General features: G+C 42.3%; 1 protein-coding gene and 3 long non-coding RNA genes across 8 annotated transcripts; 3 read left to right on the top strand and 1 right to left on the bottom strand.

Moving 5' to 3' along the window:
• The first annotated feature begins 16,601 nt into the window (after positions 1-16,601).
• On the top strand, positions 16,602-18,354 carry LOC110503075 (uncharacterized). Its single transcript, XR_016490890.1, has 2 exons — positions 16,602-16,700; positions 17,059-18,354. It is a non-coding gene; the product is annotated as an uncharacterized LOC110503075 (long non-coding RNA).
• A 15,193-nt stretch (positions 18,355-33,547) lies between these two features.
• Positions 33,548-56,065, top strand: LOC110502229 (uncharacterized). Of its 2 annotated transcripts, XR_002470304.3 has the most exons (3): positions 33,550-33,655; positions 38,223-38,453; positions 54,126-56,065. It is a non-coding gene; the product is annotated as an uncharacterized LOC110502229 (long non-coding RNA). The 2 variants fall into 2 exon arrangements; XR_016490889.1 differs by lacking the exons at positions 38,223-38,453; positions 54,126-56,065 and adding an exon at positions 34,066-34,110 and having other exon boundaries at positions 33,548-33,655.
• A 5,531-nt stretch (positions 56,066-61,596) lies between these two features.
• LOC110502230 (serum response factor) lies at positions 61,597-122,897 on the top strand. 4 transcript variants are annotated; one of them, XM_021580102.3, is made up of 8 exons: positions 61,597-62,774; positions 92,800-93,066; positions 116,505-116,748; positions 119,739-119,891; positions 120,525-120,626; positions 120,880-121,059; positions 121,502-121,578; positions 122,499-122,897. In XM_021580102.3, the coding sequence occupies exons 1-8, from the start codon at positions 62,142-62,144 to the stop codon at positions 122,592-122,594; spliced, it is 1,752 nt and encodes a 583-aa protein (XP_021435777.1). In that variant the 5' UTR covers positions 61,597-62,141; the 3' UTR covers positions 122,595-122,897. The 4 variants fall into 4 exon arrangements, with proteins under 4 accessions (XP_021435777.1, XP_021435779.1, XP_090072713.1 ...); XM_021580104.3 differs by having other exon boundaries at positions 121,502-121,603; XM_090216587.1 differs by having other exon boundaries at positions 61,714-62,774; positions 92,800-93,033.
• On the bottom strand, positions 66,029-67,749 carry LOC149972467 (uncharacterized). Its single transcript, XR_016490888.1, has 3 exons — positions 67,611-67,749; positions 67,194-67,255; positions 66,029-66,160 (listed from the first exon to the last, which is right to left on the bottom strand). It is a non-coding gene; the product is annotated as an uncharacterized LOC149972467 (long non-coding RNA).
• Positions 122,898-127,034: the final 4,137 nt, after the last annotated feature.

Raw genomic sequence — 127,034 nt, 5'->3', positions numbered from 1 at the left:
ACCTTATTCGATAGTACAGAACGTATCAAAATAGGACATTTTTGCTTGCAGATTCAGTTCATCTATCATTCAACTATAACCACACCTCCACAAGACCTTATTCGATAGTACAGAACGTATCAAAATAGGACATTTTTGCTTGCAGATTTAGTTCATCTATCATTCAACTATAACCACACCTCCACAAGACCTTATTCGATAGTACAGAACGTATCAAAATAGGACATTTTTGCTTGCAGATTCAGTTCATCTATCATTCAACTATAACCACACCTCCACAAGACCTTATTCGATAGTACAGAACGTATCAAAATAGGACATTTTTGCTTGCAGATTCGGTTCATCTATCATTCAACTATAACCACACCTCCACAAGACCTTATTCAATAGTACAGAACGTATCAAAATAGGACATTTTTACTTGCAGATTCAGTTCATCTATCATTCATTCATTCGTATGAAATTCTCATTGAATTTCCAACATCCATAATTGTGTCCTTTACGTGTTAAAACACAGCCACTATTTAACGTCACCTCTATACACAACCCAATATATATATATAATTAGGACAGTTTTCTATGCAAATTTCAGAACAAATAGGGTCCCTGGAGGAATTTAACACATTGGTCAATCACAATTCACACATTCCTATTAAAATAACTGAGTATAGGCCAATTAATAAAATATATATATATATATATATATATATTTTTTTTTAATACAAAACAAGATATCTTTAATCAATGCCTTAGGTTCTTATGTAAAAAAAAAATTTGGCAACGATTCATACTCACGCCCAGTACTTTCTGATCAAAATTTGGTTTAGGCTATAATACAATATGCAGATTTCGATTTAACAGGCTCTGCTCACCTTATTTAGAGCGCTCCGATCAGATTTCCTGAGGCAAGATGAATGGCTCACTCTTCCGTCTGATTTTTTGAGCCGTGATCAGTCTCGTCCTCTCACACTAACTTATCATAGATCGAATTCAAGAATAACCATCCTCACGCTACCAAGTTCTGTTAGTGTTTAAATACTGGAGAGTTGAGACCAAATCACGGACGCTGGACAGAGTGGATTTCAGTTGTAACAAAAGACAGTTTTAATGAGTCAAAGATATCTTGTCCCGCAGTTTTACGTGCACGGATCTAGTTCATATAACTCGGCAAAGAGTCAGGTGAAAAAGAGACCTTATACAAAGGTTACATTCATTTTTATACATAGAATAAAGTAGGTGGAGTCTTGTCGTTTCGGTCTTCTGACTGGTCGGAGGGTTGGAGGCGGGCCTTGCTCTAGCCAGAGCGGGCCCCATTGGTGCACAGCAAAAGTCCTTTGCTCTTGGGACCGGCCAGTAGAGGGGGATGAGATGTGTGTTTATACAAGGAGATATTTGTGTGTCTGGAAATCTGATACCGGAGAGCAGAGGGGGTCGTGAAAGAAGAGGACAGAGGGGTCAGTCTTATGGCTGGGTGTATGTGTTCTTGCGATGGAATGTCTTTGTTTATATGAGCTATGTGTATGAAAATTTATATAACAGGTAGAGGTAGGAGAGAGAGAGGTAGAGGTAGGAGAGAGAGAGGTAGAGGTAGGAGAGAGAGAGGTAGAGGTAGGAGAGAGAGAGGGAGAGGTAGGAGGGAGGTAGGAGAGGGGTAGGAGAGAGGTAGGAGAGAGAGAGAGAGAGAGGTAGGAGGGAGGTAGGAGAGAGAGAGAGAGGGAGGGAGGTAGGAGAGAGAGCGAGAGAGGTAGGGGAGAGAGCGAGAGAGAGGTAGGAGAGAGAGCGAGAGAGAGGTATGAACTTGGGTACAATTATGTACCTATAACTAAAAGTACAAAGGAGGACCTTGCAGGGTACCACCCCAGTGACGAGTGGTTGTTCCCCTTTAGGAGCAAATCTAAACCATTATTTCTGAGAGTGCAAGTGTGACAGTGTTTCCATTCGCAGGTAGTAGCTGGCTTTTGGCCTATAGAAAATGTGAAAAGCCGATAAATAAAATTAGCACCTGTCAATTGTCTTGGAAGAAGAAAAAATAACATTAAAATAATGCTTTTTAGCCTATTCATTGATGGAAATATCAGTCGATGGATATATATTTGACTGGTCATGTTTATCAGTCTATTGGTAAATTTGCATAATTTAGTGGAATTAAATTGATGCGTGTGTAGGCTATAGTATATTCCTATGTATCTTATTTATCACATGCATACAGCATACAGATACAGAGCCTTTGAGTGGAAAAGCTGTCTGACAGCACTAGAGCTGCTGCTGCAGCATCTCAAATGGCAATGGAAGGCAGGCTTCATCAGCGCGTCACACATCACTTTGCAATGTGCTGGAGGCAGTAGGCTATGCATGAAAAAATATACTTAATTGTTTGAAACCTGAATGTTTTATTGCATATTACGAGGCATGTCTTACCTTGATTCAAAGTAGCCTATTAGATCTCCTCACTTTCTCCATCTCTAACGGATATTTTCATCTCTGTCACATGAAACCACTCCATGTGCTGTGCCCTTTTGACAACAATGCTTTCTGCTAATTGTATTATGGAACGAACATTCAGGCGTAGCCTACTCTCTTGTGGCCTTGGGTGTAATAATAGTCGTAATAGTTTATCATTATTTTAAGCTAAAACTTCTGATCAGTTGCATCAGCCTCATAGCTTTTAAAGTTTTAGATTTTTATGTAGCCTAGGCCTACTGGTTGTATGAATTTGGGTTCTATCTACCCACAACTGTCAGAGTCTGTTTGGAATAGGCTATTTCTTTCTAAACAATCTGACCAATAGAATCGGTCAACTTTTCTACAATGGAGGATAGTAGATTGAAATAGGCTGGTGATTTTTCAGTTTGTTACTCTTCTTGTTGGCTGAGAAAGTAAATGTGAGAATTCGATAAGAAGGACCACACTTAGTTGCATCCTCGACTTGTATGTTCTGTTAACCTTTTCACACATACCAACAAACGGGTGTGATATTTCTACAATGGTCCCTGCAGCTTATGCTCAAACCAGTGTGATTAGAAAGATTATTTAGAATGTCCAGTTGCAATTGACGCAACAGTCAGTATTTGAGCTAGCCACAGTTTTTTTCCACAGAAACATTTTGAATAAACACAGTCCTTATAAATGTATGTCCTGAATGTGACCGGTTTATTTTTGGATGCAATGTTCAAACATTCACAGAAATAGAGACAGCATACAAATCATGCAAACTGGAAAATGTAGGCTACACTAGTCCTAGCGCTAACTGAGGAAAGATTGACCTAACACAAGCGGTCATATTTAGAGAACACTCAGCTGATAGAAACCACAATATAAATGAGCTAATAGCAATTATTACTTATAATTCATCACATCACGGTTGAGCTCAACATTGATCTAAATAATTGAGTAAAACACTTTCTAAGAAATCAAAAGTCATCTGACGATGGGTAGTTTGTGCGCATCGCCATGTTTGTTTTTTGTATTGAGATTTGAGATTATTCCAAGTAGCCACCCTTTGCCTTGATGACAGCATTGCACAGCTTCAACTGGAATGCTTTTCCAACAGTCTTGGAGTTCCCACATATCCTGAGCACTTGTTGGCTTCTTTTCCTTCACTCTGCGGTCCAACTCATCCCAAACCATCTTAATTGGGTTGAGGTCAGGGGATTGTGGTTGCCAGGTCATCTGATGCAGCACTCTCCTTCTTCGTCAAATAGCCCTTACACAGCCTGGAGGCTGGTTACTTGGTTACTACATGATTCCATATGTGTTATTTCATAGTTTTGATGTCTTCACTATTTTTCTACAATGTAAAAAATAGTAAGAATAAAGAAAAACCCTTGAATGAGACAGTGTGTCCAAACATTTGACTGATAATCTACGTACATACATACATACTGTATGCTACAGTAGAAAAGACAACACGACATACAGAAAATAGGGCACTTACTTAGGAACTCACACATGTCCCAAGTTATTAAGTTAAGTTTATTTGTCACGTGCGCCGAATATAACAGGTGTAGACCTTAGAGTGAAATGCTTACTTACAGGCTCTAAGCAATAGTGCAAAAAAAGGTGTTAGGTGAACAATAGGTAAGTAAAGAAATAAAACTGTGAAAAGACAAGCTATATACAGTAGCGAGGCTACATACACCTGTTAGTCAGGCTGATTGAGGTAGTATGTACACGTAGATATGCTTAAAGTGACTATGCATATATGATGAACAGACAGTAGCGGGAGCGTAAAAGAGGGGTTGGCGGGTGGTGGGACACAATGCAGATAGCCCGGTTAGCCAATGTGCGGGAGCACTGGTTGGTCGGCCCAATTGAGGTAGTATGTACATGAATGTATAGTTAAAGTCACAATGCATATACAGTATTTGATACAAGTATTTGATACACTGCTGATTCTGCAGGTTTTCCTACTTACAAAGCATGGAGAGGTCTGTAATTTTTATCATAGGGACACTTCAACTGTGAGAGACGGAATCTAAAACAAAAATCCAGAAAATCACATTGTATGATTTTTAAGTAATTAATTTGCATTTTATTGCATGACATAAGTATTTGATACATCAGAGAAGCAGAACTTAATATTTGGTACAGAAACCTTTGTTTGCAATTAAAGAGATCATAAGTTTCCTGTAGTTCTTGACCAGGTTTGCACACACTGCAGCAGGGATTTTTGGCCCACTCCTCCATACAAACCTTCTCCAGATCCTTCAGGTTTTGGATCTGTCGCTGCGCAATACGGACTTTCAGCTCTCTCCAAAGATTTTCAATTTGGTTCAGGTCTGGAGACTGGCTAGGCCATTCCAGGATGTTGAGATGCTTCTTACGGAGCCACTCCTTAATTGCCCTGGCTGTGTGTTTCAAGTCGTTGTCATGCTGGAAGGGCCAGCCACGACCCATCTTCAATGCTCTTACTGAGGGAAGGAGGTTGTTGGCCAAGATCTCGCGATACATGGCCCCATCCATCCTCCCCTCAATACGGTGCAGTCGTCCTGTCCCCTTTGCAGAAAAGCATCCCCAAAGAATGATGTTTCCACCTCCATGCTTCACGGTTGGGACGGTGTTCTTGGGGTTGTACTCATCCTTCTTCTTCCTCCAAACATGGCGAGTGGAGTTTAGACCAAAAAGCTCTATTTTTGTCTCATCAGACCACATGACCTTCTCCCATTCCTCCTCTGAATCATCCAGATGGTCATTGGCAAACTTCATACGGTCCTGGACATGCGCTGGCTTGAGCAGGGGGACTTTGCGTACGCTGCAGGATTTTAATCCATGACGGCGTAGTGTGTTACTAATGTTTTTATTTATTTATTTATTTATAACCTTTATTTAACTAGGCAGGTCAGTTAAGAACAAATTCTTATTTTAAATGACGGCTAGGAACTGTGGGTTAACTGCCTTGTTCAGGGGCAGAACGACAGATTTTTACCTTGCCAGCTCGGAGATTCGATCTTGCAACCTTTCGGTTACTAGTCCAATGCTCTAACCACACTAGGCTACCTGCCACCCAATGCAGAGAGAAAGAACATAAAGAAATAATAGAAAGTAAAACACGTAATAATAAATACACAATGAGTAGGGCTGTTGTGGTGACCATATTACCGCCACACTGGCAGTCATGAGTCATGACCACAGTAAAATTTCACATGACCGTTGAATCATGGTAATCTCCTCTTATGCACTCTGGACATACCCAACTCTCTAACAACCATCAGGTCGCTAATGGTCTGGTACTCGGGGCACTATTGTCCCTCTGACCACTGACATCAATGCAGATTAATGGAAAATCACATCAAACATATCATCAGAACAGTATCTTGCTTTTTAAAACTTTAAACATTTGAAGAAAGAAGATCATTAACAGGTTGAAACTGAGTGGAAAACATGGTCGTTGTAGATGTTGTTTCAAAGCCTAACACAACGAAATGGACAGCACTTTCTAAGGTAATTATTAATTAATATATCCATATGCATATTAGAGCTTAATATGAGCCTGAAAAAACCCTGAATAAAATGTATGATTGTGCAGTTGATACAATACATATCCTACTGCATGGCAGAATTATATATATTTTTTTTTACTGATTTGGTGCATAATTGATCTAGCCTATACTCCAAAATTACTTTGAGTATGGACTGTATTATTATGCATTATGGATGGACTGGTTACCTTATGCTACACTCTAAACTTTATATCCATGAGTCTGGGACACAACATATAGGTCTAGGCTATGGTGTTGGTTCATTGATTGTGCAGGGTTGTTTACAGATTAAAGTGAATTTGTATTTGATTTTGAACAGCCTAGTAATAGGGCATGTTTTATATTTTCATAATTAATAGGCTAACACATTTACCTTTAGCTACAGAATATCTTTTACCATGCGTTTCCAGCTCCTTCTCTCTCTCCTTCATTCCTTTCTCAAGCAAGCAGAGAGAGGGACTGTCAACAGTTTAATTAAATATGTTTAGTTGTGAAAACATGTTGCTATCGATGTTCCCAAAGAAATGTCACTTGGTTTCACAAATTAAGCACTGGGTAGCTGCAGGAACAGGGTTGGAGAGCCCATAGCATACAACGTTTAGGCGGAATATCACCTGCTGCGATGGGAGAGGCTGCATGCTCCCGAAACAGTGGTTGATGCATGGAGTGTAATAACCAGAGTAGCCGCCTACACTCTCAGAAAAAAAGGGTTCTTTGTCTGTCCCAATAGGAGAACCTCTGTGAAAAGGGTTCTACATGGAACCCAAAAGGGTTCTACTTGAAGCCAAAAATGGTTCTTCAAAGGGTTATCCTATTTCACCTCATGAAACATGGGATCAACACTTTTGTTGCATTTCTATTTGTGTTCAGTATAGATTTTTTGCTTCACTTCAAATGTTAGCAAATGTTCTCTCCATTGACCTCTTTGACCCCAGCTTTGTCCGTCTTTAACTTTTAGCTTTCTCTATTCATCTATTCCTCCAACCTTCTGGTATATTCCCATTCCTACCTTTGTCTACTGTATGTCTCTTTCACTCTCTCTCTTCCCAACTCTAGTCATCCACCCCCACATCTCTGCCCCTATTTCACCCTCTCTCAATCTCTCACCATTTCTTTCCTCACCATCTGTAGCAGTGATGTCAGTTCTCATTCTCTTCATTTCTCCCTGCCAGATGGAGCCAGGGCTGTTGTATGGAGCTCCAGTAGTTTGTAGTGGAGTAATGAGTGCTCTGGCCTCTGAGTTTATCTTCATTAGCTCTATTTTATAGCCTGATGAGCAGCCTCTTCATCTCTAGATGGCATTACATCCCCATCACCCCTATAGAAACCAACCAGCCAGCCCCCCTAGCAGCCAACATGCCCCCTACACAACATTCTGGTGTACTTTAAATTTAGCCAACTCGTGACAGGGGAATGTGGACCTCACGATGCAGCTCGCTCACATGGAGCTTAATGTGGTCCTCATGGCGCAGCTCATTCATATAGACTCTATGTAAACTGGAAACTATATATCAAGAGGCTGCATTTATTGTAGCTGGGGATTTTAACAAAGCAAATTTGAGAACAATGCTACCTAAATTGTATCAGCATGTTCATTGCACGACACGTAGGGCTAATACTCTCGACCACTGCTACTCTAACTTCCACGATGCATACAAAGCCCTCCCCCGCCCTCCCTCTGGCAAATCCGACCACGACGACATCTTGCTCTTCCCGGCTTATAGGCAGAAACTCAAACAGGATGTACCAGTGACGAGAACCATTCAACGCTGGTCTGACCAATCAAAAGCCATGCTTGTTTTGATTGTTTTGATCACGCTGACTGGAATATGTTCCTATCAGCCTCAGAGTTCAATATTGTCCTATACGCTGACTCAGTGAGTGAGTTTATAAATAAGTGCATTGGAGACGTCGTACCCACTGTGACCATTAAAACCTACCCTAACCAGAAACTGTGGATGATGTCGGCATTTGCGCAAAGCGTGATCCACCACATTTAACTTTGTAGGGATAGGGGGCAGTATTCGGAAGTTTGGATGACTGAGGTGCCCAAAGTAAACTGCCTGTTACTCAGGCCCAGAAGCTAGGATATGCATAGACATGGTATTATTGGATAGAAAACCCTCTAAAGTTTCCAAAACTGTTAAAATAATGTCTGTGAGTATAACAGAACTGATTTGGCAGGTGAAACCAATCGCTTCCAGGAATATATATTTTTTTTTTAGGTCATTCGACTTTACAATGCTTTTCTATGGGACAGCCTCATTATTAGGACCCAGATTGCAGGTCCTATAGTTTCTATTTGATGTCAAAAGTCTTTCGAAATTGTTAAATGTTTTTTTTTTCTAATGAAGTATTCGTATTCTTTCTAAGTGTCACTCAGAAGGACACTTTTGGTGCGCGTGAATGACTGCGCGCTCCGTTGTTTTTCTCCGGTATTGGAAAATCGAGAATTTTATCGATTATTATTATTTTATCGATTATTTACATATTAGGGTACCTGAGGTTGGATTAGAAATGTTGTTTGGGCCTCCCGGGTGGCGCAGTGGTGAAGGGCGCTGTACTGCAGCGCCAGCTGTGCCATCAGAGTCCCTGGGTTCGCGACCGGGAGGTCCGTGGGGCGACGCACAATTGGCCTAGCGTCGTCCGGGTTAGGGAGGGCTTAGTTGGTAGGGATGTCCTTGTCTCATCGCGCACCAGTGACTCCTGTGGCGGGCCGGGCGCAGTGCGCGCTAACCAAGGTTGCCAGGTGCACGGTGTTTCCTCCGACACATTGGTGCGGCTGGCTTCCGGGTTGGATGCGCGCTGTGTTAAGAAGCAGTGCGGCTTGGTTGGGTTGTGTATCGGAGGACGCATGACTTTCAACCTTCGTCTCTCCCGAGCCCGTACGGGAGTTGTAGCGATGAGACAAGATAGTAGCTACTACAATAATTGGATACCATGAAATTGGGGAGAAAAATGGGTCAAATAAAAATAAAAAATAAATGTTGTTTGAAATGTATGGACCAAGTTTACAGGTTACTTTTTACATTCCTTTATAGGGCGAGTTGGAACAGATTTATTTCTGAATCAAACTCACCAAATAAACTGACATTTTTTGGGGATATAAAGAAGGACTTTATCGAACAAAACGACCATTCATTGTGTCTTCAAAGGTAAGCAATTTATTTTATCGCTATTTCTGACTTTCGTGATACATCTGCTTGGTTGGAACTTGGTTATTTACCTCCGGTATTGAATATACTATTTTCCGTATTAAGTTATATAATTTATTAACATATTAGGGTACCTGAGGTTTGATTAGGAACGGTGTTTGACATGTTTATTGGTAACGTTTGGGATACATTTTGTATGCATTTTGAACGAGGGGAAACTGGTGGATTATTGAATGAAGCGCGCCAAATATAGTTACTTTTTTGGGATATAAAGAAGGACTTTATCGAACAATAGGACCATTTGTTATGTAACAGAGACCCTTGTGATTGCAACCAGATGAAGATCTTCAAAGGTAAGGGATATTATCGCTATTTCTGACTTTCGCGAACGTTCTGCTTGGTTGGAAAATGTTATAATGCTTTTATATGCGGGGTGCTGTCCTCAGATAATTGCATAGTGTGCTTTTCTTTTTGCTTTTTTTCCTGCCAACGCCGCAGGATTAACAAGAAGTTTATCTTTTAACTTCTTGTAACTAGGGGGCAGTATTTTCATTTTTGGAAAAATAACATTCCCAAATGTAAACGGGCTATTTCGTCAGGACAAGATGCTAGAATATGCATATAATTGACAGCTTAGGATAGACAAAACTGTAAAAATATTGTCTGTGAGTATAACAGAACTGATATTGCAGGCGAAAGCCTGAGAAAAATCCAATCTGGAAGTGACTCATGTTTTGAAAGCTCTGCGTTCCGATGCATCCCTATTGAGCAGTGAATGGGCTATCAACCAGATTCTTTTTTCTATGTATTCCCCAAGGTGTCTACAGCAATTTGACGTAGTTTTACGCGTTTATGTTGAAGAATGAACGTAAGCGACTATATTGCGTAAGTGGTCACCTGATGGCTCTCAGAGTGATTCTTACGTAAAATACAGAGATAGCCATTTCTCCTCTCGGTCCTACTGAAAAGCCAATTGTCCCGGTGGATATATTATCGAATAGATATTTGAAAAACATTGATTATAAACAATGGATATATATGGATATATATAAACAGTGGATATATTATCGAATAGATATTTGAAAAACATTGATTATAAACAACGTTTGCCATGTTTCTGTCGATATTATGGAGCTCATTTGGAATATTTTTCGGCGTTTTCGTGACCGCAATTTCCGGTCGATTTCTCAGCCAAACGTGAAGAACAAACGGAGCTATTTCGCCTACAAAAATAATATTTTTGGAAAAAAGGAACATTTGCTATCTAACTGGGAGTCTCGTGAGTGAAAACATCCAAAGCTCATCAAAGGTAAACAATTTAATTTGATTGCTTTTCGTGACCAGGTTGCCTGCTGCTAGCTAGGCAAAATGCTATGCTAGGCTATCGATAAACTTACACAAACACTTGTCTTGCTTTGTCTGGAAAACATATTTTCAAAATCTGAGATGACAGGGTGATTAACAAAAGGCTAAGCTGTGTTTCAATATATTTCACTTGTGATTTCATGAATATAAATATTTTCTAGTAATATTTATGTCCGTTGCGTTATGCTAATTAGTGTCAGATGATGATTATGGGTAGTATCAAGAGGTTAACCTCTTACGTCGACCCGACACGCAAGCGTCCCATCTAGACACCTGGAAATGCAAATACGCTACGCTAAATGCTAAATGTACTCGTTAAAACTCAAACGTTCATTAAAACACACATGCAGGGTATTGAATTAAAGCTACACTCGTTGTGAATCTAGCCAACAAGTCAGATTTTTTAAATGCTTTTCGGCGAAAGCATGAGAAGCTATTATCTGATAGCATGCAACACCCCGAAATACCTGAAGGCGACGTAAACAAAATAATTAGCGTAGCCGGCGCTACACAAATAGCAGAAATAAAATATAAAACATTCATTACCTTTGACGAGCTTCTTTGTTGGCACTCCTATATGCCCCATAAACATCACTATTGGGTCTTTTTTTCGATTAAATCGGTCCATATATACCCAAAATATCCATCTATGGAAACTGTGTGATTCAGAAAAAAACACTGTTTCAAAACGCAGCGTCATTTTTTAAAAATAAAAAAGTTGACGATAAACTTTCACAAAACACTTCGAAATACTTTTGTAATCCAACTTTAGGTATTAGTAAACGTTAATAATCTATCAAATTGATCACGGGGCGATGTGTATTCAATAGCTCCACGTCTTCAAATCATGTTCGAAAATCTCTCTTCCAAAACTTCCTGTCGGAGACCGGATGGAATGGGGTCTCTCCTTTGTTTGACCAAGAAATAACTCCCAGGACTCGCCAAGACTGGCGACATCATGTGGAAGCTGTAGGAATTGCAATCTCAGCACCATTTAATTTAAACAATACATGCAAGTGGCGCATGGATATTTTTTCCAGTTTTCAGTGACCAGTTTTTCTTGCGCTTTTCGATGAAACACACGCTCTGTTATAGTCACAGCCGTGATTTAACCAGTTTTAGAAACGTGAGAGTGTTTTCTATCCACACATACTAATCATATGCATATACTATATTCCTGGCATGAGTAGCAGGATGCTGAAATGTTGCGCGATTTTTAACAGAATGTTCGAAAAGGTAGGGGGTCGACTTCATTAAAAGTATTTGGAACTCTACGTACTCTACGTGCGCCTTGGTCCGACCATCATTTTTACGAACAACGTGACAGCTACCAAATACTAATTGAGTGTATGTAAACTTCTGACCAACTGGGAATATGATGAAAGAAATAGAATCTGAAATAAATCATTCTCTCTACTATTTTTCTGACATTTCACATTCTTAAAATAAAGTGGTGATCCTAACTGACCTAAGACAGGGAATTTTTACTAGGATTACATGTCAGGAATTGTGAAAACTGAGTTTAAATGTAGTTGACTAAGGTGTATGTAAACTTCTGACTTCAACTGAATGTGGCAGGGTCTACAGTAAATCACGTACTACAATAACAAAAACAGCCACATCACAGATACCGACGTCACGCTTCCAGACGAACCAAACACCTTCTTTGCCCGCTTTGACGTAAATAAAACATTAAAACTTGCTAACCCTCGCAAGGCTGCTGGCACAGACGGCATCCCTAGCCACATCCTCAGAGCATGCACAGACCAGCTGGCTGGTGCATTTAACCTTTCTGGTGCTTGCGTTCCGCTAGCGACCCACATCGACAACATCTGGTGAAATTGCAGAGTGCCAAATTCAAAATACAGAAATAGTCATAAATAACATTTATAAAAATACAAGTGTTAAACATCGGCTTAAAGATGAACTTCTTGTTAATCCAGTCGCTTTTTCAGATTTCAAAAATTCTTTACGGCGAAAGCATACCATGCTGAGTACAGCGCCCCGCTTACAAAAGCATACAAACATTTTCCAACCAAGTAGAGGAGTCATGAAAGTCAGAAATAGTGATAAAATGAATCACTTATCTTTGAAGATCTTCATCTGGTTGCAGTCACAAGAGTCCCAGCTACACAATACATTTTTGTTTTGTTCGATAAAGTCCCTCTTTTATATCCCAAAAACTCAGTTTTGTTGGCGCATTTTGTTGAGTAATCCACTGGCTTCTATAGACAGGAGTGTGCTTTTCCAAATGATGTTCAATCAATTGAATTTACCACAGGTGGACTCTATCAAGTTGTAGAAACATCTCAAGGATGATAAATGGAAACAGGATGAACCTGAGCTAAATTTCAAGTGTAAATAAGGTCTTTCTGTTTTAAATTTTTAATACATTTACAAACATTTCTAAAAAGCTGTTTTCCCTTTGTCTTTATCGGGTATTGTGTGTAGATTGCTTCGAAATTATTACTTTACAAATCTAGTAAATCCCAGGCATTTCACACAAATAAAATGTTCTTGCCAGTCGAGTGTCTCTCTGGCTATACTATTTTATTCTCCTGTGCATGTCTTCCTTGTTTGGGTGTGTCGTCACTTGGCTGTACATGGCTATTACCAACTTATCACCCTCTACTGTCCCAGTGTAATATTTCTGCTTTACCCTTTTTTTCAAGCAAACGTATTTTTAGGGAGCATGCAAACACACTCATTCGGTTCACAGCCGAACTGAATTATGCTGAGGCCTTTACTCTGCTTATCTGAATTGACGAAATGTCAAAATCAAAGTAAGCATATGACGATTAAACCACCTGGTTTTCTGAACAATCTTTCAAATTACTATACACAGTAATCATATTATAGTGTGCATGTAACCGTACTCAGTCAGTCAGTCTCCCTCATGCTCTCTGCTTGATACCATGCCTTACTTACCTATTATTGCTCTGTAAAAAGACACTATTAAAGCCTGCTGGAGTCAGGCCTACAAGTCCTTGGTAAGAAACACCAGACCAGGTCCTCAATCTCTTTGCTCCATCTCTCAGGATTATCGAAATCCACTAAATTGGTAAATGGGGGGAGAAGTTTTCCTGGCTACTTTGGGTAGAACCAGCTTGGGGGAGCTGTGGAGTGTCAGGAGCTGTGGGGTGCCAGAAGCTCTGAGTTGGCAGGGGTACGGGTAACGTTAGAGGGTGTTGGAAGAGATGGAACTCCAGCCTGTGAAGTTCTGCAATGGACCATGTGTGGGAGCCCACTACTCTGCATGTCTGGCTGCTAGTGAAGTGGAAAGGGGCCAGGCTGGGCTGGGCCAGGGTTGTGGTGAGGTGAGCAGTCGGTTGGAAATGAGGGGTAGTATGGGGATGTGGAGGGGTTAGTGACCCCCAACCAGCACAATGTGAAAGAGGAATTGATGCAGACACAAATTACTTTAGCATGTGAATGAACCATCACTTCATTTGGCACTAATCCCTGGACCCTTCCCTCCCTCTAGCCCAACTCTGTGTCTGTCCATTCCAACACTTTATCTCCACTTTGGAAAGAGAGCAGTTCACCGAATAAGCAGTCACTGAGTTTTACATTTTAATGTGGAAATGTTGGGTCTTATTACTGGAATTTGAGTTGGCAAAAAATAAGCCTACTGTATACCGAAATTAGGAATTGTTGTAATGTAATGCTTTGTGTTGCACTTTAATTTTAACAGGCAATTTAACAGACATTTCAGACAATGTGCAATAAATCACCAGCCCGCTGTCTTTGCACAGCTGTCAAGCATTATTCCCATTCACACACAGTAAACACACTTGACTGCATCTTGCATCCCTTCCGTGCTGGGGAAAAAGGGGGGAAAGCATGCAATTTTTCCTGAGAGAATGACCATGGTGTCTGTTGGGCTTTCCTTTAGTGAAATGCCAGTTTTGTAATTTATGAAGAGGAAGCATGTTAGCCCTGCATAATGTTATCTCTGGTTCATCCACCCCCCCTGAAGGCAGTTCACGACCTCCATGGTTGAGATATAGCCCACAAGGGTGTTCTGTATGTGTTTGTGTCTGACACTGCTCCTTCTATAGCAGTGGCTGGTTGGCAGTTGGTGGTGGTTGTTGATAGTGATGGGATTGTGGCTAGTCTACTCTACTCAAACCCAGCCTCCCTCCCCTCTTTACCCTCCTAACCCGTTGGAGTAGGGTAGATGGTTCAGTAGTTCTCGCTGTGAATGTCTCCTTTTGTCCCTCTATCTGTCTGTCAGAACGCTAGCTAGCGTTGCACGCAATGCACTGTGCGAAGATAAATATTTAGGGTTGTTTTTCCCCTCATTATGCTTGTTGGGCATTGTGTTGAATAACGCGTGATTAGAGGGGTCACCCACAGAGCGGTTCTAGTATCAGGGAGAGGGATTCACTGAATTGCCTGGAGTTGTAGGTTTCGTGGCTTTTTCAAACATAAGATTAATCTGACATCTTAACCTCACTGTTGACCCCTCACTGACTCCATAGCCTCTTAACCCCATATTGCTTTTAATTTCCCTTAAGTTAAAATACCCTCCAGTCAAAAAGACAGTTTGCATCCCAAATAGCACCAAATCACATGCTGTCACGCCCTGGCCATAGAGAGTATTTTATTATCTATTTTGGTTGGGCCAGGGTGTGACTAGGGTGGGCATTCTAGTTGCTTTATTTCTATGTTTTCTGTTTCTATGTTTGGCCGGGTATGGTTCTCAATCAGGGACAGCTGTCTATCTTTGTCTCTGATTGGAAATCATACTTAGGCAGCCTGTTTTTCAACCTTAGTTGTGGGTAGTTGTCTTTGTTAGTGGCCTGTAATTGTTGGCGACATTTTAAGTAAAGAGAAAATGTACGCTCACCATGCTGCACCTTGGTCCAGTCATGTCCCTGATGACTTTCGTGACAGAACTACCCACCACAAACGGACCAAGTGCCGTGGCCGGGAGGAGCAGCGTTTTCTGGAGAAATGGACATGGGAGGAGGTCTTGGAAGGCAAGGGACCCTGGGCAAAAGCTGGAGAGTATCGGCGTCCAAGGGAGGAGATAGAGCGGCGCAGGCACGAGAGGCAGCCCAAAAACATTTTTGGGGGGAGGCACGGGGAGATTGGCTGAGTCAGGTTGGATTCCTGAGCCAACTCCTGGTGCTAACCGTAGGGAGCGTGGTATTGGTCAGGCACTGTGTTATGCGGTGGAGCGTTCGCACTGCATTCCAGCTCCCCGCATTCCAGCTCCCCGCATTTGCCCGGGCTAGAGTGGGCATCCAGCCAGGACGGATGGTGCCGGCTCAGCGTGCCTGGCCTCCAGTGCAGTGCGTCTCTTTGGCCCAGGATATCCTGCGCCGGCTCTGCGTTCTGTGCACCCTATTCCCTATATAGTGCACTACTTTTGTCCAGACCAGACCTTGTCCAAAGTAGTCCACTAAAAAGGGATTAGGGTGCCAGTTGCGAAGCAGTTCTGTCACACAACACAGCAGGGGAGAATCAAAGACTAATATGCTTTATCATTGGCTACACTTCAGTGGGAATGGATCCGTGAGGGAGATTCTCACTGCTTCATGTTGTCAATCTGATATTTGTGTGGGGAAATACGAATGTGTTCTTTACTGACTCACATGGTTAAATGAAGGTTAAATAAAAAAAGTGCTGCAAGGGAAGTTTAGCCATGCTTCCATAGAATCTGCCGGTCTCATTTCATTACGTCATCAATACATGCCAGTATGGCAGATTTAATCTGATATAACGACAATTATGTGCTATTTTTGTCAAATCTTCCAACTAGATAATCGTTGGGTCAAAACTGCATAGGAATTTTGCTCGGTGTTGCTACCATTGCAACTCTTTTCAGGGCAGTTTCTATTCTGGATATTAGAATTCCCCTGACACACAGAGCAACTAATGGAGAGTCCAGATAGCCCTTGAATTCCTCTTTATGCGCTCCTCTGACAGCCTGAGTGGTCCTTTAACTGGGAAAGTCAATATAGTCTCCCTGGCTTTGTCTGATGCTTGCTAGATCCATTAACATCACAGTTGGATACTGTGATTGTGTGTTCCGTTAGAAAAGTCACACAGGAATACCACTTAACTTAATTTTTATTTCTCTCTCTCTCCTAACAGGACTGGAAAGTGGGGGTGTGACCCTGAAGGAGCCAACCACGGAGATCGAGAGCTCTGCACCAGTGATGTTGCGGTGCCACATTGACGGACACCCGCGGTGAGCCCCACCTCTTCCTTCACCTTGAGTTCAGAGTTCAAAAGGGTGCCTGTGTCTCATGTACATACAACAACCGTACTGAAAAACTGCTCTGGCCCCCATACTGAAAAGACAAAAGGTCTCCCTCCTGACCTTTCTCATGGACTCCTCACCCCTCTTTCATGTTAAGTAAAGGGTTAACACACACATTACCTTGCGTTTCTCGCTTTTGATGCATAGAATTACAGCCACAAAACTGACATTCTATTAAACAAATAGCTTGTGCACACACTATTTTACCTCTGTACTTTTACTGTCAACATTTCAGTCAGAGACCTTTCTCATGCCCTCCTCACTCTCTCTCTCCCCTTCCCTTCAGTCCCACTTGCCACCAGTGGTTCCGAGATAGACTGACAGAAAAAACCCATCAGATCAACAACAAGGAGCACACCGTCATCTTCAAGAGCGCCAGCCACAACGACAATGGCCTGTACTACTGCTGTGCCAAGAATGCAGCCGGCCATGTGTGCAGTAACGCCAACTTCACCCTCAACATTATAGGTGGTTTTGTCCGTTCACATTTATCATGGATGTGTGTGTGTTTGTTGTCTGTGCGCACTTGTCCTGTGTGTGTGTTTAGTCTATGTGTGTGGGCTCCGCTTCTTTGTAAATGCTGCCTCATAATCCTGTTATCTTTGATGACATCTCACACACTGTGGGCCCCCTGGCAATTTTGCCACATTACTACCAAGTTGTCTTTTCTCATTCCTTCCTTTCCATCATGGTCTTCAAAAGAATCACAGTCAATGTGATTACACACACACACACTTCTGAGCCAGGCTGCTCTGTTGAGCCAGGCAACAGTGTGACATTAATAAATCACAAAAGAAAGGTTATGGCGTGTTAGCAGGAGAGCTTTTCATAAATATTTCCACACCTGCCATGGTGTGTTTAGTTACCTGATTGATCTGTTAGAGGCTAGGCCAGGCGGCACTATGAGATTTGTTCTGCAGTGAGTGTGTAGCTGTAGACCATTCGTGTGGAGAGCGAGAAAGGGTTGTTCGGGCTGTCCGCATAGGAGAACTCTTGCAAGAACCAGTTTTGGTTCCAGGTAGAACCCTCTAGGTAGAACTCTTCCATGTAGGACCCTTTCCACAGAGAGTTCTACATGGAACACAAAAGGGTTCTCCTATGGAGACAGCCAAAGAACCCTTTTGGAACCCTTTTTTTTCCTAAGCGTGTATAATGTGATTACCACAGGCCTTACCGGTGTGTAAGTATCCACCTCCACAGCCAACCACTCACACACACACTCTAAATCACACCAATCCACTTATTGTACAGGTACTGTAAATATAAACATTAGCCCCCTCAGTTCATTCCCCCAAATTCTGTTGAACTGTATCAGTCCATGTATTTATGTCCTGGTTTCTGTATACATTTTAGCTCATTATATAGAATATGCATCTCATGTATGTGTGTGTGGAAATGTGCCCCTGAGCACACTACCACACAGAACAGAGTACCCAGTCAGTAGCACATCTGTGGGAGAAACCTGATCTCCACTCTAATTAGTCACCTGCGCTGCTTACACACGCCCGCCCGCATGCACGCACCACACCCCACACACACATTCCCACAGGATTAGTACCTGGATGGAATGAAAAGAAAGAAAGAAGGGGGGAAAAAAAGGATAACTGTTGAGTTTCCACCCACTGCAATGTAAAATCAAATCAAATCAAATGTATTTATATAGCCCTTCGTACATCAGCTGATATCTCAAAGTGCTGTACAGAAACCCAGCCTAAAACCCCAAACAGCAAACAATGCAGGTGTAGAAGCACGGTGGCTCGGAAAAACTCCCTAGAAAGGCCAAAACCTAGGAAGAAACCTAGAGAGGAACCAGGCTAAGTGGGGTGGCCAGTCCTCTTCTGGCTCTGCCGGTTGGAGATTATAACAGAACATGGCCAAGATGTTCAAATGTTCATAAATTACCAGCATGGTCAAATAATAATAATCACAGGCAGAACAGTTGAAACTGGAGCAGCAGCACGGCTAGGTGGACTGGGGACAGCAAGGAGTCATCATGTCAGGTAGTCCTGAGGCATGGTCCTAGGGCTCAGGTCCTCCGAGAGAGAAAGAAAGAGAGAAAGAGAGAGAGCATACTTAAATTCACACAGGACACCGGATAGGACAGGAGAAGTACTCCAGATAACAAACTGACCCTAGCCCCCTGACACAAACTACTGCAGCATAAATACTGGAGGCTGAGACAGGAGGGGTCAGGAGACACTGTGGCCGCATGCGATGACACCCCCGGACAGGGCCAAACAGGAAGGATATAACCCCAACCACTTTGCCAAAGCACAGCCCCCACACCGCTAGAGGGATATCTTCAACCACCAACTTACCATCCTGAGACAAGGCCGAGTATAGCCCACAAGATCTCCGCCACGGCACAACCCAAGGGGGGGCGCCAACCCAGACAGGAAGATCACATCAGTGACTCAACCCACTCAAGTGACGCACCCCTCCTAGGGACAGTATGAAAGAGCTCTAGTAAGCCAGTGACTCAGCCCCAGTGTAGGGAGGCTAGCACTGGAGTAATATGATCAATTTTCTTGGTTCTAGTCAGGATTCTAAGCAGCCGTATTTAGCACTAACTGAAGTTTATGTAACACATTGAAAAGTCCCAAAAGTGCAAACCAAACCTGATACAAATATGACCAGATTGGGATCCTGGAGTGGGAATTCTGCGAGGGGTTAGGATGTTATCTTCATGATCTGGTAACTCTTCCTAGAGGTTGACAGTAGAATAAGAGAGTATGGACTAATTTAGGAAATGGTTTTAGCAGTAACAGTATGTTATGCTTTTTGACATTTAACTTAGAGATGTTATTAAGAAAAGGTTAATGTCATAATTTGTCATATAGTCAATGTTTGTCTAGTTTCCTTTGCGACGAGCAATCCCGGATCCGGGAGCGTAATCATAGCCTCAAACGCATAACGCAGCGGACATAAATACCCCTAGAAACTTTTCCTATTCATGAAAATCGCAAATGAAATGAAATAAATATATTCAAACAAAGTTTAGCCTTTTGTTAACAACACTGTCATCTCAGATTTTCAAAATATGCTTTACAGCCAACGCTAGACAAGCATTTGTGTAAGTTTATCATGGCATAATGCTATGCTAGGCTCTGCTGGCAGCAGGCAACATTTTCACGAAAATAAGAAAAGCAACCAAATTAAATAATTTACTTTTGAAGAACTTCAGATGCTTTCACTCAGGAGACTCCCAGTTAGATAGAAAATGTTCCTTTTTTCCAAAAATATTGTTTTTGTAGGCGAAATAGCTCCCGTTTCTTCATCATGCTTGACTGAGAAATCGACCGGAAAATGCTACAACTATAACGCCAAACTTTTTTCAAAGTTTGCTCCATAATATCGACAGAAACACGGCAAACGTTGTTTAGGATCCATCCTCAAGGTGTTTTTAACATACAGTGCCTTGCGAAAGTATTCGGCCCCCTTGAACTTTGCGACCTTTTGCCACATTTCAGGCTTCAAACATAAAGATATAAAACTGTATTTTTTTGTGAAGAATCAACAACAAGTGGGACACAATCATGAAGTGGAACAACATTTATTGGATATTTCAAACTTTTTTAACAAATCAAAAACTGAAAAATTGGGCGTGCAAAATTATTCAGCCCCTTTACTTTCAGTGCAGCAAACTCTCTCCAGAAGTTCAGTGAGGATCTCTGAATGATCCAATGTTGACCTAAATGACTAATGATGATAAATACAATCCACCTGTGTGTAATCAAGTCTCCGTATAAATGCACCTGCACTGTGATAGTCTCAGAGGTCCATTAAAAGCGCAGAGAGCATCATGAAGAACAAGGAACACACCAGGCAGGTCCGAGATACTGTTGTGAAGAAGTTTAAAGCCGGATTTGGATACAAAAAGATTTCCCAAGCTTTAAACATTCCAAGGAGCACTGTGCAAGCGATAATATTGAAATGGAAGGAGTATCAGACCACTGCAAATCTACCAAGACCTGGCCGTCCCTCCCTCAGCTCATACAAGGAGAAGACTGATCAGAGATGCAGCCAAGAGGCCCATGATCACTCTGGATGAACTGCAGAGATCTACAGCTGAGGTGGGAGACTCTGTCCATAGGACAACAATCAGTCGTATATTGCACAAATCTGGCCTTTATGGAAGAGTGGCAAGAAGAAAGCCATTTCTTAAAGATATCCATAAAAAGTGTAGTTTAAAGTTTGCCACAAGCCACCTTGGAGACACACCAAACATGTGGAAGAAGGTGAAAGCTTCAGATGAAACCAAAATTGAACTTTTTGGCAACAATGCAAAACGTTATGTTTGGTGTAAAAGCAACACAGCTGAACACACCATCCCCACTGTCAAACATGGTGGTGGCAGCATCATGGTTTGGGCCTGCTTTTCTTCAGCAGGGACAGGGAAGATGGTTAAAATTGATGGGAAGATGGATGGAGCCAAATACAGGACCATTCTGGAAGAAAACCTGATGGAGTCTGCAAAAGACCTGAGACTGGGACGGAGATTTGTCTTCCAACAAGACAATGATCCAAAACATAAAGCAAAATCTACAATAGAATGGTTAAAAAATAAACATATCCAGGTGTTAGAATGGCCAAGTCAAAGTCCAGACCTGAATCCAATCGAGAATCTGTGGAAAGAACTGAAAACTGCTGTTCACAAATGCTCTCCATCCAACCTCACTGAGCTTGAGCTGTTTTGCAAGGAGGAATGGGAAAAAATTTCAGTCTCTCGATGTGCAAAACTGATAGAGACATACCCCAAGCGACTTACAGCTGTAATCGCAGCAAAAGGTGGCGCTACAAAGTATTAACTTAAGGGGGCTGAATAATTTTGCACGCCCAATTTTTCAGTTTTTGATTTGTTAAAAAAGTTTGAAATATCCAATAAATGTCGTTCCACTTCATGATTGTGTCCCACCTGTTGTTGATTCTTCACAAAAAAATACAGTTTTATATCTTTATGTTTGAAGCCTGAAATGTGGCAAAAGGTTGCAAAGTTCAAGGGGGCCGAATACTTTCGCAAGGCACTGTATATATTCGATAATATATCCATCGAGGCAATTGGTTTCTCATAAGAAGTGATTGGAAAAATGGCTACCTCAGTATTTTACGCAAGATTTTCTGCGGGAGACACGATGTGACCACTTGCTATATATGGTCCCTTACGGCTATTCTTCAATAGAAATGCGTAAAAAGACGTCACAATGCTTTAGACACCTGGGGGAATACGTGGAAAACGTAAGCTCATTCGTAGCTCATTCACAGCCATATAAGGAGTCATTGGCATGAGGCGGTTTCAAAAAATGCGGCGCTTCCTGGTTGGATTTTTATCTGGTTTTCGCCTGTAACATCAGTTATGTGGCACTCACAGACAATATCTTTGCAGTTTTGGAAACGTCAGTGTTTTCTTTCCAAAGCCGTCAATTATATGCATAGTCGAGCATCTTTTTGTGACAAAATATGTTGTTTAAAACGGGAACGTTTTTCATCCAAAAATTTTAATATCGCCCCCTAGTTGCAAGAAGTTAAACAGAAATGTAATGAACTTAACTGTTGTTATGGTCTGTGCTTTTTTGAGGTTATCATGGAAGGTGACGTCAGATCGTGTCTCAATGCATGGTAGGAATAATTTGACCATAGACAGTGTGTAAACCTCAAAACCCTCCCTAACCGACTGAAGAAAGAGCGACAAAGGCGTGTAATGAGACTTTTACCACTCCTATCTGAGTCCGAGCCATTAACCAGGGTCGGGGTGCTGAGAGCGCGTGTGGAGTGAGAGTGGAGACAGAGAACAAGCTCAGGTGAGAGACTTGTGTACATGGGAGAAACGGAAGTATCTACTTGGATATTAAAATTGAGACATTATCAAGGGACACGAAATGTGACCGGCAAAAGTTACATGTGACATTGGGTAAACGATATCTGAAGAAGACACGCTAAAATGATAAGTGCCAGGTGAAGGAAAGGGGGGGTAGTGGTATTGTTAGTGTTCAAATACTGGAGAGTTGAGACCAAATCACGGACGCTGGACAGAGTGGATTTCAGTTGTAACAAAAGACAGTTTTAATGAGTCAGAGATATCTTGTCCCGCAGTTTTACGTGCACGGACCTAGTTCACATAACTCGGCAAGGAGCCAGGTGAAAAAGAGGCCTTATACTACGGTTACATTCATTTTTATACATAGAATAAAGTAGGTGGAGTCTTGTCGTTTCGGTCTTCTTGACTGGTCGGAGGGTTGGAGGCGGGCCTTGCTCTAGCCAGAGCGGGCCCCATTGGTGCACAGCAAAAGTCCTTTGCTCTTGGGACCGGCCAGTTAGAGGGAGATGAGATGTGTGTTTATATAAGGAAGAGGGGGTCAGTCTTATGGCTGGGGGTATGTGTTCTTACGACGGAATGTCTTTGTTTATATGAGCTATGTGTATGAATATTTATATAACAAATCCCCCTCTTCACATCTATTAGACGTGAAAACTATAGTGCAATGGTGGTGGTTGCATTCGTGGTGCTTCTAACCTTGTCTGGTGTGTATGGTGGGTCTGTAGGTGTAGTGCTACGTTTGGGACGGGAGTGATTGGAGGGAGTGATATCAGGAAAAGAGTTAGGGACATGTGTAGGGGTTGGTGTACGTGATGTGGCAGGGTGAAATAGTTGTTCAATTAACCATGTGAAAGTCCTAGGGTTACTCCAAATATCAGTAGGAATATCACAAATAAGGGACCAGATATCCCCAGCCTCACCCAGAGAGGGAGAAATTTCCCTCTAACTGGGCGAGGTTCCCTTCTCAGGGGAGGCGGAGTTTGATGCCGCATCACCTGAGGAAGGAGTGTCTTCATTTGGAATCGAATTTAGGCCGCTCAAATCAGCTCTGACTTCAGTCAGTGTTCTAGAAGGAATTGGGGCTGGGGTGCAATGTGTAAGGCGGTGCCAAGGTGTGCCTGATTTACCTTTGACCTGGACTGAGTGTGAAGTAACCTCCTTCACTTCGTACGGTCCAGTCCACCTGGGTTCCAGCCACTTTCTCTTGTGGACTGTAACCCTCACCCAGTCACCAACCTTTACCTTCAGTAGTGGCGTGTCCCCCGGCAGCTCCCCCTCCTGGACCTTGTGAACCTGGGTAGAGGGTGCTGCAGAGAGAACCGTCAGTTTTTTCACATAATTAGACATTACAATTTGTTGTACATCAAGGGTGGGCATATGACCTCCCTCCCTTGGTGAACCATGCATGACTCTACCAGTCATTATCCCATGAGGCACATACTTTAGCTATCTTAGCTTTTGCTTTTGGTTTGACGTTCCACCAGATTTTGGGATTGGGGCCTGTACACAGATCCAAATCTGTGGGTTATGCCAAATCTTTCTTCCACCTGTCTCAGGTGTTTGTTAAATGTAAGCCATTTGTCAAATTTGATTTGTCTTGGGATGCCATACCTGGGTATTAGTTTGGTTTGTAGCCACTCAAAGACTGACCTAGCATCCTCCCCTTTTGTTAGTATTGCCTCTACCCATTTGGAGAACCTATCTACTATAACTAGGAGATAGCGTTTGCCTTTAGATAAATTGTCGGGGCCCATGTCGGTGTAGCCTATACTAATATCCTGAAAACATGCATTAGGTATTAAGTATGAGCCCATTGGTGTTCGATATGGTTTCTTTGGGTTGTGTCTGTCACAACCATTGCATTCGTCACAAAATAAATCATCGTCATAAAATAAGTCAGTCATATTTTTTATGTGAGGGTGCCACCAGATGTGCGAGGCCTTTTTGGAGGGTCTTTAGTTTGCCTTCGTGTGTGGGGCCATGTGTTTCTCATAAAAGTTCTGGGTCCATCAGTGTGGCCTGCTTCATGGGCATGGGCTGAGTCTGTGTAGATATTCAGTCTTTCCTTTAACCTCTGATGAGGACCTGCGTCAATCCGATGATTTCAGCTAATTTGGCCGATGCTGGTTGAGGGATGATGGCTGATTGAAGGGTGACATGTGAACCGTCTGGGAGTTGCTGTTTCCTTCTTCTGCCGTGGGTGGTGGGCATTTTTATGGCCAGGGGATGGTGTTCCCAGTCATTCCCTGGAACTGCGGTTGGTTGTATGCGGGTTGCTGATGCATGGGTGTGGGTCCTGGTTGCTGATGTTCGTACTGTTGAGGTCTAGTTCCACCCCTTTCCTTCCCATATGGACCTCTCGTAGAGTTCCACTGGCGTTGTTGTGGTGTGAGTGGGTATGGACACTCTCGTGAGTAGTGCCCTGGAGTTCTACAGTTGAAACAGACCCCTCCTCTTGGATGGCCTGGTATCCATTGCGGCTGGTATGCAAATTGTGGTTGCGGGGGATACCAAGGCTGAGTAACTCCAGGTTGCCCCACTGGAGTAGGCCCCGGGTTGGCTGGTTGAGGACCGGCCTGCTGTTGAATCATCTGGGAGATAGTCTGGGCCACTATTTGAGAGATGTCTGTTTTGGTGCCTGTCTCCTTCGTTTCTTCCGCCACCATCTGTTTCTTAGGTTTTTCTCCTTGTTGTGCTTCCTTCAATTGGAGTTTCAGGAGTTGTACCTGGAGGGACTGCACCTGGCTCTCAGCACCCCCTCTTTCCTTGTTGTGGTGGGTCACATGGTGGTGCACATGCGTATTGAATTGGGTCAGAGGAAGTGCAATCAACCCTACCGTTCCTCTGAGTTTGGTTTTAACATCTCCAGGACACCCGTTGACCACCATTTCCTTCCACATGCTGAGTGTGGTATCAGTGTGATCGAATGGTTCTTCGTGGACCGATCTCCATGTGGTCTTAGCCCTGTCCAGATATGCTGCAGGTTGCTCACCTGGGTTGATTGTAAAGGAGGATAAGGTGGCATGGTTTCTTTCTGTAGGGTATGCTCTCCGTAGAACTTCCCATAATCTGTTACGGAAGTGGTCTATGGGCAGTGTTGGGGCCCGCCATCCAAGGTCAGCTGCTGTCATGAGGGCCTCCATGGTTCCGTGGTCGGTGGCTCTTGCTAGAAGTGCTTTCATGTCTCCTAGGCAGAGTTGCAGGCCTGACGTAAGTGTCTGCAGTTGAAGTAGCCACGCTGAAGCTCCTCCATGTAGGCTAGGCATCTGTCCCATCAGTGTTGTTAAATCAGTCATTTTCCAGGGCTGGTACTCCACAGTGTGTGCATCACCTGGTGTCGGTCGCAGGGGGTACTGTCCTGCCATCTCCTGCTCTCGCTCTCTTCTATCAGCAATTCTGGAGGACCGACGGAGTGTTTCGGACCCCATTGATTCGGCAACTTTGGTTACTGTTCCTCTCATTATGCCTTCCACACGGTAGGCTCCCTCTCTGTTGTTATCTTGGTTAGCTATTAGCTCCCTGAGTTCCTTAGCTCGAGCTATTGATGATTTCAGCAGCTCCTGCATCTTAGTCACGTTTGGAGCTCCCATCGGAGCTGGGGTGAGCACCATGTCAATTTCTTCTTTGTTTTCGATATCCATGTTCTGATGACAGTCCTCCCTATCCGTCTGATAGAAGTGGTTTGAATCTAATCTTGTTTGTAGGTGTCCTCTGGTTTCAGAGGTGAGAGAGTTCACAGAGGAGCATTGCGGCCTCCGTTCCTGGGGGAGGTCTCCTGCTCCTGGAATCCCAGTTTCGAACTGTTCACATACCATATGGCCAGCCGTTATCCCCAGTGCAATTTCCCCTTTTAACTCCCCTTGGTCTATTCTCAGAACTGGAGCCTGTATTGTGGGAGGTGCCCTGGGCAGGAATGGGTTGTGTGACGGGCTCCGGTGATTTTGTCCCTTTGAGTATGGCGGGGGCTGAACTGCCTCCATTGTCAATTGTGGATATAGTGAGGGAGAAACGGCCACAGGGGGAGCCGTGGGCAAGTTCTCAGGCGGAGCTTTAACATCCCCCGACGCCACAATAGCCACGCACATCATGTCTGGTGTGTTTTTGGGTAGCACCCTCCTACTCTCCTGTATGGCCCATGTACCTATCTTGAGCTCCCCCTCCGCTCTCTCTCTCTCTCTCTTGTACCTACTTTTTTGAACCTGTATATCTTGTTTCTCTCCGCCTCACTCGCTTTTGCATGCTCTACTGCGTCCTCTAATTCTGTCTGCATATCTTGGAGTTTCCCCCCTGTAGGTGGTCCTCCGCTAAAATAACCTGCTTGTGTCCATCTTATCCGTAATCCTTTCCACACTTTCTCCACTTTCCCATACTGTTCTTTACCTCCCGCTCTATCAATCATACTCTGATCTAAATATTCATTGAATTTTAGTTTGGGCGTGGTAGCTGCAGACATTTTATCTAGTTCGTCTGATAATGTGTATAATGCGTTATTTAGGTATATTCAATCCTTACTATGTGGTGTTTATTTCTATCGTTGTATGCTTAGCCTGTCCCTGGTCGAGACCAGGGATGTACTGCTATACTGGCAATGGCTTATCTCTTCCGCCCCCACCCTCGCATACAAAGGGGGTTATCAGTATGTGACGCCCGCCACGTGTGTATTTCTCCGGTATTTTATTTTAATTTGTTCAGCGATTCGTTTAGGTATTTTCTAGAAATGATTCGGCGATTTCCTTTTGGAACAATATATCAGTGAATATATGCGGTTCTATAACAATTTTCAGAGTAATTCTAGCTCTTTAGGAAATATAGATAGAATTTCTAGACAACTAAGAGTTGTTCAGTGAATTATTTAAATACTTTCTGTAAACAATTCGGTAAATTCCTTTATAAACTTATATCAGTAAATTCCAGCGATTCTATAGCAATTGTCAGAATAATTTTAAACTTTAGGCAATATCAACAGGAAAAAAAAAAAAAAAAAGCGAAAATCAGTATTCCAGCCCGGCTGCTGTCAATCAAAGTTGCACGGCCATTCGATACTAAGGTGGCTTTGTCTATCAGCACGTGTGCCTAATAGCCCAGTTACGTATCCCAACCTACTCCGCGACAAACATTTCTTTCAATTTAATTTCCCCCATCTCCAAATCATGGAATGTCAACTCTGGTTCATATTATGTTTATTGTTTGATGTGCAATAGCCACATCATTCCCGATCTCTGTCTTGTGGAAGGCCAAACTTACATATCCTATATCTATTCGACTACACCTCTAACATAACCAATTAAACAGTTTACAACTTATTCAATAGGATCTTTTACATGCAGATTCAGTCGATCTATTAATTAACTACACCTCTAAACACAACCAATTAAACAGTTTAGAACTTATTCAATAGGATCTTTTACATGCATACTACACTTCTAAAACACAACCAATTAAACAGTAAGCACTTATTTAATAGGATCTTTTACATGCATACTACACTTCTAATAATAGGCCAATTGATAAAAAATACAAATAAAAAATAAAAACGAGCAAAACAAGATCTCCCTGATCAATGTCTTAGGTTCTTATGTAAAAATTTGGCACCGATTCATACTCACGCCCAGTACTTTCTGATCAAAATTTGGTTTAGGCTATAATACAATATGCAGATTTCGATATAACAGGCTCTGCTCACCTCATATAGAGCGCTCCGATCAGATTTCCTGAGGCAAGATGAATGGCTGGGGAAGTCACTCTTCCTTCTGATTTTTTTAGCCGTGATCAGTCTCGTCCTCTCACACTAACTTATAATAGATTGAATTCAAGAATAACCAAACTCTGCTACCAAGTTCTGTTAGTGTTCAAATACTGGAGAGTTGAGACCAAATCACGGACGCTGGACAGAGTGGATTTCAGTTGTAACAAAAGACAGTTTTAATGAGTCAGAGATATCTTGTCCCGCAGTTTTACGTGCACGGACCTAGTTCACATAACTCGGCAAGGAGCCAGGTGAAAAAGAGGCCTTATACTACGGTTACATTCATTTTTATACATAGAATAAAGTAGGTGGAGTCTTGTCGTTTCGGTCTTCTTGACTGGTCGGAGGGTTGGAGGCGGGCCTTGCTCTAGCCAGAGCGGGCCCCATTGGTGCACAGCAAAAGTCCTTTGCTCTTGGGACCGGCCAGTTAGAGGGAGATGAGATGTGTGTTTATATAAGGAAGAGGGGGTCAGTCTTATGGCTGGGTGTATGTGTTCTTACGACGGAATGTCTTTGTTTATATGAGCTATGTGTATGAATATTTATATAACAGTATACGTCCTGCTAACTATTTAGACTAAGAATGTATTGAGATACTGATATTTCTTTACCAGGCCACTCATGACAGGAAAATAGGGACAAAGGGGGGCTGTATTGAGAAGAAAAAGTTGTTTATACATGCACAGTGGGGCAAAAAAGTATTTAGTCAGCCACCAATTATGCAAGTCCTCCCACTTAAAAAAATGAGAGGCCTGTAATTTTCATCATCGGTACACTTCAACTATAACAGACAAAATGAGGGGACAAAATCCAGAAAATCACATTGTATGATTTTTAATGAATTTATTTGCAAATTATGGTGGAAAATAAGTATTTGGTAACCTACAAACAAGCAAGATTTCTGGCTCTAACAGACCTGTAACTTCTTCTTTAAGAGGCTCCTCTGTCCTCAACTCGTTACCTGTATTAACCTGTTGTGAAAAAGCAATCCCGTATCCGGGAGCGTAATTATAGCCTCAAGCTCATTACCATAACGCAACGTTAACTACTCATGAAAATCGCAAATGAAATGAAATAAATATATTGGCTCACAAGCTTAGCCTTTTGTTAACAACACTGTCATCTCAGATTTTCAAAAAATGCTTTTCAACCATAGCTACACAAGCATTTGTGTAAGAGAATTGATAGCTAGCATAGCATTAAGCCTAGCATTCAGCAGGCAACATTTTCACAAAAACAAGAAAAGCATTCAAATAAAATCATTTACCTTTGAAGAACTTCGGATGTTTTCAATGAGGAGACTCTCAGTTAGATAGCAAATGTTCAGTTTTTCCAAAAATATTATTTGTGTAGGAGAAATCGCTCCGTTTTGTTAAAAAAAAATGAAAATTCAGTCATTACAAAGGCAAACTTTTTTCCAAATTAACTCCATAATATCGACAGAAACATGGCAAACGTTGTTTAGAATCAATCCTCAAGGTGTTTTTCACATATCTATTCGATGATAAATCACTCGTGGCAGTTTGGTTTCTCCTCTGAACAAAATGGAAAAATGCACGCACCTGGAGATTACGCAATAGTTTCGACGGAGGACACCGAGCGGACACCTGGTAAATGTAGTCTCTTTATGGTCGATTTTCCAATAACGACAGAAAGTGTAGGCTCATTCCTTGCGCATTCACAGCCATATACGGAGACATTGGAACACAGCGCATTCAAAATCTGGCTCACTTCCTGTATGAAATTTCATCTTGGTTTCGCTTGTAGCATTAATTCTGTGGCACTCACAGACAATATCTTTGCAGTTTTGGAAACGTCAGAGTGTTTTCTTTCCAAAGCAACTATATGCATAGTCGAGCATCTTTTCGTGACAAAAAATCTTGTTTAAAACGGGAACGTTTTTCATCCAAAAATGAAATACTGCCCCCAGAGGTTCAAGAGGTTAATGGCACCTGTTTGAACTTGTTATCAGTATAAAAGACACCTGTCCACAACCTCAAACAGTCACACTCCAAACTCCACTATGGCCAAGACCAAAGAGCTGTCAAAGGACACCAGAAACAAAATTGTAGACCTGCACCAGGCTGGGAAGACTGAATCTGCAATAGGTAAGCAGCATGGTTTGAAGAAATCAACTGTGGGAGCAATTATTAGGAAATGGAAGACATACAAGACCACTGATAATCTCCCTCGCTCTGGGGCTCCACGCAAGATCTCACCCCATGGGGTCAAAATGATGATTTTGATAAAATTTATATCACGTCTTTTGATGCTCCTTGGTTGGGGTCTGAGCAGATTATTTGTTGCAATTGCAAACATAATAAAATGGTGGTCCGATAGTCCTGGATTATGATGAAAAACATTCAGATCCACAACATTTATTCCATAGGTCCAGAGTATGACTGTGGCAGTGAGTAGGTCCAGAGACATATTGAACAAAACCCACTGAGTCGATGATGGCTCCGAAAGCCTTTTGGAGTGGGTCTGTGGACTTTCCCATGTGAATATTAAAGTCACCAAAAATGTGAATATTATCTGCTATGACTACAAGGTCCAATAGGAATTCAGGGAACTCAGTGAGGAAAGCTGTATATGGTAAATATTAGCAACACCTCCGAATTTGCGGGATGCACAGGGGATATGGTCACTAGTGTAACCAGAAGGTGAGGCCTCATTTAACACAGTCAATTCATCAGGCTTAAGCCATTTTTCAGTCATGCCAATCATATCAAGATTATGATCACTGACTATAACTTTCTTTGTAGTGAGGGATCTAACATTAAGTAGCCCTATTTTGAGATGTGAGGTATCGCGATCTCTTTCAATAATGGCAGGAATGGAGGAGGTCTTTATTCTAGTGAGATTACTAAGGCGAACCCCGCAATGTTTAATTTGGCCCAACCTAGGTCGAGGCACAGGCACGGTCTCAATGGGGATAGCTGAGCTGACTACACTGACTGTGCTAGTGGCAAACTTTTGGCCACGAGTATATGTAGTGGGTGAGTCTCTGTCCCTCACACGCACACACACAAACACACAGCTGAAACGGGATGCCACCAACACCATGTTACTGTGTGTGTGTGTGTGCAGTAATCACGAAGACTGGATGAGGACTGTAATTAACCACTCAGCCATCTGAGCATTCTAATAACCTGTGATGCCAGGGCCATCAGTGAGGTGACATGGACTGGACAGACCCTAGATTTAATCAACCCACTCTCATACACTGTGACGCCTTCTTGTGCTTGGCTTGTAGTTTAAAATAGGTTGAAAAGGGTATTTTATTATCCAAACCTCTCCCTTTGAGGAGTTAAGGTAAGCAAACAATTTATTTTGCAGAAGTAGTTCATTGTAGGAGAGACAATTCATTTAGCATTTTGTTCTAGTTTTTAAAACTCTAGTTATGAATTGATGATGTGTGTGAAATCTTTGGATTTTTTTTTATCTGGGCCAGTTTGCTGAACCATTCTTTATTCATTGCTGTGTTCTTAGGGAAAAGTGAGTGAGCCCACTCCCTTGGCTGAGAAGCAACCCCACACATGAATGGGCGGCAGGGTAGCCTAGTGGTTAGAGCGTTGGACTAGTAATGGAATGGTTGCAAGTTCAAATCCTTGAGCTGACAAGGTACAAATCTGTCCTTCTGCCGCTGAACAGGCACTGTTCCTAGGCCGTCATTGAAAATAATAATTTGTTCTTAACTGACTTGCCTAGTTAAATAAAGATACAAAAATAAGAAAGACATAAAAGAAAGTACAGTTCTGAACTTGAATGAACCATATGCTGTGTATTAAATTTTACTTGGATGGACACACAACACTATTTTCTCAAGCAGTAAGTAGGTACCTGATTAAAAAACATTCCAAGCTGAGCTCCAACCACGTCTCATGTCATCTGTTGTGTATCTCAATCCCAAATGACTGGAAAAGAGCACTATTTAAATGACTGTGTGTGTGTGGGGCAGTGGAGGCTGCTGAGGAGAGGACTGCTCATAATAATGTCTGGAACGGAGCAAATGGTATGGCACTGAACACATGGAAGCCATGTGTTTGATGTATTTTTGATACCATTCCACCTATTCCACTCCAGCCATTACCATGAGCTCCTCCTCCCCAATTAAGATGCCAATTAAGTAGGGGGTTGGTAGGTGTGGAGTGTGTTGGGTAACATGGTGCTGGGTGGGTGGATAGGTGTGTGTGTGTGTGTGTGTGTGTGTGTGTGTGTGTGTGTGTGTTTAATAGTATGGATAGGTAGAAAGGGAGCGTCAATTGACAGTGGGTTTCTGAGTAAATGCACTGTTTGCTATCATCTTGTGTAGGCTACGTGTCTGGCAAGTAGTTGTGTCCATGTGAGTCACAGAATAAACATTTATTTATTAGTCTGATGTGTGTCTGAATGCTCCTACCTACATCATACTCTGCCCCTATGTTGAACATTTTGTACTCACTCATATCCAGTTGACATGCCACCACCTTGTGGCTACCAAGAGCATTGCAAGGAAAATGCAATAGTCACCATAGTCACAAACCTGAGTTTGGAGTGTTGCGTAGTCTTGTAATTTGGTGAGAGTCTTAAAGATTAAGGAAAGTAAACTGGTGTGCTCTCTTTAAAAACTAAAAGCATTTGTTTGTGAAGTTAATCCACCTATAATGTCTCCACTTGTTCCCTCTCATCTGTACAACCCAGTACTAATCTCAGTTTTGGCCCTAAAGTGCTCAGCTCTTAAAGTGGGGGTTGTGCACTCAATAAACTTTTTCAAAATATGGATTTCAAAATATGATCATTATCATGTTTCCAATCATAAAGGCCTGAGTATGTTTAATTTGTAGTGGGCAATATCTGCCCATGTTACTGTCTGCACTTTTTACTATGCTTAGTTCTTGTGGATTTCAAATCACATGACACAGTGTTTCGGGGGATCATTTTGGCCAAGGCGAGCAGTATTGCTTATCTTGATCACATAATGAGTAGTAATTTGGGATGCAAGGTGATTTGTAATTTGCAGTCCGAATGCAATATAGTAAATCTCAAACATGCAAATTGTGTAATGTGGTTGCTGTCCACCAGGAAGAGCTGTGCAGCAGAATGGCCACTGTGCTGCCATCCTGCTAGAAGATAACGAATCATTAATTTTATGACAATGGTTAAGATGGATTTTCATTGTGTTCCATGGTGTTATTCGCCCCCTAGTGGAGCTTTCTGGTACTTAGACTGTAAGGAAAACAGAAAGAGACACGCAGAGAAGGAAACAGGAAGAGACGCCGAGAAGCAGCTAAAAACAACGCTACAGTGCAGGTCTTTTGTCACGCTTCAAAATATTTGTTTGTAAGTTCGATTCAAGCATTTAGCTAGTGATGATAATCTTGTTATTGTTATAATTACATATCAATGCTCGTTGCATTTACTCACACAAATTGCATTGCAGCTGTATTACCTTGCTCGTTCATCATGCAAACAAATTGTAAAATATACAATACTGTAGTTTTGTTACTGTTTCTAGTGAAATATGCTTTGTTATTCTACAGAGATGGTTGTATATTATCAAAGTAATGAAAGCAGTTAGCCAATTTCTATATGAGTAACAATTAGCTATGGTTTGGCGTCATGCCAGATGCATGATACATTGGCACGTGCTTTGTATTTTCATGCAACTTCAACTTGAAATGTATAATGTACAGCAACAATATGTCAATTTGAATTGAATACTAAAGTATATTCTTTTCTGTATTTTACAGTTTCACAACATAAACGTTTTCAATATATCCAGTCAAGAAAAGTCACACCTTGGGAGTTTTATTGAAGACTTAGTTGTTAGCTATCTGTCTAGTTTTGCATGGGAACGCAATTCAAGGGGAGAATAGCCACACCATAGCTGAGAACATGATTTTTTATGTAACGGTTTCTCCTTTCTCCTTTTGGTTTGGGAGAGAATGAGTCCCATCTGGTCCGTCAAGTCTACACCAATAGAAAGGACTTAATAGTCAGGATGGAAATAAACTTTTCATAAACCCTTAAAACATTGAAAAAACTTCCAAAACAACTATATTATTTTGCGTGGGTTGTATTAGCAACATCAATGACTACACACACATATAATAATATCATAATGAGTTCTGGTTCCTCCAGAAATGTCCTGTACCTCAGGCCTAAAAAGAGTCCAGCCCGGTAAAGGAGTTCAGTGAACTCAAGTGACTTTTGTCACGCAATGTTTGTCGTTCATTCAAGTGTAGCGTAAACCCAGTATTAATCATACAATCAATATAACAATTATTTTACCACAGAACTTTAAAGCGTATCAACTCTTACTAAGTCCTCAACTACAACTAACGACATAAATCATCACCGTATACATCACATCAAAACAAATGAAATACGGTATACAAAAAGGTGGTAGTCAGTCGGTCAGTCAGACAATCCAATCCAAGGCCACGAAGAACGGAGAGGTGTAGTCCACAGACGCAAAGAGTGGATCCGATCCTGGGTAAACTCTATTAGGCCACAAAACACACGTTTAACGGCAACAAAACAAACGGAATAGAGAAGCTTCGGAACTGAGGGTTGAACACATCCTCATTCACGTCTCCATCACAACCAGATGACATGATTGAGTAGAATACAGGAAAGGAAAATACAACACTGTTCCAGATGCCTTATCCAGAGCTCCTGCTTGTGATAACGGTGGCCCTCATCTTACATGTGCTACTGTCCTGTCAAGCAGGCGAGACTCAAAACGGACTTTCCCATCTCTGATGAGGCCATATGGAAAGCCCAACAGGATGATCCAGAAGTACAGGCTTTGTACCAGACTATCCTGGAAGATGGAGAAAAGAAGGTCAATCCTACCACAAAGCTGACCATCATTGAAGACAAAGTCTACCGAGTTGTACAACTACCTCACAGAACACTCTACCAAATGTACATACAGTGCCTTGCGAAAGTATTCGGCCCCCTTGAACTTTGCGACCTTTTGCCACATTTCAGGCTTCAAACATAAAGATATAAAACTGTATTTTTTTGTGAAGAATCAACAACAAGTGGGACACAATCATGAAGTGGAACGACATTTATTGGATATTTCAAACTTTTTTAACAAATCAAAAACTGAAAAATTGGGCGTGCAAAATTATTCAGCCCCCTTAAGTTAATACTTTGTAGCGCCACCTTTTGCTGCGATTACAACTGTAAGTCGCTTGGGGTATGTCTCTATCAGTTTTGCACATCGAGAGACTGGCATTTTTTCCCATTCCTCCTTGCAAAACAGCTCGAGCTCAGTGAGGTTGGATGGAGAGCATTTGTGAACAGCAGTTTTCAGTTCTTTCCACAGATTCTCGATTGAATTCAGGTCTGGACTTTGACTTGGCCATTCTAACACCTAGATATGTTTATTTTTGAACCATTCCATTGTAGATTTTGCTTTATGTTTTGGATCATTGTCTTGTTGGAAGACAAATCTCCGTCCCAGTCTCAGGTCTTTTGCAGACTCCATCAGGTTTTCTTCCAGAATGGTCCTGTATTTGGCTCCATCCATCTTCCCATCAATTTTAACCATCTTCCCTGTCCCTGCTGAAGAAAAGCAGGCCCAAACCATGATGCTGCCACCACCATGTTTGACAGTGGGGATGGTGTGTTCAGCTGTGTTGCTTTTACGCCAAACATAACGTCTTGCATTGTTGCCAAAAAGTTCAATTTTGGTTTCATCTGACCAGAGCACCTTCTTCCACATGTTTGGTGTGTCTCCCAGGTGGCTTGTGGCAAACTTTAAACTACACTTTTTATGGATATTTTTAAGAAATGGCTTTCTTCTTGCCACTCTTCCATAAAGGCCAGATTTCTGCAATATTCGACTGATTGTTGTCCTATGGACAGAGTCTCCCACCTCAGCTGTAGATCTCTGCAGTTCATCCAGAGTGATCATGGGCCTCTTGGCTGCATCTCTGATCAGTCTTCTTGTATGAGCTGAAAGTTTAGAGGGACGGCCAGGTCTTGGTAGATTTGCAGTGGTCTGATACTCCTTCCATTTCAATATTATCGCTTGCACAGTGCTCCTTGGGATGTTTAAAGCTTGGGAAATCTTTTTGTATCCAAATCCGGCTTTAAACTTCTTCACAACAGTATCTCGGACCTGCCTGGTGTGTTCCTTGTTCTTCATGATGCTCTCTGCGCTTTTGACGGACCTCTGAGACTATCACAGTCCAGGTGCATTTATACGGAGACTTGATTACACACAGGTGGATTGTATTTATCATCATTAGTCATTTAGGTCAACATTGGATCATTCAGAGATCCTCACTGAACTTCTGGAGAGAGTTTGCTGCACTGAAAGTAAAGGGGCTGAATAATTTTGCACGCCCAATTTTTCAGTTTTTGATTTGTTAAAAAAGTTTGAAATATCCAATAAATGTCGTTCCACTTCATGATTGTGTCCCACTTGTTGTTGATTCTTCACAAAAAAATACAGTTTTATATCTTTATGTTTGAAGCCTGAAATGTGGCAAAAGGTCGCAAAGTTCAAGGGGGCCGAATACTTTCGCAAGGCACTGTACCTGAAACTCTACGCCTTCAACTGCTTCAACATTTCCATTGAAGACCCATTAGCTGGTCATTTGGGCAGGTTCAAAACCTACAAGCGGTTCATCGTTCTCATCCTTACTCGAAAGCTGAACAATTCTTCTCGGCCAAGCTCGCTCCTAAATGGCAAGGACCATATAGGATTGTGGAGCAGATGGGCCCTTTGAACTACCGAGTGGTGAAAGAGGACACAGGTGAAGATATGCGCGTTGTCCATGTCTCACGCCTTAAGGCCTGTTACCCCTCGGCTGAGGAATAGGAGGCGATTGAGCGCCGCAAGGTCCTGGATATCTCTGAAGAGGAAAGTGAGGAGACTTTTCTCGGATTCCCAGACCCAGAAGTCTCACACCTTAAGGCCTGTGACCCCTCAGCTGAGGAGCGTGAGCTCCAAAAAGTCATGAATATTTTTGTAGAGGAAAGTGATGAGGAGACCTTTCTCGGTGTCCCCGACCAAGATGTGCCTTCCAGGGCAATGGTCGGCTTTTTCCATGGGAGGAGGTGTGTGACGGCCCTAACTTTTTCTGAACCGTCTCAGTGCTTCTCCTTCCAATAGGACGCTTTCCCTTTAATTCCCAATTAAATAACCAGCATCAGCTGCGCAAAAGTGGGGTTGTGATGGAGACGTGAATGAGGATGTGTTCAACCCTCAGGTCCGAAGCTTCTCTATTCCATTTGTTTTGTTGCCGTTAAACGTGTGTTTTGTAGCTTAATAGAGTTTACCCAGGATCTGATCCACTCTTTTGCGTCCGTGGACTACACCTCTCCGTTCTTCGTGGCCTTTCTCCGACTGACTACAACCTTTTTGTATACTGTAATTAATTTGTTTTGATGTGATTTATACTGTGTTGATTTGTGTAGTTAGGTGTAGAGGAGGACTTAGTTAGAGTTGATAGGCTTTATATTGCTTGTATGATTAATACTGGGTTTACGCTACACGGAATGAACGGACAAACATTGCGTGACAAAAGTCACTTGATTTCACTGAACTCCTTTACCGGGCTGGACTCTTTTTAGGCCCGAGGTACAGGACATTTCTGGAGGAACCAGAACTCATTGTGTTATATTATTATATGTGTGTGTAATCATTGATGTTGCTAATACAACCCACGCAAAATAATATTGTTGTTTTGTAAGTTCTTTCCAATGTTTTAAGGGTTTATTTCCATCCTGACTTTTACATACGTCCTTTGTATTGGTGTAGACTTGACGGACCAGATGGGACTCATTCCCTCCCAAACCAAAAGGAGAAACCAATGTTTTCTCTGGTAGGCACAACCTACCTGGCACCCCTATAAATAATAACCTCAAGTCAAAACCGTTACAGTAGGGAAAGGGAAGTTTGGCGAGGTGCTGCTGGCCAAGGCGAAGGCCATCGAGGAGGGCGAGGAGGATACAGTGGTGCTGGTGAAGAGCCTGCAGAGACGAGCAGCTGCAGTTAGTCTTCAGCCGCCAGGCCAACATTTTCTCCAAGCTGAGCCATGGCAACGTGGTGCGACTGCTGGGGTTGTGTAGGGAGGCCAAGCCCCACTATATGATTCTGGAGTACTATGAGCTGGTAAACACACACACACAAAGACACACACACGTGCACACAAAGACACACACACACATAGATACAGCACAGACGCATGCACACACATGCAGACACATCCACAAGTGAGAATGAGCGCACACACACACAGGTATTGGGGAGTAACGGATTACATGTAATCTGTTACATTACCAGCACAAATATTGTAATCAGATTACCGATACTTAAAAAAAAAAAAAAGATAATTACTTCTAGGATTACTTTCAAATTTAGAAGGGATGTTTGCAGAAAAAAAATGTCCATGAAACAATTGCTTGTTTTCTTAATGACCTTTTATATTGACGTCAATCATTAACTGAAAAAGTACTACTTGATCTTTCTGCCTGAGCAACATACACGGTCACAAAAGAAAATGGTATGGCGTGCCAACGCAATGCATTTTTTGGATGGTGCTTCAAATAACAATTTGTGTTCAAAGAAGAAAAGGGCAGGAATGTAACAGTTCAATGCAAACTATGTTTGCCCACTGTAAAGCTGCTGTCAACATCCAGAGACTTGACTTCGAACCTGAAGAAACACTTGGAGGTAAGGATGAAAATTGGCAGGTGTGGCGCATTAGCTTGCTAGTCTCTAGAGGCAGACAGGATGTCTTCACAATGTTACCAATGTTCCAGCATAGGTCAGAAAGTACTAGCTAACTAGTTAGTCAGATTTCTAGCTAGCCTGTTTAGTTTGCTAATTTGCCAACTCTCCTACACTATGGGGTATGCTGCTCACTTAAAGTTGCTCTGTCGGTTGCTAGCTATTGTAGTTAGAAAGATAACAAATTAGCACAATAGCATACTTGCTATGCTAACAATTGAGCTAATTAAGTCTATTTGAACTAAGATCAAATCAGTTGTAGATAGTTTTATTTTTTTATTTTTTTTATTTCACCTTTATTTAACCAGGTAGGCTAGTTGAGAACAAGTTCTCATTTGCAACTGCGACCTGGCCAAGATAAGGCATAGCAGTGTGAACAGACAACACAGAGTTACACATGGAGTAAACAATTAACAAGTCAATAACACAGTAGAAAAAAGGGGAGTCTATATATACATTGTGTGCAAAAGGCATGAGAAGGTAGGCAAATAATTACAATTATGCAGATTAACACTGGAGTGATAAATGATCAGATGGTTATGTAAAGGTAGAGATAGAGATATTGGTGTGCAAAAGAGCAGAAAAATAAATAAATAAAAACAGTATGGGGATGAGGTAGGTGAAAATGGGTGGGCTATTTACCAATAGACTATGTACAGCTGCAGCGATCGGTTAGCTGCTCAGATAGCAGATGTTTGAAGTTGGTGAGGGAGATAAAAGTCTCCAACTTCAGCGATTTTTGCAATTCGTTCCAATCACAGGCAGCAGAGAACTGGAACGAAAGGCGGCCAAATGAGGTGTTGGCTTTAGGGATGATCAGTGAGATACACCTGCTGGAGCGCGTGCTACGGATGGGTGTTGCCATCGTAACCAGTGAACTGAGATAAGGCGGAGCTTTACCTAGCATGGACTTGTAGATGACCTGGAGCCAGTGGGTCTGGCGACGAATATGTAGCGAGGGCCAGCCGACTAGAGCATACAAGTCGCAGTGGTGGGTGGTATAAGGTGCTTTAGTGACAAAACGGATGGCACTGTGATAAACTGCATCCAGTTTGCTGAGTAGAGTGTTGGAAGCAATTTTGTAGATGACATCGCCGAAGTCGAGGATCGGTAGGATAGTCAGTTTTACTAGGGTAAGTTTGGCGGCGTGAGTGAAGGAGGCTTTGTTGCGGAATAGAAAGCCGACTCTTGATTTGATTTTCGATTGGAGATGTTTGATATGGGTCTGGAAGGAGAGTTTAGAGTCTAGCCAGACACCTAGGTACTTATAGATGTCCACATATTCAAGGTCGGAACCATCCAGGGTGGTGATGCTGGTCAGGCGTGCGGGTGCAGGCAGCGAACGGTTGAAAAGCATGCATTTGGTTTTACTAGCGTTTAAGAGCAGTTGGAGGCCACGGAAGGAGTGCTGTATGGCATTGAAGCTCGTTTGGAGGTTAGATAGCACAGTGTCCAAGGACGGGCCGGAAGTATATAGAATGGTGTCGTCTGCGTAGAGGTGGATCAGGGAATCGCCCGCAGCATGAGAAACATCATTGATATATACAGAGAAAAGAGTCGGCCCGAGAATTGAACCCTGTGGCACCCCCATAGAGACTGCCAGAGGACCGGACAGCATGCCCTCCGATTTGACACACTGAACTCTGTCTGCAAAGTAATTGGTGAACCAGGCAAGGCAGTCATCCGAAAAACCGAGGCTACTGAGTCTGCCGATAAGAATACGGTGATTGACAGAGTCGAAAGCCTTGGCAAGGTCTATGAAGACGGCTGCACAGTACTGTCTTTTATCGATGGCGGTTATGATATCGTTTAGTACCTTGAGCGTGGCTGAGGTACACCCGTGACCGGCTCGGAAACCAGATTGCACAGCGGAGAAGGTACGGCGGGATTCAAGATGGTCAGTGATCTGTTTGTTGACTTGGCTTTCGAAGACCTTAGATAGGCAGGGCAGGATGGATATTGGTCTGTAACAGTTTGGGTCCAGGGTGTCGCCCCCTTTGAAGAGGGGGATGACTGCGGCAGCTTTCCAATCCTTGGGGATCTCAGACGATATGAAAGAGAGGTTGAACAGGCTGGTAATAGGGGTTGCGACAATGGCGGCGGATAGTTTCAGGAATAGAGGGTCCAGATTGTCAAGCCCAGCTGATTTGTACGGGTCCAGGTTTTGCAGCTCTTTCAGAACATCTGCTATCTGGATTTGGGTAAAGGAGAACCTGGAGAGGCTTGGGCGAGTAGCTGCGGGGGGGGGGGAGCTGTTGGACGAGGTTGGAGTAGCCAGGCGGAAGGCATGGCCAGCCGTTGAGAAATGCTTGTTGAAGTTTTCGATAATCATGGATTTATCGGTGGTGACCGTGGTACCTAGCCTCAGTGCAGTGGGCAGCTGGGAGGAGGTGCTCTTGTTCTCCATGGACTTCACAGTGTCCCAGAACTTTTTGGAGTTGGAGCTACAGGATGCAAACTTCTGCCTGAAGAAGTTGGCTTTAGCTTTCCTGACTGACTGTGTGTATTGGTTCCTGACTTCCCTGAACAGTTGCATATCGCGGGGACTGTTCGATGTTAGTGCAGTCCGCCACAGGATGTTTTTGTGCTGGTCGAGGGCAGTCAGGTCTGGAGTGAACCAGGGGCTATATCTGTTCTTAGTTCTGCATTTTTTGAACGGAGCATGCTTATCTAAAATGGTGCGGAAGTTACTTTTAAAGAAAGACCAGGCATCCTCAACTGACGGGATGAGGTCAATGTCCTTCCAGGATACCCGGGCCAGGTCGATTAGAAAGGCCTGCTCACAGAAGTGTTTTAGGGAGCGTTTGACAGTGATGAGGGGTGGTCGTTTGACTGCGGCTCCATAGCGGATACAGGCAATGAGGCAGTGATCGCTGAGATCCTGGTTGAAGACAGCGGAGGTGTATTTGGAGGGCCAGTTGGTCAGGATGACGTCAATGAGGGTGCCCTTGTTTACAGAGTTAGGGTTGTACCTGGTGGGTTCCTTGATGATTTGAGTGAGATTGAGGGCATCTAGCTTAGATTGTAGGACTGCCGGGGTGTTAAGCATATCCCAGTTTAGGTCACCTAACAGAACAAACTCTGAAGCTAGATGGGGGGCGATCAATTCACAAATGGTGTCCAGGGCACAGCTGGGAGCTGAGGGGGGTCGGTAGCAGGCGGCAACAGTGAGAGACTTATTTCTGGAGAGAGTAATTTTCAAAATTAGTAGTTCGAACTGTTTGGGTATGGACCTGGAAAGTATGACATTACTTTGCAGGCTATCTCTGCAGTAGACTGCAACTCCTCCTCCTTTGGCAGTTCTATCTTGACGGAAGATGTTATAGTTGGGTATGGAAATCTCAGAATTTTTGGTGGCCTTCCTGAGCCAGGATTCAGACACGGCAAGGACATCAGGGTTAGCAGAGTGTGCTAGAGCAGTGAGTAAGACAAACTTAGGGAGGAGGCTTCTGATGTTGACATGCATGAAACCAAGGCTTTTTCGATCACAGAAGTCAACAAATGAGGGTGCCTGGGGACATGCAGGGCCTGGGTTTACCTCCACATCACCCGCGGAACAGAGAAGGAGTAGTATGAGGGTGCGGCTGAAGGCTATCAAAACTGGTCGCCTAGGGCGTTGGGGACAGAGAATAAGAGGAGCAGGTTTCTGGGCATGGTAGAATATATTCAGGGCATAATGCGCAAACAGGGGTATGGTGGGGTGCGGGTACAGCGGAGGTAAGCCCAGGCACTGGGTGATGATGAGAGAGGTTGTATCTCTGGACATGCTGGTTGTAATGGGTGAGGTCACCGCATGTGTGGGGGGTGGGACAAAGGAGGTAACAGGGGTATAAAGAGTGGAACTAGGGGCTCCATTGTAAACTAAAACAATGATAACTAACCTGCACAACAGTATACAAGGCATATTGACATTTGAGAAAGACATACAGCGAGGCATACAGTAATCACAGGTGTTGAATTGGGAGAGCTAGCTAAAACAGTAGGTGAGACAACAGCTAATCATCTAGCACAACAACAGCAGGTAGAATGGCGATTGATTAGGCAGAGAGGGTCGGATTAACTACACACAGAGCCTAAGTGCGGCTGGGGCCGACAGATAAAACATAAACAAGCAGAATGGATTACCGTGATTAATGGACAGTCCAGCATGCATCAGCTATGTAGCCAAGTGATCAGTGTCCAAGGGGCAGCGGTGGATGGGGCAGGGAAGCTGGACTGGCGAGTGTTATCCAGGTTAGAAAACTAACAATGACCAAATAGCTTGTAGCCAGTTAGCTGGTTAGCTTCTGGAGGTTCTTGAGTGTGTTCTAAAAATGTAAAGATAATAGCGGTTCCGTATCACATTGGGTGAGGCAGGTTACCGGAAGGTATAAACAAATTAAAAATCGAAAAGGGATAGAAAGTAAATATGGGTTCAGTGAGTGTTTGGGACGCGGCGATTCAGACGGTTAGCAGGCCTGTGCTAACAAGCTAACAGTTAGTAGACGGTGCTAAACACGGTAGCAGTTAGCGGACCGGGCTAAACAAGCTAGCAGTTAGCAGGCCGAATTTGCAAGCAAGGAGATAGCAAGGGCTAGAGAGTTAGCCTTTGGGGACGTCGCGATGGGGGTATCTGTTTATTCCTCTTCATGCAGTGACATCGATGGACCGGTCGTGGGTCTGGATATTGTAGCCCAGGAGCTCAAAATGTTCCGTTTGCGATGGGAATCCGGGGATGAAAAATAAAATAAAATAATAAATAGGTCCGTTATGCTCTGGTTAGAGTCGCGTTGTTCGAACTGGCGAGAGCTTTCCGAGCTAAGGGTTAGCTGATGACCGGTTAGCTGAAGACCGCTAGCAATGTTTTGCTGAAGCTGGTAGTTCGTTGGCTAGCTTCAGTTGAGGGGTTCCAAGGTCCGAAGTAAATATAAATACTTTAGGAAAAATAGCTACGTTGGGTGAGGCGGGTTGCCTCACTGGACTAAATAGCCTAGTTGGCTATCTAAATCAAAAGTAAAAAAATTACGTTTTGAACGCTCTATAACTCAACATAACAAGATGCTCACTGTCAGGGTTGTCAGGGTTGTTGCTAACTATGGTTTCAGATTAACATGCTACCCAAATCAAAGCCACACTGCAGTTTTCTTGCTGTTCAATAGCTTTTTCAACCCAAATAAAGGCCTGTATTATTCAATCATAACTAAAATATATATATTTTTTATATTTGAGTATTTCTAGACAAACAATATAAATCACCATAGACATCCTTGCATCCATAGCCTTATCCATGTGTGAGTGGTTCCATGTCCCAACCCCAGCCATGTGTTCATCAGACAGTGGCAGGCTATAGAAAGTGAAACATATGTTTCAAAAGGAGGGCAAAAGTTGGGTAAAGCTACAATCCTTAATTGAAACAATAACAAGGTGCTCACGCCAATGTTATAATACTTACATTATACTGTAGTGTCATAGTTAAGTAATTACTATTTTTTTCAGAGGATGCAATGCAATCAATGGAAGACCTTGAGCAGGAAAAGGCAGCCAGATGACATGATTGAGTGCAGAGATGCACAGCTATCTACAGATGGCCAAAAAGGGACATCTTGTACACCATTGAAACAAGCAAAACTACAACCAGGAGGTCCACACACCTCACAAAGCCGGGTTAATCACCTGGTATTTGACATCATCATAGAGGACTTGCAACCCTTTTCACTAGTAGAGGTGCCTTCATTCCACAAGCTAGTAGTTAGTAGAAGAGGAAACAGTGGTGGGAGAAAGGTCATGTGTCGAAAGACTAATGCAACGAATTGAAGGGAATTTGAGTCCATGAAATATGCTCTCTCCACCAGAGCATAAAGTCAGTCTGCACCACAACAGACATCTGGTCTGTCCATAACAGAAGCTTCTTCGGCATGACATGCCACTGGATCGAGGAGGGCACCTTGTTGAGGAAGTCAGCTGCTTTGGCTTGTGTGAGACAGAGGACGTCATACCTACGATGTGATTGCTGCCAAGTTTGATAAGGCGATCAGTGAAAATGAAGAGGAACAAGATGAGACGGATGATGGAGTGAGGTTTGATGTGGGTGTGATTCTTGAACATTGTGTGGCACACACCCTCAACCTCCTGGACAAAGCTACATCCCAAGGTCCATCACGAAAATTGTACAGAAGTGCAATGTCAATGCACACAAGTCCACATTAGCTTCAGAGGCAATAGAGGACATTGCAAGCATGAAAGTAACTGTTCCATGTGTGACAAGATAGAGCCATCTCCAAACTCATAGCCCTCACAGATGACCAGCTGGGGCAAATTTGTGAAGACCCAGGTGTGAGCAGCAAACTACATCCTCGTGAAATTGCTTTTCTCAAGGAGTACAGTACAGTTCTACAGCCACTCACATTCTCTATTGATCTTCTTTAGGGAGAGAAGTGTTTTCTTGGCTTTCTTATCCCAACAATCCTAAGCTTGAAGTCTATGCTCTCAGAGAAAATACCTATTGCGACATTCACTGCACATATCATCACTGCGGTCATTGAGGCTGTAGACTGCCGGTTTGCACCCATGAAGCAAAAATGACATCTGCTACCGTGTCAAAGTTTAGACTGTGTTGGCTCTGATAGAAAACCATCCCAACTGCGAAGTACGGGGGTGGCAGCATCATGTTCTGCTGCTTTGCTGCAAGATGGACTGGTGCACTTCACAAAATAGATGGCATCATGAGGAGGTAAATGATGTGGATATATTGAAACAACATCTCAAGACATCAATCAGAAAGTTAAAGCTTTGTCGCAAATGGATCTTCCAAATGGACAATGACCCCAAGCATACTCCCAAAGTTGTGGCAAAATGGTTTAAGGACAACTATGTCAAGGTTTTGGGGTGGCCATCACAAAGCCCTGACCTCAATCCTATAGAAAATTTGTGGGCAGAACTGAAAAGTCGTGTGCGAGCAAGGAGGCCTAAAAAACCTGACTCAGTTACACCAGCTCTGTCAGGAGGAAAGGGCCAAAATTCACCCAACTTATTTTTTAAATTTTAATTGTATTTATTTCACCTTTATTTAACCAGGTAGGCTAGTTGAGAACAAGTTCGCATTTGCAACTGCGACCTGGCCAAGATAAAGCAAAGCAGTGTTACACATGGAGTAAACAATAAACAAATCAATGACACAGTGGAAAAAAGAAAGTCTATATACAGTGTGTGCAAAAGGCATGAGGAGGTAGGCAATAAATAGGCCATAGGAGCGAATAGTTACAATTTAACAGATTAACACTGGAGTGATAAATGAGCAGATGATGATGTGCAAGTAGAGATACTGTTGGCTGGGGTTGGAGTAGCCAGGAGGAAGGCATGGCCAGCCGTTGAGAAATGCTTATTGAAATTGTATTATTTATCAGTGGTGACCGTGTTACCTAGCCTCAGTGCAGTGGGCAGCTGGGAGGAGGTGCTCTTGTTCTCCATGGAAATTACAGTGTCACAAAACTTTTTGGAGTTAGAGCTACAGGATGCGAATTTCTGCTTGAATACGCTAGCCTTTGCTTTCCTGACTGACTGCGTGTATTGGTTCCTGACTTCCCTGAACAGTTGTATATCGTGGGAAGTATTCGATGCTATTGCAGTCCGCCAAAGGATATTGAGGGCATCTAGCTTAGATTGTAGGACTGCTGGGGTGTTAAGCATATCCCAGTTTAGGTCACCTAACAGAACGAACTCTGAAGCTAGATGGGGGGGCGATCAATTCACAAATGGTGTCCAGGGCACAGCTGGGAGCGGAGGGGGATCGATAGCAGGCGGCAACAGTGAGAGACCTATTTCTGGAGAGGTTAATTTTTTAAATTAGAAGTTCAAACTGTTTGGGTATAGACCTGGAAAGTATGACATAACTTTGCAGGCTATCTCTGCAGTAGATTGCAACTCCTCCCCCTTTGGCAGTTCTATCTTGACAGAAAATGTTGTAGCTGGGTATGGAAATCTCAGAATTGTTGGTGGCCTTCCTAAGCCAGGATTCAGACACGGCAAGGACATCAGGGTTGGCGGAGTGTGCTAAAGCAGTGAGTAAAACAAACTTAGGGAGGAGGCTTCTGATGTTGATATGCATGAAACCGGGGCTTTTTCCATCACAGAAGTCAACAAATGAGGGTGCCTAGGGACATGCAGGGCCTGGGTTTACCTCCACGTCACCCGAGGAACAGAGGAGGAGTAGGATGAGGGTACGGCTAAAGGCTATCAAAACTGGTCGCCTAGAGCGTTGTGGACAAAGAGTAAAAGGAGCAGATTTCTGGGCGTGGTAGAATGGATTCAGGGCATAATGTGCAGATGGGTATGGGGTGGGTAAGCCCAGGCACTGAGGAGGTAAGCCCAGGCACTGAGTGATGATAAGAGAGGTTGTGTCTCTGGATAAGCTGGTTATAATGGGTGAGGTCACCGCATGTGTGGGAGGTGGGACAAAGGAGGTATCAGAGGTATAATGAGTGGAACTAGGGGCTCCGCAGTAAACTAAAACAATGATAACTAACCTAAACAACAGTATACAAGGCATATTGACCTATGAGAGAGACATACAGAGAGGCATAAAGTAATCACAGGTGTTGATTTTGGCGAGCTAACTCAGACAACAACGGGTGAGACAACAACAGCTAATCAGCTAAAACAACAACAGGTAAAATGGCGATGACTGGGCAGAGAGGGTCGGTTAACTACACACAGAGCCTGAGTTCGCGGCAGGGGCCGACAGATATTTTTTTAATTTTTTTTTACAAATAAATAAACAGAATGGAGTACCGTTATTAATGGACAGTCCAGCGGGCGTCAGCTATGTAGCCAAGTGATCATAGGTTCCAGGGGGCAGCAATAGAAGGAACAGGGGAGCCACGGAGTAGTCGCTACCACGCTTTCACGCGGGCGACGCGGCGTTTAAAGTTAGTAGAAGTGTCTGCTCCAACGGAGGCCGGTTGAAGGCACAGCGGATGGAGTATTCGTCGGTAGACCTGGTGTCGACTAAGGATCCAAGCCCGATGGTAAAAGATGTGTTGTAGTAACTTAGTTTTCTATCCGGGAGATGCGCCTGGCTCATGGCTAACTGGTGCTAGTTTCGGGGCAGGGGCGTTAGCCACTATAGCCACTCGTTAGCAGCGGTGATCCGGTGCCAAGGTCCAGAGTTTACAGCAAGGATCCGGTGGAGTAGTGTGTTCTAGCCGTGTTTGGGTGGAGTCCGGGTGAACAACTGAGTAGGCCGGGAGGTGGGTCTCAGGGATAGCTTCGGTACTGGGTAACTCGGTGGGTGCTAGCTAGCTGTGAAAATCAGGAGAATGGTCCAGGGATTACGGCAGGAATCCGGCGTTGTAGTGGAGATACAGTCCGTTACTGGTAGGTTGGCGAGTATTATCCAAGCTAAAAAAAGGGCTGGTACCTATGCGAAGGTAAAGGCCACTAGCAGCGGCTAAATAGCTTGTAGCTAATTAGCTGGTTAGCTTCTGATGGCTAGGAGGTTCTTGCTATGAGGTTTAAAAATAATAGCGGTTCCGTATCACATTGTGTAAGGCAGGTTACCGGAAGGTATAATTGAACTAAAATGGAGAAGAGATTGAAAATAAAATTGAAATACAAATAAAAAAATAAGAAAAAATACAAAAGTACACGAGAGGACGAACAAAACACGTCTGCACTGCTACGCCATCTTGGATTATTGTGGAAAGCTTGTGGAAGGCTACCCGAAACGTTTGACCCAAGTTAAATATTTTAAAGGCAATGTTACCAAATACTAATTGAGTGTATGTAAACTTCTGACCCACTGGGAATGTGAAATAAATCACTCTCTCTACAATTATTCTGACATTTCACATTCTTAAAATAAAGTGGTGATCCTAACTGACCTAAAACAGGGACATTTTACTAGGATTAAATGTCAGGAATTGTGCAAAACTGAATTTAAATGATATAATCCAAAAGTAACTGAAAGTAATCAGATTACATTACTGAGTTTAGGTAATCCAAAAGTTACGTTACTAATTACAATTTTACAGGGAACTAGTAACAGTAATGGCTTACATTGAAAAAAATTACCTGCCCAACCCTGTACATGCACAACACACACACTACATGATAGATGCTGAACAATTACATACCCATATAACAGACTCTCATTCATATAGACCAGCAGTGTCAAACATACACGGATCCGCGAGGGGTTTGAATTGTTTCAATATACTTTAAAATGACTAAAACCAAATTGGCACTATGTAGAAATTATTCTTGACTGTGTCCAGCTCACTAATAATCCCTGAAATGAAAGGTAGAAAGTCAGGGAGCATCCAGAATTCCCAAAATGATAGGACTGTTTTTTGTACCCTCTAGTGCCAAGGCTGCGAGGGCTGCTGCCCAAGTGGCTGACTGTCCACCAACATGCTGTACTGTACTGTATTGTATACAACACATCCCAAAAGCCCCTAATATTTTGTGGGACTTCAATCATTTCAAACTGGAAATGTCACTACCTGGGTATGAACAATATATTAAATCTGAAAATAGAAATATGTTACGGAAATGTTAAAAATGCATATACTGCTAGAGCCGAGCCAAACCATCCCTGTCTAACTCTGATCACAACATTCTCGAGCTCATTCCCACCTACCGTACAGATCGAGCAGTAAACCCCTTGTGAAATCTGTGAATGTGTGGACTGAGGACAGAATAGAATCACTTCAAGGATGTTTTTTGTGTACAGGATATTTTTTATGAGTTAGACATGCACAAATCAATACAAATTCTTTGTACCCCCAAAAAAGCAACAAAGGCATATCCAAACATCAAACCGTACATCACAAAGGAGGTAAAGGACTGTATCAACTGCAAGAGACAAGCATTCAAAAATAAGGACCCACAACAACTGAAATGTGTGCAAAAGGAGCTCAGCCAAAAGCTCAGGGAGACAAGGAAACAACACATGGAATCAATTAAAAAATAGTTCTTTACAATGAACTCCAAAATACTGTTGGGGTCGATGACAACAATCACCAACATGAACTCCAAAAAACTGTTGGAGTCGATGACAACAATCACCAACATGAACCCTGCAAAAATCATTGCACACACCAGATGAGCAGACCAAGACCAATTAATGAATTGTTTTTTATTTCATTTAAAATTTGATGTACATGACTTCTCTGTTGAGTGTGATAATGTGATTGATTCCATTGTTATTGATGACTGTGCTCATAGAAAGTATATTTTCTGGGTGATTTCAATATTGACTGGCTTTCATCAAGCTGCCCACTCAAGAAAAAGCTTCAATCTGTAACCAGTGCCTGCAACCTGGTTCAGGTTATCAGTCAACCTACCAGGGTAATTCTACATCCAGATCTATCAGATGTAGTGATCACAATATAGTAGCCATATCTAGGAAAACCAACGTTCCAGAGGCTGGGTTTAATATAGTGTATAAGAGGTCATACAATAAGTTTTGTAGTGATTCCTATGTTGTTGATGTAAAGAATATTTGTTGGTCCGTGGTGTGTAATGAGGGGCAAATAAACGTTGCTTATCCCAGTTACTAATAAACATGCACCCTAAGGCTAGGCGTCCCACTAGCAGTACAACTTCCAGGGACACTGGAGGGCATGCAATTCAAATAAATAATCATAAAGATTATGGATACTTAAAATTTAGGAACATACAAGTGTCTTATATTGGTTAAAAGCTTAAATTCTTGTTAATCTAACTGCACTGTCCGATTTACAATAGGCTTTACAGCGAAAGCATGCCATGTGATAGTTTGAGGACGGCGCCCCACATCAAAATATTTTTTTCCACCAGCACAGGTTTCATAAATTCACAAATAGCGATTAAATATTCACTTTTTGAAAATCTTCATTTGATTTGTCATCCAAAGGGTCCCAGCTACAACATGTAGTGTCATTTTGTTATATAAAATCCATCTTTTTATCCCAAAAAGTCTATTTAGTTGCCACCATCGATTTGAGGAATCCACTCGTTCAACATGCAGAGAAAGGAATCCAAAAAGCTACTTGCTAAAACAAGTCAAAATACATTTCTATTTCATCCTTGGGTACCCTAAAATGTAATTCAACTATAATATTTCGTACAGAAAGAAGTATGTTCAACAGGAAAACGATATTAGCAGGTGCGTGTCCTCTTCGTCGCGTGCGCACAGACTGATTTCCAAGTCTGTATCCCAGTACTAAAACTCATAATTCTTCCTCGTTTGGGAAGAAACAGGCCTGAAACCTTGAACAAACCTTGGACATCCAGTGGAAGCCATAGGAATTGCATACTGGGAGCTAGATTAAATTTTTTCCGTATACGTTCTAATGGAAGAGCATTGGCTCTCAAAGAAACAAAAAATTATGGTTGGTTTTCTTTGGATTTTCTCTTACCATATCTATTGTTTTATTGTCTCCTACATTATTGCAACATTTCTACAAACTTCTGAGTGTTTTCTTTCCAATGGTACCAATTATATGCATATCCTGGCTTCAGGGCCTGAGCAAGTTTAGGCCCTGAAGCCAGGCAGCTACTTTGGGCATGTCAATCAGGCGGAAATGGAGAAAAATAGACCCTAGCCTGAAGAAGATTTATTAAGAAAATGACTAAAAACTGTTAAATCCCAGTGGATTGATAAGGAATTTAAAAATTGTATGGTTGGGATGAGGCAAAAGGAATGGCAAATAAGTCTGGCTGCACAAACGATTGGCAAATGCACTGTAAATTGAGAGATCATGTGACTAAACTGAATAAAAAGAAGAAACTATACTATGAAACAAAGATACATGACATGACATAAAGAATGATAGTAAAAAGCTTCGGAGCACCTTCAATGAAATTTGGGGAAAAAAGGCAAACTCAGCTCCATCATTCATTGAATCAGATGGCTCATTCATCACAAAACCGACTGATATTGCCAACTACTTCAAAGATGAGCAAACTTAGGCATGACATGCCAGCAAAAAACACTGACACTACACATCCAAGTATATCTGGCAAAAATATGAAAGACCAACATTTTAATTTTGAATTCCGTAAAGTGAGTGTGGAAGAGGTGAAAAAATGATTGTTGTCTATCAACAATGACAAGCCACCGGGATCTGACAACTTGGATGGAAAATGACAGGATAATAGCGGACAATATTTATTCTAAAAACATGCAGAGGAACTGACTCCGGCCTGGTGCCATATCTTTCAGTGGTCTGTAGACTCCCATCCTCTCCCATCCATTTGGAAAAAGGCCATTATCACTCCAGTCCCGAAAAAGCCTTGTCCAAAAGAAAATAATGACTTTAGACCTGTTTCCCTGACCCCCATCGTAATGAAGTGTTTTGAAAAGACCATGGTGTGGGAGCTCCGTTCAGATGTGAACCCTGTGTTCGATTTTGTGTTTGATTTTGCCTATAAGAAAAATTGTGGGACTCATCATGCAATCAACATCTGGAAAACCCCAAGGCCTAAGCTAGACTGTTAGTTATTGATTTCAGTTCAGCATTTAAGACAATACTGCCACATGTCCTACTCAGCCAGTTAAAGCAGATGCGTGTTAACTCCTATACCATAAGGTGTTACCACTCATTCCTGACTATCCATACTCAACAGGTTAGAGTTAACAGGAGATGGTGTTTGTCCCCAAATCTGTCGGCGACCACGCACCTATGGTTGTCCACAATGCTGAAAATAATGCTCCTGTTATACTATGCGGCCATAGAGTATCTTGAGATACGGCATCACAGTGTAGTTTGACAATTTATCAGTCCAACTGAAATCCCAAATTACCTGCCTGATACAAACTGCCATGAAGGTTATGGGTGTGAGGCTACATCCCTCCCTGCAGACTATTTTTGAACAGACAAGCACAGATTTTTTTGTAGATCAGATAAAACCAGATCCTTCCCATGTCCTTTACTCTGAGTATCACCTCAGATGCTATAGGGTCCCTCCTCCCTTCAGGCAGACACTATAGGGACCCCCCTTCCCTCAGGCAGACACTGTCTCTCCTCGCCTCAGGCAGACGCTATAGGATACCTCCTCCCCTCAGACATACGCTATAGGGTCCCCACATGTAAGCTGAACAGGTGTAAGCCTTCCCATGTCCTTCAAATACCTAAACGACAATAAGTAAAGCTGAGCTGTTAGTACGCGACTGACAGAATAAGGGAATAAGCAAAGTATTACTTATGTGGCTATATGAGAACTGTATGATGATAATGGTAACGTGCAATGTATGTATTATGTTGAGTGTCTAATGTAGTGTCTATTTTGTGTACAGTAGTGCTGTGTGTCTGACAATTTTCCCCTAGGGACATTAAAGTTCATCCTTTCCTATCCTCCTTATAGTATGTGAAATTTCTAAAATGTTAAATGCCACGATGTCAAACTAATTTGGCCTTTTCATCTAGTATGAGAATCATCTTTCCAGACCCATGTGCGTTTGACAACAGCCAATAATCAGATAAGGTGATGAGCTGTACCAAAATGAACGGATGGCTGGTAGCAAAGCAATTGTGCATTAGATTACACAATCTCAGTATGGATGAGCCTAGTATGTTGATATTTTACATAAGTAAACTATAGTTAATTCTGTTTCTACTATACAGTACATTCTAAATAGTATGTAGTACAATTAGTGCACAGCATGCAGTTTTAGTAAGTAGTAAGCAAGACAGATTTCGGACACGGCCACTCTCCTATTCTTGGGGTAACTTCAAGCTATTCTCGAGTGTCAATCGCAGGACTGTGATTAATCATTTTTATGGTTCTGTTAGGAGAATAACTTGTATTTGCTTGACATTGTATTGAGATAGACTGTACTGTAGGTCACCTTGACAAAGTGTCTGCTAAGTGGCACATACAGTATCATCATTTTATTTGATCAAGCTGAGGGCAGGCTGTCTGCCCAATAATTCTTATGAATTCCCTACCAGAACCAGTTTTACTCTATTCTTATTATGATTTGACTTATTGCTCTATAAGAATGGAGTGAATGAGTCAAATCACATTGACCTGTACATTCTGTCTCCCAAGTCTAACCTCCCCTGTCTCTCTGCTCCACTCTTTTCTCCCCAGGTCTGCAAGCAGGCAAGATTAAGCTGCCCATGCCCGATGGCTGCCCCTGAAGTCTACAAGCGCATGTGCCACTGCTGGGCACCCAGTCTCAAAGAGCGCCCCTCCTCCAGTGAGTTCGTCAATGCCCTGGGGGAGCTGTCCTCGGACAGTGAAGCTTGAGAGGAGGACAACTGACCCCACCCCACCTCCATCTCTGCCCCCCCCTCCCAAATGAACACAGAAATGCTGGATTTTTCTGAGTCACAGATTTCAGGGACGAGGTGCGTGGCAAGGAGTTATTATTTCTAAGGACGTGTGGATAAGAAGAAGATAATACTTTTTTATACCCTTGCGTGTGTGTAGATGGTTTCATGTGAGGAGTGCCAGGAGTTTACCTTTGCCTTAATTGCAGCATGGAAGGCATGCCCGCTGACGCTGTCCCTCTTTGCTCATGTGGTTTCACTGTGCCCATGCCTGGCATGGGTCTCTCAGGGTGTGTCCTAGAGACGCTCTCCCTCTACTCTATGACCCTGCAGCACAGGAACCATAGGAACTACAGTGCCTCTCCTTGCCTACCAGGACCTCAATCTACCAACCCTTAAATCCCCCCAACTAATCCAGGAGGAGAATTTAAACTACTTTTGTCCAGCAGGGGGCACATTGTGTATGTGCTGCACTGGACTCACCACCTGAATGCTGTATGTGCAGTACCGTGAAAATGTATTTGCCCCCTTTCTAATTTTCTCTACTTTTGCATATATATTTATTTATTAAATACAAATTTGTATTTTTACTACTTTTTCTCCCCAATTTCGTGATATCCAATTGGAAGTTAGTCTTCTCCCATCGATGCAACACTGACTCGGGAGAGGTGAAGGTCGAGAGCCATGCGTCCTCCGAAACACGACCCTGCCAAGCGACACTGCTTCTTGACACACTGCTCGCTTAACACGGAAGCCAGCCGTACCAAACATCGTCCAGCTGGCAACCGTGGTCAGCTTGCAGGTGCTTGGCCTGCCACAAGGAGTTGCTAGAGTGCAATGGGACAAGGAAATCCCGGCGGACCAAACCCTCCCCTAATGCAGACAACACTAGGCCAATTGTGCGCCACCTCATGGGTCTCCTATTCACGGCCGGCTGTGACACAGCCTGGGATCGAACCCGGGTCTGTAGTGATTCCTCAAGTGCCTTAGACAGCTGCGCCACTCGGGAGGCCCTACTTTTGCATATTTTTGATACTGAATGTTAACAGATTTTCAACCAAAACCAAATATTAGACAATGGGAATCTGAGTGAACAGATAACACAACAATGACATACAGTACTTATTTCATTTATTTCATACAGAAAGTTATGCAACACACAATGCCCCTGTGTGAAAAAAAGTAATTTCCCCCTTACACTCAATAACTGATTCTGCCACCTTTAGCTGCAATGACTCCAAACAAACTGTTCATGTAGTTGTTTATCAGTCTTTCACGTCGCTGTGGAGGAATGTTGGCCCTCTCTCCCATGCAGAACTCAGCGACATTTGTGGGTTTTCAAGCAGGAACTGCTTGTTTCAATTCCTGCCACAACATCTCAATTGCAATTAGGTCTGGACTTTGACTAAGCCATTCCAAAATGTCAAATTTGTTGCTTTTTAGCCATTTTCATGTAGACTTGATTTTGTATTTTGGATAATTGTCTTCCTGAATGTCCCAGCTGCGCTTCAGCTTCAGCTCACATACGTATGGCCTGTCATTCTTCTGTAGAATTCTCTGATACAGAGCATAATTCATGGTTCTTTCTATTAAGACTAGTCGTCCAGGTCCTGAGGGAGCAAAGCATCCCCAAATGTTTGTTTTTTATGAAGGCTATGTGCTTACACTTAGGCCTGTTTTTGAATCCGCTTCAGCTAATGGCCACAGTAACCATGATGTATACAAGCTGCTACCAATAAAGTTTCATGTGTTTTTAAACAAGGTGTTTCGTCTTTCTAATTTCTGTGTTACATAGAACTCACTCTGATTGGCCCCATACACACTCAAGTTGTGAAACTGATGTGCAACACGTTTTACATGTACACTCTTAGAAGAAAAGGTGCAATCTAGAACTTAAAATGGTTTTTTGGGTGTCCCCATAGGAGAACCCTTTGAACCCCAAAAGGGTTCTTCTACCTGAAACCAAAAAGGGTATGTAGACTGGAGAGATTGGAGATACTGAAGAGCCAGCAGTGTAAGGAACTTTGTAGAAGTTAAAGAAAGATTGTTTGACAAATGCCCCTCTGAGGCTTTAGGGACGTGTCATTGTAGGCCTGTACTCTGTGGGTCTATAAGAGCTGTGTTGTCTCAGATGTGTGTTTACATGAATGGACGGTCACACAGGACCGAGGCTGGAGGCAACAGGATCTTGGTCTGACACAGAACTTTTCACAGAACTTCACAGCCCCATGATGTTGCTACCTCTTCCTAGAAGGACAGAGCTTGAAAAAACAGGTAATGAGAGCCTAAGCAGTGTATAGTCCAGGCTGTCAATGTACAGTACCAGTCAAAAGTTTGGACACACCTACTCATTCAAGGTTTTTCTTTATTTTTACTATTTTCTACATTGTAGAATAATAGTGAAGACATCAAAACTATGAAATAACATATATGGAATCATGTAACCAAATGAGTGTTAAACAAATCAAAATATATCTTATATTTGAGATTCTTCAAAGTAGCCACCCTTTGCCTTGATGACAGCTATGAACACTCTTGGTTTTCTGTCAACCAGCTTTATGAGGTTGTCACCTGGAATGCATTTCAATTAACAGGTGTGCCTTGGTAAACATTCATTTGTGGAATTTATTTCCTTATTATGTTTGAGCCAATCATTGTGACAAGGTAGGGGTGGTATACAGAAGATAGCCCTATTTGGTAAAAGACCAAGTCCATATTATGGCAAGAACAGCTCAAATAAACAAAGAGAAATGATAGTCCATCATTACTTTATGACATAAAGGTCAGTCAATCCGGAACATTTCAAGAACTTCTAGTTTCTTCAAATGGAGTCGCAAAACCCATCAAGCGCTATGATGAAACTGGCTCTCATGAGGACCGCAACAGGAAAGGAAGGCCCAGTTACCTCTGCTGCAGGGGAAACGTTCATTAGAGTTAACTGCACCTTACATTGCAGCTCAAATAAATGCTTCACATAGTTCAAGTAACAGACACATCTCAACATCAACTGTTCAGAGGAGACCGCGTGAATCAGGCCTTCATGGTCGAATTGCTGCAACAAAAAAAACTACTAAAGGACACCAATAATAAGAGACTTACTTGGCCCAAGAAACACGAGCAATGGACATTAGACTGCTGGAAATCTGTCCTTGGTCTGACGAGTCCAAATTAGAGATTTTTGGTTCCAACCGCTGTGTCTTTGTGAGACGCAGAGTAGGTGATCGGATGATCTCCACATGTGTGGTTCCCACCGTGAAGCATGGAGGAGGTGTGATGGTGTGGGGGTGATTTGCTTGTGCCACTGTCTGTGATTTATTTAGAATTCAAGGCACACTTAACCAGCATGGCTAACAAAGCGTTCTGCAGCGATATGCCATTCTATCTGGTTTGCGCTTAATGGGACTATCATTTTTTTTTTTCAACAGGACAATGACCCAACACACCTCCGGGCTGTGTAAGGGCTATTTGACCAAGAAGGAGAGTGATGGAGTGCTGCATCAGATGTCCTGGCCACCACAATGACATGACCTCAACCTAATTGAGATGGTTTGCGATGAGTTAGACTGCAGAGTGAAGGAAAAGCAGCCAACAAGTGCTCAGCATTGTGGGAACTCCTTCAAGACTGTTGTAAAAGCATTCCTCATGAAGCTGGTTGAGAGAATGCCAAGAGTGTGCAAAGCTGTATCGTCTGTATACCACCCCTACCTTGTCACAATACAACTGATTGGCTCAAACGCATTTACAAGGAAAGAAATTCCACAAATTAACTTTCAGAAATGCATTTCCACCTGTTAATTGAAATGCATTCATGTGACTACCACATGTAAGCTGGTTGAGAGAATACCAAGAGTGTGCAAACTGCCATCAAGGCAAAGGGTGGCGACTATGAAGAATCTAAAATATATTTTGATTTGTTTAACCTTCCCGTTGTCTCGACGGGTCAGAGTGACCCCGGGCAGCGATACGAGTTGATTCCCCGTGTCTGTGTGGCTCAGAGCCAATTTCTTCACCTCCTACGGACTCGGGCAGCGGCTCCTCGAGAGGAACCTCACCATGGTCGGCACGGTGCGAAAGAACAAGCCCGAGCTTCCTCCCGCGTTGCTCCAGTCAAAGGGCAGACAGGTCTCGTCCTCCAGGTTTGCCTTCACGCCCACCGCCACTCTAGTGTCCTACCTGGCAAAGAGAAATAAGAACATGCTACTTCTGAGCACGCTGCACACGGAGCCCGACGTTAGCGATCGCCGCGACCGGAAGCCGGCCCTCATCCTAGACTACAACTGCAACAAGGGCGGCGTGGACAACCTAGACAAGGTGGTCGGGACCTACAGCTACAGACGGATGACCGCCCACTGGCCCCTGGTTATCTTCCACAACATCCTCGACGTGTCCTCCTACAACGCCTTTGTCATATGGCGAGAGATCAAGCCCGACTGGATGCCTGGGAAGCGGAACAAGAGGAGGGTGTTCCTGGAGCAGCTCGGAAAGGCACTCTTTAGGCCTTGATCCAAAGAATGCAGCGTCTCCCCCGCACCCAAGCCGCGTCCGCACTTGTCAAAGTCCTACAGAGTGCCACCGCCAAGGCTCGTCCGCAAGCCCGGGAGCAAGCCGCTGGCCCGGCCGACGCCCCAGCCGCCCCGCCGGGGGCGAGTAAGAGAAAGACGTGTCAGCTCTGCCCACCCAAGAAGGACGCCAAGACACACACCGCGTGCTGCAGGTGTAAGAAATACATCTGCAAAGGCTGTTCACACGCATAATGTCACACTTGTGCCCACTGGGCTTTTAGCCAAGACGGGACAGGGTGACCCGGGGGAACACTGTGTGGTAGGCATAATAGGAGGACAACGGGAGGTTTAACACTTTTTTTGGTTACTACATGATTCCATATATGTTATTTCATAGTTTTGATGTCCACCCTATTATTCTACAATGTGGAAAATAGTAAAAATAAAGAAAAACCCTTGAATGAGTAGGTGTGGACCTATTGCGTCAGACAACAACATTGACGAATACGCTGATTCGGTGAGCGAGTTCATTAGAATGTGCGTTGAAGATGTCGTTCCCACAGCAACGCTTAAAACATTCCCAAACCAGAAACTGTGGATTGATGGCAGCATTCGTGTGAAACTGAAAGCCCAAACCACTGCTTTTAATCAGGGCAAGGTGACCGGAAACATGACCGAATACAAACAGTGTAACTATTCCCTCCGCAAGGCAATCAAACAAGCTAAGCGTCAGTATAGAGACACGCACGCCTCCAACTCAATCATCAAGTTTGCGGACGACACAACAGTGGTAGGCTTGATTACCAACAACGACGAGACGGCCTACAGGGAGGAGGTGAGGGCCCTCGGAGTGTGGTGTCAGGAAAATAACCTCACACTCAACGTCAACAAAACTAAGGAGATGATTGTGGACTTCAGGAAACAGCAGAGGGAACACCCCCCTATCCACATTGATGGAACAGTAGTGGAGAGGGTAGTAAGTTTTAAGTTCCTCAGCGTACACATCACAGACAAACTGAATTGGTCCACCCACACAGACAGCATCGTGAAGAAGGCGCAGCAGCGCCTCTTCAACCTCAGGAGGCTGAAGAAATTCTGCTTGTCACCAAAAGCACTCACAAACTTCTACAGATGCACAATCGAGAGCATCCTGGCGGGCTGTATCACCGCCTGGTACGGCAACTGCTCCGCCCACAACCGTAAGGCTCTCCAGAGGGTAGTGAGGTCTGCACAACGCATCACCGGGGGCAAACTACCTGCCCTCCAGGACACCTACACCACCCGATGTCAAAGGAAGGCCATTAAGATCATCAAGGACAACAACCACCCGAGCCACTGCATGTTCACCCCGCTATCATCCAGAAGGCAAGGTCAGTACAGGTGCATCAAAGCTGGGACCGAGAGACTGAAAAACAGCTTCTATCTCAAGGCCATCAGACTGTTAAACAGCCACCACTAACATTGAGTGGCTGCTGCCAACACACTGACTCAACTCCAGCCACTTTAATAATGGGAATTGATGGGAAATTATGTAAAATATATCACTAGCCACTTTAAACAATGCTACCTAATATAATGTTTACATACCCTACATTATTCATCTCATATGTATATGTATATACTGTACTCTATATCATCTACTGCATCTTTATGTAATACATGTATCACTAGCCACTTTAACTGTGCCACTTTGTTTACATACTCATCTCATATGTATATACTGCACTCAATACCATCTACTGTATCTTGCCTATGCCGCTCTGTACCATCACTCACTCATATATCTTTATGTACATATTCTTTATCCCCTTACACTTGTGTGTATAAGGTAGTAGTTTTGGAATTGTTAGCTAGATTACTTGTTGGTTATTACTGCATTGTCGGAACTAGAAGCACAAGCATTTCGCTACACTCGCATTAACATCTGCTAACCATGTGTATGTGACAAATAACATTTGATTTGATTTGATTTGTGTACAAACTTTATCCTAAAAAAAAATATAGAAAACAAATCTGTGGGGGGGGGGTACTGATATGGGAGAGCTAGTTGGACTCATGCTTACGAATACTTTTTCCATTGCGTATTTGCATAGGTATTGAGGATATTTAGGTGTAATACTGTGATCCTACTGTGCTCCCAATATTGTGTTGCCTGTGATATGTAGGCCTACTGCTTATGATTAATGATGACATTGACCCTTGATTGGCCTGATTTATTCTACAATGATCTACTGGGCTTGTTGTCCATGGCCCTTGATTGAAGGTGATTTGATAAAGGGGGAGTGTTAATTACCTCTAATATGTAAAGTTATAAAATGTTATTACTAAGTATTTAACAACATCCAATATCGCTCATTCTAACAAGATTATAGCAAAATTATTTAGGCTATTACCATCAGATAAAGTATTTATCAAAATTTGGAACATGTAATGTTCCGATTCAATCTGCTTTTGAATTATTTTCTAAATGTGATATTTTAGATAGTACCACCATTTATTTAGCTATGATAAATGTAGTAAATTCTAAAACCCACTATCCTGTTCTTAGGCACAACACTTTTATTATCGTCTATAACACGTTTATTATACCCTTTAATTTACTGTCTTGATACAAATTAAATACTATGCTGCTTTGAGGGCATGCATGTTTTGATATTTCAATATCTCAACGCATGACCACATTGACGTCGTGTACAGCGCAACCATTTTGGTATTTATTCTAATAAACATGCTATATTGACCAATGGTAGCTCTACTGAGATCCTCATCGGCCAATCCGTAGACGACGCTTTGACTCGCCAAATAAGGAGAGACAACTCCATAAAAGGAAACATTGTATCTCTTTATAAGGAGGAAAGTAGTTCTTGGGTTGTAATATTAGTCCACTATCTGATACATTATTTCAAACGGCATCAGGTTTGTGTGCAAATGCACGGCGAAAATACTGCGTGATATTCGATTAAATATTTGCAGCGTTTGTGCATTGAAGGCGGATACCGATGACACTTAAAGCGTTTAAGGTGTGAACTACATGACATGGCGGAGTAATAACTAATGCGCTCTAAGCTTTTTCCTTTTAGAGAAATTGCTCGGAGTTTTGGAAATTGAGAAGGTTGAGCCAAGCTGGACCGGGCTGAAGAGTCCTAGGGGCAGCATCACTTTTTAAAGTTTACGCTGGTGGTTTCAAACAGACGCCAATTTCGCAATGTCCTCATTTTCTCTGCTTGTTTACCTTTTGGGTGGTTGGGTTGCATGAGCTGTGCCGTAATTTTACTAACACACGCGCTCCAGCAGTCGGCTGGCGATTTCAGAGACCGGGTCCTCTAAATAGAATGTTACCAAGCCAGGCTGGATCAGCACCATCTGGAAACGGATCAGCGTATGTCAGTGGTAACACAGGTCACGGTTCTGTGGTTATTGGGAGTGGAATTCGCCCCGTGTTGGTCAGAGCAGTGCAGACGACAACTGGGGTCAGCGACAGCACCGGTGCGGTTGGGATGTTGGGGGGCAACGGTCCAGAAGTGGGTCCAAGAGGTGGGGCAAGACCAGTGAGCGGGACGGGACTGACGACTCTACAGACCGCCGGCCAGGGAGGCATCGGAAGTCTGAATACGGGAGTTGGGGTTCACGGAGGGAGCCGGTACGACCCAGACAAAAAGTGTGCGCCCATGGGATGCAGTGGGTCAGACGCTGATTCGGACTCGGGGGATGATGACGACATGATGGGATCAATCAGAGACAACAGAAGAGGTGTAAAGCGGGAGAGACTGGAGATGGAGGCTGCGGTGACAGGGAAGGGGACTGGGGTACCACCGGGGGCTTATGGTTTAGTCCCCGGAGGTGTTGCTGGCGCAAAACCGGGGAAGAAGACACGTGGACGTGTAAAGATAAAAATGGAATTTATCGACAACAAGTTGAGACGATACACAACTTTTAGCAAGAGGAAGACAGGCATAATGAAGAAGGTGAGTAATCACAGTGAAATTTCCAGCTGTTGCATCTCATCACACGTGACAATTGATGTGAATTTTAAATGTTTAATTTGGATTTCAATGTTGTAAAAAAAGTTAATTGTTCTTCATCCTCCCCTGATTCAGAATATAAAATATTCATTGTCATGGCATGCTTGGTTCCATAGCTTTGACGAGAGAACCGATTTATCCAATATGAAACTAATTTTACCTTGTTGAACTGAACCATATCTACAGGCTCTCTAAAAAGTCTAGTAAACAATACTTTCCTGTGGATATTTTATCTCATTTCAAGCAGCTGAAGGACAAACCACACCTTCAACCGGTAGAGTAAGTTAAAATGCAATATTATTAAACATTCTGGCTTGTAAGGAACATTTTCACCACAGGAGGTTGGTGAGAGAGGTCAACCGACAAATCAGAATGGCCGATTTAATTAGGGCCATGTTATGAAAACTTGAAAATCGGAAATCGGTATTTTTGGGCGCTGATTTAATTATTATTTATTTTTTTAATAAAAAAAAAAACGGTATTTTTTAAATATTTTTTATATATACCTTTTTATTTAACTAGGCAAGTCAGTTAAGAACACATTCTTATTTTCCATGTCGGCCTAGGAACGGTGGGTTAACTGCCTTGTTCAGGGGCAGAACGTCAGCTCGGGGGATCCAATCTTGCAACCTTACAGTTAACTAGTCCAACGCAATAACGACCTGCCTCTCTCTCGTTGCACTCCACAAGGAGACTGCCTGTTATGCGGCAGGGTAGCCTAGTGGTTAGAGCGTTGGACTAGTAACCGAAAGGTTGCAAGTTATATCCCCGAGCTGACAAGGTAAAAATCTGTCGTTCTGCCCCTGAACAGGCAGTTAACCCACTGTTCCTAGGCCGTCATTGAAAATAAGAATTTGTTCTTAACTGACTTGCCTAGTTAAATAAAGGTAAAATAAATACGCGAATGCAGTAAGCCAAGGTAAGTTGCTAGCTAGCATTAATCTTATCTTATAAAAACAATCGATCATAATCACTAGTTAACTACACATGGTTGATGATATTACTAGATATTATCTAGCGTGTCCTGCATTGCATATAATCTGACTGAGCATACAAGTATCTGACTGAGTGGTGGTAGGCAGAAGCAGGCGCGTAAACATTCATTCAAACAGCACTTTTGTGCATTTTGCCAGCAGCTCTTCGTTGTGCTTCAAGCATTGCGCTGTTTATGACTTCAAGCCTATCAACTCCCGAGATGAGGCTGGTGTGACGTGAAGTGAAATGGCTAGTTAGCGCGCGCTAATAGTGTTTCAAACGTCACTCGCTCTGAGCCTTCTAGTAGTTGGTCCCCTTGCTCTGCATGGGTAACGCTGCTTCGATGGTGGCTGTTGTCGTTGTGTTGCTGGTTCGAGCCCAGGGAGGAGCGAGGAGAGGGACGGAAGCTATACTGTTACACTGGCAATACTAAAGTGCCTATAAGAACATCTAATAGTCAAAGGTTAATGAAATACAAATGGTACAGAGGGAAATAGTCCTATAATTCCTATAATAACTACAACCTAAAACCTCTTACCTGGGAATATTGAAGACTCATTTTAAAAGGAACCATCAGCTTTCATATGTTCTCATGTTCTGAGCAAGGAACTGAAACGTTAGCTTTCTTACATGGCACATATTGCACTTTTACTTTCTTCTCCAACACTTTGTTTTTGCATTATTTAAACCAAATTGAACATGTTTCATTATTTACTTGAGGCTAAATTGATTTTATTGATGTATTATATTAAGTTAAAATAAGTGTTCATTCAGTATTGTTGAAATGGTCATTATTACAAATACATTTTAAAAAATCGTCTGATTAATCGGTATCGGCTTTTTGGGTCATCCAATAATCGGTATCGGCATTGAAAAATCATAATCGGTCGACCTCTAGTTGGTGGCACCTTAATTGGGGAGGATAGCTTGTGGTAATGGCTGGAGTGGAATGGTATCAAATACATGGTTTCCATTCTATTCGCTCCGTTCCAGACATTATTATGAGCCGTCCTCCCCTCAGCAGCCTCTACTGATTTTAAACGATTTTGCAGACATTAGTTTCAAGCTGTGTGTATACTAGGCTTGGGCGGTATCCAGATTGTCATGTCAACCATGTGCCATCCTGGGATATTATGTAATACCGGCACTGAACACAAGGGGCACAATAAGTACATATAAAATCCCATAGCACTCTCTGACAAACTGTTTGCAGGGCAGACATCCCAGCTCATAAAGTGACTTATAAATGCTACTGACAGTTTGCTGCACACACACAACAAATATTAGACCGCAAGTCTCTTTATCCAGTTGGCGGGATTCTCTGCTGTTACCAAGAAGAGCTTGATTGCAAGAAGCTAACCACTTAGATAACTAATGACTAAGTTAGAAAACCAAATGCACAACTGTAGAGCATTTAGCAGGGTTATCAAGTAATAGCAGCAATCTACCTCACCAAGCAAAGTGAGAAGAATAAGAGCACCACATTGAAGCTGCCCAGCAACACCCGTTGAGGTGGTGTTGTCAATATGTTTGACAGTCTCCTGGAGGGGAAGGAGTCTCCAATAAATGGCCATATCAGTCTGCCGATTATGGAGGGCCCCATCAAGAGGATCCTCCTAGATTATGTATTTTGGGAGAGAGTGGTAAGCAGCCTGAAAATCCTGAAACCTATAGCAGTAGCCATTGCGCGGATTGAGGTAGACAATGCCACCCCGTCTGATGTCCAGACTCTGCTTGCAGATGTAAGAGAAGAAATCTGTACTTCGATGCCCCTTACACTGTTGCTCCAAGAAGAGGAATCTGCAGCTCTGAAATGCATCAAGAAGCGTGAAGACTTCTGTCTGAAGCCCATACATGCCGCAGCGTACATGTTGGACCCCAAGTATGCTGGCGAGAGAATCCTGTCTGGTGCAGAGATCAACAAGGCCTATGGTGTCATCAATACTGTGTCTTGCCACCTTGGCCTGGATGCGGTCAAGGTTCTTGACAGTCTGGAGTACACTTCCAAGCAAAGGCTTTGGGATGGAGATGCAATATGGCAGTCATGCCAACATATCTCATCAGCCACCTGGTGGAAGGGACTTTGTGAATCGGAGGCTCTTTCCCCTGTTGCCTCCATCATCCTCCAAATCCCACCAACATCAGCCGCCTCAGAGCGCAACTGGTCCTTGTTTGGGAACACACACACCAAAGCACGCAACAGGCTGACCAATACAAGGGTTGAAAAATTGGTGGCTATCCGGGCAAATTCGAGCCATCCACAACAAGGTTGGAAAGTGACAGTGAAGGTGAGGCCTCAGTCTGATGTTCAAGAGGTGAACAATTAAGGAGGTCCAGGGAGAAGACATGTAAGCCTGAGAGGAAGACAAGCAAAGCTTTAGATTCTAGACTATCATTTTACAGATGTATGTTGAAAATGTTATTGTGAGATGCGATGGATCATTCAATATTCCCTTTTGTTGTTCAGTGAAATCATCCCATGTGGTGAGTCAACTCATTTAATTAAAGTTAAATTCGCAATTAAATTGTTTTATTTCTATTGGAAGGATGAAATAATTTGCTATTATTTCTGTCTTCATATGATATTGTAAATATATCCAATGCAAAAAACATTTACATTTTAAATGGTATTAATATTAATTTGCATTCTGTTTCTGTTAATTCCCACGGAAAGTTTCCACCTCTGACTATTCCCCAAAATGTGCAACCCTAGTCAAGAGGTATGAATACTTTCTGGAAGCCCCTGTATATTACGCTTCTTTCCCTGATGGGGCTGTATGTGCACAGAAGCGAAAGTTTTGATCACATTGAATTGGGGGAGTGGTTAACCCTTTTACCTCAGATTCGTGATGTTAGTATAAGAGTTTTAGTCAACATAGTGACACAATCAATTGCTTAATGTATTTGGTTTTGTAGTGTTGAGTTGATCAAACGTGCTGGAACTTAGAACGCAGTTATAAAAAACTAAATCTCAAATGGTACTGGATAATTCTGGGGGAGGTCTCTCTATAAAAGTCGTTGGCCACACATCAATACGGAGTTGACCGTCAAACTATCACTTAAATAGCAGCCAACTGTTGTCACTGTTAACCTTTCTGATCTCCCCATCCCGGATCCGGGTTCGTGAATACAGACTCAAGCTCATTACCATAACGCAACGTTAACTATTCATGAAAATCGCAAATGAAATGAAATAAATATGCTAGCTCTCAAGCTTAGCCTTTTGTTAACAACACTGTCATCTCAGATTTTCAAAATATGCTTCTCAACCATTGCAAAACAAGCATTTGTGTAACAGTATTGATGGCTAACGTAGCATTTAGCATTAGCATTCAGCTGGCAACATTTACATAAAAAAACAGAAAAGCATTCAAAAAAATCATTTACCTTTGAAGAACTTCAGATGTTTTCAATGAGGAGACTCTCAGATAGCAAATGTTCAGTTTTTCCTGAAAGATTATTTGTTTAGGACAAATCGCTCCGTTTTCTGCGTCACGTTTAGCTATGAAAAAACCCCTGTATCCAGGATTGTGTAAATCTATCAGCAAGCTCATTAGCATAACACAACGTTAACTATTTATGAAAATCGCAAATGAAATGAAATAAATATGCCATCTCTCAAGCTTAGCCTTTTGTAAACAACACTGTCATCTCAGATTTTCAAAATATGCTTCTCAACCATAGGAAAACAATAATTTGTGTAAAAGTAGCTAGCTAGAGTTAGCATTTAGCGTTAGCATTAGCGTTAGCATCCAGCACGCAACATTAACAAAAACATAAAAGCCTTCAAATAAAATCATTTACCTTTGAAGAACTTCTGATGTTTTCAATGAGGATACTCTCAGTTAGATAGCAGATGCTCAGTTTTTCCAAAAAGATTCCTTGTGTATTAGAAATAGCTCCGTTTTATACATCACATTTGGCTACCAAAAAAAATCCATAAATTCAGTCCTCAAAACGCAAACTTTTTTCCAAATTAACTCCATAATATCGACTGAAAACATGGCAAACGTTGTTTAGAATCAATCATCAAGGTGTTTTTCACATATCTCTTCATTGATACATCGTTCTTGGACACATGCTTTCTCCCCTGAATCAAATGGTAAAGTGGAAGCAGCTGGCAATTGCGCACCGAATTCGACGCAGGACACCAGGCGGACACTTGGAAAATGTAGTCTCTTATGGTCAATCTTCCAATGATATGCCAAAAAATACGTCACAATGCTGCTAAGACCTTGGGCGAACGACAGAAAGTGTAGGCTCATTCGTTGCGCAATCACAACCATATAAGGAGAGAATGGAAAACAGAGCTTCAGAAATTCTGCTAATTCCTGGGTGATGCATCATCTTGGTTTCGCCTGTAGAATGAGTTCTGGGGCACTTACAGACAAAATCTTTGCAGATTCTGAAACTTCAGAGTGTTTTCTTTCCAAAACTGTCAAGAATATGCATAGTCGAGCATCTTTTCGTGACAAAATATCGCGCTTAAAACGGGAACGTTTTTTATCCAAAAATGAAATAGCGCCCCTAGAGCTCTAACAGGTTAATATCCTGTGGCGGTTCGGGATTCATTGAAGTTGACTAACAACACATTTTTCTTCCCTTTTCCATGATGGCAGCCTCCCGAAATCAACGTCCCCCATTCCAAAATATAGATGGAAGCCTTCTACAAATGTTCAGCTAACCAACCATGTATAGGTTATTCCAAGTTTCAGTGTGGCCTTTCAATAATTTTAGTTTAAACAGCGCTGCACCCCAAATGTTTGCCCACTGTACTATTGATCTCTGCGTAATATCGATGGAAGTGATTTAACAAAAGTGTTGTTACACTTACCACATTGGTGACCCACTTGATTCAAAATGCAACACTTCTAAATGTAGCTTGCTGTCTTATACGAATTGTCCCCTAACTAGTGATGTACAAAAATACTTTGAAGTACTTTAAATTATGTCTGCGTGTTGTAGTGTTCCCTTGGCTATCCGTAAATAAATAAAAAATAATAAGATTGTGCTGTCTGATTTAGCATATTATAAGCAATTTGAAATGATTTATGCTTTTTGATACTTAAGTATATTTTTGCAATTACATATACTTTTGATACTTAAGTAGTATTTTTCTGGGTGACTTTCACTTTTGCCTGAGTCATTTTCTATGAAGGTATCTTTGGGTAATTGGGCACTTTTTCCACCACTGCCAGATTCCGTGTTGTTTTTGAGCTGTGTTAGTTTTAACCCCCCCAAGCAATATGATTACTATTATTGCACGTGTAGGTTGTTTTCAACAGGAAGCAGCGACTGCATCAATGTATATTCTTAAGTTAAAAATGAACTTTCAACATTTAATTTACAATGATATTGTACTTAATCAGGTAAAAACTGCTGAATGAGCTCAAAAACATGTTGTGATTTTATTTTGATTTACCTGAAATCACCCAAACTGGTTTTCCCTGCCTAATATGACATCTAGCTGGCAAATATTTCGCTGTGAATTCCATACTGTAACTAGATCAGTGTGTGGTGCACAACAGTGAGTGAGTTACTCACAAGGCTCCGGTCTCTCATCGTTGTGTGCTTGTCAACAAACGTGACTAGGGACTATCTCTAAGCCTCATAATGTGACTGTTGAAATAAAGAACATGATCTGCTTTATATCCTAACGTATTGCAGAAGTTGACTGCAGGTATTTAATTTAAAAGTAGCTACAAATATTCAAATGTATTTAAAAAAACTTCAAAACCACCCCTTGGCTATTTCCAAGTTCTCCGGTATACCATCCAAGCCTAGTGTGTGTGTGTGTGTGTTACAGCCTGATTAATCAGACTAGATGTTGCATTGCTTGATATGTATGGGGCATCATCAAGTCCTGTGAGTCTGTAAAACGCCTGAGTGGCGCAGCAGTCTAAGGCGCTGCATCTTAGTGCAAGAGGCGTCACTGCAGTCCCTGGTTTGAATCCAGACTGCATCACATCCGGCTGTGATTGGGAGTCCCATAGGGTGGCACACAATTGGCCCAGCATCGACCGGTTTTGGGCGGGGTAGGCCGTCATTGTAAATAAGAATTTTTTCTTACATGACTCACGTAGTTCAAGGTAAAACATTTTTAAAAAAAAGCTAGATTTAAAAAACAAAAAAAAACTAGATTTAGCTGCGTGCCATTTAAAAAATGTAATAAAATATTCAAGGGCGGATGGTTAGGGGGCTGGAACATAAATACAAATAATTTGTAGGCTGCAAATTGAACGCAAGAAGCCCAAACGGATATAATTGAATCATTTCAAACTTTGCTTCCATGTGTATACGTTCACATCTCTCTATTATGCATGAAAATACTTTGGAATAGATTTCAAAAATTATAATCACTTGGCGCTTGTTTTTAGTTTTATGTTCAACAATTAAAAATAAATATTTTGGGGGGGTGCCGACGCTGCCAGTTGGGGAGCCCTGACCTATAGGCTACACTGACCAAGAATGTCATCATGAGGTAGATTTCAACTTCCCTATACAATATCCTTCCCTTGTGTCACTTTGACTTATACATTATTTAACCCGTGGAAGACCCAATTCAACCCAAAATCCAACAGAATTTGCCATAATCTGATGTATTAAGACTCGCAGACATAATGTGTAAAGAACCAAGTGGGACATGCCATCTCTGTCCTGGCACTGAGTGACTGGAAGTCACAACAATCATGTCTGGATTTGTGTTTTAAATAGACTAGAGCAACTGACATTCCTATTTCTAACCACAACGTCACCTCCACTATACATCTCTGTGTCCGGTAGGCATAGTTGCAGTAACACATTTTCAAAGAGCAGTTTGTGCTCAGTATGTTTGAATGTTTCTCATTCAACCTTTTAAAGTAGCTATTTCTATTTATTATGGATCCCCATTAGCTTAAAAGGGTGTGAACCAAAGCAGCAGTTACACTTCCTGGGGTCCACCAAAATTAAGGCAGTGCTGCCCTGTTCTGAGCCAATTGCAATTTTCCTAAGTCCTTTTTTTGTGGCACATGACCACACAACTGAACAGTAGTCAAGGTGCGACAAAACTGGGGCCAGGAAGACCTGCCTTGTTGATAGTGTTAAGGCAGAGCATGGCTTTATTATAGACATACTTCTCTCCATCTTAGCTGCATTAATACGTTTACAGTTTACAATTTCCACATTTATTTATTTCAAGTTTTAGTTGAGGTTTAGGGTTTAGTGAATGTTTTTGTTCCAATTACAATGCTTTTGGTTTTAGAAATATTTAGGGCTAACTTATTCCTTGCTACCCACTCTGAAACTAACTGCAACTATTTGTTGAGTGTTGCTGTCATTTCATTCGCTGTAGTAGCTGGCGTGTATAGTGTTGAGTCATCCGCATACATAGACACTCTGGCTTTACTCAGGCAGTGGCATGTTAGTAAACATTTAAAAATGCAAGGGGCCTAAACGGCTACCCTGGGGAATTCCTGATTCTAACTGGATTATATTTGAGAGGCTTCCATTAAAGAACACCGTCTGTGTTCTGTTAGACAAGTAACTCTTTATCCACATTATAGCAGGGGGTATAAAGCCATAACACATGTTTTTCCAGCTGCAGACTATGCTTGATAATGTCAAAAGCTGAATTGAAGTCGAACAAGACAGCCCACACAATCATTTATCATAAATTTCTCTCAGCCAATCATCAGTCATTTGTGTAAGTGCTGTGCTTGTTGAGTGTCCTTCCCTATAAGAATACTGAAATTCTGTTTTGTCAATGTGTTTACTGTGAAGTAGCATTGTATCTGGTCAAACAGGTTTTTTCCCCCCAGAAGTTTACTAAGGGTTGGTAACATTTGATTTCTAGGGACACTGGAAGGAGAGCGAGTGCACAAATTGTTGCAGAAAGTTATGGTTAACAGGCTAGTCTATTTGTTTCATTACATTTTTTAAAGTTTTTGGTGTATTTACTGATGACCTGTCTTTTTTTACTCTACCTGTAAATCGTTATCTCAGCAACATAATCCGTGTTGCAATGTCTCTTCTCATGGAGGCTTCCCTGTTCAGATGTAAAATTTAGCATTTTGTGCGCTGCAGGAGCTGTATTTACTACGCGCTCTTCCAGGACAATGTGCACCAACTGGAGTTCCAATGCAACAATTGTTTACCCACAGAGGACTATAGAGAAGAAGTTGCTACTATTAACAAATAGATTTAAGAGCTTGCAAAATCGACTGGGGAAAGTACCCTCGCCTACTTTCTCCTCTATTCCACAGTCTGGACGATGTGCTGAGAGTATCACCGCCATGTCAACACTCATTGACTACATGGCCAATGCCTTCCAGGGACCCCTCGCCGAAGAAATCTCCCACTTCCCTGGAAAATGAAGCAGGACTGTCGCTTCGGATGGATTTAGTGGGTGATACTGCCAAATGGAGGGAAGCAGCCTGTGGCGATTGTGCCTTCTTTGGTGTTGGGAGCCTGACCCAAATCCAGTTGTCAAACAGCTTCGTCCTCTTGGCTTTGGAGGTTCCAGCGCCATCGGCCCCTATCCTGACTCCTTCCCAGGGAGATTCTGACCCGGATTCTACCTTGGATTCAGATCACTGGACCTTGAGGGTGTCTGATGCACTGGTTCCTCTGTCAGCCACAATGGGTTTTGCGGCCGGCACGAGGTGAAAAAACTGCCGGATCCCCTCTGCCATCTCTTCCTACCTTTTTATGCCAGAATATGGAGGCTGTCGCTGTCGTAATCCATGTGCGATCTAATGACATTAGGATGGCTAGCTCGGAATGTCTGAATCTGGATTTTATAGAACTGATTGGAACTCTGAAAGACTCAAATAAATAAATTAAAATCAAATTATTTCAGGCCCAGTGCCATCACTGAGCATGGCAGCGAAAGATTCAGTAGGTTGCTGGCACTACATGACTGGCTATGAGTCTACTGCAATTCTGTTGGAGTTACTTTTGTGGATAACTTTGACACCTTTTGGAAATGGAAGATGTTCTATAGAGAGGATGGGGTCCATCCAAATCATCTTGGTGCCTGGACCCTGTCCTTGCCTATTAAGGTTGCGCTGAGACGTTGACTTATCAACACCCCAAGTCCCACTTTGGTAATCCCAACCATAAATTCTTAGTATTATCATCATATTGAAGGTCTGCAACAATTCAAGCCAACCATGGTATTTTCTATTAGGGGGGGTTATCTGTTTAACATGGCATGTTTGTATTAGAATCTCCATTTGATCTGAAATCCTGCAATCAGGGCTGTGGCGGTCACAATTTTGTCTGGTGATTGTCAAGCAAATAACTGTCGGTCTCACGGTAATTGACCATTTTTAATTAATAGAAACACATTTAGTATCTCCTGGCTTCCACTCACAGCCTACAAGCCACTGATGCAGACTTTTTGGAATGTCTACATTTTTAAACGTCTAAATCCATGGAATGTAGTCTACACCTTCACAATAAATCCCTGATTTATTTTAGGCGGGTCTAAAGAAACACCATGATATGGAGAAAATGTAGTCTATTTCAGAAGAACAGAATAGCGTACCCTTAGTTGTCCTGATCTGGCTATGCCATATGGCTGTGTGCTACACAAGTTCATTTAGTAGACAATATTTGCTTAGAATTCCGTGGCATTGTTTTATAGTATGAAGAATTAAATTGAACAAAGCTGAATAAAATCAAAAGGATATTTTCTCCAAACGATTTGAGTGGGTAACAAAGAAATAGGTACTCCTATATGCTAAATTTAGAGTTATTACTGTAACTTTAGTTGTTCTACAAACGTTGGGCTGTGTGTTTTGATTTTTAATCTATTGTAAGGTTGCATGATGCAACATGAGTTTTTTAAAAGTTGCTTGAAAGGCATGAGCTCTGCTTTGTTTTAATGCGCAGGCTGTACACACTTCGTCAGTCTCTCATTCACAATTTGAGAAGCACTTGATAATGCCTCGAATATCCTGGGGGCATCCCCTTTGTGTGGCCATAATGCACCCTAAAAAATCCATGCCTTTTGCAGCCCTGCTCCCTGAGTTCTGCCTGCTCCAAAGCTCATCTCACTCACACGGCTCTCCATCAAGTGATCGGGTCTTTCTCACAGGCTACAAGTGAAGACTGACACATCGGGGACGCAACTACGCACATCCTTATCCAATTCCAAGGTGCATATTGAAGATATTGGAAGAACTGTCCACATTTTACGTTTTGTCAGCCAACAAGATGAGTAGGTCTAACGAACAACAAAAGCACTAGCCTATGTCAATCTACTATCCACCATAGTACAAAAGTTGTGCTGTTCTGTGTGAGAAATAAATATTCCCAAACAGTCTGGGACAGTTGTGGGATGCGATAGATCCCAAATGAGTACAAGCACTAACATCAAAACACTTTTTTACGCAATGAGGCTGATGCAGCCGATCAGAACGTTTAGCTTAAGCTGTTTTTAAACTATTAGGCTATTTCTTCACATTTATAAGCGCAGCAATGCGCACACAGCAGCAGGCTATAAGCACGAATGTTCCATTAGCAGAAAACAACGTTCTCAAAAGCGACCATAAATGTGATTTATGCATGCAAATTATATTCCCCAAACTTGAAACTCATGTGCTGCTTATGTATCCCAGTTAGGCTCTACACCCCTTGTAAAGTGGATTAATGTGCTTCATTTTAATAAGTTATTTGGCCACTCTAGTTGTAACTGACTAAACGGTCACGTTGAATTTGACTGCCTTCATGACTCCTGACCGCCGGTGTGACGGTAATACAGTCACCACAGCAGCCCTAGCTGCAGCCTTTGACTGATTCATGTAAATGCGAGAAGTTTTGATTTCAATTTTTTAAATGTTATTGTTAGTCTGACATCTCAAACCAACACAGACATTCTGGTTATAACTGAAACTTAGCTAAAGCAGTATGCTGGACTCTGCGTATCTGACTGGCTGGTTTTAATGTTTTTAGATCTGATAGAGTTGGCAGAGGAAGGGGTGTCGCAAATTACATAAAGAGCCATTTGAAATGTTTCTGTATCCATCACCACCTCTGTCTCAAAGCAATTTGAATGTCTAGACCTAAATGTGGGACTTGGTAAAAATGCCTATCTAATGCTAATGGGAATTTATTGCCCTCCCTTGGTCTCCATATGTTATTTGAGCAAATTCTGACCTGCTGTCTAACTGTACTTAATCTGCATTACAGCGTGATCTTAATCTACACCGAATGAAAATATAAGCACAACATGTAAAGTGTTGGTCCTCATGTTTCATGAGCTGAAATAACATTTCCTAGAAATTTCCAAAAGTTTTATTTCTTTCATTTTGTGCACATTTGAAAATGCATCCACCTGACAGGTGTGGCATATGAAGAAGCTGATTCTGATTAAACAGAATGATCATTACACAGGTGAACCTTGTGCTGCGGAGAGTAAAAGGCCACTCTAAACACGATGCCACATATCTCTCAAGTTTTGAGGCAGCATGCAGTTGGCATGCTGACTGCAGGAATGTCCACCAAAGCTGTTGCCAGAGAATTGGATGTTCATTCTTTTACCATAAGCCACCTCCAATGTCCTTTTAGAGAATTTGTCAGTCCGGCTAACCATGCCAGCCCAAGACCTCCACATCTGTCTTCTTCACCTGTGGGATAGTCTGATACCAGCCACCCGGACAGCTGTTGAAACTGGGTTTGCACAACCAAAGAATTTCTGCACAAACTGTCAGACACCGTCTCAGGGAAGCTCCTCTGCGTGCTCGTCGTCTTCACCAGGGTCTTGATCTGACTTCAGTTTAGCATCGTAACTGACGTCAGTGGGCAAATGCTCCCCTTCGATGGCCACTGGCATGTTGGAGAAGGGTGCGCTTCACAGATTAATCCTGGATTCAACTGTACCGGGCAGATGGCAGACCGTGTGTATGGCATCATGTTTTCTGATGTTAACGTTGTGTTAACGAACACAATTGCATTTTGTCGGTGGCAATTTGAATGCACAGAGATACCATGGCGAGATCCTGAGGCCCATTGTCGTGCTTCATGTTTCAGCATAACAACACCATGTCGCAAGGATCTGTACATAATTCCTGGTAGCTGAAATTGTCCCAGTTCTTCCATGGCCTGCATACTCACCAGACATGTCACCCATTTTAGCATGTTTGGGATGCTCTGGAACGATTTGTACGACAGCGTGTCCAGTTCCCGCCAATATCCAGCAACAATTAAGAGGATTGGGACAACATTCCACAGGCCACAATCAACAGTCTGATTAACTATATGAAGGAGATGTTGCGCTGCATGAGGAAAATGGTGGTCACAAGATACTGACTGGATTTCTGATCCACGCCCCTACTTAAAAAAAAAATGGATTTGTGACCAACTGATGCATATCGGTATTCCCAGTCATGTGAAATCCATAGATGAGGGCCTAAATGAATTTATTTCAGCTGACTAATTTCCTTAAATCAGTCAAATCTTTTGCATTTATGTTTTTGTTCAGTGTTTATGAACAGAATGGCGTGAAATGGAATTGTTAAATTATATGTGATGTCTAAATCTGGTTTTTCTACGGCCTCTGCATGATGAATCAATGCTCACATGCTGACCAAACGTGCGCAAGTTGATTTTGTTCAGGACACGCAGGTTGAAATATCAAAACACAATCTGAACTAATTATAATAATTTGTGGACAGGTCGAGAGCATTAAACATTTATGGCAATTTAGCTAGCTAGCTTGCTGTGGCTAGGTAATTTGTCCTGTTTAGCTAGCTTGCTGTGGCTAGGTAATTTGTCCTGGGATATAAACATTGGGTTGTTATTTTACCTGACATGCACAAGGTCCTCTACTCTGACAATTAATCCACAGATAAAACGAATACGTTTCTTGTCATCTCTCCTCCTTCCCTACAGGCTTCTTTATCTTCTTTGGACTTCATATGGCGGTTGGCAACCAACTTCACGGTGCATTACTAGAACTGACGTCCACACTCCAGTCGGTTGATCTTTCAATCACCCACGTGGCTATATGCTTCTAAAAAACAATGAGGAGATTTGAAAAGCAGGACTTGCAGGGTCACAAATAGAACCAAGGTTTATTTTAGCACTTGGCCACGCAGACGCTCACGAGCAGTGTGGGTGCAGTGTTTGAATAACACGTATGCTGACCACACGTGAGTGGTGTGGTCAGGGTGGGAACAGACCTATCTCAGTATGGAGCACACTTCACAATGCATGTAGACCTATCATCTCATGGTAAAAAAATATTGTCACGGGCAGGCCTAAATTTGCTGCAGCTTAGCCTATGCTACAGTAATATAAAGACAGAATGTGCGTCTAATTGACCCATCTTCATCTGGCTTTCGGGGGTCACCTTGTTAATTTAAAAAAATATATATATACGTTGTTAATTGCAGCTCAAGTTTTAACAGCCTATCACTATCGAATGTCGTTGCTTTAAATCAGTGTACGCACGAGTGCTCTCGCAGTCTTTCTCTCCAACTCCATTCAAATCGCATCTAAAATAGTGCATCCTTTTGTAGATATGTTGCCTTATTTAGATATCCTAGACTACCTCTTTCCGGTAACATAGTCAATGCAGTATTAGTCTTTTATATTTAGCTAATTAATGATGATACATAATATGCTTTTAAGTTATAGCTTCTGTCTCTTGCGCAATACGCAAGCACCTTGGAGAAGCTCTTGGAGTCCCATGCAAGAAAAGCTAGACTAGAATAGCTTGCTGAACATTTATTTTTGTTTTAGCATTTCTTATACCAATATTTGAGGAGTGAGGCAAGTTCTTTTTTTTTTCTTTTTTTTTGCTGAATGTTAAATACAGCAGCCAATAACTCACAGGTAGTTTGAAAGAAGAGCGAACGCGTGATGGCGGTAGGCTATAGCAGTTAACCCATAACCTTTCAATCTCCGTGAAGAGAAGTGAAAGCCTTCTGCATCTAATTCTAGTCCTATATTATTCAAGGATGTCATTAGAATGATTAAGATGAGGACAATGAAACTTATTTAATTTAACTGTTGAAAGGAATGAAGCAACAATCGAGAGCAAAAGGGGAGGTAGGCTAACATTAGGGGAAATATTATGAAGGCTATATATGGGACAGCCTACTAATTATACAAATAGGCCCTATTATATATCAAATTCGCTTGCCTATATTTGTAACTTTGTAGGCAGAGAACATGTTATCTTCTGCTTTATCATGGTTTGAACAATGTGTGTAATTCCAGTCCATATAATACAGTACAGTAAGACGGTACACACTCAAAACGATTAGCCTACTGGACCTAGTTTAATTTATTTACCAAAGATCATAAATACTGTAGCTAGCTACATCTATGGGCTTTTATAATTTTCTGTTGTGCGTAATGTGCAATAGCCTATATCATATGTGACTGACTGCCTCGATTCAGTCTTGTGCAGCAAACATTGAAATTCTATTTTTTACATTGGCTAAAAGTAGAGACTCCGAGCTAGGAATTTGTATGTCATACACTGCAGCGGAAGAACACTGGGACAGTAATTCTGCTTTGAAAGTTGATGAACTTGTAACCCCACTTTTGAGAAAATGGCCCTTGAATGTTTTGGAACTCTTCTTTGTCTATACCCATTCAGCATCGTTCACACCCTTTAAAGCCTTAGACCCACCCATCTCTTTTAGGATTCAGGTGAGACCTGAATTAGTATAGTAAACAAACAAACAAAGATTGCAAGACTAAGAGTGGTGAAAGTAGTAGCCTACAATAAGGAAAATCTCCAGATAAAAATACACTATTTAGTCCTTGACATATATCCTAATCAGACTTTGGTGCAGGTCACATCACCGTCTCTGGGAAACACTCCTGGAATGTCCATCCCATCCATTGTCTCAGCCAATCATGGCTAGTTGGAAGGTTCCTTACTTTTTCCGTGGCTAAACCAACTAGGCTCGTAATTTTAACAATTATATTTTTATTTACAGGATGGAATACAAGTTTGCTATAAAGGCACATGAACGTTCACATGTTCCAGAGGGCATTTCTGCCCAAAAATCCATTTTGATTTTAATAATGGTTTACGTTCACCTTTCCTGTGATGTGTGACAGTAGGTAATTTAAACAAATCACATATACGGTACCAGTCAATAGTTTGGACACACCTACTAATTCCAGGGTTTTTCTTTTCTTTTTACTGTTGTAGAATAATAGTGAAGACAACTATGAAATAACACATAAGGAATCATTTAGTAACCAAAAAAGTGTTAAACAAATATATTTGAGATTCTTCAAAGTAGCCACCCTTTGCCTTGATGACAGCTTTGCACACTCTTGGTATTATCTCAACCAGTTACATGAGGTAGTCACCTGGAATGCATTTCAATTAACAGGTGTACCTTGTGAAAAGTTAATTTGTGGAATTTCTTTCCTGAATGTGTTTGAGACAATCAGTTATGTTGTGACAAGGTAGGGTGGTATACAGAAGATAGCCCTATTATGGCAAGAACAGTTCAAATAAGCAAAGAGAAACGACAGTCCATCATTTCTTTAAGACATGAAGGTCAGTCAATCCGGAACATTTCAAGAACTTTGAACATTTCTTCAAGTGCAGTCGTAAAAACCATCAAGCGCTATGATGAAACTGTCTCATGAGGACATCCACAGGAAAGGAAGACTCAGAGTTACTTCTGCTGCAGAGGATAAGTTCATTCGTGTTAACTGCACCTTTGGGCCAAGAAACACGGGCAATGGACATTAGACCGGTGGAAATATGTCCTTTTGGTCTGAGTCCAAATTTGAGATTTTTGGTTTCAACAGCTGTGTTTTTGTGAGACGCGGAATAGGTGAATGGATGAGCTCCGTATTTGTGTGGTTCCCTCCGTGAAGCATGGAGGAGGTGTGATGGTGTGGGGGTGCTTTGCTGGTGATACTGTCTGTGATTTATTTAGATTTCAAGGCACACTTAAACAGCATGGCTACCACAGCATTCTGCAGCCATATGCCATCCCATCTGGTTTGCACTTTGTGGGACTATAATTTGTTTTTCAACTGGACAACGACCCAAAACACACCTCCAGGCTGTGTAAGGGCTATTTGACCAAGAAGGAGAGTGATGGAGTGCTGCATCAGATGACCTGGCCTCCACAATCACCCGACCTCAACTCAATTGAGATGGTTTGGGATGAGTTCGACCACCGAGTGATGGAAAAGCAGCCAACAAGTGCTCAGCATATGGGATAAGTCCTTCAAGACTGTTGAAAATTATTCCTCATGAAGCTGGTTGAGAGAATGCCAAGAGTGTGTAAAGCTGTCAAGGCAAAGGGTGGCTACTTTGAAGACTCTCAAATATAAAATGTATTTTGATTTGTTTAACGCTTGTTTGATTACATATGTGTTATTTCATAGTTTTGATGTATTCACTATTATTCTACAATGTAGAAAATAATCAAAATAAAGAAAAACCCTTGGTGTGTTCAAACTTTTGACTGGTACTGTATGTATTGCATAATGGCACAATGTTGGGGTTTGTGTTCATTTAAATGTCATTATTATAATAAATAATTAGAATGCCACTCTTTGCATTGTTTGATCTTTGTAAAAAGGTTGAATTCTGACTGATGAGCAAGTCCCTACCTTGCTTGTGCTTGTTTCCTTTTGGCATCCTCCACTGTTGTCGTGGAAACTGAGGTTTCTGTATATTGTACAGTAGGCAGCAGCATGACTGATTGTTCTGTGCACTCTGGTTTTGACAAAGTATGACAGCATTCATCATTTTGTTTTCAGATCTCTGAGGGTGCAGGCCAGGGCAGTGTAAAATGGTTGAAATTAATGGATTTCTAGATCTGAAATCTGCCTCTGGTTCAGAAAAGGATCTGCAGGCTCATTCAAAGGCATGTCAAGCCTGCACACCCTCCAGCAAGTCTATTTCTCCAAAACCAGGATTTTACTACTGCTCAAAATTATCATGCCCCTGAGCTTTAATGTATAAATAGATCTGAATGACTGTTCATCACCACAGTGCTAATTTGTGTGACTGCTTCAATGGAGCCACATGCCCCAAAGCTTTACATGCAAATCAAATTTGATTAGTCACATGCGCCGAATACAACCGGTGTAGACCTTACAGTGAAATGCTTACTTATGAGCCCCAAACAACAATGCAGTTAAAAAAAAGAATAAGAAATAAAAGTAACAAGTAATTAAAGAGCAGCAGTAAAATAGCGAGACTATATACAGGGGGGCACCGGTTAGTTGAGGTAATATGCACATGTAGATAGAGTTATAAAAGTGGCTATGCATAGATGATAACAACAGAGTAGCAGCAGTGTAAAAGGGGTGGGGGGTGAAATGCAAATAGTCTGTGTAGCCCTTCATTAGATGTTCAGGAGTCTTATGGCTTGGGGGTAGAAGATGTTTCGAAGCCTCTTGGACCTAGACATGGCGCTCCGGCACCGCTTGCCGTGCGGTAGTAGAGAGAACAGGCTATGACTAGGGTGGCTGGAGACTTTGACCATTTTTAGGTCCTTCCTCTGACACCGCCAGGTATAGAGGTCCTGGATGGCAGGGAGCTTTGCCCCAGTGATGTAGTGGGCCGTACGCACTACCCTCTGTAGTGCCTTGCGGTCGGAGGCCGAGCTGTTGCCTTACGTTGAGGGAGAGGTTCTTGTCCTGGCACCACACGGCCAGGTCTCTGAGGCTGTCTTGTCGGTGATCAGGCCTACCACTGTTGTCATTGGCAAACGTAATGATGGTGTTGGAGTCATGCCTGGCTGTGCAGTCATGAGTGAACAGGGAGTACAGCAGGGTACTGAGCATGCACCCCTGAGGTGCCCCTGTGTTGAGTATCAGCGTGGCGGATGTGTTGTCAGGAAGTCCAAGATCCAGTTGCAGAGGGAGGTGTTTGCTCCCAGGGTCCTTAGCGTATTGATCAACTCTGAGGGCACTATGGTGTTGAACACTGAACTGTAGTCAATGAACAGCATTCTCACGTAAGTGTTGCCTTTGTCCAGGTGTGGAGTACAATAGTGATTGCATCATCTGTGGATCTGTTAGGGCGGTATGCAAATTGGAGTGGGTCTAGGGTTTCTAGGATAATTGTGTTGTGAGCCATGACCAGCCTTTCCAAGCACTTCATGGCTACAGACGAGTGCTACGGATCGGTAGTCATTTAGGCAGGTTACCTTCGTGTTCTTGGGCACAGGGACTATGGTGGTCTGCTTAAAACATGTTGGTATTACAGACTTGGACAGGAAGAGGTTGAAAATATCAGTGAAGACACTTTCCAGTTGGTCAGCGCATGCTCACAGTACACATCCAGGTAATCCGTCTGGCCCTGCGGCTTTGTGAATGCTGACCTGTTTAAAGGTAGTAGTCTTCCGGATCAGCTGGTGCTCTTATGCATGTTTCAGTGTCATTTGCCTCGACGCGAGCATAGAAGTAGTTTAGCTCGTCTGGTAGGTTTGTGCCACTGGGCAGCTCTCGGCTGTGCTTCCCTTTTGTAGTCTGTACTGGTTTGCAAGCCCCGTCACATCCGACGAGCGTCAGAGCCTGTGTAGTATGATTCGATCTTAGTCCTGTATTGACACTGTCTGTTTGATGGTTCGTCTGAGGGCATAGTGGGAATTCTTATAAGCTTCCGGGTTAAAGTCCTGCTCCTTGAAAGAGGCAACTCTGTAACCCCATCCAGAAGCCATGGATATGTACATATGGTCACTGTGGGGACGACGTCATCGATGCACTTATTGATGAAGCCAATGACGGATGTGGTGTACTCCTCAATGCAATAGGAGGAATCCCGGAATATATTCCAGTCTGTGCTAGCAAAACAGTCCTGTAGCTTAGCATCTGCTTCATCTGACCACTTTTTTTTTTATTATGTAAGGCCAGAAATAGAGCATACAGTGCCTTCAGAAAGCATTCACAACCCTTGACTTTCTCCACAATTTGTTGTTACAGCCTGAATAAAAAAAGGAAATTATGTGCCACTGGTCAACAGATAATACCCCATAATGTCAAAGAGGAATTATGTTTTTAGAAATGTTTACAAATTAATAAAAAATGAAGACCTGAAATGTCTTGAGTCTAGTATTCAACCCCTTTATGGCAAGCCTAAATGTTTTTTTAAATATATTTTTTAATTCCGCTAGCTGAACCCCTTGACAACATTCCGCTGAAAAGGCAGTGTGCGAAATTCAAAAATATTTTTGGGACATATATAACTTTCACACATTTAACAAGTCCAATACAGCAAATGAAAGAAACTTCTTGTTGATCTACCCATCGTGTCCGATTTCAAAAATGCTTTACAGCAAAAGCACAACATATGTTAGATCATCGCCAACAAACACACAGCCATTTTTCAAGCCAAAGATAGGAGTCACAAAAAGCAGAAATATAGATGAAATTAATCACTAACCTTTGATCTTCATCAGATGCCACTCATAGGACATCATGGTACACAACACATGTATGTTTTTTGTTCGATAATGTGCATATGTATATCCAAAATCTCAGTTTACATTGGCTCGTTACGTGCAGTAATGTTTTGATTCCAAAACATCCGGTGATTTTGCAGAAATACTCATAATAAACATTGATAAATGATACAAGTGTTATTCACAGAATTAAAGATAGACTTCTCCTTAACCTCTCTGGTCCAAAAGCCAGGGAAAATGCAGAGTGCCAAATTCAAATAAATTACTATAAAAATAAAACTTTCATTAAATCACACATGCAAGATAGCAAATTAAAGCTACACTTGTTGTGAATCCAGCCAACATGTCAGATTTCAAAAAGGCTTTTCGGCGAAAGCAAACAATGCTATTATCTGCAGGCGCGACACAAAACGCAGAAACAAAAATATAATTCATGCCTTACCTTTGACGAGCTTCTTTTGGTGGCACTTTGACAAAGTCAATAATACTGGCAGCACAATATTGCTTAGAATCAAGGGCAATGGTGACATCATTGAGGACCTTTAAGGTTGCAGTGACACATCCATAACCTGAGAGGAAACCAGATTGCATACCCCAGAGAATACTATAGACATTAAGAAAGCCAGTCAGTTGATTATTGACACTTTTTATAAACAGGGCGACATAGAAATAGGCTTATAACAGAGCTCAGCCATGTGCTTCTTGTCAGTAACAACCACATCATCAACATTAAGGGACATGGGTAGCTGTGAAGAGGAGGGTTTATTCTCCAGGTCTTTAACCGTTTTCCAGAACTTCTTGGGGTTAGACGCACAGAGGGAGAACTGCTCCTTAAAGTAACTAACTTTGGCCTTCAGGATAGCCTGAGTGCACTTATTTCTCATTTGCCTGAAGGATAGCCAGTCAGCCTGAGTATGCGTGTGCCGAGCCTTTCACCAAATGCAATTCTTGAGGTGGAGTAACTATGCAACATCACGGTCGAATCAGGGGCTGAACCTATTTTTTTTACATTTTCTTTATGGGGGCGTTAACAATACCACTGAAAATATCAAACAAGAATAGCCAAGTGTCTTCGACAGAGGGTATCAAGCTGATTCATACCATTTTACAGAGGCCAGTTCATGAACGAAGGCTTGCTCATTAAAGTTTTTTAGCAAACGTCCTATCACAAATCAGGACCGTTTTTTTTCACTGAGCAGCCATTATGAATACAGGCAGTAAAACAGTGATCACTAAGGCCATTACAGAAAACACCAGACTGATACCTATCAGGATTATTTGTGAGGATAACATCGAGGAGAGTAGCCTTGCCTGGGTGTTTGAAGTCACACTTTGTGGGATTGGTAATAATCTGATAAAGATTCAGGGAGTCCCATTGCTTTAGGACTTGGTCAGGTGGTTTAAGTGTGTCAGTTTAGGTCACGAAGCAGGACAAAGTCAGGCTGGTGCTGATGGTGGACGATAGCACCCAGCAACAGTCAACAAAGAGATATTTGAAAGTTGAATTGTTAAAACCAGCAAATACATTTTTGGGGGGACAGACTTGGTGGTATTCAAAGCACCCTTTCTTAACCACGTCTCCGTAATGACCAACACATCTGGATTGGAGCTGTGAATCCACACTTTAAATTGATCCATTTTAGGTAATAAGCTTCCAGTGCTAACGTGCAGAAAACCCAGGCTTTTACGAGAGCAGAAATCAGTGAAGCAGATATCAACGCACAAGTCAGAATTGGGGCTAGCAACAGTATATGGGCCAGGGTGTACATGTACATTTCCAGATATCATCAATAGTAATAGAATCAAGGCACGGCATAGGACAGGAGTAAACAGTTGCCAGTCAGCGTTAGTCCTGTGGGAGAAAACAGCTTGTTGATATTAGAGGTCGAAGGAGAATGGCAATCTAACGGGCGGGCCACAAACGGACAAATAATGGCTCAGTACAACAGTGGTGTGCTGAATTGCATCTCGGAACGCACAACTAGTCGACCTTTGTCACAGATGGGCTATTGCAGCAGACGACCACACCGGGTTCCACTCCTGTCAGCTAAAAACAAAAAAGTGGCGCCAGTGGGCACACAATCAACAACACTCGTCAATTGAGAAGTGGAAAAACATATCAAGTGGGTAAAACGGTATGTAAACATTTATTAAAGTGACCAGTGTACATAGGGCAGCAGTCTTTAAGGTGCAGGGTAGAGTACAGGGTGGTAGATGGCTAGTAACAGTGACTAAGGTTCAGGCCAGGGTACTAGATGTCGTTATGGGTCTGGGTGGAACTGATATACCCAAGACTCGACCTGGGCTCGATTGGGTTTGGCTCTGAAATTCTAACTTTGGTCTCGGGTCTATGTAACTACAGCTGATAGACCCGACCACGGCTCCACGGTTCTGCTAATAAGGTGAATTTATTGACATATAGAAGGCCTAGCCAACATCTATAAAGAATTATTCATTAACCAGAAAAGCAACTTAGTTGATAAACATATTTTTTGTCACCCGTGCCCATTCTGGTCTAGACCCGGACCTGTTAGACCTGACCAGTACCTTATGTCGAGTGTTCCTCGGGTCCATTCAGGTCTGATTATTCTCTGGTCCGTCCAGGTCCCCATTTTTGTTATTTTATTTAAAAAAATTGGGGGTCCATTCGGGTCAGTTCTGATTTGTCCTCGGGTGTAACTTTTTGGACCCATGAAGACCCCTGCAAGGTACTGGGTGTAGGCCGGCTAGTGGTGACTATTTAACAGTCTTATGGCTTGGAGATTGAAAAACAGCTTATGTCTCAGTTCCAGCTTTGATGCACTTGTACTGTCTCCTTCTAGATGGTAGTGGGGTGATCAGGCCATTGCTCAGGTGGCTGAGGTCCTTGACAATCTTCTTGGCCTTCCTGTGACACTGTGTGCTGCAGATGTCCTGGAGGGCAGGTAGTGTGCCCCCGGAGATGTGTTGGGCTGACCGCACCAGCTTCTGGAGAGCCCTGCGGCTCTCAATGATGCATCTGTAGAAGTCTGTGAGTGTCTTAGGGGCCAAGCAGAATTTCTTCAGCCTCCTGCCTCCTTATTCAACATGCTGTCTATGTGAGTGGACCATTTCAGGTTCTCAGTGATGTGCACGCCAAGAAACTTAAGCTTTTCACCCTCTCCACTGCTGCCCCGTCGATGTGGATGGGGGAGAGCTCTCTCTGCTGTCTCCTGAAGTCCATGATCAGCTCCTTCATTTTATTTGACATTGAGGGAGAGGTTATTTTCCTGGCACCACTCTGCCAAGGACCTCCCGTCCTTCCTGTAGGCTGTCTCGTTAGCCAATTTGATGATTGAGTTGGAGAGGTGCTTGGCCACGCAGTCATGGGTATCAGAAGTAAAATTACAGGCAAACTGGCATGCTACTGTTCCTTTCTAGATCTTAAACTGTCGAGTAGATCCACGACTGATCCAAATGGAATGAAACACTCAAATCACTGGGCTTTTGCACCGTTATTCAAATGACATTTTCACTGCAGTAGAATTTTGTACTCCCTTATAAACAATAATGCAATTATTCATTGCATTGTGGTGTGGTAGACTAGTCTAGGCAGGATAATTGTATTGTCCCTCAAGATCAATAGGGAAGCTTGTTTGTAAACAAAGTAAAAAATAAACAAACACTATACAAAACATTGTTAAACTATAATTTTGATATCATGTATGGTCAGTCTGTGCATCCAAATCTGTTTCTGAATATAATTGGTTACATTTCGCCAGCTCCATCATGCTTTTTACTGAAACAACAGGGGCGAGGAGGCTGCTTTATTGTTTCAACTGTTGATTGCCTCTAAGGAATACATTTGATGTTTTATCACTTAATTTAATGTTATTTTTCTGAAAATAACACTTACTAAGCTATTTTAAACATGACTATGGATTCATTACATCTACATTGGCAGCCATTCTGAATTCCGCTTCCTGCCTAAAGTTCACAATGAACACCGCTTCTAGGATGTTTTCATATCACAATCGCCATTGCACTACACGCTGCCCTATCCCACCTTGACAAGAGTAATACATATGTGAGAATGTTGTTAATCGACTACAACTCAGCCTTCAACACCATAGTGCCCTCCAAGCTCATCACTAAGCTCAGAGCCCTGGGTCTGAACCTCGACCCCAGGTGGTGAAGGTTGGCAACAAAATTGCTCCACCACGCTTATCCTCAAAACGGAGGCCGCTAAGGGGTATGTGCTTAGTCCCCTTCTGTACTCACTGTTCACCAATGCTGCGTGGCCGCACAAGATTCCAACACCATCATTAAGTTTGCTGACAACACAACAGTGGTAGGCCCGATTACCAACAACAACGAGACAGCCTACAAGGAGTAGGTGTAACCTCAATGTCAATAAAACGAAGGAACTGAGGAGGCTGCAGTGAGCATGCCCAATGGGGCCGCAGTGGAGAGAGTCAAAAGCTTCAAGTTTCTCACTGAGGACCTGAAATGCTCCCTCCACATCGGCACCGTGGTGAAGTCGCAACAGCGCCTCTTCAATCTCAAGAGGATGAAGAAATTCGGCTGGGCTCCAAGGACCCTCCAAAACGTCTACAGATGCACCATCGAGAGCATTCTGTCGGGCTGCAGGGCTCTCCAGAGGGTGGTTAGGTCAGCCCAACACATCACCGGGGGCACACTGCCTACCCTAAGGACATCTACAGCACCCGGTGATACAGGAAGGCCAAAAAGATAATCAAGGACCTCAGCCACCCAAGTCCCGGCTTGTCACACCCTGCTACCAGACTGAGACCGTACAGGTGCATCAAAGCTGGGCCCATCAGACTGTTGAACAGTCATCACTAGCCAGCCTCCACCCGGTTCCCTGCCCTGCACGTTAGACACTGTCACTAGCCGGCTACTGCCCGGTACTCTACCATGTATTTTTTGTCTACTGCCCTATGTATATATAGTCATTGAACACTGATCACTTATTAATTATTGTTGTTCTGAAATCGTTTCTGTAGTTGGAAACAGATAAGAGTAGCATTTGTGAAATATTGTTTTGTTGATTTATTTACTCAAATCATTACAGTTTATATGTACATACTGCATTCTCAACATAGCTCACCCTATATAACCACTGCCATAGATACCTTTTCTTACTTGTATATTGTCCATACTGTCTATACACACCACATATTAGTATTCTAGACTCTGACATTGCTTGTTCTGATATTGCTCATTCTGATACTTGTTAATTTCTTGTTTTTGACTCTTTTTTTGGGGGGGGGGGGGGGGGATTATTTGTGTATTAGTATTTGTACTGCTTTTTTTGTATTGTACTGTTAGACACTTACTGCACTGCTGGACCTAGGAACACTAGCATTTCGCTGCACCTGCTTTAACATCTGCTAGTCTGTGTATGTGACAAACCTCGATTTGATATGTCACTAAATGTCATGATTTTATCTGTTGCATCATACTTGCATACATTTTCTTCGGGTCAAATACCAGCTATTATGGCAACCATTTAGTATTTTTGCAATAACACGTTTCCTGGTGAAGTTTGAAATGGGCACCCCTTCTGGGATGTTTTCATATCGCCTGAAGAATGTTTGTACCAAATTTCATGCTTTAATCCACCACGTAATGTTTTTTTTTGCTCAGGCCCTGGACTATAAAGCAAACAAGCTAGAATGACAGAGGGTACAAATAGGAATGAACAAACTCCCATTTTCAACACTATGTAGTTATCAAGCCGTGCACTTGGGTATTGGCCAAGCCACCCTGACACACACACACACACACACACATATAGCCCTGGTATGGCTGAGACAAGCTGATCACACAGTTCTTGGTACAGCAAGACATCCTCTCATTGAATTATGGATAAAATCAATTGGAAGTGTTACTGAGCGCTGCATACTCTATGCACTCCATTTCTAAGAATATTTCCGCAGGGCCCACTGAAGCTGAATAATTAAATGGTGAAGTGAGTCCAGCCAACCACAGGTCTCATCTTCGCTGCTTTTCAGAGCATGCATATATTTCCAGAAGCTGGCTGTCTTTGATTCGTTCATTAGACACATCAGCTCTAGAAGTGAAGCCTGCACCGTTGGCCTAGCAAGTATGACAGACCCACAGAAAGAGTGTTGGAAGTTGCTCATACACTCATTGACCCTCTATTTATTTTCCCCTTTTTCCCTCCAATTTTGATCTTGTCTCATCCCTGCAACTCCCCAATGGGATCCGGAGGCGAAGGTCGAGTCATGCATCCTCTGAAACATGACCCACCAAACCAAACTTCTTAACACCTGCCTGCTTAACCCGGAAGCCAGTCACACCAATGTGTCTGAGGAAAAACTGTTCACTTGGTGACCAAAGTCAGCCTGCAGGCGCCCGGCCCGCCAGAAGGAGTCGCTAGAGCGCGATGAGCCAAGTAAAGACGACCCCCCCCCCTCCCCCCAACCAAACCCTCCCCTAACCCGGATTATGCTGGGCCAATTGTGCCCTATGGGAGTCCCGAACACGTCCAGTTGTGATACAGCCCAGAATAGAACCCGGGTCTGTAGTGATGCGATGCAGTGCCTTAGACCGCTGCGCCACTCGGGAGGCCCTTCTACCTTTATTTCATGTGGAGTTGCATTTCACTCCTGCCAAATGATTATCTAATCATCTGAGTAGCTTCAGCATTGTCCAATTGCTGCATTAAATGAATGCAGTACATCATATCTGAAAATGAGATGACAGGCTAACAATGAACAAAGTAACATGTTGCCACACTTCCAAACCTTGTGATGTCTGAAAGTCCCTTGAAAGCTAGGAACCGGTAAGTTCCTTGAGAGAATGTAACTTAAAGTAACTGTATTGATACTTTTGATGCGAGTACTGTTTGACAGAAATTTCTCATGTAGTAACAGCACTGTAGTTTAACAGTATAGATCCTATGATTTAGCATAGGCTATTTGATAAAGGTAAAGAAGCGATTGTTGGTTGTGTGAATGACAGCCATCCTCTAGTCCTCCTTCCTACTCTGCATTTCTGCCAGAATGATACCCTGTGGCTAGCAATGAAATCATTCATCAGCCAACAGAAATTGTATTCATTAAGGTGATGGTAATGGTAGTCTGCCTACTCTACATCTCTCTCCTTTTCTCCCTTTCTCTCTGAAAAACGTGCCACCAGAAGCATCCTACACTTTACTGATCACTCAAGTAAATCAAAAGGCTCTCTTAGGGAGTGCACAAGGTTCACTCCAAGTGCAACAATAAGTCTGTGTGAGAATAGCTCATGGTGTGGGTTGCATATCTGATGCAAGACCTGTGCTGTATTCGTGGAACACTATACAACTGGCTTTGTGGTTAGTGTCCACCCTGAGTTTGGATGGTTGGGAGTTCGATCTCTGACCGAGTCATACCAAAGACCAAAAATGGGGCCTGATGCGTCCCTGATTGGCACTCCATATTAAGGAGACAGATTGGGGGAAAGGGCCTGTGATAGACTAGTGTCCTGTCCAGGGAGTGTACTTGCACATCAAGATGCCTCACGCCACAGAAACAGGAGATAGGCCCCTGCTCCTATGAGCTGTTCCGGCTCGCTCGTGCAAGGTTAGTTACTTATACCACTGGTGTGTGTGTGTGTGTGTGTGTGTGTGTGTGTGTGTGTGTGTGTGATGTCTGGTGTAATGTATGACAAGGCGGGACAGCTCATGTTCTAATGTTTCACAGCTTGTGAGTGGAGTCATTGCTCATGTGCTCTATTTAAGATCTACAGTGCCTTTGAAAAAATATTCAGACCCCTTGGCTTTTTCCACATTTTGTTACGTTACAGCCTAAACATTTTCCTCATCAATCTATACACAATACCCCATAATTACAAAGCAAAAACAGGTTTGCTAAATTATTAAAAATAAAAAACTGAAATATCAGGTTTACATAAGTATTCAGACCCTTTACTCAGTACTTCTTTGAAGCAGCTTTTGGCAGCGATTGCAGCATAGTCTTCTTGGGACGCAACAAGCTTGGCACACCTGTATTTGGGGAGTTTCTCCCATTCTTTTCTTTCAAGCTCTGTCAGGTTGGATGGGGAGCATTATCAGGTCTATTTTCAGGTCTCTCCAGAGATGTTCAAGTCCAGGCTCTGGCTGGGCCACTCAAGGACATTCAGAGACGTGTCCCGAATCCACTCCTGCATTGTCTAACCTAGTCTGATAACCTGCTCTGAGTGTTCAGGACCTCATCAACAATCTCTCTGTACTTTGCTCCATTCATCTTTGCCTCAATCCTGATTAGTCTCCCAGTCCCTGCCGCTGAAAAACATCCCCACAGCTTGATGCTGCCACCACCATGCTTCACCGTAGGGATGGTGCCAGGTTTCCTCCAGAGGTGACACTTGGTATTCAGGCCAAAGAGTTCAATCTTGGTTTCATCAGACCAGAGAATCTTGTTTCTCATGGTCTGAGTCCTTTAGGTGCCCTTTGGCAAACTTCAAGTGGGTTGTCATGCGCCTTTTACTGAGGATTGGCTTTCGTCTGGCCATTCTACCATAAAGGCTGGATTGGTAGACTGCTGCAGAGATGGTTGTCCTTCTGGAAGGTTCTCCCATCTCCACAGAGGAACTTTGGAGCTCTGTCAGAGTGACCATCGGGTTATTGGTCATCTCCCAGACCAAGGCCCTTCTCATCCTAATTGCTCAGTTTGGCCGTGAGGCCAGCTCTAGGAAGAGTCTTGCTCGTTCCAAACTATTTCCATTTAAGAATTATGGAGGCCACTGTGTTCTTGGGGACCTTCTTCAATGCTGCAGATATTTTTTGGTACCCTTCCCCAGATCTGTGCCTCGACACAATCCTGTCTCTGAGCTCTATGGACAATTTCTTTGACCTCCTGGCTAGTTTTTTTTCCAAATCATGTCCAATCAATTGAATTTACCACAATCAAGCCATATAAACATCTCAAGGATGATCAATGGAAACAGGATGCACCTGAGCTCAATTTAGAGTCTCATAGCAAAGGGTCTGAATACTTAAGTAAATAAGGTATTTCTGTTTTTCGCTTTGTCATTATGGGTTATTGTGTATAGATTGCTGAAATGTATTTAAAAAAAAATCTGTTTTAGAATAAGGCTGTAACGTAGCAAAGTGGAAAATGTCAAGTGGTGTGAATACTTTCCGAAGGCACTGTACATGGTTATTACCACTCCCCCTTTCCTTTCTCTCCCTTACAACCAAGACACCCATCATAAGGAATGCAATTATTCTCACAATAACACACTGTATTCTTGGACCTTTTATCTCATGATATTTTAGCTACATTTGTGCTATATGTCCAGAATTCACCAGAGAGGTATTTTTAGACTTGCAGTGTGTTTCTTGGCTAGTTGGCTGCAATTTCAACCAGTTATCTGTGGGTAACACCACCAATAACTATGTTTTTTCCTATTACAATTAAGTCTTGTCTGTGTTGGTAAGGAAAGTTTTAAATAATTTGTTTCAGTTATTAAGAATGTGGTGGGATGTCAGCTTACTTTGTTTATTTTGGCACATGATGCAGACTGATGTTGATGCTCATGCTAAAACTGAAGCTGATATGGATGTTGAAACTGATATTGGATGTTGATGCTGATTCTCTCCCTCCCTGCCATGACAGGCTTATGAGCTCTCCACGTTGACAGGAACCCAGGTCCTGCTACTGGTGGCCAGCGAGACAGGCCACGTCTACACGTTCGCCACGCGGAAGCTCCAGCCCATGATCACCAGCGAGACAGGCAAGGCCCTCATCCAGACGTGCCTCAACTCTCCGGACTCCCCGCCCCGCAACGACCCCTCCACTGACCAGCGTATGAGCGCCACAGGCTTCGAGGAGACGGACCTTACCTACCAGGTGTCTGAGTCGGAGAGCCTTGGGGAGACCAAGGTGAGTTCTGCTGCTGCTCTTCACCATAAGGACCAGGGTCGTATTCATTAGGCACCGAACATACAAAAAAATGGACTGAAACAAGGTACATGAACCCTCATTTTCATTTTCCGTTGCAAAACTTTTTGCTACAGAGTGCCCTAATGAAAATGACCCAGAACAAACTGGCTTTGGAACAGAAACAGAACACATCTGCATGTTCTGCTTATCACTTTACCTGTACTGTACATGCTGTCCGGTTCCCAAGTGTTTACAAAGAATGGCATTGCTATTTTTTTGTTTGTTAACTGTTGTCTGTATTTCAATGCTAAAGGAATACAGTAATTGCAGTCAACATAGCCACTTACTTAAAAAAGATATTGCACCAGAGAGTTACTATAATAGATTCTCAGTCAAATCCCCCCAGAATTTTATAGCCAAGCACAGCAGAGGAGAACTAGACTAGTTCATCAGATTCACATTCAGTTATGGAAACTCTTACTGGTATGTATAGAATGAGCTTACTGGTATGTATAGAATGAGCTGTGGTTTGTCACCTGTTTTAAACCTTTGTGTAAACTCAAGGCAACCTCTTTTGGCTTGTTGCTCGCGGTTTTGTTTGATTATCTACTAAATATTTTTTTATTGGCTCAAACAGCCTGGTTACGTCTCTTGTGGCAGGAAGCAGGGGTGTAAAGACAGACCAAAGTAGTGGAACACGAAACCACTCGACAGAATGGATTAGAAGTCATCTTCATCTACCTCGCTGAACTTGGCACAGAAAAGCTCTCAAACCCCTGACTATAAACCTGTAGGTCAAGGCAGGTCGGGGTTGTATTATGAGAAGCGTACAGCCGGTTGTATATGTATGTATGGATGTATGGATGTTTTTTTTTTTACAGTATGATTATTCATGTCGTCCTATAATGTCTATAATACAATACATCTTTTTTTACCTTTTAGAATAATAGTTTTTGTTTTTTTGCATGCTGATTCAGCATGAGCACTTCACTGTAGTTACTCACTGTATTAGTGGAAGAAGGGTTTTTCATGAGAAACTCAATATTGCTATTCTAATTGTGCAGTGATATACCTGATACTGTTCTAAAAAGGTAGTAGGCTTTGTGATGTGCAGTGGAAAGAGATTACAATGTTTTAAAGCCATTTGGACGTTCTTTATAGTCAGATGTGCTTCATTACCCAATGGAACACTGTGGTGCTGTTGCTTACATAGTCACGTGCTAGCCACCGGGATTTCCTCCGCTGTTGACTTGATTTAAGTACACTCCTTTGAAGAGGACCTCCTTTGAAGAGAACCATACACTATGTGCTCATTTCATGTTTTCACAAGCCAGTTACTTGCTGTCTACCTTGAGGATGGTGATCAACCTTTGGGTTGTTAAGTCACTAATGCCCGCTTCACTCATTGGTAAAAAAAAAAAAAAAATGGATTCTGCCTCCAAGGCCATATATGGTATGGTTTCCCTGCCTGTTCTCTTGGCTGAGGCTCCTCACATTCCTTATAAGCTGCAGCTGTCTTTGGAGTCCTGCAACAGTGATGTGGTGGTGGGTTGTATGTACATTTGAGTGGGGGGATGGGGGGTGTAGATAGGGATATATTATTTAAGAAGACCAATGGAATGGAAACATTTGGCTGTTATCAGTGATATGTCCACTTGGATGTCATTTGTCATTGAGACTGTGGATGGTTGGTGATGGGGCCTCAGTTCAGTTATCGTGTGGAAGATCAATGTGTGTGTGAGAGAGAGAGACTCTTGAGTATGGTTTCATTGTAAAGGCAATCCAAGTTTAATACATGTGGGGGATCAACACTTGTATTGTTAGATGCTGGCAGATGGTTACTGTAGCCATGATGAACTCTGGATCCCTTTGCTTTAGTTTTCAAGGCTGCTGCTTTGTGCTTCCCTGAAGTCTCTAGATACCATTGGTCTTGAGAACACTATGTCATACATACTGTAGAAACTAGTCTAAACATTTCACCTTTTGGTCTGGTTGGTGGAGGGAGAGGGGGAGATGAAGGGAGGGACGGGTGCAAGGTGAAACAGAAGAGTTAGGTCAGCAGCACCCACGTGACAAGATGCAGTCGAGCCATGCTGCGAACATCATGTGACATTTGGAAACCTGTCGTAGCTTAATGTGTGTACTACTGTACATCATATGATTACTTTCAATAGGTTTTCTCTACATCTGTCACTTCTATCTCCTTTAGTTTTCTGTGTATTTCCCTGTTCCCTGTTAGTGGGGTTACTCAAGACACTGATCTAAGGCATGTGTTTTTTTTCTCCATAACAGCTATGGTTATAATTTGGGGAGGGTAAACTGATCCTAGATCTGTGTGTAAGGGTAGCATCCTAGTGACACCATGCCCCCTCTCTTGCACTCCCTCCCTCCCGCTCTCTCTGCCTGGCTGCTAGTATTGTCGTAGTTGTAATTGGGGTGGTTGTTAGTGCAGCGGTTGTTAGCGCAGATCGTGTTTCCTCACCACCACTGTTGTAACATTGTTGCATTCTTCTCACCAGAGCTCCCACACAAAGACACCACTAGGCCAGAGAATGCAAACTAAGATTTAAAATGTTTGTTTTTCTAGATATTGGTGATCAATTAGTTCAGTTGTACAATAATTGCCACTCAGGGATTAATAATATTGAATTATAATGTTCTCATTATTCAAATCATTTAAAGCTTAATTTTCTCTATTTAGTCCTCATTCCCCATAGTAATGAATCAGGTCTGTTATATTATTCCAGTTGATGGAAAACTGCTGTAGGTAAATTAAGTTTTTCTACTTCTGCTCTCCCACCACTGTACCACTGTGTCTCTCTGGACACAAGGTGAGCTTTGGCTGTGGAGGGCTGCAGCAGGGCAGGGGGCATTCTGTGACAATTGAGTGTCATTGAGATAATGGAAAGTTAATTTACTGAGATATGTAGCCTTATCACAAGGTTACTCCTAAATAGGGAGTCTGTGACACATTTAGTGGAAGTGGGTGGATGGGGGGAAGGTGAGCGCAATGTGTCGCTGTGCAAGAGAGGGAGGGCTGTGTGTGACATTATGTTACCCCCCCTTTTATTTTACAGCGAGCAAGTGGACAGGCCAGCTGCCATTGGCTGCACCTCCTCCACTTGGGCTGCCTTGCCTTTTTTAGAAGTCCCCCAAAAGGAGCCGTGAATTCCATGTTGCTGGCAGGGTGCCAGTGCGTGAGTTTCTGAGCCAGCAAATGGGAGATTATTAGGGGGACAGACAGCTACCAGTGAAGTTGTAGCTAGCTACGATGGACACTCAAAGCAGAAAAGGATCTGATGTAGTGGTGGGCTGCCAGTTGTCACCTTCATTTGAGATTTGTTTAACCTCCCATGAATACTGAATCATCTCACAAGCCTCCAATGGGGGGGGGGGGGGGGGGGGAATTCTCATTTCCCCTCACTTTATCTATCATCACAACATTACTTATAGATTGTCACCTCAGTTAAATAGAAGAACGAGCACAAGGACAGGCCATTGTGTGTATGTGTGTGCGCTGTGCGTGCGTGTGTTACGTAGAAATTTGACCATGTCTGTGTGTGTAAAAATGATTGGTAATATCTCTCCTGGCTTAAGTAGTATAATATTGTTCCTCAGATGTAAGAGGGTATTTAAGTACATGCATTCTCACTGGAGGGGGCAGATCGATACATTAGCCCATCCATAACTCCTGTCCCAACTAGTTGCTAGCACAGACGTTTTTATTTAATTTTTTACCCCGAACAATCTATTTGGACGTACTTTGTTAAGTCCTGTTGCTGCTCCATTATATTAAGTGGTGTGTTTCTCTGCGTCAGTGTTTTTCTCTGCGTCAGTCTTGGTTTCCTTAGAGATGGTTGCAGTGCTGGAGATGAAAAAAAATGAGTAGGGGGTGTGGGGGCTGAGGTTCCATTAGTGACTAAGCTTCTCTCACCAAGGTCCTATGTAAAAATGACAAAAGAATATAGTGCACCCTTCATAAATAAATGCAGCTGTGTGACATGAGTAGTGTTTGCTTGAATGACAGAAAGAGACAGGTTTCAGGTAGAGAATACTACTGGAGGAGAGTTTCAAGAAAATGTAATGCTGCTCTCGTAGAGTTGGCTCCCATAAGTGGAATCTTTATGTCATGGACAGATGTTTTCTTCTGTACCACCGGACTGAAGGAGTAACTCGAGTGCACTGTGGTAGGCTACATTTAATACACTGCTAGCCTGGCTTGCAGCCTCAGAGTTCGTTGCTTTGGGGAGAGACTAATGCAAGGCTGTGGTTGAAATCTGGTTCAAATTAGTATATTTCACCACTTTTTTAGTGTTTTCAACCAAAACTATAACTGATGTTCAACATCAGTATGTTGAAAAGAAACTTGGTTTAACATATTTTTTCCAGGTCGGTCTGAACCAAAAGCCAAAAAGCCTCTCTTCAGAGGAGAGAGTAGAGGCAGAGTGAGATGGTCAAACAAACATGTTTGAGGAACAATGATAAGTTGGCCATAGAGATAGCGTGGCTAAACTGAAAGAGTATTAGTGCAACTGGTGGCAATATTTGACTTACTTCGATTCAGTCCAATGCCCCCATTTCTGTAGGAGTTTCCTGCTCAGACAAAGGCCTATGGAAAATGTGATCACGTAATGTTGATAATGATGTGTCTTACAGCATGGTCAGCTGCCCTATAGTAAATTGAGTATTTTCAAATCAACTACTTCTATTTTAAGTATTTCAAAGTATTTTCAAATAGCCTCCTTGTTTCCAAATAAGTTTAAAATACCCCTAGGACCAAACAGCAATGTTGTAGTACTCGAGTCCGGGCTTGAGACAACATTTTGAGTGTCTCGGTCTTGTCTCTGGGTCAAATATATACACTCCTTTCTTGAAACATTAATACGTGCAGTCTTTATATCTATTATAGACATGTTTGTGCAATAGCGATCCTATTGGTCCTAGGCCTTCAGTGTGTGACAGGTTTGTGATGCTGAAAGTACAGCAACGGTAATACCAATACACTCCTGTAGAAGAGTGCACTTTTTGTAAAACACAAAGGGCCAGTGGCGTAGTGGAGGCTATACGCAGGTGCCGTATACCCCCCAAAAAATCAATGGGCGTTGCGTATATGCACTTCTTAATCCCTACTGATGCTTATCAAAGTAGTGTGGTGGAGGTATACGTTTTATCAATTATGTAGCACAATAGAGAAATCATGCACAAAGTAGCCTACACAGTTGCAAAACAACACATAGCCTAGTTTCAGCTGAACATCATCTGCAGGCATCAAGAGCGCACAGCTCTCAACTGGTTTTGGCATGGGACAGCTCACAGACCAATGTTTTTTTTGTAAAAAGTGTCCCACCAATTACAAGTCAAAATGTCATTGGTTGAGTCCACTGTCACTCCAACTGTTGCCCTAATACAGTTGAATGGCACACACCTTCTATCTAGCTTCTGATGGCCAAGCCAATTGTTGACTTATGCTAGTTAGATTTATCTTCCCAGAGACCACTAAAGAAAAATCCCGATTGGATCTTTTTTCTCTTCAGTGTTAACCCTTTCCTTTCAAACAAAAACTGAAGAGGGGTAGTAATAATTTGTTGAGTGGCTCTATTTTCCCTCAGCATGCATTTTTCCAACATTCTGAATGTCTAAAGAATCCATATGTTTTTCTGAAATATGAACACAGAAATACTGGACATTTTTAACTCTTATTATGGTGGCGAGGGGTCTCGGACCCCTTGTTCCCCTCCTGGTCTCGACTCTGTCTCACCCCTCTCCGGGTTTGGTCTTGAATCGGTCTTGCTTTAGGTGGTATTGAACACGACACTGCCAAGCAGACCTGGGTTCAAATGCATGACGTTTTTAAATATTTGTATCTGTGCATTTCACTATTTTCAAATGCATGCCAATACTTTCCTAATGTATTTCCAAATAGTTTCCAATATTCGTCTACTTGTACTTTCAAATATTTTTTTTCAAAATACTTACATCGAAACTTATGTGAAAGTAATTGAAATACTTAGTGGTATTTGAATCCCAGGTCTGTACTGAAGCAATGTCTGCCCGGAGATTGCAAGGTTGGTGGACTTTAAAATTGGGAACCAATGTCTCTCTGTTTGGCATTGGGGGTAAGGCCCTGAGACAGACTAGCGTCCTGTCCAGGGGATGTACTTCATCAAGCTACCTCACACTTCAGAAACAGGAGATTCACTCCTGCCCTATGGTTCAGACAAGGCTTACTTACTGCTACTACTGAAGAAGGATGCTTTTGAGTGTCACAAGAACGCAGTCTTCTCATACCACTCATGTCAGACCAAAGGGCTGCGACATGACATCTATTCAGGCTGTGCCTGTGGCTCTTCACGCCGGCTGGCCTCCTGCCCTGTCGACCCAGCTGGTGTGGAAAGGGTTAACTCCCCTCCCGAGGTGCTTGGGTTACCCCCCCCCCCCTCCCTCCCACCAGCTGTCTACTGCCCCCTCAGCTGTTCATACACTCACCCTTGTCCTCTCTCTGTCCCCTGTCCCAACCCTGGCCCTCATGGCCCTCCCTCCTGAATACCTCAGACACTCCTCACACCCTCACTCCCACCCTGTGGTCTTGCCGGCTAACAACTGGTCCTCACCCTGTCACTCTCTCCTTTTAGCCCCTGGCAGAAGCACTATAGTAGTTATTCAGTGCATTTTGGGCTATTCCTCTCGGGTCGATATATCTCTGTTGATTTGATGTGATTGAACCCAAACACCAGAGGCACAGAGTTCTTTTGTCTAGATCTACTGCTATCCTATCCCACACATACAGACATGCATGCACATAAATATTGGCCATATGATAGACACACAACTGTGATTACATGATATGATGGCACATATTGGTAAGACTAAATTATGTATAAATTAACCAATTTTTGCACTCTCGACCTCAGGCTCAATTGCTACCAAGCCGGCTGCAGACGAGATAAGCTCTCAAGTAGAGAAGCAGCACAACACACATCTCACGCCCCCCCCCCCTGTGCTGTTTAACTAAAGAGGGAAAGGACCTTGGCCTAGTAGAGCTCTCTTTCTCTGTGTGGATTAGACTTGAGGTTTGGAGAGTATGGACACTGCTCTGCTTTGCATTTGTGCCATGCTTATGCTGCTCCCTTCTGTCTGTTTGGCAGTCAGGAATACTCATTTGTCTAGTCTCTGATAAGGAGCATGTTTACAAATTATTAATGTCTAGTAGTGGACACGACTCATATACTATGCGTTTTAGTATGTACATTATATTCTCAATGGAAATATTTGAGAGTAGATGTCATTTATTGAACCTCTACCTCTATTTTGTGATAGCCCCAAAATGCCTTCCTTATTTTCCTGTCTGCGACATGGGACTGTGGGTTTATGTTGGTGGGGTTGCAAGTGTGTGTGAGTGAGAGGAGGGCCCTATCAGTAAAGCTTCTGTAGTCCATGGTGCATCCAGTACCTCTCACCCACTCAATCAGTCACATATAAAAACCAACAGGGGTGTTACTCTGGTTTGCTGCTGCTGCAGTAGCCTGCACTGATCACGAATCAAATGTTATTCGTCACATGCTTTGTAAACAATAGATGTGGACTAACAGTGAGAAGCGTACTTACTTATGGGCCCTTCCCAACAATGCAGAGAGAAATAAAAAAGAGAAATAATAGAAAAGTAAAACGCATAATAATAAAAAAAGTAATAATAGATACACAATGAGTAATGATAACTTGTATATTTCCAATGGGTACAAGTACCGAATCCATTTGCAGGGGTACACGATATTTGAGGTAGTTATATCTAGGAATCAAGTGACAGATAGTAAGCAGCAGCGTATGTGATAAGTTAGTGCAAAAAGGTTCAATGCAGATAACCAAATAGATACCCGGACTAACTATTTAGCAGTCTTATGGCTTGAGGGTAGAAGCTGTTCTAGGTTCTTCTGGTTCCAGACTTGTAGTACCGGTTCGCGTGCGGTAGCAGAGAGAACTGTCTATGACTTTACAGTGTGATGCTTACTTACAGTTGAAGTCGGAAGTTTACAAACACTTAGGTTGGAGTCATTTAAACTCATTTTTCAAACACAAACACAGATGCAAATTATTTACTTAAAAATCATACAATGTGATTTTCTGGACTTTTGTTTTAGATTCCGTCTCTCACAGTTGAAGTGTACCTATGATAAAAATTACAGACCTCTACATGCTTTGTAAGTAGGAAAACCTGCAAAATCGGCAGTGTATCAAATACTTGTTCTCCCCACTGTATGTATGTATGTATGTATGTATGTATGTATGTATGTATGTATGTATGTATGTATGTATGTATGTATGTATGTATGTATGTATGTATGTATGTATGTACAGTTGAAGTCGGAAGATTACATACACTTAGGTTGGAGTCATTAAAACTCGTTTTTCAACCACTCCACAAATGTCTTGTTACAAACTATAGTTTTGGCAAGTCAGTTAGGACATCTACTTTGTGCATGACACAAGTAATTTTTCCAACAATTGTTAAGTGCCTTTAAACAGCTTGGAAAATTCCAGAAAATGATGTCATGGCTTTAGAAGCTTCTGATAGGCTAATTGACGTAATTTTTGTCAATTGGAGGTGTACCTGTGGATGTATTTCAAGGCCTACCTTCAAACTCAGTTCCTCTTTGCTTGACCTCATGGGAAAATCAAAAGAAATCAGCCAAGACCTCAGGAAAAAAAAGTCTGGTTCATGCTTGGGAGCCATTTCCAAACGCATGAAAGTACCACGTGTACTATTGTTTGTACAGATGAACAAGTTTAAACACCATGGGACCACACGTCTGTCATACCGCTCAGGAAGGAGACGCGTTCTGTCTCCTAGAGATGAATGTACTTTGGTGCGAAAAGTGCAAATCAATCCCAGAACAACAGCAAAGGACCTTGTGAAGATGCTGAAGGAAACAGGTACAAAAGTATCTATATCCACAGTAAAACGAGTCCTATATTGACATAACCTGAGAGGCCGCTCAGCGAGGAAGAAGCCACTGCTCCAGAACCATGATAAAAAAGCCAGACTACGAATTGCAACTGCACATGGGAACAAAGATCGTACTTTTTGGAGAAATGTCCTCTGGTCTGATGAAACAAAAGTAGAACTGTTTGGCCATAATGACCATCGTTATGTTTGGAGGAAAAAGGGGGAGGCTTGCAAGCCGAAGAACACCATCCCAACCGTGAAACACAGGGGTGGCAGCATCATGTTTGGGGGTGATTTGCTGCAGGAGGGACTGGTGCACTTCACAAAATAGAATTATGAAAAATTATGTGGATATATTGAAGCAACATCTCAAGACATCAGTCAGGAAGCTAAAGCTTGGTCGCAAATGGGTCTTCCAGTTGGACAATGACCCCAAGCATACTTCCAAAGTTGTGGCAAAATGGCTTAAGAGCAACAAAAAAAGTTGAGATATTGGAGTAGTCATCACAAAGCCCTGACCTCAATCCTATAGAAAAGGAATGTGCCAAAATTCACCCAACTTATTGTGGGACGCTCATGGAAGGCTACCTGAGATGTTTGACACAAGTTAAACAATTTAAAGGCAATTCTACCAAATAATAATTGAGTGTATGTAAACGTCTGACCCACTAGGAATGTGATGAAAGAAATAAAAGCTGAAATAAATCATTCTCTCTACAATTGTTCTGACATTTCACATTCTTAAAATAAAGTGGTGATCCTAACTGACCTAAAACAGGGAATTTATACTAGGATTAAATGTTAGGAATTGTGAGAACCTGAGTTTACATACACCTTAGCCAACTAAATGTTAAACTTCCGACTTCAACTGTACATGCCCTTTCCCAACAATGCAGAGTTAAAAAGTAAGAATTAGCAACTAAAAAAAGGAAATATCAACACAAAAAAATAACAAGGCTTTACAGTATACAAGGAGTACCGGTACCCAGTCAATGTGCAGGGGTACGAGGTAATTGAGGTAATACTTATTTTCCACCATAATTTGCAAATAAATTCATTAAAAATCCTACAATGTGATTTTCTGGATTTTTTTTCTCATTTTGTCTGTCATAGTTGAAGTGTACCTATGATGAAAATTACAGGCCTCTCATCTTTTTAAGTGGGAGAACTTGCACAATTGGTGGCTGACTAAATACTTTTTTGCCCCACTGTATATTCCAAATAATATCCATAATGTCCACAGAAACATGTCAAACGTTTTTTTATAATCAATCCTCATGTTGTTTTTAATATATATATTCGATAATATATCAACCGGGTGTGTAGGTTTTTCAATAACACCGGGAGAAACAATGGCCGCTTTACTCTAGCGCAGAGAGCCCCCAGCTATCCACTTACGCAATGTGATCTTTCACGCTCATTTTTTAGAATAAAAGCCTGAAACTATGTCTAAAGACTGTTGACACCTTAGGGAAGCCATAGAAACTCCCAGGAATCCCAGTTCACCAATACATGACTGATTTGTTCCATAAAGTCCATAATTTATGTCCAAATAGCCACTTGTTCAGTGTGTTCAGCCCAGTAATCCATCATCATGAGGCGTGAGCACTATGTCCAGACAAAAACTCGAACATTTCCGTTACAGGTCATAGAAACATGTCAAACGATGTATGGAATCAATCTTTAGGATGTTTTTAACATAAAACTTCAATAATGTTCCAACGGGAGAATTCCATTGTCTGTAGAAAAGCACTGGAACGAGACCTAAGTCTGTCGGGAGCGTGCTTCACGAGCCTGAGACACTCTGCCAGACCACTAACTCATTCAGTTCCCATTCCCCCCTCCTTTATTGCAAAAGCCTGAAACCAGTTTCTAAAGACTGTTGACATCTAGTGGAAGCCTTAGGAAGTGCAACTTGACCCCATAGACACTGTGTATTCGGTAGGCCAAGCTTTGAAAAACTAAAAACCTCAGATTTCCCACTTCATGGTTGGATGTTTCTCAGGTTTTCGCCTGCCATATTAGTTCTGTCATACTCACAGACATCATTCAAATAGTTTTAGAAACTTCAGAGTGTTTTCTATCCAATACAAATAATAATATGCATATATTAGCATCTGGGACAGAGTAGGAAGCAGTTCACTCTGAGCACGCCATACATCCAAAAGTGAAAATGCTGCCCCCTATCCCAAACAGGTTACTTTCCAGCTGAAATAATACATTTTATTAAAAAAATATTAAATACAGTTCCTAAAGCAAAAATATACCAAATAATTTATCTGATGCAATTGCTTTAGAAAGGGGCACACGTCGGGGATGTCTCCTCTACCCCTCCTGTTTGCACTGGCAATTGAACCACTTGCAGAAATAATTAGACAGGACCTAAACATAACCGGTATTGGTAAACATGAATATAAACTAAACCTAATTGAGGTGATCTCCTGATATACCTGACCAATATTGAAAACGCAATGCCCCCCTTGATAAGAATATTTTCAGAATACTCTAAAATCTCAGGATATCAAATGAATGTGGAAAAAACGTAAATAATATCAACAGGGAAAATAATAACTCATGATCTACAGTGGACCACAAATAAGTATAAAATACGTAGGATGCTTAATAATTGACAACAAATATATAAAGAACTTTATTTCATTAATTAACAATATGAAAGTAGATCTAATTAAATGGAATAATATTTCCATAAATCTCTTCAGAATGGCATGGCTCCTAAAGTTTTTATATTTATTCTCGGTAATACCGGGAAATAATGATAGCTCACAATACCATTACATTTGGAAGAAACTGAACACAGAGGCACTGAACAATGTTCATTAGCACCTCCTTCGCGGGGCTGTAATTTAAACGTAGTCATTGCGAACTATTTCAGTCAGAAATGCATCGATAATGGCTAGTAAGCTAATGATAAAAACAATAGCAGATCTCGCTCCGGAAGTCATCAACCCGATCGGAAGTAAATTAGAACGTTGGAGGCGGTATAATGCATAGAGCCTAAGATTAAACGTTGACACTGTCTCCAACACATTTTGACCATGATGACAGTGTCCCACAGGAGATGTTTAACAAGGTCCCTAGTAGCTATCTATAACCTTTCCCTGCTCTCATGCTGTGCGGCTTTTCACTCTTCCTCATGGACCTGTGACAGGCAGCCCTCACGGTGATCTCTCCTGTCAACGTATCTTTGTTAGATACTGTGTAGAAGACATGAATAACAATTATTTTTAGCTAGCAAATATAGCTAGCAAGCATAACTTAACCAAGCTAACGAAAATACGCACATTCTCAGGTAGATTCTGTCAACGTTACATCATTTTACGATGTAACTAGCTAGCTACAGTTAATTGTTAAATTACCTAATGATTGTAGCTAGATAACGTTATATCTGTCACTGACTTGGTACTCACCTTCATAGTTGTCTATGTAGCTTCCTATATACATCTTGAATCCCTTTTCATTCTTGCTAGCTGGAGTTTCGGAGGCTGATTTAACAATTTGATGTACATCATTAATATTAATTTGAGGCAAGTCCCGAAGACACCTAGTAAAAAATACTGTGACATAGTGGTAGTAATGGTATATTGTCGATAACAACTAGGATGACCTAAAAACACAATCCTATGGAACAATCCTTGGATAGCTTTTCAGAAATCACAGATAAATTGGTCCACATGGGAAACTGAAGAAACTGTATTTATTCCATGATAGAATTAAAAAGCCATTTTGGACTAACCAATGTAGATATTTTTAAATACAGTAGATGCAACTTAAGTTTCATATCAAGACATTTTTATTTGAAATCTTTTGGACATCAGAGCAAATTTGAGGGAATCCTATTTGAGTTAGAAAAGGATATTCATATGATAAGTAAGATATACAAAACCTTGCAGAGAGTCTATCCAACAGACAATATTGTAGAACAAAAATGATAAACTATTGGAAGCAAGACTTAAAAATAACTAATTGATGGGATATTGGAACATAACCAACAAAATTACAGTTCATGAAAATGTACGCTTAATCCAGTATAAATGAATGTATCAAATATATTACACGAGACTGTCACACCCTGACCATAGTTTGCTTTGTATGTTTCTATGTTTTGTTTGGTCAGGGTGCGATCTGAGTGGGCATTCTATGTTACATGTCTAGTTTGTCTATTTCTATGTTTGGCCTGATATGGTTCTCAATCAGAGGCAGGTGTTAGTCATTGTCTCTGATTGGGAACCATATTTAGGTAGCCTGTTTGGTGTTGGGTTTTGTGGGTGATTGTTCCTGTCTCTGTGTTTGCACCAGATAGGGCTGTTTTGGTTTTTCCACGTTTCTTGTTTTGTTAGTTTATTCATGTATAGTGTCTATATTAAAGAACCATGAATAACCACCACGCTGCGTTTTGGTCCGCCTCTCCATCACCTCAAGAAAACCGTTACAGAGACAAAATTCACATTCTACAGCACAACGGCAGAGTCATTTCTGAAGTGTAAAACTAATAACCACTCAATAATCCATGCCTTCTGGGAATACTATAAAGTCCAAAAGTTATGGGTGGAGTTCGAAAGTTGGTTGTTAGAAGTATTACAACGTAAATTAAATTTGTATCCATCTGTCTGCATATTTCAAGACATGGTATATCAGGGTGCAGGGAAATACTGATGGGTTGGATGATACTTTTCTCATCAATCTTGAAATAATGCATACATAAAAACTGGAAATTAACCAATACTAAATTTTTAACACAATGGAATGGTCAAATGCTTTATCAAAATGTTGAAAGTGTGTAAGCGACAGAGAGAAAAAAATAGTGCTGTTTTAGGCCATGTGGCTGAGAGTGATGTGGGCGCTGGGTCTTGGCAGGGGTGATGTTGTGGATTAAATCAAATCAAACTATTTGTTACATGCGCCGAAGTGTAGACCTTACAGTGAAATGCTTACTTAAAAGCCCAACAGTGCAGTTCAAGAAGAGTTAAGAAAATATTTACCAAATAAACGAAAGTAAAAAATAATAAAAAGTAACACAATAAAATAACAGTAACAAAGCTATAAACAGGGGGTACGGAGCGGAGGTACAGGTTAGTCAAGGTAATTTGTACATTTAGGTAGGGGTGAAGTGACGATGCATAGATAATAAACAGCGAGTAGCAGCAATGTACAAAACAAGTGGAGGGGGAGGGTGGGTGTCAATGTAAATAGTTTGGTGGCCATTTTATTAATTGTTAAGCAGTCTTATGGCTTGGGGGTAGAAGCTGTTAAGGAGCCTTTTGGTCCTAGACTTGGAGCTCCCGTACCGCTTGCTGTGCAGAAGCAAAGAAAATAGTCTATGACTTGGGTGACTGGAGTCTGACAATTATTATTATTATATAGGTCCTGGATGACAGGAAGCTTGGCCCTAGTGATGTACTGGGCCGTACACACTACCCTGTGTAGCACCTTACGGTCAGATGCCGAGCAGTTGCCATACCAGGTGGTGATACAACTGGTCAGGATGCTCTTGATGGTGCAGCTGTAAAAAAAAAAAAAAAAAATTGAGGCTCTAGGGACCCATGCCAAATCGTTTCAGTCTCCTGAGGGGGAAAAGGTTTTGTCGTGCCCCCTTCACGACTCCACTACAGCCCCGTTGATGTTAATGGGGGCCTGTTCAGCCCGCATTGTCCTGTAGTCCATGATCAGCTCCTTTGAGGGAGAGGTTGTTTTCCTGGCACCACACTGCTAGTTCTCTGACCTCTCATCGTTGTCGGTGTGTTGTCAGCAAACTTAATGATGGTGTTGGAGTTGTTTGGCCACGCAGTGGGTGAACGGGGAGTACAGGAGGGGACTAATTACACACCCCTGATGGGCCCTAGTGTTGAGGATCAGCATGGCAGACGTGTTGTTGCCTACCCTTACCACCTGGGGGCGGCCCGTCAGGAAGTCCAGGATCCAGTCGCAGTAGGAGGTGTTTAGTCCCAGGTTCCTTAGCTAGACCCAATAGACCAGAGGGTAGAGGTAGTTTATTTACGAGCAGACGAGTTTCATCAGGGTGCCCGCACATCGGCTTCTATATTGCCGTCTGTTTCTCTTCCGAGTGTTGGGGATTAGGGCCTGGTCTGTGTTGAGCAGTATGTCCTGTGCCGCTGACCTGTTGAAGTGTAAATCTTCATCCAAATCCAAAAGCTTTTTTCTGTCATAGGACATTTATTTCTTCTGCATTCAGTGTGCAGTCTGCTCTGCCTTTCCTGTCTTTTGGTAGTGTTGTCTGTCTTATATGAATGGCAGTGGCAGTATGAAATCAAACTTTTGGGGGCAGTTTCCTGGACACCGATTAAGCCTAGTCCTGGACTAAAAAGCATGTGCATTCTCCATTGAGTTTGCTATTCAGTCCAGGACTCGGCTTAATCTGTGTCCGGGAAACCCTCCCTCAGAGTTGAAAATAATCTAGATCACAATGACAGTCCATCCAACCAGTGTGTTTTGTAATAATACTGATGTTAAGGATTTCTGAAATAGCCCTATCAACAGGGTGTGTGTGTGGGTGGGTGTGTGTGTCTGATATGTAGACAATCTTTCCTTGCAGCCCACTCACAACAATGTTTACTGTTGTATACTATGGTTGTGACGATACACATCACAATAACTCTTTGGGCCTTTTAAAAACCTGCTGTATATGTAGACAATCTTTCCTTGCAGCCCACTCACAACAATGTTTACTGTTGTATACTATGGTTGTGACGATACACATCACAATAACTCTTTGGGCCTTTTAAAAACCTGCTGTATGTAAAATATTGTGTCCTATAATTTGGAAAATAAATAAATGTGACTCTGGATGGAAACATAATGATGTTTGTTTCCAACATTAGGGCTGTTTTCAACATCAGGGCTTTTCCTAAAGGAGTTAAATCTTTGTGTTTTGTTTCCTTGCCAGCATACTAATGAGTATTGTGATACAGGTATCATCCCGACCCTATTGTGTACCCTCACATAATCATGCTTATGTTATGTTATTATGATGTACACTATACTACCACTTCTTGCCAACTTATTACACAGCTTTGTTAAATAATTTGCATTCGTTATTTCTGTTTGTTGTTCGATTGGTATGATTCCACTCCGATGATTTTGAGGACAGAGAGACAATCAAGGCAAAACAATAAGGCTCTGTTAAAACATGTCATTAGTCCTATTATGCTGATACAAGCGGAGTACTTGACACTACTTTTCCATCCACTGACATGTGTTTACACTGGAGTAAATGCTGTGGTATTGATGTCCAGTAGGCCTAAGTGCAGTAAGTGGTTGGGTTCCGATTCTCTTTAATGAGATGTGTGTATTGGACTCGTTCAATCCCCCCATGCATTTACAAGCATTTGATTGGTTCAAGCAAGGGGAGTGTACATGAAACTGTATTGACTGACATTCGGCTACGGACATTTTCAGGTGTGTAAATGCATCTTAGGACTGTCTCCGACTAAAAATAAAATGGTGGTCGACCAAGAGTAGTCTGTTCTTTCGACCAATCGACTGTTCAATATTTTAAAATGTGTATTTTTCCATATATACAGTGACTTCGGAAAGTATTCAGACCCCTTGACTTTTTCAAAAAACCAAGCCATGAGGTTGAAGTAATTGTCCGTAGAGCTCCGAAACAGGATTGCGTTGAGGCACAGATCTGGTGAAGAGTACCAAAAAGCATTGAAAGTCCCCGAGAACACAGTGTCCTCCATTCTTAAATGGAATAAGTTTGGAACCACCAAGATTCTCCCTAAAGCTGGCCGCCTGGCCAAACATAGCAATCGGGGGAGGTGACCAAGAACCCGATGGTCACTCTGACAGAGCTCTAGTTCAAATGAAATCTTATTTGTCACATACACATGGTTAGCAGATGTTAATGCGAGTGTAGTGAAATGCTTGTGCTTCTAGTTCTGACAATGCAGTAATAACCAACGAGTAATCTAACCTAACAATTCCACAACTACTACCTTATACACACAAGTGTAAGGGGATAAAGAATATGTACATAAAGATATATGAATGAGTGATGGTACAGAACGGCATAGGCAAGATGCAGTAGATGGTATCGAGTACAGTATATACATATGAGATGAGTAATGTAGGGTATATAAACACAGTGGCATAGTTTAAAGTGGCTAGTGATACATGTATTACATAAAGATGCAGTAGATGATATAGAGTACAGTATATACATATACATATGAGATGAGTAATGTAGGGTATGTAAACATTATATTATATTATATTAAGTGGCATTGTTTAAAGTGGCTAGTGATACATTTTTACAGAAATGTCCATCAATTTCCATTACTAAAGTGGCTGGAGTTGAGTCAGTATGTTGGCTGTAACGGTTGTCATAGGTAGAAGGAGAGGACCAAGGTGCAGCGTGGTAAGTGTTCATGTTGTAAATTTGATCAAAACTGAACACTAAACAAAATAACAATGAGGAATAACGAGAACGATATAGTTCTGTCAGGTGATGCACACAAAACAGAAAACAACTACCCACACCCATAGTGGGAAAACAGGCTGCCTAAGTATGGTTCTCAATCAGAGACAACGATAACCAGCTGCCTCTGATTGGGAACCATACCAGGCCTAAACATATAAATACAACGCCTAGACATACAACATAGAATACCCACCCACATTACACCCTGACCAAACGAAAAATAGAAACATACAAAGCAATCTAGGGTCAGGGCGTGACATTGGCAGCAGCCACTCAATGTCAGTGGTGGCTGTTTATTAACAGTCTGATGGCCTTGAGATAGAAGCTGTTTTTCAGTCTCTCGGTCCCTGCTTTGATGCACCTGTACTGACCTGGCCTTCTGGATGATAGCAGGGTGAACAGGCAGTGGCTCGGGTGGTTGTTGTCCTTGATTATCTTTATGGCCTTCCTGTGACATCGGGTGGTGTAGGTGTCCTGGAGGGCAGGTAGTTTTCCCCCGGTGATGCGTTGTGCAGACCTCACTACCCTCTGGAGAGCCTTACGGTTGTGGGTGGAGCAGTTGCCATACCAGGCGGTGATACAGCCCGACAGGATGCTCTCGATTGTGCATCTGTAGAAGTTTGTGAGTGCTTTTGGTGACAAGCCGAATTTCTTCAGCCTCCTGAGGTTCTGTGTGGGTGGACCAATTCAGTTTGTCAGTGACGTGTACACCGAGGAACTTAAAACTTACTACCCTCTCCACTACTGTCCCGTCGATGTGGATAGGGGGGTGCTCCCTCTGCTGTTTCCTGAAGTCTACAATCATCTCCTTTTGTTTTGTTGACGTTGAGTGTGAGGTTATTTTCCTGACACCACACTCCGAGGGCCCTCACCACCTCCCTGTAGGCCGTCTCGTCATTGTTGGTAATCAAGCCTACCACTGAAGTGTTGTCCGTAAACTTGATGATTGAGTTGGAGGCGTGCATGGCCACGCAGTCGTGGGTGAACAGGGAGTACAGGAGAGGGCTGAGAACGCACCCTTGTGGAGCCCCAGTGTTGAGGATCAGCGGGGTGGAGTTGTTGTCACCTACCCTCACCACCTGGGGGCGGCCCGTCAGGAAGTCCAGTACCCAGTTGCTCAGGGCGGGGTCGAGACCCAGGGTCTCGAGCTTGATGACGAGTTTGGAGGGTACTATGGTGTTAAATGCTGAGCTGTAGTCGATGAACAGCATTCTCACATAGGTATTCCTCTTGTCCAGATGGGTTAGGGCAGTGTACAGTGTGGTTGCGATTGCGTCGTCTGTGGACCTATTGGGGCGGTAAGCAAATTCGAGTGGGTCTAGGGTGTCAGGTAGGGTGGAGGTGATATGGTCCTTGACTAGTCTCTCAAAGCACTTCATGATGACGGAGGTGTTGACGGTAGTCGTTTAGCTCAGTTACCTTAGCTTTCTTGGGAACAGGGACAATGGTGGCCCTCTTGAAGCATGTGGGAACAGCAGACTGGGATAAGGATTGATTGAATATGTCCGTAAACACAGCAGCCAGCTGGTTTGCGCATGCTCTGAGGACGTTGCTGGGGATGCCGTCTGGGCCTGCAGCCTTGCGCGGGTTAACACGTTTAAATGTTTTACTCACGTCGGCTGCAGTGAAGGAGAGTCTGCAGGTTTTGGTAGCGGGCCATTTCAGTGGCACTGTATTGTCCTCAAAGCGAGCAAAAAAGTTATTTAGTCTGTCTGGGAGCAAGACATCCTGGTCCGCGACGGGGCTGGTTTTCTTTTTGTAATCCGTGATTGACTGTAGACCCTGCCACATACATACCTCTTGTGTCTGAGCTGTTGAATTGCGACTCTATTTTGTCTCTATACTGACGTTTAGCTTGTTTGATTGCTTTGCAGAGGGAATAGCTACGCTGTTTGTATTTGGTCTTGTTTCCGGTCACCTTTGCCCTGGTTAAAAGCAGTGGTTCGCACTTTCAGTTTCGTGCAAATGCTGCCATCAATCCACGGTTTCTTGTTTGGGAATGTTTTAATCGTTCCTATGGGTATAACATCGTCAATGCACTTTCTAATGAACTCGCTCACCGAATCAGCGTATTCGTCAATGTTGTTGTTGGACGCAATGCGGAAAATATTCCAATCCACGTGATATAAGCAGTCTTGAAGCGTGGAATCAGATTCGTCGGACCAGCGTTGGACAGACCTGAGCGCTGGAGCTTCTTGTTTAAGTTTCTGTCTGTAGGCTGGAAGCAACAAAATGGAGTCGTGGTCAGCTTTTCCAAAAGGAGGACGGGGGAGGGCCTTATATGCGTTGCGGAAGTTAGAATAACAATGATCCAGGGTTTTACCAGCCCTGGTTGCGCAATCGATATGCTGATAGAATTTAGGGAGTCTTGTTTTCAGATTAGCCTTGTTAAAATCACCAGCTACAATGAATGCAGCCTCCGGATATGTGGTTTCCAGTTTACATAGAGTCAAATAAAGTTTGTTCAGGGCCATCGATGTGTCTTCGTGGGGGGGAATATATAGGCCTGTGATTATGATCGAAGAGAATTCCCTTGGTAGATAATGCGGTCGACATTTGATTGTGAGGAATTCTAAGTCAGGTGAACAGAATGACTTGAGTTCCTGTATGTTGTTATGATCACACCACGTCTCGTTCCTCTGTAGAGATGGGAGAACCTTCCAGAAGGGCCTTGAGTTTGCCAAAAGAAACCTAAAGGACTCTCAGACCATGAGAAACACGATTCTCTGGTCTGATGAAACCAAGATTGAACACTTTGGCCAAGCGTCACGTCTGGAGGAAACCTGGCATCATCCATACGATGAAGCATGGTGGTGACAGCATCATGCTGTGGGGACTGGGAGACTAGTCAGGATCAAGGGAAAGATGAACGGAGAAAAGCACAGAAAGATCTGCTCCAGAACACACACAACCTCAGACTGGGGATGAAGGTTCACCATTCAACAGGACAATGACCCTAAGCACACAGTCAAGACAATGCAAGAGTGGCTTCGGAACAAGTCTATGAATGTCCTTGAGTGGTCCACCCAGAGCCCGGACTTGAACCCGATCGAACATCTCTGGAGAAACCTGAACATAGCTGTGCAGTAAAACTACCCTTCCAACCTGACAAAGCTTGAGAGGATCTGCAGAGAAGAATGGGAGAAACTCCCCAAATAGAGGTGTGCCAAGCTTGTAGAGTCATACCCAAGAAGACTCGAGGCTGTAATCGCTGCCAAAGGTGCTTCTACAAAGTACTGAGTAAAGGGTCTGAGTACTTATGTAAATGTGATATTTTAGTTTTTTTTGTAATATATTTGTAAAGAATTTCTAATAACCTGTTTTGCGTGTAGATTGATGAAGGGTGGGAAAAAACGACTTAATTTTAGAATAAGGCTGTAATGAAGAAAATGTGGAAATAGTCAAGGGGTCTGAATACTTTCAGAATAAATACATATACATACACCTTAGCCAAATACATTTATATATACATACACACATATGTGTATATACACACATATATATATATATACATATATATATATATATATATATATATATACATACAAACACAGTTGAAGTTGGAAGTTTACATACACCTTAGCCAAATATATTTAAACTCAGTTTTTCACAATTCCTGACATTTAATCCTTGTAAAAATTCCCTGTCTTAGGTTAGTTAGGATCACCACTTTATTTTAAGAATGTGAAATGTCAGAATAATTGTAGAGTGATTTATTTTAGCTTGTATTTCTTTCATCATATTCCCATTGTGTCAGAAGTTTACATACACTGAATTAGTATTTGGTAGCATTGCCTTAAACAATTTAAACTTGGGTCAACTTGGGTAGCCTTCCACACGCTTCCCACAATAAGTTGGGTGAATTTTGGCCCATTCCTCCTGACAGAGCTGGTGTAACTGAGTCAGGTTTGTTGGTCTCCTTGCTCGCACACGCTTTTTCAGTTCTGCCCACAAAAGTTCTATAGGATTGAGGTCAAGGCTTTGTGATGGCCACTCCAAAACCTTGACTTTGTTGTCCTTAAACCATTTTGCCACAACTTTTGGGAGTATGCTTGGGGTCATTGTCCATTTAGAAGACCCATTTGAGACCAAGCTTTAACTTTCTGACTGATGTCTTGAGATGTTGCTTCAATATATCCACATAATTTTCCTCCTCATGAAGCCATCTATTTTGTGAAGTGCACCAGTCCGTCCTGCAGCAACGCACCCCAGAACATAATGCTGCCACCCCCGTGCTTCATGGTTGGGATGGTGTTCTTGGGCTTGCAAGCCTCCCCCTTTTTCCTCCAAACATAACGATGGTCATTATGGCCAAACAGTTCTATTTTTGTTTCATCAGACCAGAGGACATTTATCCAAAAAGTCCAATCTTTGTCCCCATATACAGTTGCAAACCGTAGTCTGGCTTTTTTTATGGCAGTTTTGGAGCAGTGACTTCTTCCTTGCTGAGCGACCTTTCAGGTTATGTCGATATAGGACTGGTTTTACTGTGGATACAGATACTTTGTACCTGTTTCCTCCAGCATCTTCACAAGGTCCTTTGCTGTTGCTCTGGGATTGATTTGCACATTTCGCAACAAAGTACGTTCATCTCTAGGAGACAGAACGTGTCTCCTTCCTGAGCGGTATGACGGCTGCGTGGTCCCATGGTGTTTATACTTGCGTACTATTGTTTGTACAGATGAACGTGGTACCTTCAGGCATTTGGAAATTGCTCCCAAGGATGAACCAGACCTGTAGAGGTCTACAATTCTTTTTCTGAGGTCTTGGCTGATTTTCCAATGATGTCAAGCAAAGAGGCACTGAGTTTGAAGGTAGGCCTTGAAATACATCCACAGGTACACCTCCAATTGACAAAAATTACGTCAATTAGCCTATCAGAAGCTTCTAAAGCCATGACATCATTTTCTGGAATTTTCCAAGCTGTTTAAAGGCACAGTCAACTTAGTGTATGTAAACTTCTGACCCACTGGATGGTGATACAGTGAATTTTGAGTGAAATAATCTGTATGTAAACAATTGTTGGAAAAATTACTTGTGTCATGCGCAAAGTAGATGTCCTAACCGACTTATCAAAACTATAGTTTGTAACAAGACATTTGTGGAGTGGTTGAAAAACGAGTTTTAATGACTCCAACCTAAGTGTATGTAATCTTCCGACTTCAACTGTACATACATACATACATACATACATACATACATACATACATACATACATACATACATACATACATACAGTGGGGAGAACAAGTATTTGATACACTGCCGATTTTGCAGGTTTTCCTACTTACAAAGCATGTAGAGGTCTTTAATTTTTATCATAGGTACACTTCAACTGTGAGAGACGGAATCTAAAACAAAAGTCCAGAAAATCACATTGTATGATTTTTAAGTAATTAATTTGCATTTTATTGCAGTTTATATGCATCCTACTTAAGACGCTCGCCTTTTTCTCCAATCCTTACATTTTATGGTTCTACAGAAGCTAATAAAGAGGGTAACAGAATTCCAAACATTCATTACTCTCGTAGGAGAATCTGTCCTCACCTCCTGACCTCAACCCCTCTTTCATCTAATATACAGATGTACATCTGTCTTCCCTGTTTCAACACATCGCTCTCCTCTCCTCCATCAAACACATTCCAAAGCCTTCTTCTTTCTTCTGAGAACCATTAACTTCTAACATAACCCAGTATCTTTCATTTCCTATCATTCATTTAATATCTCAATGTTCAAAGTTTAGCCAATTCCAACCATATACATACAATATATTAAAGGGTGGAAATGGCTACCTGCTAGAGTAAATCAATAGTAATTGCTTGGCTATGAACTTCCTCTCTACCCCATTAGCTCTAGTGAATAGTGCTGTCATGGGCTTGGTTTGTTCATTAAAATATGTCTGTCAGTAATTGAGTTAGTCAGTAAGTCCCGTGGATAAGAGCCAAAAAATACAACATTTTTGCACTTCCTGATGGAAACATGAAACTGCTATTTTGACAGCCCCACTCATAATTCATATTTTCCCTTCTTTCCCAGGACCAGCTAAAGCCTGCGTTCACGGTGGCCAGCCTCCCGGGCACCACCAGTACCCACACGCCCACGGCCCCCACCACCTCTACCAGCATGCAGGTAAGCAGCGGGCCCTCCTTCCCAATTACCAACTACCTGGCGCCCGTCTCGGCCAGCAGCAACGTCAATGCCAACGGCACCATTCTCAAGACCACCGGTGCCTCCGGAGGGCAGGTCATGCAGCTGCCCAGCGGCTTCACCTTCATGTCAGGTAACTATAGCTATGCTATGCTATGCTATGCTATACTTTAATAAGAAATACTATGCTATGCTGTACTATACCATAACCGGTCAGCATCCAGGGTCATGTTTTGACATTTTTTGCAACAGAAAATGAAAATGAGCGCCTGTATTCTTCTGCTTGGTGGCTAAAGGAGAAAACTCACCAGACCAAATATTTGTCTGTACAGTAGGGGGCCATTAGTTTGCCGTTCGTTCGCTTGCTGACTGTGCGCGGTGTGTTATAGGCACCATCCGCCAGTGGACGACTGACGGATTTCCTTTTTGCCCACTTCTACATGTAGAATTAGTTGGCACTAGGTTAGCAAATTATGTCTGGCACTCTGTTCAGAGGTACTAAGTACTCTCGGACAGTAGAAGCTCGACAATCCTACTGGTCTGTCTGTGTCTTAATGAACACAACCCATCTCTAAGGAGAAACGCATACCATTTACTGCAGTTTGTTTGTTTACTGGGATACATAGACATCTTTCTCTACAATGGAGTTGGTGTTCACCGGGATCAACTCGGTGACACATGCTTGTGTGTCACTCAAGAGGGTTAGTTCTTCACAGACCTGGGTTCAAATACTTTTTAAAGTATCTAAATTACTTTCACATATCTTTCAAAGTAAGTATTTGGATATTTTTTCTTAAAAAATACAAGTAGTTGAATATTTGGAAATGTATTTGGAAATACACTTGGTAAATTGCAATGTATTTGAAAATACTCAAGTACATTTTTTAATACAAACATTAAAGTACTTCCATGCATTTGAACCCAGGTCTTTTTGGTCCTAGGGGTATTTCAATTGTATTTGGAAACAAGTATTTGAAAATAGTTTCAAATAATATTTATAGGAAATATTTCTAAATACTTCAAATAGAAGTATGTAATTCTGCTAAATTATAAAAAATAAAAAAAATCAAATACACAAAAAATAAATATGTAGAATAGAAATACTTAAATAAGCGTGTATTTGAATCCAGGTCTGGTTGTCGACATATTTTTATTTTTTGCTTTTTCATTATGGGGTATTGTGTGTAGATTAATGAGGGGGAAAAAATAATTGAATCCATTTTAGAATAAGGCTGTAACGTAACAAAATGTGGAAAAAGTCAAGGGGTCTGAACACTTTCCGAATGCACTGTATAGCAAATCCTGTTATACAAGGGGCACATTTTATACACCATCTCTCTAGATGGATACTGTAGCTTTTCTGGCACGATGTGATGCGATGTGATGTAATGAGGGGTGTAATGTAATGCCTGGTTCCTCAACACTCTGTCTGAGCCGGGGCTCCATGAAGTAGGACTAAATAATAATCTCAGCACTAGCTGCCCAATATTCATTGAATATTCATTACTAATTATAGGCAGAGCTCGGCAGCCCTCTCCACGATGGCCATTGTGTTGGACCTTCCAATTATCCCTCTATTACAATGGAAATCAAAGGCAGGAGCTGCTGAGCCCATAGATGTAGACGTTTTCTTCCTGGATACTGGTGTTTTGTTATACATGTAAAACATAGCCAAACTGAGAGGACTTCCTGGAGATGTGAAATGCTCCATAAGGTAAACAGTTGATGTGGAGACGCAAGTCACGCTACTGCAACGAACCACCTTGAGGTCATAATTGCTACCAAAGGTGCTTCAACAAAGTCCTAAGTACTTATATAAATAAGGTATTTCATTTTTTTTTTTTTTCATAAAAAAAATAAAACAACATAATAACTTTGTCATTATAGGGTATTGTGTATTGATTGATGAGGAAAATTGTTTATTTAATCAATTTTAGAATAAGGCTGTAATGTAACAAAATGTGGAAAAAGTGAAGGGGTCTGAATGCTTTCCAAATGCACTGTATATCGCATACCAGACGGTGTCAGAGGAAGGCCCTAAATATTGTCAAAGACTCCAGCCACCCTAGTTATAGACTGTTCTCTCTGCTACCACACGGCAAGCGGTACTGGAGCGCCAAGTCTAGGCCCACAAGGCTTCTAAACAGCTTCTACCCCCAAGCCATAAGGCTCCTGAACATCTAGTCAAATTGCTACCCAGACTATTCACATTGCCCCCCCCCCTCCCCTCCCCTCTCCACACCACTGCCACTGCCACTCTCTGTTTTTTCATCTATGCACAATCACTTTAATTAATTAACTCTACCTACATGTACATACTACCTCAACTAACCGGTGCCCCCGCACATTGACTCTGTACCGGCACCCCCTGTATATATTGTTATTTTTTTATTTCTCTTATTATTATCCGTATTTTTTGAAACTACACTGTCGGTTAGGGTCTCGTAAGAAAGCATTTCACTGTAAGGTCTGTTGTATACGGCGCATGTGACTAATACATTTAGATTTGATTTGTATATATTCTGGTTCAGATTTGTGAAAACTGTAATATAAGGGGGCTGTCGCCTTTATAAAGGAATCTTTGATTCTGTATATTTGCATTGCCATGATTTCATTGTATTACTCTCACTGGAATATTGATATTAAAATAGGTAAAATCAGTACAGGAGGTCCAGGTCTCTTACAACTATGCAGTACTGGGCAATAACCACCTTAAAGCTTAGAAAGTCTTATGTCATGTAGTGGTACAGTCACTGATGGTAAGGTATTACCCTTGTTGTTGCTGGGTGAAGTCTGTATGTAGTGACAGTGTGGCTGAAGCTGTAGCTAGTTGAGGTAGCAGATCATTCTTCCCATCTGTCTTTACTCTCCCATTATGACAGCAGGCTGAAGGGCAGCTTGGGAGCCTCTCTATCCCTTTCCTCCACTCTCTCTGCACCACCTGTCTGGTACATGACCAGTGCCAGGTGGAACAACAAACAACTTAAAAAAACAAAAAAAACTCTGAAATCTCAAACCCTAATAGGGCAACTAAAGAAACTGTCAATGGACCATATGACCAAGTGTGTCTATGCAACACCCTCCCCCTGTTTAACTCTTCCTTTTCTCCTCTCCAACCGGCAGCAGGCACTTCGCTCCCCCCCGGCACGCCCACCATTCCTCTTAGCCAGCTGCACCAGCACTCCTTGGCCATCCAGGGGCAGACGCTCACCTCATCGCAACTGACACAGCAGGGCCAGCAGGCCGTCTTCCGCTTCCCCACTGCAGTCTCCCTAGGTCAGTCCGTCTGTCGAGAGAAAGAAAGAGAATAGTCTGTCTGTCGATAGACTAGTCTCCACAGGCAGACACAGACTAGTCTGTCTGTTGAGAGAGAAGTCTTGCACACTGCTAGAGCCTGGCGCAGTCCAGTCAGTGTGGTGCTGGGTATAAGATGTGCGCTACAGAAACACAGAGCCCTTTTTCTCCCCTTCCTATATCAATGGGTAAGCGGGCATCCCCTGCCCCAGTTGTGATTTTTGAGATTCGTGGGATGATAAGGCCGATGTCTTGAGGTCTTTATAAAATAAATGTGATTGTAATAGGGGGGAATTGGTTATAGGCCTTACTACATATTTCCATAAATGGCTAGTATTTATCTTTCATTTGTGCGGATGTAGTTACTCATGTTCTGATTTGTGCTCCGGGAAAAAATAGGGAGACTAGTCTGTCTGTCTGCAGAGGGGATGTACAATGGATAACAGGCATGAGGCAGGCATGAACTTTAGTTGATTATACGTAGGTGTATGAAACCATGTCCAAAACTGTATGGGTCGAAATTGTAGTATTATTATAATTTATGTGTTCTGACATTAAGATAGAATAGTGTACAGGTGAGTGAACAGGTGTTTGGTGTTGCCTGTTCTCCTCCAGGGGGAGGGATGACCCAGCAGCTGCAGGCCATCCAGGTGCACCCCACCACACATGCCAACGACAGCAGCTCGGAGATATCCCAGACCTCCTCTGTCTCCACTGGTAACTATCCTTTGATTAACACAGGGCTGTACAACTCTGGTTATGTGTGAGAAGCTGAAGCAATAGTCTAACTTAACTCTAACGTATCTCTCTGAGTGAGCTGAGTGGGTGAAGGTTGTAGTCTACAATACTGTTAGGAGGGGTCAACTAAGGTTGAACAGAATGGACCATCTGGTGGTGCCATCTGGTGGGCAATGTCTCTTATAAACTAATCTTTCTTTGTCTCACACACTTTCTTTTCTACTCCCCCCAGCGACCATCGTCACATCGTCAGTGCCCACATCTATGGCGGGTCACATGATGTACACCAGCCCCCATACAGTGATGTATGCGTCCACGCCCACGCTGGCCGATGGTGGCCTGGCTGTGCTCAATACCTTTTCCCAGGGCCCCTCGGCCATGCAGGTGTCCCATGGACAATGCCAGGACACAGGTGAGACCACGCTAGACTACAGTAGGCTACGCTGGGACACAGGTGAGACTACATCAGTCATGGGCTAATGGGGAACCAGGGAGGGGGAGGTTGATTGACGTATGAATTAGACCTGGGTTCAATAAGTATTTTTTTTCTTGCCAATATTTTTAGTTGGGCAGATTGAGCTTGGAACTTTCAAAATGCTCCCATTCCAGGCAGGCTCAATCAAGTGCTCAAAGGATGAAAACGCATCCTATTTGAACCCAGGTCTGGTATGAATATAGCTATATAGTCAGGACGTTGATTTTGACAGGCTAGTGAGTTTGATCATGACCCAAAGTGGGGTGGTATACCTTACACACCATGCACATAGTGTATGTATATATTCAGTGATAAAATGTTAGTTTAGATGAGAGTGCTGTGTTCTTCATGTTGTTTGTGTCCGTCTCTCTCTGGCTAGGTGCTGTCCCTCAGGTATTCCTTACGGCACCCTCGGGCACCATGCAGATCCCAGTCTCGGCAGTGCAGCTACACCCAGTACGGCAAGACCTACATTTTACAAGTGAAACTTTCATATTCTATCTGCAACCAGCATGCCACTGACCTGCACTAATGCATCCGGACAGAGCACTGTCTTCTCACTGTGGAGGGGTAGGGTTTGTCCTGCCTCCTGTACTGTTACTGTATGTGGATGATATAGTCCTATGACATTTGGACAACACGTGTGACACAAGCAAAACCATATGTTATTTGGAAGACTGGTTTTGTTACTATAATTGAGAAAGTCATGCAAGATTGAAATTTCAGATTGACTAAAGTTTAGGAACAGAATATAAGCCATTGTGTTTCAAGAGCCCTAGTTAGAGTACATAGTTACACTGTAACAACACAAATGACCAATCTTGTGCAAAGTGATACTTTTAGAAAAGGCTTTCTTATCTAAAAGAGATTATTTAAGTTAGTAAATTTAATGTCAATAATTTGGTGCTTAGGCAGCAGGGTTGGAGTCTATTCCATTTCAATTCCAGTCAATTCAGGATATTCTCTTAACAAATATAAATTAAGTGAATTAAGATCAAATTCGTATTTACAGTGAAGGCCTGGCAAGAGGCAAAAGGGACTGAAAAACAACAACAATGTTAGACAAAACGGACAACACAGACCGAAGAAACTGGCAACAGTACAAATACAGCACGAAAAAAACAGTGGATGTGTGTATGTGTGCAGGCGTGTGTGCGGGTGGTATCAATGCTTTTCAATGAGGAAAAATTGTCATTTGAATTTGGTTTAATTCATGAATTTACAGGAATGGAATTGAAATTAAATTGACCCTAACCTTGTTGACCCTAACCTTGTATTGTGTGACAGAAGGTTACTCAACAATCACAAATTAAAGCATGCAAAGTGGAACTGAGGTCTTCAGTGGCGCATGCTGACGTTGATGTGTTGTGTTGCAGATGGTGATTAGTCAGAAGTCGAGCTACAGCAGCAGTAACCTGACAGAGCTGCAGATGGTCAACCTGGACACCACACAGAGCGCTAAGAACGACTGACAGAGAAACACATGAAAACCGGCCAAATAGACAAGACTCTCTATTTATTGACGCCTTAGCACTTCATTTTACACCTCTGTTGCTTTACAGTAGAATACTGTAAGTAAACAGTCCATTCGGAAAGTATTCAGACCCCTTGACTTGTTCCACATTTTGTTACATTACAGCCTTATTCTATAATTGATTCAATTGTTGTTGTTTTTTCTTTTCCATCTACACACAATAGCCCACAATGACAAAGCAAAAACAGGATTTTAGAAATGTTTACACATTTATTACAAATTAAAAACTGAAATATCCAAAGTTTGGGGTCACTTAGTAATTTCCTTGTTTTCCATGAAAACATACATGAAATGAGTTGTAAAATGAATAGGAAATATAGTCAAGATGTTGACACGGTTATAAATAATGATTTTAATTGTGTCCTTCAAACTTTGCTTTCATCAAAGAATCCTCCTTTTGCAGCAATTACAGTCTTGCAGACCTTTGGCATTCTAATTGTCAATTTGTTGAGGTAATCTGAGGATATTTCACCTCATGCTTCCTGATGCACCTCCCACAAGTTGTATTGGTTTGATAGGCACTTCTTAAGGTCAAGCCGCTCCCTACCTCTTGAAACTAGGGGGCACTATTTTTATTTTTGGAAAGATAATGTTCCCAAAGTAAACTGCCTATTTCTCAGGACCAGATGCTAGAATATGCATATAATTGACAGCTTAGGATAGAAAACACTCTAAAGTTTCCAAAACTGTCAAAATATTGTCTGTGAGTATAACAGAACTGATATTGCAGGCGAAAGCCTAAGAAAAATCCAATCAGGAAGTGACTCATGTTTTGAAACCGTTGTGTTCCCCTTTTGGCCACTGAAAGGGATATCAACCAGTTTCCTTTTTCTACTTATTCCCTAAGGTGTCTACAGCATTGTGACATAGTTTCACGCCTTTATGTTGAAGAATGAGTGTAAACGACTACATTGCGTAAGTGGCCAGCTGAGTCATTTTTCCTCTCGCTCCTACTGAAAAGCCAATTGTCCCGGTTGATATATTATCGAATAGATATTTGAAAAACACCTTGAGGATTGATTATAAAAAACGTTTGCCATGTTTCTGTCGATATTATGGATATAATTTGAATTTTTTCCGGTGTTGTCGTGACCTCTATTTCCGGTGGATTTCTCAACATAACGTGACAAACAAACTGAGGAATTTGGGGTATAATAATCATCTTTATGGAACAAAAGGAACATTTGCTGTCTAACTGGGAGTCTCGTCAGTGAAAACATTTGAAGATTATCAAAGATAATTTGATTGCTTTTCTGATTTTTGTGACCAAGCTTCCTGCTGCTAGCTGGACATAATGCTATGCTAGGCTATCGATAAACTTACACAAACACTTGTCTTGCTTTGGCTGTAAAGCATAATTTCAAAATCTGAGATGATAGGGTGATTAACAAAAGGCTAAGCTGTGTTTCACTATATTTCACTTGTGATTTCATGAATATGAATCTAGTAATATTTTTTTGACTGCTGCGCTATGCTAATTAGTGTAGTTGATGACAATTCTCCCAGATCCGGGATGGGTAGTTCCAAGAGTTAACATCTCAATATGGTTGCGATCCGGTGACTGTGATTGCCACTCCATTATAGACAGAATACCAGAATATAATATCCAATATAGACAGACTACTGACTGCTTATCCCTTAAATAGCTCTTGCATGGTTTGGAGCTGTGCTTTGGGTCATTGTCCTGTTGTAGGAGGAAATTGGCTCCAATTAAGCGCGGTCCACAGGGTATGGCATGGCATTGCAAAATGGAGTGATAGCCTTCCTTCTTCAAGATCCCTTTTACGCTGTACAAATCTCCCACTTTACCACCACCAAAGCACCAGAAAACCATCACATTGCCTCCACCATTCTTGACAGATGGCGTCAAGCAGTCCTCCAGCATCTTTTCATTTTTTCTGCATCTCACGAATGTTCTTTGTGATCCAAACACCTCAAACTTAGATTTGTCTGTCTATAACACTTTTTTCCAATCTTCCTCTGTCCAGTGTCTGTATTATTTTGCCCACCTTAATCTTTTCTTTTTATTGGCCAGTCTGAGAGATTGCTTTTTCTTTGCAACTTTGCCTAGAAGGCCAGCATCCCGAAGTCGCCTCTTCATTGTTGATGTTGAGACTGGTGTTTTGCTGGTACTATTTAATAAATCTGCCAGTTGAGGACTTGTGAGGTGTCTGTTTCTCAAACTAGACACTCTAATATACTTGTCCTCTTGCTCAGTTGTGCACTGGGGCCTCTCACTCTTTCTATTCTGGTTAGAGACAGTTTGCACTGTACTCTGAAGGGAGTAGTACACAGCGTTGTACGAGATCTTCAGTTTCTTGGAAATTTACCCTTCATTTCTCAGAACAAGAACAGACTGACGAGTTTCAGAAGAAAGTTATTTGTTTCTGGCCATTTTGAGCCTGTGATCGAACCCACAAATGCTGATGTTCCAGATACTCAACTAGTCTAAAGAAGGCCAGTTTTATTGCTTCTTTAATCAGGACAACAGTTTTCAGCTGTGCTAACATAATTGCAAAATGGTGTTCTAATGATCAATTATCCTTTTAAAATGATACACTTGGATTAGCTAACACAATATGCCATTGGAACACAGGAGTGATGTTTGCTGATCATGGGCCTTTGTACAAGCTATGTAGATATTTCGTACAAAATCAGCCGTTTCCAGCTACAATAGTCATTTACAACATTAACAATTTCTACATTGTATTTCTGATCAATTTTATGTTATTTTAATGGACAACAAATTTGCTTTTCTTTCAAAAACAAGGACATTTCTCAGTGACCCCAAACTTTTATATGGTAGTGTAAGTATTCAGAACCTTTACTCAGTACTTTGTTGAAGCATCTTTGGCAGTGATTACAGCCTCGAGTCTTCCTGGGTATGACACTACAAGCTTGGCACACCTGTATTTGGAGAGTATCTCCCATTCTCCCCACAGATCCTCTGAAGATCCTCCCATTCTCCTCATCCAACCTCTGTCAGGTTGGATGGGGAGTGTCGCTGCACAGCTATTTTCAGGTCTCTCCAGAGATGTTCGATCGGGTTCAAGTCCGGGCTCTGGCTGGGCCACTCAAGGACATTCAGAGACATGTCCCGAAGCCACTCTTGCGTTGTCTTGGCTGTGTGCTTTGGGTCGTTGTCCTGTTGGAAGATGAACCTTCACCCCAGTCTGATGTCCTGAACACTCTGGAGCAGGTTTTCATCAACAATCTCTCTGTACTTTTCTCTGTTTATCTTTGCCTCGATAGTCTCCCAGTCCCTGTCGCTGAAAAACATCCCCACAGATGCTGCCACCACCATGCTTCATCGTAGGGATGGTGCCAGGTTTCCTCCAGAGGTGATACTTGGCATTCAGGCCAAATAGTTCAATCTTCGTTTCATCAGACCAGAGAATCTTGTTTCTCATGGTCTGAGAGTCCTTTGGGTGCCATTTGGCAAACTCCAAGTGGGCAGTCATGTTCCTTTTACTGAGGAGTGACATCAGTCTGGCCATTCCACCATAAAGGCCTGATTGGTGGAGTGCTGCAGAGATGGTTGTCCTTCTGCAAGGTTCTCCCCTCTCCACAGAGTGACCTGTCTCAGAGCTCTGCAGACAATTTCTTCCACCTCATGGCTTGGTTTTTGTTCTGATAATTCACTGTAAACTGTGGGACCTTATATAGACAGGTGTGTGCCTTTCCAAATCATGTCCAATCAAATGAATTTACCACAGGTCTCCAAGTTGTAGAAACATCTCAAGGATGATCAATGTTAACAGGATGCACCTGAGCTCAATTTCGAGTCTCCTAGCAAAGGGTCTGCATATTTAGGTAAATAAGTCAAAAAATCAAAAAACCTGTTTTCGCTTTGTCATTATGGGGTATTGTTTATAGATTGATGGAAAATGTTTATTTGATTAATTTTAGAATATGTAACAAAATGTGGAAAAAGTCAAGGGGTCTGAATAATTTCCGTACACAAGCACGGAAGGGTGTGTGTTGTTAACCCTTGTATGTTAGTAGATGTTTGAAAAAAACATATATGTATTCATTCACTAAAGCAGAGGAAGGAATTGAGGTATTCACTACATCCCCTTTTCTATTGGGTGTTTTTTCTTTTTGTTTATCTTTTTTTGGAAGATCTGTAAGTAATTGCCATGTGAACACGATGCAGGTGCTGCAGGTGCTGCAGCTTCACACGTCAGCCAAAGATACATTAATTGTCTGTGTGTGTGTGTGCGTGTGCGTGTGCGTGTGTGTGTGGGGGGGATTTATAAATGGGTGGGTAATGCGGGACATTGAGGTTAAAGGCATTTGGAAATGTACATAATTATTTTTTAAATTGAATCAAATTGTATTTTTAGCCTGTTTGTGCGATGGCATGTAGTTGTTTTCT

Source organism: Oncorhynchus mykiss, chromosome 23, assembly GCF_057628025.1.
Source record: "Oncorhynchus mykiss isolate SJ-2025 chromosome 23, ASM5762802v1, whole genome shotgun sequence".
NCBI classification, from domain to species: domain Eukaryota; kingdom Metazoa; phylum Chordata; class Actinopteri; order Salmoniformes; family Salmonidae; genus Oncorhynchus; species Oncorhynchus mykiss.
This window is presented reverse-complemented; position numbering and strand designations above follow the sequence as displayed.

Coding starts and splice junctions, on each gene's coding strand:
- LOC110502230 (XM_021580102.3), top strand. CDS start 62,142: ATGTTACCAAGCCAGGCTGGATCAGCACCATCTGGAAACGGATCAGCG. Junction 62,775..92,799: donor AGACAGGCATAATGAAGAAG/GTGAGTAATCAC, acceptor CTGCCATGACAG/GCTTATGAGCTCTCCACGTT. Junction 93,067..116,504: donor AGAGCCTTGGGGAGACCAAG/GTGAGTTCTGCT, acceptor CTTCTTTCCCAG/GACCAGCTAAAGCCTGCGTT.